Below are 124,936 nucleotides of genomic sequence, written 5' to 3'. Positions count from 1 at the left end.
CTGAAACCAGATCGGGATCGACCGAGTTAGAGCAAATTTAAGATACGGTGGCAGCGCTCACCGAAAAATTAAATAGAAACACTAACTCGAGCGTGCAGCAACTGCAAGCCACCGTGGCGCAGTTGCAAGCACAGCTAAGGCAGGGACAGGATGCCTATCGGATACCTGATCCCATTAAAAATATGTCTGAATTCTCGGGCTGCAAAAAAGAATTACATGCATGGATCGAGGAATTAGATGAAATCTTCGATACCTTTAGCGTCAAGGGGGAGAATGGCCTCCCAGACACAATCAATCAAATTTACCTAAGAGCCATTAAAAACAAAGTAAAAGGGGAAGCCCGCACCATTCTCTGTGCGAACGGCAACCCCAATCAAATCACAGAAATCAAACGAATATTGATTCAAAACTACGGTGATCAGAGAGATCTGAGCACCAACTTATCGCTTCTCTTCAATTCAAGAAGAGGCGATAAGAGCCAAATAAAGTTTTTTACCGACATGAAGGAACTGAACACAAAGATTAAGACTAACATACAATTGAACCCCGTCTCAGTGTCAGAAATTATCGACATGCTAACTATAACAAAATACTTGGATAACATCGGCGAACCGCTTGCCTCCATTATTCGCCTATCAAAACCCGCCACGTTGGAAGACGCTTATCAAGCAGTCTTGTTAAACCAAAATGCGGAAGCGAGGAAGCCCTCGTATAGTTCCAAACAAAGACCCCCCTTTCAACAAAAACAAAACCAAGCCAGTGGCAGCGCCGGCGCCATTCAGCATAAAAATAAACCGCTCGAAAAATTCCAACAGCGTAAGCCATTCCCACCGAGACCGACACATAGGACGGAAAACAATAACACAGAAATTAAACACGTAGCATGCGAAGAACAAAAAGAAGATGAAAACGAAGAATTCGTGGAAACTGATAGTGATAGCGAGCCCGAGGAAGTAAATTTTCAGGACGGCCACGCGTCAAATCAGCTGACCTAAATTTCATTCCGTACATAAAGTTTACCGCAAACCAAAAAACAATTAAAATATTGATAGACACCGGGGCGAATAAGTCATATATTAGTCCCGAGCACATAGAAAAACCTCGCACAGCTAAACACACTGCCATAGTCTCCAATAAGGACGGGAAATTTCTCCTCGACAAAATGGTTTGCATCAATCTTTTCCCAGAGGCAACCAAAAAGAAACTACCTTTTTATGCCTTCAAATTTCACATATATTTCGATGGGCTGATAGGCTATGAAAATTTAGCGGCCTTGAAAGCAATTATAAACACAGAAACTCATGAACTAATCATTGGAGAATCAGCGTTTCGATTTTACAAATATTTTCCGTTATCCACAAACTTTCATGAGAATTTTGAATCGTTTATGAAAATCAAAACTGCAAAGGACGGATCCTTTTTAATTGACAACGAATTAAACCTAACACCAACCATTTCTATCCAACCAGGACTTTATATGTCCAACAATAATGAAGCAACCGTACACATTCATACACAAGGTTCAGCAAAACACCAATCAATAAAACCATTCGAAAACGGGAACTTCTTATTGAACACCGATCACGCAAAAGAAACCCTCAATTTTCCTGCCGACCACCTCAATAAAGAGGAGATCAGGCTTCTTGCCAAAAGTTTGCGGCCATTCAAGAACGTCTTTTTTAAAGATGGTCAAAAATTGGCTTTCACTCATCAGATAAAACATAAAATATCAACCACGGAAAATAATCCCATACACCAGAAGACTTACAAATACCCCTATCACTTGCGAGAGATAGTTGGGGACCAAATTCAAAAACTCTTAGATACAGGCATCATACGAGAGTCAGCATCAGCTTGGACTTCTCCCATCTGGGTGGTGCCCAAGAAGGCTGATAACTCAGGTACCAAGAAATTCCGTGTCGTGATCGACTACCGAAAACTGAACCAAATAACTCCAGCTGACCGGTATCCAATACCGGAAATTAGCGAAATATTGGACCGTCTAGGAAAAGCACAATATTTTTCTGTGCTCGACCTGGCCAGTGGATTCCATCAAGTTGAAGTGGATCCCGTTGACATCCCAAAGACGGCATTCAATGTCGACAATGGGAAATATGAATTTTTAAGAATGCCTTTCGGGCTGAAAAACGCCCCCGCCACTTTCCAGCGACTAATGGACTCAGTCTTAAGGAAACATTTAGGGGTGCGATGCTTCGTCTATATGGATGATATTATCATCTATTCAACGTCCCTACAGACACATCTAGAAGATATTTCGAAAGTGCTTCAAACTTTGAATGAAGCGAACCTTAAAATTCAATGCGACAAATCAGAGTTCTTGAGAAAGGAGGTAGAGTTTCTGGGTCATGTGGTAACGACGGAAGGGGTAAAACCCAACCCAAGAAAAGTCGAAGCTGTACGATCATGGCCGTTACCAAAAACTCAAAAAGAACTTAAATCATTTTTGGGAACAATCGGCTATTATAGACGATTTATCCCTCGCTTCGCACATATGGCAAAACCAATGACATCTAAACTAAGAGGAAAGAATAAAGTTTTTGAAATAACAGCTGACTATGAGAGAGCATTCTCAGAATTAAAAAATATTATGACATCTGATCTTATATTGGCGTACCCGAATTTTGATGAACCTTTTATCCTAACGACGGATGCCTCAAATGTAGCGATCGGAGTTGTTCTCTCGCAACTAGTGGACGGAAAAGAAAGGCCAATAGCCTATCTTTCCCGGACTCTATCTAAAGCCGAAGAAAATTATTCGGCAACGTCAAAGGAATTGCTTGCGATATATTTCGCGGCTCAAACGTTTAGACCCTATCTTTACGGACGGACTTTTACCATTTATACTGACCACGAACCATTGACGAAAGAACTAAAACTAACAGACGCAACGGGACGTGTGACGCGACAACGGCTTTACTTAGAGCAATTTGACTTTAAACTTATCTACAAGAAGGGTAAACAGAACGTGGTAGCTGACGGACTATCGCGAATTCCCCGTTTGGAAACAAATAGTCAAATCGTTTTGGAAAATGAATTTTACGAAAACAACCCTCTATACGGACCTGAAATTATAAACAAATTTCGGAATCAAATTATCCTTAGAGTAACCAAAGATCAAACCAAAAGCCCTCATATATTATTTAGTGTTTTTCCAGGACAAAACAGGCATATATTCCACCAGGAAAACTACGACGACGAGCAACTCCTTCGTATATTGAAGGACACCCTGGACCCCGGAGTGAACAATGGCATCTTCGCATCTCCCCCCATTATCTCATCCTGTTCTAAAATCCTCAAAACACATTTCCGCTCTGGTATGAAGGTTCACTTTTGCAATCTGAAATTGCCAGACCTCATTTCCGACGCCGACCAACTGGACTTCATCAAGAAAAGTCACAATTTCAATCACAGAAATTGGAGACTTACGCACGAAGAAATCCAGAAATCGGTATATTTCCCTGGTATGATTTCCAAGATCAAATCATTTGCAAAAAATTGCGAGGAATGCAAATTCGCTAAATACGAGCGAAGACCATTCAAAATCCCCATTATTCGACGCATTTATGAAAAACCATTGGAGAACATTTACATCGACGTCTATGTTAAAGAAGGAGAAAAATTCCTCACACTCATAGATTCATTTTCAAAATTCGGACAGATCTTCAAAATCAACAATGAAAATGAAACGGCAGATGAATTGATCGAAGTGCTAATCAAATATTTTAAAATCTTTGGAATACCTAAGCTGATCACCTGTGATCAAGCAACTTCATTTAGAAGTGCGAAATTTAAAACCTTTCTAGAAAAAACACGGATGCGCACTGCACTTTGCAAGCAGTAGCAATAGTAACGGAATCATCGAACGATTCCACAATACGTTATTAGAAATGTATATGGCAAATCAGAAAAAGGTGAGAAACCATACCCTCTACGAAAGCCTCTCTATCATCACCGCCTTATACAATGACGTGAAACATTCTGTGACAAAATTATCCCCCAGAGAAATCATTTTTGGCAACTCCTCGTCGCTAAACATTGACGAAATCAATCTTAGTAAACAAAAAGAAATCCAAACGGCTAAAGATAATATTACGCAGAATGCAAACGCTCATAATTCGAAAATTCCTTTAGTTTCATTTGAAGAATTCAAAATTATAGAAAACCCAGAGGCTTTGGTGAAAGGTAAGGCGAAACCTACACCGTACACCCCCAGATACCGAAGGGTGACAATAAAAAATCAAACAGACCGAACCATAACGGACGAGACAGACATCAAAGTACACAAAAGAAATATCAAGAGAGAGACTTAAACGGATCTTGTTGAAACGAATCCTATCAAAGACTACTCAATCCTGACAAAGACCTTTTCAAAATTCATTTACAGACTATGTATCCTGGCGACAGAAGGACTTTCGACTTTACTGATCCACGACTTAAGGCAAAGCCCGTTGCCATTATCCCTTTAGGAGTGGCGAAAATCAGCAATAGACACATTAGAATTCTGCATAAAATAGATCTAAACGAAATCGAAAATACGATACAAAAACTAAGAATAGACGCGGAAGAAAAAATAGCTAACAAACATCTACTCAGTTCCCTTATTCAAGTGAAAATAAGCAAACTCTATCAAACATTCTGGAAAATCAAACCACACAGAGTAAGAAGGTGGGAAACAATAGATAAAATATGGAAATACGTGTCAGGCAGTCCCGACGCGGAAGATCTTAGAATCATAAATACTACCACAAATGCTCTTATAGATCTAAACGACAAACAAATCAAAATTAACCATGACTTTGAAGAAAGGATTTCAAAACTTACAAAAACTATCAACATAATGATTGCAAATTCTAATAACCTAGTAAACAAAGCTATAGAAGGGCTTGATTCTGTAAACCTCTTATTCAACTTAGATGAACTCTCCCACCAAATAGAAATTATAGAAGAAGCAATTTCCCTAGCCAGGCTTAGCATACCCAGTAGTCGGCTCATCAGTCTACAAGAACTAACAGCAGCGCAGCATACGCTACAGGACAACGGCCTAGGATCAGACACCATAGATAATATCCTCGACATAGCCAGCGCATACGTTATGTACTCGCAACATTCCATAGTCTACGTGCTCAAAATTCCAAAGGTTACGAGCGATGCGTTCACATTATACTACATTGAACCAATGATTTCGAATAGAACACGTATTCACCTAAAATCCAAGTACTATCTGAAGGGTCCAAATTCATTTTCATCGGAGATACCATGTCCAAAAACCAGAAATTTACATGTATGCTTGAATCAGCAGTTAGAAGCACCGGACAGCTGTATTGAGCAGCTCTTTAATGGAGAACCATCCCAATGCCCGATGGAGAAAACATACGGCCAAAACTTTGTCAAAAAGGTCGACGACTTCAATATCGTGGTAAATCAAGTCAACATGACGATCCGCTCCAATTGTTCAGCACACAACCAACGATTAGAGGGATCATACCTCATTCAAATATCAAACTGCTCTATTAGATTGAATAACGAGGAATACTTCAACAAGGAAATAGAAATTCCTTCGAAACCATTCATTTCCACGACTGGATTAAAGGTAACTTCAACTAAGTTAATGGACCGTATACCTTTGGAGTACTTACAGCAATTGAACACAGAGCAACGGAACCACATTAATCATCTAAACTTAACAACAGATAATCTTCATGTGAACCAACATCTACTTAAGTGGCTATCATCCGGTTCACTTTCTATAATAACAATAATCATTATCGGACTCGCCGTAGCCTGGACCCTTGGAGTACGCATCCCGAAGAAGACTACCCTATTCATCCCTGAAGACACACCGAAACGATTTAAGGACGAAGACAACCCGGACACGGACACGGATTCACAACAGAAAACAGTAATGGTACCACAAATATAATAATTCAAAAGCCGAGGACGACTTTTCGCTAGAGGAGGGAGCCGTTAGGGATTATGTTAAGCAGAAACTAGCCAATAAGACAAGCTCGCGCCAAAACGGCGCGTCATTAGGCAAATAAGCTGAGTAGACACTTTATCGTAATAAAAGGTGAGCACTTGCAGTGCTCTGCCTCTTTCTCGTGACGATCTAGTGACTGTAAAGTAGTGGTTACCAATAAAGTTGTTTTTTTTAAAAACTCAACCGCGCACGCGTATGTAATAACTATGAGTCGTACCGAAAAAGTGTCTTAGGAAAAGTTATAGAGTATTGATATCCAACCGTGAAAAAATATACACTGAGAAAACAATAAATACCCTTTTTTATTTACAAAAAAAACTTTAATTTGCAATATCAAAAAAACATATTTTTTAATTAAAAAAAAAAATCATATAAAATAGAAGTCATGTAGAAAATTTAAAAAATGGGTACACGATGGTAAAACTATTTTTAACGAACTTTGTGGAACATCGAATTCGTATGAATTTTCGAAACTTCGAATTTTTGTATGTCAATAAACATTTTTAGCCACAAATTTTGAATCCTGATGTGATATAAATATAAATAAAAAAACTCTTCGTCAATCCCCTTCAAAATGCATCCATTCTAGAGATATTTGAATAAACAATTCTAATTTATTGTGTTTTTCCATTTTGATTGTATATGTATGTTTTTTTATATATAAGTTTTTATATGTATTTTAGATTTTTTTTAAAATGTGTCTATATGAAATAGAAGTCATGTAGAAAATGCCAAAAATGGGTATCTTTGTGGAACATCGAATTTTTATGAATTTTCGAAAATTCGAATTTTTGTATGTTTATAATCATTTACCATAATGGTGTATGTGGAAAAGTTGATGAAAAATATAAACAAATTCATTTTGAAATATTCTTTCAAACCGAGAATGGCCGCATTTAGAAGGAGATTGATAAAGAGCTTTTTTGTTTCAAATCACATCAGGATTCGTAATTTGTGCCTAACAGGGTAACTTCGATATAACGTATCCTCGTTATAATCTACCCTCGATATAACGTCACTCGATATAACGTACATTTTACCTCGATACAACGTACACATGTTCAATGCGTAGAAAATATTTCCGAAATTGGTACTGAGAGTTTCAACAAAGGCCTCTTGCTAGTCTGTACTTTTAACCAATCTCGAAATACAACTAGTTTTATGATTCCGGTTTCTAAATGAATCAACAGCATGAAGGGGAACATCGGGAGAAAGGTTGGCTTCATCTTTTAGTTGAATTTTTTCATCATTATTTATTTAACTCACCCAAACAATAACACAAAAAAGTAATATAAGCTATGTTCCTGAGTTCTTCATTTTGCTTCGATATTTTATATGAAAAAATAAAAAAATATGTATTTTAGATATTGCAAATTAATGTTTTTTTTTGTAAATAAAAAAATAGAGTCAACTCTCCCTAACTCGATATCCAAAGGGACCATCGAGTTAGGGAGGTATCGAGATACAGAACATTTTTTCCTAATTTTTTATGTCTCAAATTGTCATATATTAGGGTAAGTGTCCCAATTATGGTATGAATTTGAATTTTTGATTCATTCCCTTAAAGTGAAAAAAACACCTTTCTCATATAAAAAAAATATTTTTTCCAGAATCTTTCAGGAGGTGATAGACGGTTATATTTCACGAAAAAAATACTTCTACGCATATGTTAGAATTTCAACGATGACAGACTTATAGAACTTTTTCTTTGTTTCGGATTCTGTTGGCTCAAACTGACTCTACATTGAAAAGTATGCTACGTAATCCGATTTTGTTGCTTTCATTTGAAAGATGAGAAAATTTAGTACAGGATATAGTAGTGGAACATCTAAATTAGTGGATTAAACATTTTTGAAGTGGAAAATTTAAAAGTTTTTTTTTTATTTGTAATTATTAATTTTATCCTAAAAATTCATACCAAACTTGATTGTTTCTATCAATTAAATTAAAGCTCTCTAACCTCTCTACAATTTGTTCTTTGACGCCCAACTTCTATCTCTCTTAATTTCGCTGCAATATCGATATAAACAATTCCTGATGAAGATTCAATCAAAATCTTCAAAAATCGCGATTTTTAATCCACTGTACTTATAAAAGCCACTTAAATTTCACCTTAATGCTGAAAGGTTAATTTTTTTCTTGAAATTATTCATATTTGAATTATAAAAAAAACTTTTTTTTTCAAACTGTATACAATCGAGTCCTAAATTTTACATAATCGAATCATATATAATCGAGTTTGTATATAATCGAGTCCGACTTGCACGAGGCACTAGGTTAACAAAGAAAATATTGATTAAGTATGTTACTCAAACTGAATTGTAACGATCACGCAGGAACTGTTCAATCACAAAGAAATGTTCGAATAGTTTCACAGGAACATTTTCAGTTGATTTCAATATTCCGGACATATTCTTCAGGTTTGATTAAACGTTCGAATTAACATCTCAATAGAACTACTATCTTTAGCGTTTTCCATACTTGAAAAGAAATTGTTTGATGACACGAACACTCCGTCTTCACTTTCAAGGGCAATTGAAATCTGAGGTAATAACGCACAAAAACATGTACGCGAAAATCAATCGCGTTAGGGAGGTGAAAATCCATGGAAAAATGAATAAAAACACATCGAGTAAGAGGTTTTTCAACACTTTCCAGTATATCGGTATCTGGCATCAGATCACAGCAAATCACGTTTTGGTCCTTTTTGCACTAATTATTAAAAGACATTGAGCAATCGAACGGTATTGTACCGTCGACATCAGCAAGCTCACGACGCATTAATTATGCCAGCGGAATATCGCTCCCGTCCATGTTGGTTGTGCTTTGAAGTTAGGAATTCCCAGTTTCTGGCCAAATTCTCAAGCCATATCCCGAAGAATAGAAGAGGGGTAAATTATTCTGTCTAGCTTGACAAGACAAAAATTCATTGACCGCTCCAGCTTCTCGATTCTGACCAACCTTATATGCTTTTGGTCTAGATACAATTTTCCATTCCGATTCCATTTTTACTTTAGTTTGAGTAGTGTTGATACCGCATTTTGTGCAATACTGAAATTATTTGCAGCTTCATACCCCTTCCGTCCATATTTTTCGACCTGCTCGATGATGCTCAAACCTTGCGCAATGGTTAGCGTTTTCCATACTTGAAAAGAAATTGTTTGATGACACGAACACTCCGTCTTCACTTTCAAGGGCAATTGAAATCTGAGGTAATAACGCACAAAAACATGTACGCGAAAATCAATCGCGTTAGGGAGGTGAAAATCCATGGAAAAATGAATCAAAACACATCGAGTAAGAGAGGCATCGAGTTAGGGAGAGTTGACTGTACTATTTTTTCCAGTATATATTTTTTCACGTTTGGACATCAATACTCTATAACTCTTTCCAAGACACTATTTCGGTTGGACTCATAGTTTTTGAGATATAAATTATCAAAGACGATATGTTAGAAGAACTTACTATAGATGACATAGAGATATAAAAGTTTTTAATATTAAATTTAATTTTTAAGAATTATTTTTCAACGGTACATCCAAAATGTGATTTTCCTCAATTGGTTTATTGATTTTCCAATAACTTTGTCAAACATCATATTTTAATCAGACATCTGGATTATTAGTTACAATTTTTTGAAAGAAAGATCAATCATTTTAATTACACCCTTTTAAAAAATGAGTCTCAATTTAAATTTGTCAAATAATAATAAAAATTGTAATTTTAGGTAGTTTCCATCATTTGTAACAAGTTTTAAAAATCGTAGAGGGTTGGGTCAGCGACCGGATGACTTGGGGTGGAATTGCTCTATACGGGAGTTGTATGAATAAATGTAATTGGCGAATTTTAATTTGGATTTTTTATGATCTAATATGCTTTACTAGTCAAGCCTTTCCTTTTGATATCCATATTGATGGGGCTTTGAAAAACAAAACACATATCGCCATTTTGGATTTGCATTTTCACAAATAACTGTGTTCTGTTCTATCAGTAGAACAAATGATGAACAATTTTCAAATATCCGGTAACCGGCCGGATAGGCCGAATTTCGGATATTAGAAAATTGAACAAGAAAGAATATTTCTTGAAAATGTGTTTTTTTTTTCGTTATTGTATATTTTGAATCGTGTAACCTTCCGAATTTTGTCTGGTCTTTAAAATTGACAAACCGACGACGCACGCTCTCGCCGTTGTTGGTTTATCTTCAGCAAAACCAGCGAATCTGACAAATTAAATTTCCCCTACGGTTACAAGAACAACGCCAGAAATTGCAAGAAATTACACAACATTATCAGCCACTCACTCACTCATTCACTCTCTCGCACGCTTCCTTAACCAACGAATCCATCAAGAGCCAAGAGTTGCGATTAGTCAGTCAGTCAAGTCCCCCGGGCTATCGGATCAGTTTGAGGGGGAAAATCAGATTCACTCCTGCGCTTATCAACAGGCCGATGCCGCCGCCGGTATTTGAATCGATTTTGTTTTGACTCAATTTCGATGGCTGACGGGCGGAAAAACAATGAAAACCGGGTGTCAAAAGTGCCACCTCTGGAAAAAGCGATCAAAAGCCTTATTCGTTTGTTGAGAAGACGACGGGGCGGAGGAGTGTAAAGACAAATAAACATTGGGCACAGCCGAGAGATAAACGATTTCTTCATTGGCGGGGGTGATGAATGGTTGCCGTTTCTTTTTTTATCTGCCGAGGGGGCGGTGGGTTGGAAATCTCCTCTCCTTTCTTCGATAGTATCAACCGATTCAGACGATTGCCTCAGATGATAGAGCGCTGGGAAAGGACGAAAAATTAAGAAGTAGAGGAAGAAGCTGTGAGATAAGACATGAGATTAAAGTGCGAAGGTTGCTTCGGGTGAGAATGCTGCTTTTTGCCGGAGCTGGCTATAATTGCAGAGTATTAGATGTAATAAAAGATGGAGTCGGTTGATAAATAATTCATCAAATTAATTTGGAATTAAGTTTCCTTTTGCGATTATGATAAACTGCCGACAGTGAAATCAACCAGAGGGCAGTGAAACGTTCGCTTCATTAGGCACTAGCGAAAACGGTTGGGTAGAGATAAGATTTAGGGCCTCGGGCTCCAATGATGATAATAAGATTTTTGGAATTTCTTATTTATTTGGCGGTAGCGCGCGGTTGATCGCAAAGAATAATAATATTAAGAACGATATAGTTCAAGATGAAGAAGCACAACGGGGATATTATTGTTCACGGTTGTGAATTAATTCGCTCTAAGCGCCAAGCGATCAAATCAGGGCCACAAACTTATTTGAAGCGCGCGGGATTGCTGTCAAAACGGTTGGAAATTTAACATAAAGCAATTTAAACTAGGTGACACAGTTTGCACTCCCGAGCTCGTCAAGGTAGCTCCGTGCAAACTTCACACCAAACAACAACTCGTTTTCCCTATTGAGTCGATGGCATCCAGCTGTGTGATGTGTGAGTTCAGCGCCCCAATGTGGGAGAAACATAAACAAGGGTAAGAGGAAGGGAGAGCGAAAAACGTCGAAATCGGAAAATAAAGACTTCAGATTCCAAACATATTCAACAATCCGTTGCTGGTGACGGAGAATGCGGTGGGTGTCGGGACTTGAAAACACATTGCCAACATTGCTGGCCAGGTGGTAGGTGTTAGGTGGGGAGCACTGTTGGCCGCATTAGTGCCTGAGTGCGACGTTATTTCGATGTTCGCTCCGATTTTCGTTTCGTTATGTTCGGTTGGCTAAGCAAGTGTGCGGCAGGTTAAGACCGGTGCACTTTATCTAAATATAGTGTTAAATTCACATTGCAGGTGGCTTGAAATATTGAGAATCTTAGTTTTGACGAAGTCTGAAAATCTGTATAGGATTCATAGGATTAGTCTTCTACATGATTCGGAAGTATGATGAGGCTATGATATCTCAAATTCAGAAGTAGATTGAAGTATCCGGTTCGGAATGGCGATGTTTTCATGAGTTCAATGCACATTGCTCATTTCATCAAACCCTAGATAATTTTCTTGATAAACAAGCCAGAAAAACGATATTTGACTATGGATTTGCTGACCAGACTGGGAATCAAATCCCAAGTCCGCATATTGGTATGCCCCATGCTAACCACCAGGCCATGAAAGTCATCTTGTAATCTTTTTGAAATGATTTGAAAATTACTTCCTGTCAGAACGTGTACTGGCAAACTTTTTTTTGTGCGATGGATTTTATTTATTTATTTATTTTGGCTTAACGTATTTACAACATGGCCTGATTCACATTTTTTTTTGTGTATCGTTCGTTGCTTGGTGTTTTAGTGGTGCGGCTTGCAAGGTCTGCAACCAACCCCATTATCTCGCAGGAGGACCATCGTGATACTGCTGCTTTACGTCCCGAGTACCATCAGGGCTGGGCGAAGACGCTTATAGCGGCGTCCATTCGTTTAGAGGAGCTGTTTCCGGGTTTTTGGGGACTGGCAATGCCCAATGCTCATCCCACCACACCCTAGACAGTTCCCCTTTACCAGTGCAAGCCAGAAAAACGATCTATGATGATAGAATTTCTGACCCGAACGGGAATCGGAACCCGAAGCCCCCATCTTGGCAAGCGCAAAACTTACCACTAGGCCATGGGGACCACTACTGGTGAAGTTTTGAACGATTTTGATGGATGACCACAATGATGGATAGAGACCGCAAAAAAAAAATCGTTTAAAACTTCACCAGTAGCTTTAAAAAATCGTGTTCGATACACAATTCGAAAAAAACTGTTTTTGTGCGGTGGATAGGGACCGCATAAAAAAAGTTTCCCCAAGACAATAACTCAAATCTACGCCGTTTACCGTTCGATTTCCTTTTGTTTTTATGCTCTGCGATGGGACAGTTTTCCTTTTCGGTTCCTCGTTGCTGTGTTGTGGTTTTAGTTGCATGTCGAAACTTGTTACTACATATTAGAAATAATGTCATGCGCATTGGATGGAAGGATAGGGATGATTTGAGAAGGGGATGATTTAGACGCAAATATGTTCTTTTCTCACTGAAATATATATAAAACTTCGAAAAAAGACTAAATGGACGATAATTTTGTCAAATATGCTTCTTTTCATATATCGCACAAAAAAAAAAAATGGCACAAGAACAGAAAATCTCACAAGAAGAGAAAATCGCACAGGAAATAAATTCGCACAAAAAAGGTTTGCCTGTATAGTTTCTCGTCGAAAAACTGGTCAAGTTGATTGTTATGCTGTCCAAATAGTCCAAATTGTGTCTTTCAGAGACCGTTTTCCAGTAAGGAAGACGAATCAGAAAACACGTTACGTTTTTATGAAATAGTTACGTTAGGGGAAAAGGGGGGAATTTGGACCACATAAGCAAATCGTCTAATATTTCCAACCCAATACGGTCTAAATCTTTTGATGATGTCACATTGTATACTAAGCTACACTTGTTTTCTCTCAATCAATAATGTTAAATCATTATATCAAGCTTTAAACTACCAAATATACCATAAAATAAAAGAGATGATTTCTGGACATTAAAATTTTATGCGGGGTGATTTGGAAAATCTGTGGGGTGATTTGGTCCAGTGTGTGTTACATCGAAAAAAACATACTTATGTTTATGTAAAGTATTCTGGAATAATGTTATAACCAGTAACAGTGTTTTGGGATCGATACCAGGTGTCTTGGCCAGATTTCAGACCAGACAAATTGGATTGAGACCATCTTGAATTCTGCATGGATTTTTTCACTGTTGTTCGAGCATTTTCAAACACTTTCGATGTTTGGTCGAAGAAAATCCGTTCTTGATGGCCTGCGTTGCTCTTTCAAGCTCCCCCTTCTTCCAACAAAAAAAAACCTTAAAACCACGATCGGAAAATTCACATTTTTTGACAATCAAAGAGCTTGCTGTGTTCATGCTACCACCTGTCCACCTGTCGAATTTCACCAAAGTTTTTTTACGTTAGTTACATACGATTCATTAATAAAAGAAGATGACATTCTAAAAAACAGGAAGTGGGTTATATCTATGGTATAACCGCAAGGGTGACGTAGGACTATCGTTGATTTAGAGATCATTTGTTTGAAGTTGAATCTAAATTCATTCTGAATGAATGAATATTTGGGGGACTTCGAAAACGAGAGCGTTACGTTGGAGGCACAAGGTTTTATGCATCCAATATTGGATACGGAAATATCCTACTGATGGGGAAGAATAATCTTCAGAAGCTATCCTGTTAATTGCGATTGATTGAAAATCACAAAACCAAATGTATTTGGTCACAGTGTTACATGGATAGAAAACATTCAAATAAACTTTTTCACATGAATGTAATTTTAAATTCCCAGAGGAACGGCAGATTATTTTCAGTAACGATTAGATATTTCCACATTTTCCTCGATACTGGAAGCTGGTTAATGCTAACTCGATAACCATCTGTTAATAGCACTTGATTGAGACATATTTGGTCACAGTGTTACATGGATAGAAAACATTCAAATAAACTCTTTCACATGAATGTATTTTTAAATTCCCAGAGGAACTGGCAGATTATTTTCCGGATCTTTCTCGATGCTGAATGGCATCCAAACGGAAAGAATTCCGTGCGTGTATGTGTGTATGTAGCGGCTACTTCGATGGTCACCTTCTCTTCTCCTGAAGGATCGGCTTCTCTGGTCTCCCTCACTGTTTCAAACAAACACCCTCAGCAACGATGTTGTCTTGTCGATGTCCTCACGAAAAATGAATGCGTCTCACCACCAGAATATCGCTTAAGTATGCTTTTTGTGTGTGATTGAATCGAGAGAAGGCGTGGTTTACGATGGCAATTTGGAAGGCAAACTAGAGGGGAATGAACTCTCTGAGCTCGGAACTTTCGGCGACTGAGCAATAATCGATTGCGGGCGCATACAATATTGGATACGGAAATATCCTACTGATGGGGAAGAATAATCTTCAGAAGCTATCCTGTTAATTGCGATTGATTGAAAATCACAAAACCAAATGTATTTGGTCACAGTGTTACATGGATAGAAAACATTCAAAAAAACTCTTTCACATGAATGTATTTTTAAATTCCCAGAGGAACTGGCAGATTATTTTCCAGATCTTTCTCGATGTTGAATGGCATCGAAACGGAAAGAATTCCGCGCGTGTATGTGTATGTGTGTGTGTGTGTAGCGGCTGCTTCGAGATCTTCCCGGGGGACCGTTTGTGGCATCACTCTCCTCCTGATGGATTCCCTTCTGGCCTAAGGTGCACAAACAGGCTCTTGGTGACACCGTTCATCCGCGCTTTCATGATAAACGAAGAGCTTCACCACAACAGCGACAACATGCTCCAATCGCTGTTCAATTAGAACTGAGTGGATTTCCGAGTGGCGCTCGCTTATATACCGATTGGTGATTTCAATAGCCTGTTTTTAAATCAATTTTAAGACTATTGAAACAAGTTTTTGGATCAAAAAGTAACAAGTATAGAACGCGTAGACATTTTATCTTTCGAATGAAGTGTTTATCATACCATTTCGTTCAGTTGTTTAGGAGCTATCAACGCTCAAAATCTCGGTCTCCGGCGTAACGCTTTCGTTTTCGAAACTTTGATTTTACACCCCGGTATAGAAATGAAAGACGTAGTCCTACGTCAAAATCCAAGTTGAGCCGTACTTTTTGAGATAAAGGGATGGTCCAAATCACCCCATATGACCAACTCACCCCGTGTTACCCTACCAACTATTTTTATTGTGAACGGAGTATGATGTTTCGCACATCAGTAGAATCGGACATTATCTGAAACTAGCTCCATACATCAAGTATGAGCACACATATTTGATATATAGAGCTAATTGCCATTCCAATTTTTTGTTTCAAGAACGTGTTTATTCTGGCCTAAATGGCCATTACCATTTTTTCTTCACAAAAAAGGAACACGGAGCTCAGTGATATCTGTGTCGAATTGCGTGGCAAGGTTTTTTCGTTAGATTCGTACAACTCGATTTGACTTGAATCGAATGGATCATAGAATGTAAAATTGCAATTCGTCTGGGTTATTCTGACACGATCGGTTTTCAAAAATACAGGTGAGTAGTTGATCAGTAGATAGATCTGGAATTTCTGAGGAAATTACACTGTTGTTTTCCACAGGGCCGATTTAGTTGACTAATCAAAATGAAAATGTGTGTATGAGGTAATCCTCGCTTCTTTCATTCAACCGAATACATCTATCAATAGGTGTGACACACGTAATGTTATGACAATGCATTGCGTTTTGGCCTGGAAATAGCAAAGACTGTGTCGGTTTCGTTCATGATAGCTTCTTGTAAGGTAATGTATTCTTCCTTACACCGCTTTTGTAGTTGTAGAAATCGTAGTCGTTCATGTGTGTCAACGTTAAATTACAAATTATTGTTTATTCTTCGAAGTTTGTAAAATTCCATGAAGAAAAAATGAAAATAAAAATGAGAAAGTGATTTTCCTGCCCGCGTTTATTGGTGAGAATTCTCTTTGATTGTTGGTTTTTCAATCGTCGTGCTCTCGGTTTCGCATTGTTCTCTTAATCGACGCGCTCTCGGCTTCGCGATGTGATGTTTCTCTTTTCGTCGCATGTACACATGATAGAGTCACGTTATGTTTGGCTATTATTTTTTATCTGACAATAAACAATCTCATTGAATCAGTTTTGCTAACGAGAACGAGTGTAATGTTTTTATGATGCTGTGTACATATCAACACAACATAACGCTAGTCCGGTTAATGTTTGCTTTAAAATATGAATGATATTTACAACCCCAAAGGGTTTATCAAGGCCGCAGTTGAAAAACTACCGGGGGAGTGGAAGGAAATCTATAAAATTGATGAGAAGCTTGATTGTGGGAAGTTATCAGGCCGGATCCATGCCCGGTTGCTCGACGATGGACCAGATTTTTACACTGCAGGTCCTCCAAAAGTGCCGCGAGTATTAAGTTCCTACGCGCAGCATTTTCGTCAACTTCAAAGCCACATATGGTACAATAGACCAACGAAAGCTATGGAAAATCATGGACGAACACGATTTTCTTCGAAAGCTGCCAAGACTAATTCAGGGAACGATGAACGGTGTGCAGAGCAGTGTGAGGATTCCAGGTGAGCTGTCTTCAACAACTTCAACAAGACGACAGACTCTCCTGTCTGTTCTTTAACGTGGCGCTGGAAGATATTATGCTGAGAGCAGTCTTCAACATGCGGTGCATGATTTTTAACAAGTCTAGTTAATTCATCTATTTCGCCGATGATGTGGACATAATCGGAGAATACTCGGCAGCGGACTTGTATACCCAACTGAAACACGAGACAGGGCTGATTGGGTTTGGGATTAATGTCCAAGTCTAAGACTAAGTACATGTTAGCAGGAGGTGCTGATTGTAACAGAACCCTTTTTGGCAGTGGTGTTGTGATCGACGGCAACGAGCTCGAGATGGTAGAAGAGTTCGTCTACCTTGGCTCGTTGATAACAATCGACAACAGAAACAGCCGTGAAATTCGAAGACACATGTTCCAAAATCAGCAACTGAGAATAGCGGAATCAAAGTTTTCTAACATATTTGTCTACCAGAAGCTTTAAGCATTTCAGTTTAGCAATACGCTGTGTTTTTTATAAGCAGAAAACTATTGTTTAATGAAATGTGAAAAAATCCCCTCACGTAGATCAATCAAGCTTGATTATGGGCTTTTATTTCATGGTGGGACAGCTATGCCTAGAATATCAACATGGGACAATTCAACTTGATTTTGTTTTTTGAAATACTGGGGACAAACAATAAGTTTTTTTTGTGTTTTTTTTCCCGAAAGATTATGCATAAAAAACATCGTTTTATGAAGAAGGGAGCGATTTGCAACACCTTTGCTGAATATAAATCACATTTTTATTAGGCATTCGCTAACAAGCTGTCGCCCACGTGTTCTGTTAAACTTTTTTTTATTTGTTCGAGAATTAGTTCGTTCTTCCAAACCAGAAATGAGTACATTAGTCCTGCTGAAAGTGTGACATAAAATTCATGTACTTGAACCGATTCATTAAATATGGATCTACAAAAAATACATCTACCACCATTATCGCTTATGCCTAGAATATTAACATGGGACAATTGAGCTTGATGTTGTTTTTTTAAAATCATTAACATTTTTGTGTTTTTCCAGAGGATTAGGCATAAAAATATCGTTTTATGAAGAAAAGTGAAAACTGTCAAAAAGTAACATGGGACAACTATGCGTAGAACGGCAGCATAGCTAACGGAAGTCGTGCCTATTATTGGCTCCATGAATCTCTTAGGCCCAACCAACTTCGACCCCGTACGAAATGTACTATATACAAATCTGGCGGCTGTAGAGTCCTGGAAATATCACTGGTTATTTGATTCAGTGTTTGATTACAGAATCCATCTATAGCCAAGGACATTCATATACGGAACTCGCCTGGAGCGAATTGCGTGACCATAAATGTGTGCGTGTAGCACACCGCGTAAACAAACGGTATCGAAAAGTGTGCGAATACACGAGACGGGCTCTTGGATTTCAACCATCGTCGAGAACGGGATGATTGTAGCAAAGCTCCCAATAACAGAATACTACAATTTGGCGCAGTCGGTAGGATCATGGTGAGTTGTTGAAATTGAAAAGAAAACTTTTTTTTTCTATCCAACTTGAAGATTTCGTGCTGGTTGGTTGATAATCGTGGCGCGAAAGTGATCCATTTATTGGAGGTGACATGGGAACGGAAATAAGTGCAACGCAGTATGCAGGGCGAGGCCGGAGAAATCCGAAGTGCCGAATTTAAAAAGCGAGTCCGGAGAAATCCGTAGCGCTGTGTTGAGGGCGAGGCCGGGTAAATTCGAAACGCCAAAGTGAAAAGCGAGTCCGGAGGAATCCGTAGCGCTGTGTTAAGGGCGAGGCCGGAGAAATCCGAAGCGCCAAAGTGAAAAGCGCGTCCGGAGAAATCCGTAGCGCCGGAGTAAAAAGCGAGTCCGGAGAAATCCGTAGCGCTGTGTTTAGGGCGAGGTCGGTGGAATCCGAAGCGCCGAAGTAAAAAGCGAGTCCGGAGAAATCCGTAGCGCTGTGTTTAGGGCGAGGCCGGTGGAATCCGAAGCACAGAAGTAAAAAGCGAGTCCGCCGATGTAAAAAGTGAGTCCGGAGGAATCCGTAGAGCTATGTTCAGGGCGAGGCCGGAGGAATCCGAAGCGCCGAAATAAAAAACGAGTCCGCAAAAATCCGTAGCGCTATGTTTAAGATGAGGCTAGAAGAAATTCAAAGCGCCCAAGCTGGAAGCGAGGACGGACAAATCCGTATTCAAAATGCAAGGAATTGGGCGTCGAAGGAAAGGGAGTCCAATGCAAATTGAACGCTGAGCGAAACAAGCGAGTCCAATGCAAATCGTAGCGCTGAAAGAAAGAACTAGTGCGATGGAAATCGCATCACTAAAAGATAAATAGCGAGTCGTAGAGCTGAGAGTAAAAGCGAGTCCAATGGGAATCGTAGTGCTAAGAGAGAAAAAGCGAATCCTATGCAAATACAAAATGGTCGAATTAAAATCTGGACGAATGTCAGCATAAAATGGAATCTGGTAAAAATGTTAAGGCTGAAAATATTAAAAAATAGAAGTAAACGCATTTTTAGGACTAGAGTAGCATTGAGGGAAAGAGTAGCATCGGACGTTTGAGTTCAGTTAGGGATGCGAAACATCGAGTCATGCCCAAGAGCTCGGGATTGAACACTTCACTTCACTTCGTATACCTTCGAGATAAGACTTATTGCAGGATCGATATTCGATATACTCTTCCGTAACAAACTTTGATAAACCATTCAATGAGCATACATAATACTTTCTATTTGCCAAAGAGGGTAAATCTTTTGCTCTTACCATTAAGGAGAGAAGAGAAACAACAGCTACTGATGAAACCTTGTTATCAGTCAGGAAATGTTTGAAGATTCGAGATTGGCAATCTGATTTAAGTCGTTACCGTGCTATCGAAAAAAAAGCATGAAGAAGTTGACGGTATAGTGATGAGGAACTATAAAGTTGTTCTCCGACTAAGCGGGGACAAAGAGCGTTAAACATTAGTCAAAGAGGTCTTCCAAAAGTGGCAACAGTGATGAACTTCAAAGAGAAAATGTGGTGGCTCTATATGGCCGACACAGTGCAGAAATGTGCTGCTCTCAGCAAACAATACCACCAGAGCTTCTATATGTAAAGAGACGCCGTAATGAGTGTGACAGGAGATCAAAAGTGTTGTTTTCTGCCAAGGAGTGTTCGAAATTTCTACTGATAGCTCACTATTTCAGTCGATTTTGAAAAATAATTGAAATGATGAATTCAGACACTAATAGAACAAATGAAACACTAGAAAAAGTTTTCAGTACAGATTTGAGAACGACAACGGCTCTGTGTTCAATGATGACAAGGTTATTGCGAGGGTAAGAGTATCAGGTTGATTCACATTTTTTTCATATTGGCTACAAATTAACGCTCTAGTCGCTCTAATAGAACGTAACGATGAAGATCCAAACTCAATATAAATCTTGAACAACAACAATTATTACCAGGAACACAAGGGAATAGAATAGAAAAGAAGCGAAAAAAGAGCGAGAAAAAGCAGATGATAAGGTACAAGCACTTGAAAGGTCCTTGAGAAAAAAAACCTCTTCTGACAATACCTGCAATGACTTCCAGATCCTCCTTCTAGTTCTGTTCCTCACTAAAATAAATTTTGTGGATATTGATGTATTTTTGTTGGTTTGTTTGAAATCACTTGATTGTTTTTTTTTGGAGAAGAAGAAGGATGTAGAGTCCTGGAAATATCACTGGTTATTTGATTCAGTGTTTGATTACAGAATCCATCTATAGCCAATGACATTCATATACGGAACTCGCCTGGAGCGAATAGCGTGACCATAAATGTGTGCGTGTAGCACACCGCGTAAACAAACGGTATCGAAAAGTGTGTGAATACACGAGACGGGCTCTTGGATTTCAACCATCGTCGAGAACGGGATGATTGTAGCAAAGCTCCCAATAACAGAATACTACAGCGGCGTATAGAGAAACGGAGTGTGGAGAAGGAGAATGAACCACGAACTGGTGCAACTCTATGGCGAGTCCTGCATCCAGAAAGTCTCCAAGACTGGACGAGTGCGATGGGCAGGGCATGTTGCCAGTTTGTCGAACAGCAGTCCTCCAAAGTTGGTGTTCGCATCGAACTGCAGCGGATGTATTGACGGAACAATGTTGTGAATAAGGTCCAATCTCTTTGTGAGATGTAGGATCATTGTAAGTAAAAAATGTTTCACGTATTTCAAGGAAAAATTGTCATGTTGTCTGCATACTCGACGACCATTAACATTCAGGAGATTTAGAAGGTGCTCAACGTCGTTAATAAATAAAATAAAAAGTAATGGTCCAAAGTGTAAACCTTGTGATGACAAGTTAGCTTCAAATCTTACTCCCTGTGTTCTATTGGCTGTCTCGCTGAACCCTACCTTAGATAGGTCAAAAAGCAGTAGAGGAATATCAACTCTATCAAATGCTTTTCTGAAATCAATATATACTAGAGATGGGCAAACCGTTCACGAACGGTACGAACGAACTAGTTCGCCGAAAAGAGTGAACGAGCGGTCGTTCTTTTTCAAGGAACGATAGTTCTCCCCACGAACTGATTGCGAGAGATTGCGAGCGAACGGTTTATGAACGAACTGATTCCGTAAGAACGGTTTGCGAGTGAACTGTTTGAGAGTGAACTGTTTGAGAGTGAACTGTTGGAGAGTGAACTGTTTGTGAACGAACTGTTTGCGAGTGAACTGTATGGGAAAGAACTGATTGAGAGTGAACTGTTTGGGAACGAACTGTTTGAGTACGACGTGTTTGCGGGCAAATTGTTTGCGAACGAACGAGTGCAGCTGAACTGATTTGCTCTGGGCGGAATGGATAAATATAACGAGAACGCTTGTAAGGAAAATAAAACGATTTGTCATTTATGAGCAAAATGCATGTAACGCTGGGTTTATTTTGTTAATGTATTCTCAATTTTGGGTTAAAAATTAAATTAGATTTTTGTAGTTTTAAAAGCAAAACTTCATATACATATCATATACTTTCTGGTTATCAGAAAAAATCTGGGGGAAGCTGGGGCGATTCATGGATTAGGTAAACATAAAATTTTATAGTGAGGGCATGTTGAGAAAAAAGTTTTTTCGTTGCTTTCAATTCATTGTTTGACCTATTGCGTGTACATGTTATCGTGATTGTTTATATGATTGATTGTTAGTGAAAATCGCTGCTGATTTTTTTCCCTGAATGAACATTATGAAATATGATCTTACATGGAACCTGTGTGTAAAAATGAAGTATGAAATATGAAAAATTGCACATATTATGTGCGCATCAAACTATTACATAATTTTTGTCGACCGATAAACATATTTTCATATACAGTTTGCGACTTTTAATGAAGCAGGTTATCTTTCCCCACTAAATTTCAAAAATATAAATCCCATACGTACACTATCCAATCCAACGATATCAAATAATAGCTGTTTATTGATGTTGGGTTCCAGCCAACATTCTATGTTGTTCTTAATATCGCTGAACGAAAGAGCGAAAGAACGGTTCAAAAGAACTGATTCACTTAGATGAACGGTTAGTGAGTGTGCCGTTCTTCAAAGTGAACTGTTTTGCCCATCTCTAATATATACCGTTTGTCTCAAATTCCGAACACTTAAGCTTTGTTGGTCGTTAAACAGTGCCTCATTATTCAAAATGGCACTGTTTCGCGAAATTAATTTGATTTTTGGATACAATAGAGCCTTTTTTTCCAGTTGACTACAATAAAATTGATTCATAAGTACATATTCATGGTAAAAAACTAAAAATATGTTCAAGAACATTTGTCTCAAATTCCGAACAACATTTTTATCGCTGGCTAAAATTCCGAATAATATTTAAAAAATAATTCCAATGAAGATCTCTGTATAAAAGATGATGATGATGATGATGTTGGATTAAAGAGGCTTTAAACTTTTCAGTTCATTCGCCTCTGAAAAAGGCGTGACAAAGCGGTATTTCTTCAACATAATTCATAATAACATAATAATTCTTCGTCCAGTACGTTAATAGAAAATGTTTCGAAGTTAAACAAATTTGTGGCTATTGAAAGTCATTTTGCTGGCCACATGCTAGATATAAAATTTTAAACTTGAATTGTAAAATACGAATAGTGTATACTTTCGAATGCTCTATATTTAAATAAAAACAACAATTTATTAATACCGTCGATGGGGGTGAGATTGGGTCAAACGGAGGGATTTACTATTTGTAATATCTTGACAAATATTGCGAATAGTTTTGAAAGCTGTGAACCGTTTGGTAGGAGACATATTTTCACTACTTTGAATGCATAATATTTAACTGTAGTACAAATAGTTATTGTTTAATAATTTATCAAAGTTTGTTGTATTTACACATGTATTTACATATCAAACTTTGATGAATTATTAAACAATAATTCATCAAAATCTGTATGTAAGTCCGAATATTTTAGCAGGACTTGGAATAATTAATTGAATAAGAAAATTGGCATGGTTCCTCTCGTACATCTGTTCAAGGCTGTACAATTCCTTTACGAAGCATGATAATTTACACAAGCAGATTCCAAAACTTTTCTCCACCAGCAACTAACTGGAAATGAGTTTCCTCACATATTATTGTATTGTCGGTATTGCCATAGAACCGGTATGCACCCAGTGTGGTGTTTATACTGCCATGCTGCCATGACAACAACAATAGAATTAAACAACACAAACAAACTCGCGTCCCCATTCACCCTATCCACCCGCGCACAGAGGGGGAATTCTCCATTCAGAAAACAGGTGAAATTAGGCGTTGAACACAGGTGACTTGGTGTTTTTCAGCTTATTCTTAGTGGTAGTAGCAGTAACAACACACAGTGGTTGTCATTAGATTCAAGCGATTGATGAGCTGCTGCTGGTTGGATTTTTATTTTCGCGAAAAGCTTCGCCAATGTTTTGAATTATTGCAGTTCAGTTGCTCCGTGAAATCAGTGTAGATTAGTCGAACCGGAGTCCGGGAGGTTCCCATTAGGAGGTGCACCGTGCGATGAAGATTGCGAGGAGATTAATCTGTTTACCGAAAGCGAGCTCCGGAAGCGCAGTGAATAAATCAGTGTAACGAGCGGACCAAATAAGACGGAAATATTTTGAACGCTCGACGGTGAATCTTCCCTCGGGAGTGAGTGCCAACGGTTCTTCTCCGGGAATGAAATTGAAACGGATGCAGCAGTACGGGATGATGTTTTGTTCGAAGGGGAAAAAAGTGAACTGAGTGGGACTGAAAAGGTGACATCCTAATTGGATTAATTGAGAGTGAAAGAGTCCGGCACGTATGAGTTGATTTTCGTCGGGCCGGTGTTGAGGATATAAATTCCCAGACTCCGGGATTTGCAGGAGGCGGATGTTTGCATATATCTCTGGTGTGGCGCAATAAGTGTGATGCATCGTTCTGTTTCTGGGAATTTCAAATGGTCAGCGTGGAAGAAGAAATCCAGAAGGATCCCAGCGGTGCACTAAGGCATGTGTCGGTGTGTTGGTTGAACATGTGATGAGATTGATGTGGAATGCAAACAGGAATAATGAAGTGCAATTTTTGTTACCTGCTGCTGATGATGCTGACCGGGCTGTTGGCATTCGGATTGACCGGTCGGAAAGTGGCAGGATATAGCAGTGATCCACATCTGTTTGAAAATAGAGGTAATTCTTTTTTTTTTCATTCTCGACACTGCTTCGAGGATGTGTTTGTTCTGCACAGGTGTCTCTCCTGGCGTTTCGAACGGCTGTTCAATTATGTGAGTTGCCGACAGCGATGTGCTCTGTTTGACGCAAATAACACGAAAGGCGTTGTTTACATTCAGCGATGTTTGATGGTTAAATATTTGCTACGTGAAAAAAGGGCTTCTTTTGAGCGGATTAACGTGATTCATTTTTGATGGCGGATCGATTGCAAATGTTTGATTTTTAAGCGAGTGTGCTCTGGGTAATAATCGTTATTGAATTTATTGCAATCAAGAGATTATCTCATTTGTCTTGGCAATAAAGATATATACTTCTCTATGCAGCCTAATTTTTGTCAAATGAAAGTATAAGAGAAAATTCACACCGCCATTAAAATTTGAAAAACTTTGAAATGATCACACAATCGAAAGGCAGATTTGAAAACTCTTATGAATTCTGTACAAGAATAATTTGTTACGTCGACGAAAAAAAAACCATTTTTTTTGCATCAATTCCAAAAAAGTGCCAAAACAGGTTTTTTGTAGTGACTCTGTAATATTACAGTAAGTTCTAATGTTCGCAGATAAATTTTTAAACCCCTTTGAATCTCACCCTTTAAAACATGCCGGAATTTATTTTATGGTATCGAGCTAATCAGTAAACAAATAAAAAAAAAAGGGTTGGTCATTCCCAGATTTTGTTCTTAATTGGAAGAACAAATTAAGCAATTATCCAAACGAATTTTCTTGACCTTTTCAATAACCTCGAGATAAACATTTGAAAAATGATGCGACTTTCGATTTTCTGCAAGCTCGATACATATGATGGAAGCTACCCTAGATCACAATTTTCTTATCATATGACCAATTTAAATTGCGACTAATTTTTTAAAAGGGTATATTCAAAATCATTGATCTTTCTTTCCTTAAATCGTAGCTCAAAATTCATATGTCTGATCAAAATATGATTTTCGACATAGTTGTTGAAAAATTATTGAACTTTTTAGGATAAATAACATTTTAAATGACCTGTTACAAAATTTACTGAAAAAATTTATTTAATACTAAAAACCTTTATATCACAAAACGCACCAATTGCTCTATGGTGCATCGAGAAAATCTTCAAAAAAAATTTCATCAAATATTGTAATACCAAAAAGATATCTTTTGTTTATTTAGATTTTCAGTCCTGTTTTAATTCGTATTAAAATGTGATCTAGATATTTGTGATTTTTTCAGAGTTTTAGAAGTGTTGCGCGGTACAGAAAAAACTTTTTTTTTTATATTTTCAAATTTTGTACTTTTTCTTTTTTTTACATCCTGTACTGGTAACACCCTTAATATGTAATATATTTTTTATTTTCTAATTTTGTATGATTTTCCTAAATTGTCCAATTTCAAACGCTTAGTGCTCAATCATTTCATGATGGATTGATGATATTTTTGCGTCAAGCGATTTCGGCACTCCATAACAATTTTTTATATTGAATAAAATAATATATGTCATGAAACTAACTATCAAACAACTCAACCCCTATCCTAACGGAAATATCCACTTATAATTGGTCTAAATTGACGGCACATGCGGTGGTTCCCTAACAGAGACATCAAAACTAAGCTGCCTGGGGGAAATCGTCATTACAAATACATGAAAGTAGGGCGAGCTTTTGTTCCCACCGAAATGTGTTCCCTAACAGAGACATTAAAACCAAGGTGTCCGAGGAAAATCGGCATCGCAAATTTATGCAAGTCGGGGGCATCTTATATTGCAAGAAGGGTGAGTGATACGATTAATTCTAGTAAATAGAATTTAAATTTGAAACTTTGATGTTGGTTGCTTGGTTGGTTGTAAAATTGTATATGGAAGCAGTTGTGTTAACAATGACTCGATATATGAAACGATTCATTTCAATTTTCATAAATGAAAACCAAGGTGTGTACCCGCTTGAGAACGGGTCGTGTGGTTTAAGCTATCTGTTTTGTTGTGTTCATTTTCACCCAAGAAAAGTTCATGTGGCGAATTGGAAAAGTGAAGAAATATTCGAAAAAGTGATTTCCCATATGCTCTACATATAGTATTAGACGTTGTTAGTCCAATTTAAATTCGCATTGGATTTAATAAACACTCAGAAAGTAAAAATTATAAAACAGAGTTACCTTTTCCATTTCAAATATGTTTTCCCTATATTAAAGGAACATATTTTGATTGATGAGAAAAATTAATAATTGTGTTTGGTATCGGTAATTATCTTTTATTACATTGGTAATTTTTTTTTCTTTAATTCTTCCATACCTAACACAGGAGGCATCTCGTCTAGGGTCACAGAGGGCGGTTTTCATCATATCTCATTCCACTTCGGCATCTTCTATCTGATACGCTCCACCCAACGACTATTTACCATAATTCTGTCATCATCACTCGGTAAACACTGGTGGAGTGAACAAACAATACTCAACAACCAAACAAAATTGCCCTTTTCAGGGCCACTAAATCATTATCAAAGAGTTTAACGACGTAATTTTTCAAAAATATCCAAAATCAACAGATAGCCTAACGGAATCCTACGTCAACTACGCGGTCGTGTCTCGGAAACAACCCTTCTGTGACTTTTTTTCTTAATTAGCTCGTATATTTGTAGTTTTTTTTCTCTTACGAGACGAAACAAGACCAAATGGTACATCATTCGCCTTAGCAGAGACGCAAGGTGATGCTGCGCGCACATTCGAAGTATGCACTGGTAAAACTCGTACTCATTTACTTGTACTCAAGGCAATGAACACTGCTGTAAAATATCATATCTTATGTACATTGTCAGCAAATGGACGTCAAAAATCACTTTGCCCATCGAAAATGACACTCCTTTGAGGAGAGGAATCGTTCGACTGGAAATTAGGTACATATATTGAACAAACTGTTTGCTTTCCTCACCAATTAGAACTTTTTTTTGAGGAGTGTCTTAGCAAACGGATTGTATCGCAATTAAAAGATAAAAATTGCAAACCAGAAAAACACCAACAAATACTAAATTGGATAATTGTACAAATAGATCAGATGTCGATATGTTAAATCTTATAAAATTAAATACACAAACAAATCCAAAACACAATGAAATTAGCGTTTTCACCTTGCACATTGTGAAACAAAATCACGAATATAAAAAACCACACGTACATTTCAAAATTTTTATTGGGTCTCAAAACATTAAAAAATTCCTAAAAATAGTACCGCAAGTGCTCTAAAATTCAGAAAAAATAACAAATCAAAAACACGTACATCTAAATGAAAATTATGTTTTTATATATTTAAAATTAAAAAAACCAAGATTTTTAAATACCAAAAAATGAATTTCGATATTTTTTTGTGAACTGTTGCGGTATACCATATTGGATGCATTTAGAGTATTTGTTCCAATTTTTGTTTCCAAGCTATTGAGAATGGCGTTTTTTACCATAGCTTCTATAATGAACCCTATATGGATTCAGAAAAATAACATAATTTTTTAATTTGGTATCCTATCAGCCATTCCATTCCAAACCGATATAGTGGCTCGCAGATTCTCGTGAAAAGTGGTTGTTTTGTTCCTTTTCGCAAAAATTTGAACCGTTTTTTTATTTTTTTCTTAAGGGTGCCCATTTCCATCCTAGATGATACGGAAAATCAATCTTCTCCTCTCCCTCTTTTTCCCAAAAATTCATGAACTTTTTTTCAAAAGTTCATAATTTTTGAACTACTTTACCGATACAGATGGTCGACATATCAAATTAAAGCCAATTGATTTTGTTTTTGTAATTGTCGATTGTATTTGTTTTTTTTTTAGTGTTTACATTACTTTAGGCAAGAGGGTGCTATATTTTTTATATTTTTTTTAATTGAAGGCTGAGGTTTTTCACATAACATATCAAAAAATCAAAGATGAGTTTTTTTAAGAATACACGAATACAACAAAATCATAGATTCTAAAAAAAATGTTATTAGAAAATAAAAAAAAGTCACATTAGGGTTGTGTCCGAGACACGACCGAATAGTTGACGTAGGATTCCGTTAGGCTATCTATTGATTTTGGATATGTTAGAAGAATTACATCGTTAAACTCTTTGATAATGATTTGGTTTTAATAACTCTGTTAGGGAGCACATTTCGGTTGGAACAAAAGCTCCCCCTACTTTCATGTATTCGCAATGCCGATTTTCCCCAGGCAGCTTGGTTTTGATGTCTCTGTTAGGGAACGTATTTCGGTGGGAACAAAAGCTCCCCCTAATTTCACGTATTTGCAATGCCGGTTTCCCCCAGGCAGCTTGGTTTTGATGTCTCTGTTAGGGAACACATTTCGGAGGGAACAAAAGTTTCCTCACTTTCATGTATTTGCAATGTAGATTTCCCCCAGGCAGCTTTGTTTTGATTTCTCTGTTAGGGACCCGCCGCATGTGTCGTCAATTTCGACCAATCAGGAGTGGGTGTTTCCGTTAGGATATGGGTTGAGATTTTTCAATTGTTCGATAGTTAGTTTCATAATATATATTATTTTCTTCAATACAAAAAATAGTTATGGAGTGCCGAAATCGATTGACGCAAAAATTTCATCAATCCATCAAGAAATGACTGAGCAATAAGCGTGTGAAATTGGACAATTTTCACGATGTGCTCCATTTTCGATTTTCAATTCGTACCCCAATATGTTCCCGAAAGACGTAATCCAACGTCAAAAATGAAATACAAATTATTAAAAATTTATTAGATATTTTCGTACCGTAATTTTCTGAAAAACAATCACGCATATTTAAACATATTTAAATATAAATTAGACCAGTACTTGGTCTCAAAATATTAGTAGAAACACCTTCAAACACGAATTAAAGCAGTATCGAGTCCCCAATTTTTTTTTAAATTCCATTTTTTTTCAGTACCAAATTTTTGATGTTTTTTTTTGAAATTTTTTCTCGATACACCATAGTAAGATCCACTCTCAGAATTATCTAGTGAAATCGATAAATGACAAAACATTAGTATTTTTGATTCGGATGAAAGTTTGTATTCCGTTTGGGTTGGAGAAAAAATGAGTTTTACACAGCAATTTGGAATTCTTTGACTCAAATGTGTCAAGTGTCATTTTGAAAAGGGTGTATCGATTTTAGTAAGATAAATCTTTGATATTTTATATCTCAAAAACTATGAGTCGTACCGAAGAAGTGTCTCAGAAGAGTCAAATCATGAACAAGTTATGAGTCCTAATGCGATTTAAAATAAAAAAGCTCTCTTTAATCTCCTTCTAAATGCAGCCATTCTCGAGATATTTGAAAAAAAAAACATTTCTAATTTATTGTCTTTTTTAAAATGAGTCCAAGATGGTCAAGCTATTTTTGACGAACTTTGAGGTACATCGATTTTTTATGAATTTTCGAAACTTCAAAATGTTGTAAGTTAACAATCATTTTTAGCCACAAATTCTTGATCCTGATGTGATTTAATACAAAAAAATCCTTCTAAATGCAGCCATTCTTGAGATATTCAAAACAATATTTCTAATTTTATTTTTTTTTTATAGTAAACTAGCTGACTCGGCACACTTTGTCTTACTAAGTGCACGTTCATGGGTCCAATCGCAGAACTGTTCATCGATTGATCTTCTAATCTACCCTTAAAAATTACCTTTTACAATGAAATTCATAGTACTTCTACCAAAACTCGTCATTATAATATCAGATTATTTTCAGACACAATTCTCGTTCAAGATTTTTCAACTACTTGCGAAAACGTGTTTCTCCGTTACATGGAATAAATGTTTGATACAGAAAATATGATACCGTTCTGAATCATATTTCGGACAACATCATATTTCGGACGCTTTGTTCTAATATCTTGAAATGCTTAATCATCATTTCTCATCATCATTAACAGTTTACTGTGAATGCTTGGTAAGTGTTTCGCAGTTGACTATAAAATATTATCAAGTGTAATGTAATTTTCGTCCCAAAAATTACAAAATAATGTGTCCGAAATTTGAATTCAATCGTTCCGAAATTTGATTCAGCGTCCGAAGTTTGATTTTTATTCGCTTCATTTGAAAAACATTTTATTCGATGATTTTTTTAATGTTTTCAATCAAATAGGTACCAAAGTAGAAAGCTTAAAAGCATACTGAACTAATTTATTAAAAATATCAACCAAATAATACCTGTGCATAAAGTTTAGATCTGTTTTCTGCACCATATGCCTTAAGCGTCCGAAATATGATTCAGAACGGTTGATGAAGACAGCCCTAAATCGGACAATTCCTTTCCCGAGTTTTGCTCTTATCAACACATCCGACGATCCTTTTTTTGGTATAGATAGAAGAAGATATAGGAGTGCGTTTTATCAGATTAAAATCCATTTCCACTTTCGAACAAATATCAGTTTCGTTAGAGCAAACATCAAATGGGCTAACAACGCTTGTCACTGTGTAATTGTAGAACATACGCGAATTAAATTTTCCGAATTTTCCCATTTTCCTTCACAGTTTTCCGAAAATTTTCAATTGTCATGCTGGTTGGAATCTGTGTATTATTTTTACGGGACCCCCTCTCCATTTCAGAGGAGGGAGGGGTGTCGTACATTTCTCGTACCCAAAAACCCTCACATCCCAAATTCGGCTCCATCTGCTTGATTGGTTTTCGAGTTATGCAGAAGTTTGTGTTTCATTTGTATGGCAGCCCCCTTGCTCTTACAGAGGGGGTAGGTGTGTTGAGCCACCCTAGAAACATTTATTGCTTCTCAAAACCGCCATATACAAATTTTGGTTCATTTTGCTTAGTTAGTTCTCAAGTTATGCAAATATGCCAAGTTGGTTTCCGTTTGCTCAATTTGTTCATGAGTTATGCAGAAACTTACGCTTCATTTGTATGGCAGTAACCCCCTAGAGAGGGGGGCGGAGTGTCTATACATCATAGAAACGTCAAAAACTCCTACATATCCATAACAATCAGAAGACAGACAGACAGAAATCCATTTTATATATAAAGATAGGCTCTTTTAATATATTTGTTGTTGTGTTCATGAAATTTTATGAATTTGCTTATAATGTTCAACAACTTTTCCAAATACATCATTATGGTAAAAACATATGTTTACGAGTTACCCATGTTATGTTTAGGAGTTTTTACCCACATGTCTTCAAATGTTATTCAACGTAACTCCAAATGTTTGAGAAAAGCATGGATTAGTAAAAACCGTACGTTTTTCATCATAGATCATATAATGAACCACATAGGGGTTCAAAAGATAGCTAACATTTCATGTTTGATACCCTATACAATATTTTCCATACAGTTGGTGATACGGTTTGGGAGTACTGTTGGTTTCAAACTGAAGGAATCGATTTTCATAAACTTCTTTGAAACGTATCCATAGACAGGAACATATACTATTATAAAAATTCATAGTGTCAACGAAAACTATTTTTACCTTGTCCAAATGATGAGACATGGCCGTATAATGATTCTTTCGATACGTGTACGTTTACAGTACAAATCAGAACCTTCATTCTTACTTATGATATAAAAGATCCTGTCTGGAATGCTACTGAAAAGATGTTCAATGATAAATGATTCAAGTTTCCAGGGACAAGAATATCAATTTTATAGCTCCTAGAAATGCACCTCTCAAAACATTCCTACTCTCCCACCTCCATTGCCTTGAGAAAGGCACTTTATCCCTCGTCGTCTAGCTCGTCCAGCAACGGTGTCGGTGTTCTTACGAAGAAAGAATGGATGAGATTAATGAAAATTTTCCTCAGAGGAGATGCAATACTTATACGCTAGCGACAGCTTACTTACTGTGCAAGGGAAGAGTTTACTTCGCAAATATTCTCTTTTCGCTATCCCCCTTCGTTGGTTCTATTCAAGTGGCTGCATAAGTTGCCCGTTATTGACAGCTCTGTTCGGGAAAGGACACAAATGGACAGAACAAATGTATGGGGAAATGGGAATGCTTCCAATTTTCATCAGTTTGAACCATTTACAGACTATGGGATTGTAATGTATAGCATATCAAACAAATCTTAGAAAATTTCCAATTCGATTGGTATGCAAATCATTAAAATCCATTCGCAGTGAAAATAGTTATTAACGTTAACTTTATTTCATAAAAACGTGACCTGTTTTCTGATTTGGCCCCCTAATGAAAGACGTAGTACTACGTCAAAAACATGAGTTAAAAGCGACAGGGTTACCTTTATATTCAAATTCAAGGCGTGTCTCATTCAACTTAACGCATTGTTCTGTTAATAGCACAAGTCTTGATTAGAGGTTTAACCATAGAGGAGTAACTCATGATGGATGCTTCTCTATCAATCTCACCAAACACACAGAATACCCTTTCTGAACGTCAATTCTGGCCACTGTTTTCAACGCTTAATGTTATAATAATCCCACGTATCCACGTATCATCACCAATTACCACCAGCTTCTGAAATAAGTTGATTTTCTAGGAATTAGCATGAGTTTTTATTTTGGCGGTGACTCGTGCGGGGCCCATACATCGAACTTGTTTTTGTATCTATTATAGTTGTTCAAAAAGATATGTACAGCTTCTGAGCAATTAGAATAGTGTTATGTGTCGGTCAATGTGTATCATTTCTGTGATTTACCCGACATTTTCCTGAACAAATTCGACGAAACTAAACATGCGTGTAACTGGCTGTTACAATATCGGTATCATAAACACTGTTCACAATATCTGCCACCTGTCTTGCATTTTCGTCTTTATAAGAAAGAATCTTATAAGTCTTTTCAAGAGAGTCCACGACCATTCTCTTGCCCGAAGCCTTCGTTAAACTGAGAAAAACGAACAAGAAAACATTGTTGATGCTTTTCAAATGTTTAAAGTTAATTTTTCTCATTGAAAACCTTATATTGGAGATGTCTTAAGCGAAGCGGAAAATGTATTATATCCAACGGTTCGAACGAATTCGAAATTGTATAGATCATAAAGCAGAATATTTCAGAACGATAAAGTATTTCCAATGACAAATTACTATTTTTCATTATCTGGAGCAAAATATAAATAGCTCTCGACAAGAGTATTTTCTTCCATATGTATTTTACGTACACGTATTTACGTCTTCTTTTTCTTGGATGACATTAACGTGAAACTTTTGCCTTCTCAACGTAGGAATTACTTGTTACATTTTTATTAGTAGTACTTAGTTGAGATTTCTATGCCGGATAACACGCCTCTAATTTCTGGAGTGGCAGGCTCTAGAATACGCGTGACCACAGTGCAAGTCGGAAGAAATTTCTTTGACGAAAAATTCCCCCGGCCAGAACGGGAATCGAACCCGAACCCCCGGCATGATAATGTGAGACGCTAATCACTCGGCCACGGGAGCACACGTATTTCGTACACATACCTAAAAATGAGAGATACGCAAATTCATCTCTGTGGAGGCGATCTGGCGTAGTGGTAACATCCATGCCTCTTAAAGGGTGTGTCACATCAAATTGCATCACGGAAAAAACGCTGTAGAAATTCGCCCAGTAGACCGATCCTTTTGAAATTTTTAGACAGTAAAATAAAAACGATTAAACAACTTTTGGCATTTTCTTTTTATTCATACTTCGAGCCCAAGCCCGTATGCTCGCACCTTTCTCTTTACTTCGTCCATAAGGTTCTGTACAACGTCAGGTTGTAGTTTTTTTTTTGAACAGAAATCCATTTTCTCTTGAAGTCCGCCTCCGATTTGACAACTTTTGGGTTCTTCCGGAGGGCCTGCTTCATAATCGCCCAATATTTCTCTATTGGGCAAAGCTCCGGCGCGTTGGGCGGGTTCATTTCCTTTGGCACGAAGGTGACTCCGTTGGCTTCGTACCACTCCAACACGTCCTTTGAATAGTGGCACGAAGCGAGATCCGGCCAGAAGATGGTCGAGCCCTCGTGCTGCTTCAATAGTGGTAGTAAGCGCTTCTGTAGGCACTCCTTAAGGTACCCGTTTACCGTGCCGGTCATCACGAAGCGGGCGCTCCGCTTTCCGCAAGAGCAGATCGCTTGCCACACCATGTACTTTTTGGAAAACTTGGATAGTTTCTGTATTCGAATCTCCTCCGGAACACTGAATTTGTCCTCTGCGGAGAAGAACAACAGGCCCGGCAGCTGACGAAAGTCCGCTTTGACGTAGGTTTCGTCGTCCATTACCAGGCAATGCGGCTTCGTCAGCATTTCGGTGTACAGCTTCCGGGCTCGCGTCTTCCCCACCATGTTTTGCCTTTCGTCGCGGTTTGGAGCCTTCTGAACCTTGTATGTACGCAGGCCCTCCCGCTGCTTGGTTCGCTGGACGAATGAACTTGACAAATTCAGCTTATTGGCGACATCCCGGACCGAACTTCTCGGATCACGTCTAAACTGCTTAACTACGCGCTTGTGATCTTTTTCACTGACGGAGCATCCATTTTTGCCGTTCTTCACCTTCCGGTCGATGGTTAGGTTCTCGAAGTATAGTTTTAGTACTCTGCTGACCGTGGATTGGACGATTCCCAGCATCTTATCGATGTCCCGATGTGACAACTCCGGATTCTCGAAATGAGTGCACAGGATTAATTCACGACGCTCTTTTTCGTTCGACGACATTTTTCCAAATTTACGAAAAATTGACAGTGAAGCATGGCCAACGTGATCTATACACTCTTATCTGATTTTAAAGCGAAAGCTGAAGATATAATTCCTAAAAATTAAATTTCTACAGCGTTTTTCCGTGATGCAATTTGATGTGACACACCCTTTACGCTAAAGGTCACGAGTTCAATTCTCACTCCCGACATTCTTCCAAAAATGGAAGTTAAAGTGACGAACCAGCCAAATGAGTTGAAAGTCACTATAATACAGATAAAAAAAAATCATCTCATTGAAACGATTTATGTCCGTTACCGGAAGATCATAATCAACAAACTTATAATTGGTCTAGTTCAAAGGTAGATAAGGAAAATGATTTTGGTTTGTCCAGTCGAAAATATGATCATGGTTTGTCCACTTCTTTGAATGCTCTAATTAAGCACACCTTTGTCAAACAGGTATTCGAATGTTTCAAAACATATAAATTAAATTGTCTTTTTCATGATTTACAGTAGTGTTATAGTATATTTTTACGGAATCACATGGTTTAAAGGATTATAAAATACACCTTCTATTGGTTTCAATTCGCCCCTCATTCGAGCTAACTTTTAATCGATCACCAGATGATTATTTGGCACTTTTCTGGATTATAACACTTACAAATATTTTAAACATCATGTTTGCACACCATTTTTATCAGATTTACATAGCTAAACCATTAACCCTCTACCGCCCAAGTTTTTTATTTATCTAAAAAAACCTACTCCACTTTTATCTCGAATTTTCGATTTTCAACATAAAATACTCCTAGCAGAAAGCTGCCAGCATAAAAACAATGTGTATGTGTGATAAATGAAAATATTCTAAAGACGTTCTAGTGAGGGTGAACGTTGAAAATAATGTCTGAATAATTTAAAAACAGAATCCGGGCTTGGACTGTAGAGGGTTAAATTAACCCATTTTGATAAACTCAATTCTGATTATGAAGTGTCCAATTCAATAATGTTGTTCTATCCACATGATTTCTATGAGCTTGGCGCGCTGCAGTTTGTTTATTGTGTCTTTCGCGCATAGCAGAAATAAAGGCAATATTCTGAAGAAAGCCTAAATTATGAATGGATCAATAAAGAACGGAGGAAATAGTAACCGGTCTATTTCAGTTATCTCCGGTCATACCCTACCCATCAACGACAATCAAAACACTGACAATGTTAATCGGCACAGAACTGTAACTCTAAGTGTTGCCAAAGTTAGGCAGTCTACTGACGATATAATTGATTACTACGTGACACCATTCACCCCAGACCAGAAAGAAAGTGACATCAAACAACACATTCATGACATCACAAACGTGGACTCAACGCTGGTCAAGGTGGTCAAGCTGGTTCCTCGTGGAAAATGTTCGGATGATCTATCGTTTGTATCATTCAAAGTGACCGTCAATAAAGCTATATCCAACGTGGTCGGCGATGGTTGGTACTGGCCAGAAGGAGTTAACATTCGTGTTTTCGATCACGACCAAAAAAACGGTCATACTTCATCTCGTCAAAACTCGACTTAGAACTTGTAAAGAACGATCAACCAGCACGTAAATCTGTCAATGTGGTCAACCCGGGACGTGCACAAACAGGCTCTATGGACAGCCCTTATCCTTTCAGCACAGTCGAGCCATATTTCATCGGTTCCTGCCGCAGTCGTCCCGGCCCTGTGTTCGAACATGGTGATGGGGCTGTCCAGCCTGTCTCATCAGGCAAGTACGTTAATTCACCGATCAGTACAACCCCTGATTCGTTGTTTGGTTTCAGTACTATTCCGTTTAATCGTCAACCCTCGAGTTTCTCTACGAAACGTGTTTCAACTCCAGGACGCAACAAACCTGCAGTTCCCGGCAACGTTATGTCCAACTGCCACGCCGGCGGGTTCGATTGTTCACGTACCATGACAACAATCAGCGTCAGCAACGGAGTGCCTCAACCTGATCACAGCTCTTTATCTATATACTATCAGAACGTCAGAGGCTTTCGCACTAAAACGACACAACTAAAGCTGAAACTATTGTGCTGTGACTACGATATAATCGTGTTTACCGAAACGTGGCTCAAATCCGATATCTGCAACACAGAGCTTACATCGGACTACACCGTTTTCCGGTGCGATCGCAACGAGGCTACTAGTAACCACTTGAGAGGAGGTGGCGTCCTTGTTGCTGTGAAACCGACACTGCACTGCACGGCGGTGTCCATAGTTGATTGCAATCAGCTAGAACAGGTTGCTGTTAAAATACTACTTCCTCACCGTTCGCTGTTTATCTCTGCTGTCTATATTCCTCCGGGCTCAGATGTTGGGCTATATTCAGCTCACGCCGTGACTGCTCATTATTTATTGGATCGTTCATCACCGAACGACGTTATCGTGCTTATTGGTGATTATAATCTTCCTCATCTACAATGGTGTTTCGAGGAGGACATCAACGGATACTTACCATCAAACGCGTCTAGTGAACAAGAGACAAATCTAGCTGATCCCATCTCGTCGTGTGGCTTGGTTCAAGTGAATTCGCATGTCAATTCGAACAACAGGCTTCTGGATTTAGCCTTCACGAGTTCTCCGGATATCACTGAGGTATTTCAGCCACCACTACCACTGCTGCCCATTGACCCTCCATTCATCCTGCTCGTGGACTTACAAAGTTCGGTCACTTGCCACCAAATCTTCTCAGCTTCGAATGAGAACGACATGGACTTCAGGCGATGCAATTTTGATTCGCTGAACGTCGCGTTTTCGTCCATCGACTGGCAGCATTTTCTTAACAAACGGTCTGTTGACGCAAATGTTTTTCTGTTCTACGACAAACTTAACGAAATTATTCGCTCAAATGTCCCGCGCCGTCGTCGTAACTTAAGCAGCGTTAGCAGGAAACCTTGGTGGACAGCTGAGCTGCGCAACTTGCGTAACCGACTAAGGAAAGCACGTAAACGATTCTTTGCTCTCAGATCAGATGTGAATAGAGACTGGTTGCGTCAAATTGAATCATCATACAACGAATTACACACTTCCAGTTATCAACAATATATATGCAGACTGGAACCTAACTTGAAACAAAACCCATCGATGTTCTGGAGGTACGTTAAAGGACAAAGGGCTACCAACCTCGTGCCAATCAATGTGGTCTACAATGACTCCACAGCCAGTACAGCTGACGAAGCCGCCAATCTTTTTTCTGACTTCTTCCAAAGTGTGTTTTGTTCTACTTCACCTGTACCTCGGCCGGGATGTTTCAACAACGTACCAACTCATAATATCCACCTTCCGATCTTCAGCTTTTCCAACGAAGAAGTACTCGGTGCACTGGTTAAACTGGATGCTTCAAAAGGAGCCGGGGTGGATGCTCTGCTGCCGTTGTTAGTTGAAAAATGTGCGGCATCGTTGGCGGTTCCTTTGACGATGCTATTCAACAGCTCAATTGAACAGAGATGCTTCCCGAGTTTATGGAAAACCGCTTCTATGATTCCAGTTCACAAATCTGGCAGTTTGTACAATGTTGTCAACTATCGTGGAATTTCGATTCTCAGTTGCTTGGGAAAGGTTTTTGAATTTCTGATGCATAACGTCATACTAAACGCAACACTGCCGTTTATCTCAGATCATCAACACGGATTCATACCACATCGTTCCACTGTGTCCAACTTAATGTGCTACTCCAAGTTTCTGTTTCGTGAGATCGAACGGCGAAATCAAGTAGACTCTGTTTATATCGACTTTTCGAAAGCCTTCGAAACGGTACCACACGCTTACGCAGTGCATAAATTGCAACACATAGGTTTTCCAACTTGGATTGCGGACTGGCTATTGTCGTATCTAACGGATCGAAAGGCATTTGTACAGCTCAACTCATCACGATCGAGCACATTCAACATACCGTCTGGCGTACCGCAAGGGAGTGTGCTGGGCCCTTTGATATTTGTCCACTTCATCAACGATGTCTGTCTTCGTATATCCTCCGAAAAGCTGCTTTTTGCCGATGAACTCAAGATTTTTCGTGTCATCGCATCTCCAATTGACTCTATTTTATTGCAAACCGACATCAACATCGTCCTGAACTGGTGCAACGAGAATGGTATGAGTGCGAACATAAACAAATGCAAAGTGATCACTTTTAGCCGCAGTCGATCTTCATCCTCACACCAATATCGGATCGACAGTGCTTCTGTGGAACGCGTACAGTCTATTCGCGACTTGGGAGTGATAATGGATTGTAAACTTCGATCTCACGAGCACGTTTCCATTACTACGGCAAAAGCCTTCTCCGTGCTTGGTTTTATTCGCCGTAATGCTGCTCAGCTAACTGATGTGTATGCACTCAAATCGCTTTTTTTGCGCATTAGTACGTAGCATCTTAGAATACGCTGTTCCGGTTTGGGCACCTTACCACGCGTACCAGACAATACGAATCGAGCGTATCCAAAAGCTGTTTTTACGATTCGCACTTCGGAACCTGCCATGGAATGATCCCTTAAACCTTCCTGATTACCAAGATCGTTGCCGTCTGATCAATCTTGAGCTCCTGTTGGTAAGAAGGTTGAGACTACAGCGGCTCTTCATATTTGACGTCCTGACGAATAACATTGACTGTCCTGATCTTCTACAAGAAATATCATTTACCGTACCCCCGCGAGAGCTGCGACACTCTGCTTTGATCGCCATTCCTAGACACAGGACTAATTATGGATTCAACAGCTCTTTTTGTTCCAGTCTTAAGGCCTTTAGTGTTGTTTGTGATCAATTCGATTTTCATATCACCCGACAATGTTTTATATGTAGACTTAAATTATTAGCTTAAGTTATGATTAGTCTGTACGAGTCCATCGAAGACTGAACATAAAATAAATAAATAAATAAAAAAATAAATAACAGTAAACTCAAGCAATGATAAATGCCACATCTACATGAGAATTCGAATGTTTTATTCAAAAATGGTGATTTATAAAACCTGACAAACTATGATCATTTTTTGGACAAACCATGATCAGAGGAGGTCAAACCATGCTCAGAATTCCTCTTTGAGGAAAATCGTTCAAAAACATAAAAATTTGAAAAATTTCAACGCCTTATGATAGTATTAGCAACTAGAGACTTGGGGCTTTTCAACAAACCCAAACTCGTATCGATTATGTGTGATTTTCATGAAGAAAAATCGATTTGTATTTACTAGTTGCGTAAAAACACCCCAAAGCGGACAAACCAAGATCATTTACCCTAGTTAGTCTAGTTAAAAGGTAGATAATATAACTTCCGATGGCGTTTTTTTTCCGTCGAATTCTATGTGACCTAAATAAAAATGCCATATATTTTATCGTGATTTATCTGTTGTTAGAAACATTATCGAAATCATCATTCATCTTTTCCTATGACTCTGTTATGGATGCTTTTAACCTAATTGCAACGACTGTTCGAATTTACGAAAACTATGCCATCACCATATTTCGTTAATGATCGAATTGCGTGCATGGGTTCATATGTTTTCGGTGTCGTCGTGACGATAGTAATCCGAAAAAAAAAGCTAGGTATTGTTAGATTTCAATACCATGCTACGAACAGCTACGAACAATTTATCGGAGCATGCATCAGTTCTATCGAAACCACGCAATCGCCCATCGCACTGAGAGCGAATCATGAAACAGAACAAACAGTACCATCGTAATAATATTGTTCCAATGTTCTTCATATGTGGCGTCTGTCAAACGGCCGCTATCAGCTAATCTCATATCGAAAAAACAAACCAACCGATGCCATGGCGTCTGGGCCCATTCCTTAGGTACCTTCGAAGCAATCAACAATTTAAAGGAATAGTTTCAACGCCCGGGTTTGGGGCTCGGTGGAAGTTTTTACGTTATTTTTCTCATCTACCGGCCACCGAACCATTGACATTGCCCCGAAACTAGTTTGCCTCCAATAAACAACATTCTCGGAGTTAGATGGGCAAAAAAAAATATTTTTTTTCCCCATTGGACCTGCCTGACTGCGACCACCCACCCGCGGAAGTTGGAGAATTGTTATTACCCTTGGTTGCCACCGAAGGAAGAAAAAAGGAAAGGATGGGCGTATTTGTACTACTGCATCACAACGGAATTTTGTTTACTTCCCAAAAACAAACGAGCCTCCAGTGTGGGCTAATGATACTCTGCCGCGAACTCCCGGGGGTCGCCAACCCGCGATTCTTCATTTCGCTTAAATCGACCGAAGCTATCTTCTGCCAATGACTTTAAATACGTATATATATAAAAAAATACTACGCCAAAAACAGAACTTCAGCGCAACGGGAAAAAATGAATTCCATAGAAATCGGTAGGCCGATATGAGTTTTGTGACAATAGCCTATAAATAAGCGCATAAACGAATCCGTAGCAGGAGGCAAAATGAATTAAGTGGAGGAGGAGGAGGTGGAAGAAGGACTATGCTTCTTGGGGAATAAAATTCTCCGCGCAACGATACGATACGCGCGCGAGAAGAAGTCATCAGTTGAATGGGATCTATTGCGGGCAGGGATTCGCGGGAAATCACATTGTTGAATGGCAAATGGGGATTGATTTAGCAAAAAGCGATGTAAGCTATTCCATTTCATTCGCGTCCCTTCTCGCGTAATCTGCTCTGATGAAATTTGGCAACTTCTTTATTAGGCCTTAAGGCAGGGGCTGCAAATTTCGAGCAGTGAAACGTGAAAGAGGAGTAAAAATACACGCGAGGAAAAAATCCGGACGAGCTTTTTGTTGTTTATTCATTGTGTAATCCAGAGATTTCGCGTTTTTACGATACCGATTGGAATATCCAATCGTTATAATGGAGCGGTTTGAACGACCAATTATGCGCTATTTGTGAAGAACAATTTCAATTAATATGGACAACCTGTCCATTGAATTCTGACCGGCAGGTAGTTGGTCACATGAACTTCATTTAAGTTCATTACTGTCATAAGTTCCGTACACAGTGAAAACCCACTTTCCTCTAATTTGCGCAGCCAGTCGGAACGGAGCGCATGAGCTCATGAAAGGGGAAATCTGTCACCGTGAAAAAACATTGACCTTAAAAAAATGTACCAAAATATGTTCTGAGCCGAGACCACAAAAGTACACACATACACATATGCGTGTACGTGCGCATGTTCTAAATCCATGCCTGGAGGCCATCAGTTCCGGACACTCGGATTCTGTCGTTCTATGCGAGATGCGCCACGTTTCGTAGCATTTTTTTAATATTATTATTCAATTTAGATAGCTTCATAAATAAAATTCATTGCTATTGTGTGTATCGTTTTGCTGATATACGATCGGAATTGAAGGGCGGAGCGAATGGGTGTGACGGAGGCTCAAGTGTGTACGGGAACTCAATGCCACAGAGGCTTTGTCTGTAGGAACTTTACGTATTGCCGAATGTCAAACGGTTTTTAGCCTGCCCTCGCATATCAGTTTATTATTATTCACTCAAAGTTGATCTTTTCAACAAAATAATGATAAATGTGAACAGATGATGGTGTCGGATGTGTTGTGGTTGGCATCATATTCAAACTGGACTGGGTTCCCAGCTAATGTTTTGATGAGCCAGAGTGAGTTGATAAAGCTCAGGCGGAGTGGATTGGTCCGCAGTAAGACCTAAGACAACATAGCTAGACATAAACTGAAGAATGGGAATAATGTTAATCGATTTAAAAACAGTTAAGATTGCTCCTATTTTCTCTATTTCATCAATCACATAGATTGCAACTATTCCACTATAATGAATACAATAACGAAATTATTTATCTGCATTATGATGGTTTTCTTATTTCATCATCTAATATTAATTTATTGCATTCGACTAAAGAGGTTCTTCGATGTGATCCTCTATTTTATTATACTCATGAAACACATCATATGGTAGAAAACAAAATGTAAAAGTTTTTGTATAAAATTCAATGCTGCGTTAGGGAAACATAGAAAATTTAGCATCATATGCATATTTCATAATTAAAACGAGAACATGAGTCTATCCCTCTTTTCTCAACCAGTTGCTAAGTTTAGAGCGGTTAATATCGTATTAAGCCAATAAATTGTGTTTTATGCTTTTAAAAAGGTAAACAAGAAGAAAGATGTTCTGATTTTGAAGTTAACAAAAAACGAATATTTTAGATATTTGAAGAAAATTGAGGGAGTCGGCTTAGGACCAATTTTCCCTATAATATATTGTCTAACCGATTTATTTTGTTACATTTCAACAAGTTTTTCTCTTACTTTCCGATACATTTTTGTGGGAATATGTATCATTGCCATCAAAGTAGCTTTTAGATTCACTTCGGCCTCCTAAAGAATCCAGAGAACCAATCCTGGAGCATACAGTGATGAGCAAATAATGTATCGGCAATGTCCAATATTTATATACCGAAACTAGAAGGAAAACAAATATTGCAATTGAAGCTCCACCCGATTGCAACTTATTGCATCTTCCACTCATTCTTCATTTCTTTTACAGCCAGCGAAGGGCTAGGAGGGGAGTGTTGTTCGTAGCAAAATTATTGTGCGCTTGACAATATTGTCTGAGACGACTATTATGGAGTAGTTCGAATTGTTGAAAATTGGAAGTATTTAAATATTTCCATACATTTGTTTGCTCTTATCAGGGTCATCAAAAAAGGGCCCCTGGCTTTTTGTTTCAGCTTGAACCCGCACACCACATATCATTGTTAAATGGTTTCATTTAGCTTGACCTGTTTGTATGTCTGTAGGATTGTCCCGCATTAATAGTAATTTGACCTACTGATCTGGAATTTGAAACACCCTTCTGTCTCTGCTGTCATTATGAAACTGCGTATTCCTTGATTTGAGATGGTGGATGCTGCAAAATGGCGGACTTTATATTTTCTCACACCTTCATCAATGTTGGTATCAAATGAAAGGGATTGACTTGAATAGCCTATGTATGCACAGATGACCGATCACCAACACCATTAGTGTTGGGAAAACGCATGTTTTTTTTCTGTGTTTTGGCCCAATAGGATAACCATACACAAAAAAAAATTGTAAGGGGTTGTATCTAGGACACGATCGCATATTTTCGACGTAGAACTACGCAATTACATTATGCAATCCACTTGTTTACCACTTCGAATATTATTTAAGAATGCATCGAAGTTATTGTAATATTTTATGTTCTTCGTTACAAATAAATTTGATGAACGTCCTTTAACGTTTGATATGATGCCTAGGACTGCCAAAATATGTGAACGGAAGTATTGTCAAACGATCATTGTATTTTATATTTTCCTCTGAAATTATTGCACATCTCATGTTTACGAAGTTCTGAAACCGCGAAATTTCATTCACCTATAGTATCTGAAATGACATTTTCCCCAGGCTTCTCAGTTTAAAAGTACGTTTTAGGGAACATATTCCGGTCTGCACAACGACAAGCGAGTACAAAAGTACTCAACACCAACAAATACCCACGACTTGTATTTGCAAAGCGGGTTTTCCCAGGCTCATTAATTTTGAAGTCCGTGTTAGGGAAACACAGCTAAGTGGGAGAAAATATACCCGACTTACATGTTTTGACAAAGCGGATTCCCCCAGGCACATTGATTTAGAAGTCCGTGTTAGGCAAACACAGCTCGGTGGGAACAAAAATGCCTCCGACTTGCATTTATATTTGCAAAGCGTATTTCCTCAGGTACATCGATTTTGAAGTCTGTGTTGGGAAAACCGTAAATTGGGCCAATCAAAGCTTGGCAGTTAGGGCGTTTAGATAACCCTTGACATTTTACAGTTATTCAAATGTTCATCTCATGAAAAATAACATTTTATTAATTGTGATGGACGCGTAGAAATATTTTCTATCAATTGATGCAAACATCTTTCCGATCTATTAAGAAATACTTGATTTATAAACATTCGAAATATGGGTAGGGTTAGCACACAAATCGGCAGAACAAATGTATGGGAAAAAGAAAATTCTTTCAGTTTTCATGAATTTAAATCGTTTAGAGACTAGCGAAATGTATTTTATAGCATATCAAACAAATCTTAGAGAATTTCCGATTCCATTGGTATGCAAATCATGGAAATTCGTTCACAGTGAAAATAGTTATTAACGTTAACTTTATTTCATAAAAACGTGACCTGTTTTCTGATTTGGCACCCTTCCTGAAAGACGTAGTTCTACGTCAAATGAAATGTTCTGTTCAGTCAAAAAAGAGAACCTAGAATATTTTGTGAATTAAAACGTATTTGTTCCAATTGGATGGCAATGTTGGCCAACACTCATATGAAATATTATTATAATTGTAACGATGACATGAAGAAATTGAAGATTGAAGAGCAATTCGATGAGAAAGCAGTTACCGACCAACATAAATTGTATGGAACGAATTTGATTTTTATGCACCAACCTCTGAGAGGGGCAAGTTTAAAAAACTACATAATTATATCCAGAATATTTTAGGTTTTCACTATTTTTATGTTTTTTGAGACATCTCTGTACTTGCTCAACCAAACTCCATTGGATAAATTAATACTTGTTTAAAAACCGTGGATAAACTTAGGTTTTATTTTGTAATTTATGTATTTTATGTATGTATTTGAAAAACATGTTGTCACGTCACAAGTACAGAACATTTTTAGAGTATCGGACGAATCCAAGTTCAAGTAAGTTTTATAGTTTGGGTTCTATTAGCAAACGACGAGAGGCAACAACCCACACAATTTGGTTAAGATCGACCCACAAATAAAGGAGTATAAACTGTCTCAAGAAGTTGTTGTCACGTCACGAAAAGTATACGATCAATTCCAGCATGACTTGACTACATTTTGACTACAAACACCTTTTTTCGCATTTTCATGTATACCAGGGCGGTCCGATAAGTACTTAGCCTCATCGCCCGATTGTGTCAGTATCGCAAGAGAGATTATTTATCGTGTAGCACATTCTCGTAAATGGCTACTGTCAAAATTTCAGCCGAATCGGACCCGTAGCTTTGTTTGGGCCGTGTGTGTAAGCGGGCGTGTCAATGGATTTTAGAAAAATGAAAAAAAAATGGAAATTCCGCCGTCGCCACAGCCAAATTGGTCGAATTGCACTACGAACTGCTTCCCCACCCACCGTGTTCTCCAGATTTGGCCTCGTGTGACTTTTTTTTTGTTCCTAAACTAGAAAAAGTACCTCGCCGGGCAGAAATTTGAGTCGAATGAGGAGGTTATCGCCGCCACAGAGGCCTACTTTGCAGACCTCGAGAAAACGTATTTTTCAGATGGATTAAAGTTGAAGCATAGCTGTTGAGAAATAAATCGCCACTTTTCCAAAATTTTTGTTTTTTTTTTGTAGGCTAAGTACTTGTCGGACTGCCCTCGTACATCACACAGAATTATACGTAAACGACGTTATTGTAAAGTAGAGAAAATTTTGTAGAAGATTTTTCAGTTGGAGAATATTTTATTTTTGGGGAGATGTCAGTCAAATACTTTTGTGGCGTGACAACATCTGACTTTTTGCTGTTTCAGAATTTTGAACATTATTGATTAATTTAATTGCTTACAGTTCCGTTTCTAAACATGCAAATGAACTTCGTTCTATGGTTTGTCAACAATAGATAAGCGTAGATTCCAGAATATACAATATAATCATGTTTCGACTCCCGATAACTGATAATTGTATCCAATGACAAAAAAATGTGGAAAACCCATGCGACATGGGTATTGGGCGTCAACGTCAACATCAACTTCAGCACGAAAACATAAACGCCTTGCTGCCATGCAAATGAAAAAAAAAAAAATTGCATAACTCAAGAACAAATCGAGTAAACGGAACCAAATTTGTCATGTGGAGGTTTTAGGGGGCAATAAATGTTTCTATGGTGGTTTGACTATCCATCTCCCTCTCTGAAGGAGAGGACGGCTGAATAACTCGAGAACTAATCCCATTTTAAGGGGGCCTGCCTTACAAATGAAACACAAATTTCTGCATAACTCAAGAAATAATCAAGCAAATGAAACCGAACTTGGTATATGAAGGTTTTAGGGGGCAATAAATGTTCCTATGGTGGTTCGAAACTCCTCCCCCCTTTCTGAAGGAGGGGAGGGGGGGAGTCGAGAAATAATCAAGCAAATTGAACTCAATTAAACCTACCGATGTTTCATGTATACCTATTCTTATCACAGCGGGTCAAGTGACTCTTTATAAATAGTTAGCAATTTCCATATGCTCTACAATTACATAGTGACAAGCGTCGTTAGTCCATTTCATGTTTGCGCTAACGAAATTGATCTTTGTTCGAAAGTGGAAATGGGTTTTACTGTGATAAAACGCACTTTTATATATTTTTCTATTTATACAAATAAAAATGGAATGGATAAGAACAAAACTCGAGGAAGGAATTATTAGATTTAGGGCTGTCTTTATTCTATCATATGTTATTTGCAAGGGGTTGAAAAATCTTGAACGAGAATTGTGTCTGAAAATAATCTGATATTATAATGACGAGTTTGGGTAGAAGTACTCGGAGTTTTATAGTAAAAGGTAATTTTAAATCGTCGATTAGAAGATCAACCTATGAACAGTTCTGCGATTGGACCCATGAACTTGCGCTTAGTAAGAAAACGTGAATGTTTGAAGGCAGGGCGAACGAACTTAGACTGTTATTAGGTATGCTAAAAAGGCCCTCGCGTAAGTATTGGTAAATAGCGTGCAAAATAGCGTGTAGTTTGGGAGGGAATTATAAACGAAATTTTAGTTCACTTTGTCTCCGAATTCAGTTCTGTTTATAAAAAACATACATAAAAACGAGTTTATATCAAAAAAATTATCATATTTATCAGTGGCTCTGAACATAAGACTGCACGTTATTTTATATATGTGAGTAATTTTCGTGTATGATACAAAACAATCTAGCTCACCTGTAATATATATCAAACCACGTTGAACTCAAACATCGATATATGCCAGGGTACGTTTATGACAAGGCAATCTGGACTCGAAGTGTGTAATAACACGATTCACTTATACACTCTCAACTATGACATCTTAGCTTTGACGAAAAGTAGTGATCGTAAAGCAATTCATAACAAATGTTTTTTTTTGTGTTACAAATATTACATTTTGTGCTACTTTTTTTGAATATGCCTTTATGGCTCGATGTATAGCACCCGGAGTCCAACTCGAATTATGAAAACAAATCCCACAAATTATAATTTTATCGATTCCCGAGGGATGTGACCATTCGGAAGAAATGGCTTCGATTCTTTGGAATTTAAACAAATCTAGATTATATAATTGAGCTTGAGCTTGAGCTTGGGTAGACTGTACAATTCGTAGTTGCTCTCCGTGATTGACCTGAACCAACTAAATTGCACAAAGAACACACAGAATGACGCTTGGGACTAGCAAATCATTCTCGTTGTGCAATTTTCGGTGATTCGAGCTTTAAATGGTCAATAACGTCGCCGGCCACGTCCTTACAGTCACCAAGGGAAGGGAAGGAATGTTAGTATGATATTCGTCGCTCGAAGGCCAGAAGGGTCGCCTCTATAGCGTGGTTCCCTAGCGTTTATCATGGAAGGGATAGTTGTTAGTGGGAATGATTAAGAAAAATCAGGATTCACTGCGGTAAGTGATGTGATTCTAAAAACGTGAACTCTCAACTATTCGGCGAAATGAGATTTTAACAAAATATACATTCTTATCGGACGGGTCATGCATTTCGTTATTCATCGTGTGTACATACATATTTTTCCTGACCTGATCCTTAAAATCAAGAACTTTCAAACCGAAATAGGTTTTGACGACAATATGAGCGCACTTTTGAAATTAACATTTATTATGCTTTAGTAACATTTTTCAGTTTTAGTTCATTGTAACGCTAGTCACTGACATAGCCTTTTGCATCTCGTCGCCTTATATTGAACGCGAGAAAGCAGGACATCACGCTACATATTAGGCTGTCAAAAAAGTCCAGCGGTATTTCCGCGAGGTGTCGTTGTAAGCGCGTAGTTCTAGTTGTATTCATACTATACGAGTCATACTATAGCTTGTTGGAAAGGTATTTTTGCGCGCTATAATATAGTCCTTGACAGTATTTTGTTTGGTTAAGTCGTTCGTGAGTTATAGTGTCGCAAATATGGAGCAAAATAAAGAGAAAATCCGACATATTTTACAGTACTACTATGACAAAGGCAAAAATGCATCTCAAGCAGCCAATAAAATTTGTGCAGTTTATGGACCCGATACAGTTTCCATTTCCACCGCACAACGATGGTTTCAACGTTTTCGTTCTGGTGTAGAGGTCGTCGAAGATGCGCCACGCTCCGGAAGGCCTGTCGTCGAAAATTGCGACAAAATCGCTGAATTAGCCGAGAAAGACCGGCATAGTAGCAGCCGTAGCATCGGCCAAGAGCTGGGGATAAGTCATCAAACCGTTATTAACCATTTAAATAAGCTTGGATTCACAAAGAAGCTCGATGTATGGGTGCCACACACGTTGACGCAAAAAAACATCTTTGACCGTATCGACGCATGTGAATCGCAACAAAATCGACCCGTTTCTGAAGCGAATGGTGACTGGCAATGAAAAGTGGGTCACTTACGACAACGTGAAGCGCAAACGGTCGTAGTCGAAGCCCGCTGAAGCGGCTCAGACGGTGGCCAAGCCCTCATTAACGGCCAGGAAGGTTCTGCTGTGTGTTTGGTGGGATTGTCAGAGAATAATCTATTACGAGCTCCTTCCCTATGACCAAACGCTCAATTCGGACCTGTACTGCCAACAACTGGACCGCTTGAAGGTAGCACTCATGAAGAAGAGGCCATCTTTGATAAACAGAGGCCGCATTGTCTTCCATCAGGACAACGCCAGGCCACACACTTCTTTGGTGACGCGCCAGAAGCTCCGGGAGCTCGGATGGGAGGTTCTTTTGCATCCGCCGTATAGTCCGGACCTTGCACCAAGTGACTACCACCTGTTTTTGTCCATGGCGAATGAGCTAGGTAGTCAGAAGTTAGCCACAAAAGAGGCCTGTGAAAATTGGCTATCCGAGTTTTTTGCCAATAAGGAAGCGAGCTTCTATAACAGGGGTATTATGAAGTTGGCATCTCGTTGGGAACAAGTCATCGAACAAAACGGCGCATATTTGACTTAAAACAGATGATTGTAACTAATTTTATGAACAAATGAAAATTCAAAAAAAATACCGCAGGACTTTTTTGACAGCCTAATATGAATGCCAAAATGACTCTCATTAAGACTGATTCAAATGCCACATGAATAATATTGGTGAGATGGGAAAAATGTTATTGACGTCAAGCCATAATTGATATTGGAACATGATTTTTAATAATCTGTAAATTATGTATGAAACCCAAAAAACTGTAATCTGAACTACAGGTTCTAGGTTTCGAAAGACTGAAAAATCTGTATAATTACAGATTATTCTGTAGATATGGTTACCCTGGTTGTCACGTCACAAAATGCATACCGTTTTTTTGCATATTTTCAAAATTGCTAATTGAATATACAGCAATTCACGTTCATCATTGCTGACAAATCATAGCACAAAGTTCTTTGGGAATTTTCTCTATTTTTCTTTGACATCGTTTACTTTTTGGAAATCGTGTGATTTATATATGAATACGGGAAAAACATGTTTTTAGTGAATTAAAACGTTGTCTCGTCACGCTGGAATGCGCCGATTATTAATTATGAAAACGAGATTGCTTGTCTATGTTCATCGCGATGCAGTGAACAGAGATTAGTAAATATTTGAGCAACGTTTCAATGTGTTTTTTTATATTCATCTATTATAAAATACTAAGTAATCATGCAATCATGAAATCATAAAGATCATGTTTGGACTCTAAACAGAATTACGGACAAATGTAGATATAGCTTATGACACAAAATGGGTATGGAGCTACATCAGTCATGCGTTCAAACTGTGATTATTCGAAAAAGTTTCTTTCATAATTGCTCAAATGTTTTCGAACAATAAATGTATTCATGATTGGCAAAGAAATAGTAGATTTTGTTTTTTTGTCGCTTACGTCACCTATATAAACATGGGCAGAGTAGAACACAGTTATATTTGAATGTCATAGGGCGCCTACGGTAAATACACACGCTCAGCAATATGGGCCGTACTGTTGGAAATTGAATCGTAGGGCAAGGGATTAGCATACGACAGCTCTACTCAAGTACATGGTGACTCACAAGTCATGAAACTCTTCAAACATGAAGTGACTATCAATAGTCAATAGTTATTCTACCAAACAAGCAACTGACCAGTTTACCACCAGTTGAAGTAGTTGAAGGAGGGGCATCAAACTACACGGCTTCAGTGTTTTGCATTGTTTCCGCTTCAAATTTCTCTGCGGGAAACAGTCGTGATTTCGCTCACATAACTTATGGCTATACTAGGTACTAACTATCTAGTAACTCTTCTGAAGGAAAGGTATGTTGTGTTTAATAATCTTTCACATAACAACTCGAAGTTAAAAAAATTAATTTCTGGTATATCGAAAGCCCTGCAAGTTATTCCGCATCAAGTAGACACTCTTCCACAATGTTAGACAATATTCTTTCCTTACAAGCGAACCTTTATCATCGCACACAAAACAATTCCATTGAAATCGGAAATTGAACATGGCTTCGCGCAAATCAATGTAACCATCCCCTTCCCCCACCATCTTTCATGAGCCAAACAAAAGCCATCATGATAGGAAAATCATTGTACCGCCCATAACAATAAAACACTTATCGTGGATTAGGTCCTCCACATACTCGGGGAGCAGATTTGCCACCGATGTCGTCGTTGTCTAAGAAAAAGACTGCTCGTAAAAACTTCGGTGGCTCCATCACTCCTATCATTTTCACGTAGCATAGCTTCTGGGCGCATCAAGAACAACAAAACACCCGCGAATACTTCCTTTTATCCAGATGGGAATCCAGATTTCCAGCTAAAAGAATTCAATCAGCGTTAAACTTCGCCATTTTCCCGTGCCCTAACGCCGAAGGAAATTTGCCACTTTGGCGGTCTAAATAATTTTTGCGCACCTTTATGGCCGTGCCAAATTGGGACTGTAAAATATGATTTAACTGCTATCCCTCCCGAAATGGGGGGAGAAATAAAAACCAATCAGCGCTGCAATGATGGGCCGCCGCTGGATATGTGTGCGTGCAGCGATCCGAACGGCGGAACTGTAACGGATTAATATCCGTTTTGAAGCTCATAAAATCTAGATCACTGCGCACCTGATGGAATTGCATTTTGTCGATGGTTCCTAACTGATTCAAAGACAACACCCTGTCCAAACATGGCTTGCGGAGATGGAGCCCGGATTGAATGGATCTTTTTTTTTTATCTGATTTCGAGCTGCATAATCACGCGGAGGAAGTTTGCCAATCCGGAGCGGAATGGAGCGGAGGCTGTATGCCAATGCACTGCTTCCATTTCTCGTCCGATTCGAGTCCAATCATAGCAGATGGATGATGGACCAATTCGATGATGTTAGTTTCCTTTTTTGATTATCATCGCTCCACATGTTATGGATTGGAAGTTGCATCCATTAGAGACACACCCCCATTCACACACACACACACACACACACACACAAACACACACACACACACACACACATACCCATGTATATAGAATTAGATCGCGCTTTCGTGACGTGAATCGGTCATGACTGATGCAGCCGGTTGTGCTGATGTTTCAAAAAAGCTATTAAGCCATCTCTAGCGAGACTTGATTAACGCCGGAATGAATGGCCATTTAGCATCGCTCTAATAATTTTTGCGCTCAAAGTGTATTAAATTTCACAGCATAAGACCGTCCTCCTTTTTGGTTCCGCTATGATGTTGCATCAGTTGTGATCCACTATTAGTACAATCTGTTACGATCAATGGAATACTAAATTTCTGAAGACCGAAGGATACAAAAATAGCCGATGAGGGGTTGCTGAAGTGTTGAGCATAATTATTGACATAACATTATAAGATGCAGCTCTAAATCCAATCTACTAACTGAATGAAAGAGCATGTTATTTGAATTCAACTAAATAGTTACGAGAATATGAAACTTTTCTCAAAAAGTTCGGGCTCAACCGGGATTTGAACCCGGGACCTCTCGCACCCAAAGCGAGAATCATACCCCTAGACCATTGAGCCGCTCATATTGGTTTAAATGCACCAGACAAAGTCTATGCGTCCGTAACATAAAATCCCAAACTTGATGTGAAAGAAACCAAATGAGAAAGTTCAGGCCATGAACACATCGAATCTAGTTTTACCTGTTTAATCCAATTCCACGTCCAATCTCTGTTGGCCATGTCGATAGTGCAGTTTACTTTCACTCGCGAACCCCACCACCATATCGTAGCCAATCTGTTTTGAACTGGAATCTGCGAACCGTGCAATGAACATTGTTGATCAGTCTGAGACTAACGTTGAGCGAGAGCTGATCGCGGCTGATGCGAAACGAGCAGGTTGTTAGAAGAGGCATGCGAAATTGTGAACAGTTCGGACTTTTTCGATTAACATGATTTTTACTTTATTTGGGGAATCTTGAGCATAATCAAAATTTACCCATAGGTAAACAATAACAAAACCATTTCTGTGCCTAGTAGTGAAAAATCGTATTCCTACATTCTGTCAAATATATACCGGGATGTCACTTGATGTTCTAATGTCAATTTTGTCACTTTGTCGATCTGTCATTTAATTTGTTTACAGCGTTTTTAAGTACAAGTTAACTTTTTTTTGCTGGGTGGATTTTGATATGGATAAATATTTTTGAAATATATATATTATGTGGAATTTTGTGTTTCGAACAAGATTGACTCAACTACAGAACTACAGATGAATCCTTTCATTATGAACATCGCTTATATTGACCATCCGCCAATTATGACGTAATCACAAAACGAAATTTGGTTTTCATAATATAATTAATATTAGGCTGTCAAAAAAGTCCTGCGGTATTTTTTTTGAATTTTCATTTGTTCATAAAAATAGTTACAATCATCTGTTTTAAGTCAAATATTCGCCGTTTTGTTCGATGACTTGTTCCCAACGTGATGCCAACTTCATAATACCCCTGTTATAGAAGCTCGCTTCCTTATTGGCAAAAAACTCGGACAGCCAATTTTCACAGGCCTCTTTTGTGGCTAACTTCCGACTACCTAGCTCGTTCGCCATTGACAAAAACAGGTGGTAATCACTTGGTGCAAGGTCCGGACTATACGGCGGATGCAAAAGAACCTCCCATCCGAGCTCCCGGAGCTTCTGGCGCGTCACCAAAGAAGTGTGGGGCCTGGCGTTGTGCTGATGGAAGACAATGCGGCCTCTGTTTATCAAAGATGGCCTCTTATTCATGAGTGCTACCTTCAAGCGGTCCAGTTGTTGGCAGTACAAGTCCGAATTGAGCGTTTGGCCATAGGGAAGCAGCTCATAATAGATTATTCCTTGACAATCCCACCAAACACACAGCAGAACCTTCCTGGCCGTTAATGAGGGCTTGGCCACCGTCTGAGCAGCTTCAGCGGGCTTCGACCACTACCGTTTGCGCTTCACGTTGTCGTAAGTGACCCACTTTTCATCGCCAGTCACCATCCGCTTCAGAAACGGGTCGATTTTGTTGCGATTCAGCAGCGATTCACATGCGTCGATACGGTCAAAGATGTTGTTTTGCGTCAACGTGTGTGGCACCCATACATCGAGCTGCTTTGTGAATCCAAGCTTTTTCAAATGGTTAATAACGGTTTGATGACTTATCCCCAGCTCTTGGCCGATGCTACGGCTGCTACTATGCCGGTCTTTCTCGGCTAATTCAGCGATTTTGTCGCAATTTTCGACGACAGGCCTTCCGGAGCGTGGCGCATCTTCGACGACCTCTACACCAGAACGAAAACGTTGAAACCATCGTTGTGCGGTGGAAATGGAAACTGTATCGGGTCCATAAACTGCACAAATTTTATTGGCAGCTTGAGATGTATTTTTGCCTTTGTCATAGTGGTACTGTAAAATATGTCGGATTTTCTCTTTATTTTGCTCCATATTTGCGACACTATAACTCACGAACGACTTAACCAAACAAAACACTGTCAAGGACTATATTATAGCGCGCTTTACCTTTCCAACAAGCTACAGTATGACTCGATACAATGAATACAACTAGAACTACGCGCTTACAACGACACCTCGCGGAAATATCGCAGGACTGATAGCCTAATATTATCAAACATATTTCACTTTTTTTTTGTAAAATTTGTTATCAATTCTAAGCCATACAACAACGATGATGCATGACCAAATATTTCGAAACACAAGATTCTTGCTGAACTGACACAAATACATACGAGTTTTTTTTTTTTTTTTATATGTATTATAGTGATTTTCAACTCATTTGGCTGGTTCGTCACTTGTACTTCCATTTTTGGGAGAATGTCGGGAGTGAGAATTGAACTCGTGACCTTCAGCGTGAGAGGCATGGATGTTACCACTACGCCAGATCGCCTCCACATACGAGTTGAAACGACTAACTCTGGAGGAATAGGAGACGAACAATGTGAACATGTTTTTGATTGTGAACAAATGGGGGCACTTTTCCTACGTGACTTCATTATCATATCTATGATCATAGTAGGCCGCCCGCAATTGAACTTCATCGTTGTTCAAACGGCTCTTTTCTGGGGAGGTTCAGATGCCTTATTTGTTCTAGATTGAATGCACGGTTAAACAAGCGGCTCAATGGTCTAGGGGTATGATTCTCGCTTTGGGTGCGAGAGGTCCCGGGTTCAAATCCCGGTTGAGCCCGGATTCTTTTTGAGTCTTGTTTAAGTAGAGTTGTTTGCCCACAGAATCGTATAACAGATATATATTCCATGGTCCATTTTTTGGAATAGAACAAATAATAAAAGCGAGCAAAAGTACGGGCCAGTAAAGACATTCGAAATGGCTGAACTTGTCAGCATGAGTTAACCCGCGGAAATTCAAAAGTCGCGATATTTTTGAACATACTCCGTATATTACGCAATATTGATACTTCTTCGGTTTGCCTTTGGAATGTTTTGATAACTGCTAACGAATATCCACGGATGGAATTTTTTGGGTGTCATCACCTCTACATAAGACGATTTTGGGGTAAATTTCTCTTTCCCAGTGTGCGATCGATTTCTCTATTTGTGAAACCTGCATCATGATAGACTTTGAGTTTCACCATTCTCAAATGTTTGGCCCATCATTGCAAAATCATAGGGGGAAACTTTGTTTTAACCACGAATTGAACAAAACTCAGACCATACCTCGACAATTATGAAAACTAGAATAAATACCTGTCAACTTAGAAATTTTTAAATAGGTTTTCGTTGGAATAGGGCTGTGTTATTTGTATTTCAGATATTTTCGAGCTGAAATGTAAATGTGTATCAAAATTATCAGTATAATACAAAAAATTAACGTTTAGTAGAATGCTGATATATGGAATAGTTTATTCGATTTTTTTTGGGAGTCCGAGAGCTCTATGTTCGATGTAGATATTCTCAATACTACCAATGTAGCATCCAATTGTAAGTGGTACTACGAAGTGTATTGTGATCCATCCAAATGATATGTATAGATAGGAAACATTTAGCCTAATTCAACAATTTTGTAATGGCCTCCTCTCAGATGCACAATATGGCTTCCGCAGGGGCAAGGGGACGAATTACTGCCTTGCGTTGCTTTCTTCAGAAATTCAAATGGCTTATGCCGAAAAAAAAAACAAATGGCTTCAGTATTCTTAGACATCTTCTTCTTCTTCTTCAATGGCACTAACGTTCCTAGAGGAACTTCGCCGTCTCAACGTAGTATTACTTGCGTCATTTTTATTAGTACTTAGTTGAGATTTCTATGCCAAATAACACGCCATGAATGCATTCTGAGTGGCAAGTTCTAGACTACGCGTGATCACAGTGCAAGTCGGAGGAAATTTCTTTGACGAAAAATTCCCCCGACCAGAACGGAAATCGAACCCGAACACCCGGCATGTTAGTTATGACGCTAACCACTCGGCCAAGGGAGCACAATTCTTAGACATATAGGAGGCCTTTGATACTATTCTGTCAAAAAACTCCCTCGGGGTCTGCTGCCTCTATTGAATAATATGTTATATAACTTGCTTTGTAAGAAATATTTGAACTTTTCTCGCGGAGATTGGACAGTAAGCAGGGTCTCTTACATGGGCCTCACCAAGGGCTCATGTTTTAGCCCCCTTTTGTACAACTTCATTGAAAGGCGACATTGAAAATTGTCTGCCTGAGACACTTGCAGATGATGGATTGGTGTCTGTCGTAGGATCAAACGAATCCGACCTGCAAGGACCCTTACAAGATACATTGAACAATTTTTCAATCTGGGTCATTGGGCTAGGGATCGAGTTCTCCACGGCGAAAACAGAGATGGTGTTTTTTCTAGGAAGCATAAACCAGCAATACCAAAGCTTCAACTTTTGGGTAAATCAATCACTCATGCTATGTCATTCAAGTATCTCGGGGTCTGGTTCGACTCCAAATGTACTTGGGGGCCCATATTGGGTATCAGAGTAAAAATAAAGGTTAACAAAGTATAAACTTTCTCCGTGCAATTACCGGCACCTGGCGGGGAACCCATCCCGAAGATCTTATAACGTATCGAACAACTATTCTCTCGTTGATGAAGTATGGCAGTTTCTGTTTTCAATCAGCTGCCGAAACACACCTCATTAAACTCGAGCGAATTCAGTATCTTTGTCTCCGTATTGCGTTGGGGTGTATGCCCTAAACACACACCATGAGTCTCGAGGTTTTGGCAGGCGTACTCCCACTTCCTCATCCGGTGTAAGATTATGAACCCATTGGTGATCGGAAATTTTGAGCAGCTTATCGAGTTAAATTTTCACTCTGGATTCATGAATTTCATAGCAATTCACTGGGCGCTGGTCAGCGTCGCCTCACGACCTTTTGAACACTATTATACTCATCGTACTTCCTTCAGAGAATATGAGAGAATTTGAGTGCTTTATCCAGACGCTCTTATGTCATCACCTTTGTTTGGGTCACATCGCTCAATTCCGGGTAGTGAGAGGGCTGAGTCATTAGCAAAGGTGGGTGCGATCGAAGGCGACAATTATAAGCGTCAAATCGCCTTTAGTGACTTTTATTCTTCAGTCCGTAAAAATACCATCGCTAACTGGCAACGCAAGTGGAACGGAGATGAATTGAGCCGGTGGCTCCACTCAATTATAGCCGTCGTCGATTAGATTTAATGAAGTTGGATTTAAATTTGAATTAATGAACTCAAACATTTACCTTGAAATTTGCCATAATGAAAACGAAATGAAAACGCAATAGAATGACAGTCGGAGTGACAGTCAGCAGGAAATATGTCGCCTTCTGCGTTTCTTTATTCATTATTCACACTATAAAGCCATATAATCTACCCCTTTGTATCTGATATCATCCAGTCGAAATACAAGCGTTGAAGAAGCAACAGTATTTTCAAAAGTCTATCCGAAATAAGTCGGTCGAATAATTTGGTTGGTGCTAGTTGGCAGTCGGTCGTGGATATTGGACAGCAATGCCAGTCCCTCGTTCTTTGGAAAGTCTGCGCTCGCAACATTCTGGTGCCGAAACCCGGGAGGAAATCCTGTTCTGTCGACGTCTCGTGGATCAAAGGATCCTGATACCATGTGCTCCGGAAGATTTATTAGTCGTATCCGTCGTATGCTTCGGCTGAGCTGATAAAAACGATCGATGAAAATTTTGAGGTTTCTCAGACGAATCAGGTAGCGCTACAGATCGAACGGCTCGATGAGCTATTCAGGAAACTGGAGAGTGTGCAGGATGAAATAGAATTGATCGAGGATAGGGGAGAAGAGTTTCTTGATGACCGTGAGCAGTTCCAAGATGAATATTTTGAGTTGAAGGCGTCTCTTATGAGTAAACTTCCACAAACAGCCCCCGTTCTTCAGTCTGCGCCTCTAGTTCAGACTCCGCCCGTGCAAGTGAACCCTACTATGTCCGTCAAGCTTCCGGAACTGCGGATTCCGGAGTTCAGCGGAGCAGTGGATAGAATTTCGGGATCTCTTTAAAGCGGTTATCCATTCGAACACCCAGATTTCAGCGGTTCCAACACCACATTACCTTCGAAGCTCGCTAGCGGGAGACGCGTCACGTTTAATCTCGTCTACCGCCCTTACTGCGGATAACTAACCTATAGCATGGAAGATCATTACCGACCGATATGAGAATAAAAATTACCCTGTCAAGCAACATATGACAGCTCTTTTCAAAACCTCTCCCGTCAAGAAGAGGTCAGCTACTGCATTGGACGAGCTGGCAGATGAATTCAACCGACACGTCAAAATCCTCGACAAACTTGAAGGCGTGAACTACCACTGGAATTCATTCCTAGTGGAACGGTTAAGTAGCTTGTTTGATGGAATATTCCTTCTGGAATGGGAGACTCAGTGCAAGGAGGAAGAATCTCCGAAATACGATGACTTACTCGACTTTATGCACAAAAGGTCCCGTACTTTACGATGACTCCGAGATGTGAAAACTCTCATCCTCTAACACAGTGCGAAATGTTCCAGAAGCTGACTCCAAACAACCGTTTCGATTTCGCGAAAAGTCATCGCCTGTGCATCAATTGCTTGAGGGGTGGCCATATGGCCAAGGAATGCCGTAGCGGTCTCTGCAGAATCTGCGGCAATAGGCACCACATTCTGCTTCATCTACCGACAGAAACGTCGATCCCCGCAGCTGTTAGCACGAGCGACGAAGAATCCGCTGCAGGCACATCACACACGCGCATAGCAGTCTGCGCCACACCAGCCACCAGCCAGTCCCATCGGTGGTACCAACGCATACATTACCCCAGGCAATTAGGTCGGTTTCGCGTAGTCCGCTGTCGATAAACACTTCGGTCGAAAGTCCCTCTTCTTCGTCGCCGGTGGTCTCGTACGGTCCTTTCGAATCAGAGCCGCTTCCATATAGTTACCATGTTCCAGCCGCATCGTTAACACAATCAAAAGAGCCTCATCCAGTAACCATATTCCTCTCAACAGCTGTGGTACGAGTTCGGGATATCAACGGTACCTATCATTATGCCAGGGCACTACTTGATAGTGGCTCTCAATCGAATTTCGTTTCCGAATCCCTTGTGCAAAAATTGGGTCTAAAACGTTCTCGAATCAACCTTCCCATCAGCGAAATCGGCCTAGCCACAGTAAGGGTTCATTTCAAGGTCGATGTTATGATCGCTTCTTGGTTTGGAAATTTCGAGCATCTACTCGACTCGATCTAATTATCGGAGCGGAATTATTCTACACTCTTCTTGAATCTCATCAAATCACAATCGCTGAAAATTACCCTCTATTACAGAAAACACTCCTAGGCTGCGTTGTCTCTGGGAAGACTAACACTCCCACACCTGGTTTGGTGTCGTGCCATGTAGTAACTAACCAAGACCTCAATGACACGCTAGCGCGAATGTGGGAGGTTGATGACTTCGATGTTGGGAAGGCCCTGACCCAGGAGCAAAAGAAAGTGGAACGCCACTTCACAAGAAACGTCACAAGGAGCGGAGATGGTCGCTACACTGTTCGTCTCCCCCTGCGACAATCCATGCTGCCGATTCATGTCCAATCACTGTTCGTTAGACGCGCCGTTATTTCGTATAAATCTTGTCAGCAACAATCTCTGCATTTGTGGTCAAGGTTATCACGACATCGAGCATGTTGTTTGGTCGTGCGAGATGTATCTTGTAGCCAGATCGAATTTAGAAAACTTCCGAGGGGAACAACCCAATGTACCGGTGTGGGATGTGTTGGCTCGGTTAGATCTTGATTACATTTCCCAAATCTATCTTTTCATCAAAACTATCGATCTCCGTGTTTAATCATCGGTATTGTCCAAACTTCCTTAGGTCCCTTCCTCTCCCTGATAAAATATTGTCACCCTACTAACCTCGAGTCGTCCACGAGTAATCGGTTCCCTATCCCATTAACCGTAGAATAAGCAAAATTGTAAATATCCTTTAGAACTAAAATTAGATATATAGTTTGGCTGCATTAAACTTATGTAACTGAGCCTGTACAAATAAACAATTTATGAAAAAAAAACACATTTTGTTATTTTTAAATCTGACCACGTTGGATTTCTCATATATGAATAGTATGATGAATTTTGACAAAAAAAAATCATCACTGAAAGATGATAACTCGCCGAACAATCAACATTTTTAGAACCGGCAACTGTACAATTAACAGTTCTTACCTTAGTGTTTGAGTTAACAAATGCTAACAATGTATTCGATAGAAACAGTAGCTCCAAAACCACAGGATACAAAATAGCCAAATGACATCACACCGAATCGACGACCCCTTGGCACCAATTCCAACTGCACGAAGCTTAAATTCATTTGGTAAGAATTTTCACCTGTAGTGCCTGTAGTGTACTGCCAGGGTTGGAGGAACTGGACAGACGAAAATCATGTTATCTGCGTGAAAATGTTCCCGATTTATGCCAGTCATATTCACACGCGGGAGGGCGCGAGCGCTCGTTCTATAATCCATCCGTTCGCTCGCTGACTCGCAGAACCACTCACTCAGTTGCTCTTCAAACGAATTCCGGAGGTTTTGCGCAATGTCATTGTTGGAAGGGAGCGCTGTATTATTCGAAGCGTGATGCATTGTATGGAAATTCTGTTTGATCGGGAATTCTGCCGCTTGTAGCTAAAACGCAAACATCGTCGTCATGTGAGCCTCCTCCGATATTCTGTTTTATGATAAATGGGCCTATTTTCCACTTCCCTTCAGTAATGGAATCTTGAATTGAAATCGATGGTTATGACACATTCAAAAATGCATTAATGACAGAATTTAAACCAGAAGATAGCCAATGAGATTTGGTGATTGGGGAGGTGATTGGTTGAACATTTTATACGCAACCTCTCGCAGGGAGTGCATCTTTTTGGGGTAAATCCCCGTTCTGTATTGCGTTGTACAGAGAAAAAGTGCACTACCATCACATTCCAAATTAGGTTCGCCACCACTGCGGCGACACATTGGGCTCATTAATACATTAATCCAGGCGCCACCGGCTGCTGGACCCACATGCAAAGCATAACCTAGAACATGTTCACCAGTGCTCTGTCATACACTGGGGAAAAACGGGGAGGGAAAAAATCAAATCAAGCGTCTGTGTGGCGCATTGCAATTCAGTAAGCGTAGAATTGGAACACATTCGCGGTTATCCATGGGAGCGAATACAGGCCGCGGCCGACGCTAACGCCTCCACCGCCGCCATCGAACCGCTTGACACAAAACAACAACTGCGTGTGGTGTATAGAATTCAATTGAAAGCAGAAAACGGTATTTGTGGCGGCTGGAGCTGATCTCGGCGAGGCATAATTACCTGCATATGGCTAGCCCTCCCGAGAGTGTGGGTTAGTCAATGCGTCCAAAGCATGACGTACAAATGTGTGTATGGTGGAATAGGTACAGGTTTTTCGTTTGTGTATCAATTTGAATCACGTGCGACGCTCGAGTTTAGAATTTGCGAATTATTCAGGGCCACAGTGACACATATCAGCCATTTGCGGGGCTGTGCACAAGAGAGTGTGTGTTCGGAAAATAGCTGAAAATTTGCACAAAACTGTCAACCTGATATTTGTTGACCTGAACGTAAAAATGTTGCGATGATTTAATAGGGAACAGAAAAAACACATAAAACTGTTTGCCAATCTACTAGAACAAACTGGACGGATCTCGATTAATGTATAATTCTGGATGATAAAACATATTCCCTATTTCAGCAATTTGATCGCTGATTTTGCTAAATTGGCATATCTGGATTCACCGTCGAATCACTTTCATTTTCATTCTAAACACCATTCAACAACCCAATAGCACACATTCGATTTCAAACCTTTTTCACAAACTAATGATCGGCATTAATGGAGATGGGTGGGGAATGTGGAGGACATAACCGGGGAGACATAGGAGTGTTCTCCAACATAAATATATTGTTTTATTTTCATTTGTTCGAGTTTTTTAGACCTGCGGAACAAGCTTTCACCTCCAGATTCTTACTAAAGAATATAGTTTTCACTTCTAGAAAATATCTTTTTCTCCCCATTGAAGAGCTTTGCCCTTGGATACTTTTTTTTTAATCCAGAAACAATGCGCGATTTCGCGAAAATTGCGTGATCGTTCGGAAAAAAATAGCAACGAGCCCAAAAACACTCCAAACACACATTTCAACCAAAAATATTCCAACCAAACATGACAATTAAAATTTTTTGGGTAAACTCTGAAGGGAAAAGCCAAAATTCGGAAAATTAAATTCCCATATGTTCTACAATTACATACTGACAAGGGCTGTTAGCTCATTTGATGTTTGCGCTAGCGAAATTAATCTTTGTTCGAAACTGGAAATGGATTTTGATGTGATGAAACGCACTCCTATATCTTGTTGGACGCCGGATGTGTTGATAAGAGCAGAACTCGAGGAAGGAATTTAATGATTTAGGGCTGTCTTTATTCTATCATATTTTCTGTAAAAAACATTTATTCCATGTAACTGAGAAACAATTTGCAAGTGGTTGGAAAATCTTGAACGAGAATTGTGTCTGAAAATAATCTGATATTATAATGATGAGTTTTGTTAGAAATACTAGGAATTTTATAGTAAAAGGTGGATTCAACGGGGACGATTAGAAGATCAATCGATGAACAGTTCTGTGATTGAACCCATTAACTTGCTCATAGTAAGAAAACGCGGATGTTTGAAATTGATAACAAAACACAAATTTTGGGCGGGATGAAGTTTGCTGGGTCAGCTAGTTTCGGATATAACTTTGGAATGCATTGGACTTTTCGAAATTACTTTGAGTGAACGTATTGGTGGCTGGTAATTTGCGAGGATATATGGAAGTAGCTGAAAATGGTTATTGGATGTAGATGGGAAACGGGATTGGGAAACATAAAAACTAATGAAAAACATTATTAAAACTTAACAGAAATGTATGTTGTCGATTCTCATTTTCAACTAAAAAGTTCATGACCGAGCAAAAGACCGGTTATAGTACCGTCGATGGGGGTGAAAATGAGTCAAAAAAGGTAGTTTTCGAACTTTTTGTTGAATAACTATCGTAAATTAGAGTAAAACACAATTCTGATTACGTAGAAATGTTTTCTAATGATGAACAATCGTGAGTGTTCAAGGAATTGTTGAATAATATTAATTTTTCACAGAACTACGAATACATGATTAAAGTTGATTCAATCTCACCCCTTAGAGGGGGTGACAATGGGTCAAAGTAGTGAATATTACATTCTATATTTTTTTTTTTTATTAAATCGTTTATTTTTACAGGCTCAGTTACATAAGTTTAAAGGAGCCAAACTCCTATCTGTATAGTTACAAGTATACATAAACATTTTTTATTAATTCTAATGTTAATGAAGTAGAGAACCGATTACTCGCGGCTTGCTCGAGTTTAGAAGGGTGACATTTTGTTTCAGGAAAAGGATGGGATATAAGGATATGTTGACAATGTTCACACTCACATTCGCACTCACATTCATCATACTCAATTCTTAAGCCTATCTTATATCTAACATTTATTTACATTTCACCTTATTCTATTGTTAGTAAGAAGGGATTTGATTTCTCGCGAAGGAAAAGGAAAAGGAGAATATAAGGATATAAGGACAATCACACACGAAGATCGATAGCTTTTTGGAAGACATATATTTGGGACATGTAATCAAGGTCTAACCGAGTCAACACATCTCTCACCGGCACATTGGGCTGCCTTCCTCTAGCCCGAAGAGAGTTTTCTAAATTCGATCTGGCAACAAGATACTCCTCGCACGACCAAACAACGTGTTCGATGTCGTGGTAACCTTGGCCACAAGCACAGATATTGCCATCGGCAAGATTAAAACGAAAGAGTAGCGCGTCTAACGAACAGTGATTGGACATGAGTCGAGAGAAGGTGCGAATAAAGTCCCGACTTAAGTCCAGACTTTTGAACCATGGTTTGAGGCTAATCTTAGGGATAATCGAGTGAAGCCACCGACCCAATTCATCTTCGTTCCACTTACGTTGCCAGTTAGCGATGGTATTTTTACGGACTAAAGAGTAAAATTCATTGAAGGCGATTTGACGCTGATAAATATCGCCTTCAATCGCACCTACCTTTGCTAATGAGTCAGCCCTCTCATTACCCGGAATTGAGCAATGAGAAGGGACCCACACAAAGGTAATGACATAACAGCGTCTGGATAAAGCACTCAAAATTTTTCGTATTCTCTCAAGGAAGTACGGCGAGTGCTTTTCCGGCCTCACTGAACGGATAGCTTCGACAGAGCTAAGACTATCCGTTACAATGTAATAGTGTTCAACAGGTCGTGAGGCGACGCTGTCCAGCGCCCAATGTATTGCTGCCAATTCAGCAATATACACAGAGCAAGGATTCTGAAGACTGTGTGCGGTGCTAAAAAAATTGTTGAACACTCCGAATCCTGTGGACTCATTCATAGAGGACCCATCAGTAAAGTACATATTATCACAATTGATACGCCCATAATTTGCATTGAAGATCGTAGGAACGATCCCCGATCGATGATAATCTGGAATTCCATGGATTTTCTCCTTCATGGACAGATCAAAATGTACAGAGGAATTGATGTAGTCAGGAAAACAAACACGGTTGGGAGTATACGAAGAAGGATCAACCTGCATGGAGATGAATTCATGATATGAGCTCATGAATCCTGAATGAAAATTTAGCTCGATAAGCTGCTCAAAATTTCCGATCACCAATGGGTTCATAACCTTACACCGGATGAGGAACCGAAGAGATAATAAATTGAAGCGATCTTTTAGTGGGAGTAGGCCTGCCAAAACCTCGAGATTCATGGTATGCGTTGAGGGCATACATCCCAACGCAATACGGCAATATGTGTTTTGGCAGCTGATTGAAAACAGAAACTGCCATACTCCATCACTGAGAGAATAGTTGTTCGATACAACATTATAAGATCTTCGGGATTGGCTCCCCACCATGTGCCGGTAATTGTACGGAGAAAGTTTATTCTTTGTTGGCATTTTTTACTCAGATACCTAATATGGGCCCCCCAAGTACATTTGGAGTCGAACCAGACCCCAAGATACTTGAATGACATAGCATGAGTGATCGGTTTACCCAAAAGTTGAAGCTTTGGTTTTGCTGGTCTATGCTTCCTAGAAAAAACCACCATCTCTGTTTTCTCCGTGGAGAATTCGATCCCTAGCCCAATGGCCCAGGTTGAAAAATTGTTCAAAGTATCTTGTAAGGGTCCTTGCAGGTCGGATTCGATTGATCCTACGACAGACACCACTCCGTCATCTGCAAGTTGTCTTAGGCTGCAATTTTGTGTAAGACAATTGTCGATGTCGCTTACATAGAAGTTGTACAAAAGGGGGCTTAAACATGAGCCCTGGGGGAGGCCCATGTAGGAGACCCGATTTACTGTCGAATCCCCGTGAGAAAAGTTCAACTGTTTCTCACAAAGCAAGTTATATAACATATTATTCAACAGAGGCGGCAGACCCCGAGAGTGTAATTTGTCTGTCAAAACCTCTATTGAAACAGAATCAAAGGCCCCCTTTATGTCCAAGAATACTGAAGCCATTTGTTTTTTTTCGGCGTAAGCCATTTGAATTTCTGAAGAAAGCAACGCAAGACAATCATTCGTCCCCTTGCCCCTGCGGAACCCATATTGTGTATCTGAGAGTAAGCCATTCGTTTCAACCCATCGATCAAGGCGAAACAAGATCATTTTCTCCAACAATTTCCGTATACAAGACAGCATTGCTATTGGGCGGTACGAATTGAAGTCGGACGCGGGTTTTCCGGGTTTTTGAATAGCTATAATTCGCACTTGTCTCCAATCATCTGGAACAATATTATTCTCCAGAAACCGATTGAATAAATTCAACAAGCGATGTTTCGCCACATCAGGGAGGTTTTTTAACAAGTTGAACTTAATTCTATCCGTTCCTGGAGCCGAATTGTTACAAGAAAGGAGAGCAAGAGAGAATTCTACCATCGAAAACTCGGAATCAAGATCGCACCTATCTTGTGGTATATCTCGAACAATTTTTTGCACAGGAACGGAATCGGGACAAACCTTCCGTGCAAAATTAAAAATCCATCGATGTGAATATTCTTCGCTTTCATTCGATGAAGAGCGATTTCTCATGTTTCGAACCACTTTCCATAATTTTTTCATTGACGTTTCTCGTGACAAACCTCCCACGAAATTTCGCCAATAAGTTCGTTCGCGTTTTTTCCCTTTGATCAAGTTTTTAAATTGATTTTCAAGGTCCAAATACGTTTGAAAATTCTCAATGGTTCCACGTTTCCGAAAAGCTTTAAATGCGTTCGATTTATCCTGATAAAGCTTGGAACATTGGCTATCCTACCATGGATTGGGAGGCCTTTGACGAAAAGTGGAGCCTGGGATGGGTTTCGTTTGAGCGCGAACCGCGCTGTCATATATCAAACGAGAAAGGAAGTTATACTCCTCCAATGGAGGCAAACCATCTCTGGAATTGATGGCTAGAGCAGTTGCGTCCACATATTTTTGTGTCAATGTGTCTTGTGAGGTCATATGCCATGTTTATAGATTCAGAAGAATTCGAACCAATGGTGATGGAAATTTTGATTGGCAAGTGGTCACTGCCGTTGGGATCCTGGATTACATTCCACTTGCAATCTAACGATAGTGTATTCGAGCAAAGCGAGAGGTCAAGAGCACTTGGGTTAGCAGGAGGTTTAGGTACACGTGTTGTTTCCCCAGTGTTCAAAACGGTCATATTGAAGCTGTTACAAAGGTCATATATCAACGATGAACGATTGTCGTCGTACTGTTCCCCCCAGGCAGTTTCGTGAGAGTTGAAGTCTCCCAAGATCAATCGTGGCTCAGGAAGGAGTGAGCACATGTCAACAAGTTGCTTGCGGCTAACCGCAGCTCTCGGAGGCCAATACAAGCTGACAATACAAAGGTCTTTGCCTCTGATGTTTGCATGACAAGCAACAGCTTCGATCCCCCCAATAGGTGGAAGGTCAATTCTAAAAAATGAGTAGCACTTATTGATCCCCAATAGCACCCCTCCGTATCTGTCAACACGGTCCAAGCGTATAATATTAAAATCGTGGAAAGAGATATCATCTCGCGAAGAAAGCCAAGTTTCGGACAGAGCAAAAACGTCACAATTGAAGTTATGAATTAAAAATTTGAATGTATCCAATTTAGGGATAAGACTACGACAATTCCACTGTAAAACAGTGATATCTCCGACCTCTCTATTTGAATTAGACATCAAGAGAGATAATCATTGCAAGGAGGGGCCATGTTTGCATCAATTGTTGCAAAATTGTCTTCAGTACTGGAAGCATTGAGATGACAATGGTTCTGATGGAATCGGAAACATTAAAACACGTGAAGATTTGATCCACAAGGTCAGTCAACTTTATAAATCCCGATTGGGAAGTTGAGCTTGACGGAAAAATAGGGACAGTTGGGGTTTTTGATGTCCCCTCGAGTGCTGGGTCGTTCGAAGATGAAATATTCCCACGGAAGCCAGGAGGAACCTGGTTTTATTTGTCCGCTGCACTCGATTTTTTAGGCATGCTAACAGGGGATATCACCGGAGGGACTTGTGATTGAATTTTGGGAGTGGTCACATTTTTGCGCCGGGGATTCCCTTGGAAAATGAACGGTGTGCCCCCTTTAGCTGTGTCCGCTTCCATTTCGTCAACGGGCAACGTGGCGAAGACATTTTGTGTGATGATTGGTTGTTGTTGTTGGGCCAGTGGAGAAGCGCCCTTTAAAATATCCGCAAAAGTGCGTTTCGAGCGTTCCTTCAAAGAGCGCTTCTGTTTCTCCCGGCGACTCTTGTAAGTTTCACAAACTGAGAGCTCGTGTGGGGATCCCCCGCAATATGGACATTTATGCTCAGTCGCACTGCAGGATTTCCCCTCATGTTGCTCTCCGCAAGTGGCACAGCGCTCCTTGTTGGCACAATAATCTGAAGTGTGACCAACTGACTTGCATTTTTGGCAAGTCATGGGCTTTGGCACGAAGAGTCGCACAGGCAGTCTTAATTTGCCCACCATGACGTAGTCAGGGAGAGCGGAACCAGCAAAAGTTACTCGAAACGAGTCTGACGGCGTGAATTTAGTTTTTCCCTTTTCTTGGGATACTTTCCCTAGTTGGCGGCTGTCCAAAATTTTAACGCCCACCAACGGGAGTCTTTTAAATTTGCCAACTCCTTCCTTTATCATTTCACACGTCAGACCCGTTTCAGTTATCACCCCCGAGATTTCTACGTCATGGGACGGCACGTAGACACGATACTCTAGGGAGAATCTCTCGTCGATCACAACTGCATTTGCGTGTTTCCGATCACTCACGACAACACGCAGTTTGTTCGGTCTAACCTTAGAGATTTCGACCACGGAGGAATAATATCTTGCCAGATCTTTTGAAACCTGAATGACATTGATGGATTTTCCGTTCGGTTTGGGCCGGAAAAAAACAACCCATGGGCCAGCTCCAGGTGAATCTTCTGGATAGACCTTGACACGAGGAGAGGAAGCAACTGAGGGGGAGGTCGAGGTCGATTGTTGAGCGGGAGCGGGATCAGTAGGGCTGGGAGGCAAGTTCGGGAGTTGAGCGGAAACGGGAGCGGGAGAATGAGGGGGTGAAGAGGAAAGGTTTGCAAATTTTCTTGAGGGAGGCTTGTTGAGGTGAGTTAACTCTTCCTGTGAAGAGACATCTTCTGAGGGGGGAACGCGTTTAAGCGACTTCCCAGCACCCGTAGCTGGGGAGGGGGAGACAGTGGATTCGATATCCATGTCAACGCTTTCTTCCCCTTCTGCCATTTAAAATGGCAGATGTACACTTTCTTAAAAATTTTGCAATTTTTTTTTAAATATTAACCTTAACCTAATAACCTTAACCTATTAATTTATATACTTATTATGCAGACCAGTGCGGATTGTTTATAACGGTGCTGCGTGTTGATCGTTCGGTACAGCTGAACCCGTGTATCGCACCACGCGGTGATGATGTCGAAGACGGTGCTACGGCGATAACACACCAGCACACAGCGCTCGCGTGCAGGGTTTCTTCTTCTCGCTTGTTGTGTCTGCTTCAATGAATTCACAGGGAATCCCGTTAGTGTCCAACACTCACTTCACCAGCCACGAAAATAACGGTATCACTTCAACGATGGACGATAACGATATAAAACCGTCCGGCGGCTTCGAGCTTAGGAAGACGAATGCACATTCTATATTTGTGTTTAGAAATCAATTTCTCAATAATTTCAAGATGATTTAAAAACATGTAAGTGTCTTGAATGAATATTTGAGTTACGAAAATAGTGTCAATCCACATAGAAGTGCGATGGAAATGTTTATATACAGCCATTCCATGTCAAACCGATATAGTGGTTCTCACATTATCGTGAAAAATGATAGTTTTGATCATTTCCATTTTAGGGTTGTCCAGAAAATTATTTTTTTTCCTATTTTTTCCAATAATGCTTTTTTTTAAATTCATAACTTTTGAACTACTGTACCGATTCGGATGATCTACATATCAAATTAAATAGGTGACCAACTCCATTTTAGGGTGGTCGGAAAATTTTTTCTTATTGTTTCCAAAAAATTTTTTTTTAATAACTCATAACTTTTGAACTACTGCAACGATTCAGATGATCGACATATCAAATTAAAGCCAATTAGCTAGTCTCTTTATACTTGTAGAAATTCAGAATTTTGGTCTTGTAATCTTTGATTGCATTTTTTTTTATAGCTTATATTGTCTTGGGACCAAGGGCGCTTTATTTTTTTAAATTTTTTTTCTTGAAAGCTAAGATTCCCAAAATTCAGAGATGCGTTATTTTGTGTTATTGAATTTTTATTTTTTCAAAATTAACCGATGATCCGAAAAATCATTTTTCCCTTTTTTCCAAAAATTACCTCAACTTTCAAGAAAAAATATAAAAAAATATGGTGACCTCAGTTCCGAAACCCTGAAAGCTATGAAAAACATTTACTATCAATAATAACGAAAACAAAATCTGGTTTCTTTAAGTGTAATGCTCTTCAAACAAAATTAGCTCATTGGCTTTAATTTGATATATCGATCATCTAAATAAGTCCTGTAGTTCAAAAGTTATGAATTATTTTAATTTTTGGAAAAAAGGGGGAAAAGTTGTTTTTTCGGACCACCATAAAATTAAAATGGCCACCTTGATGAAAAAAATATGGGTCTAATATTTTACGATGAGGTATAAAGCTAACAATTTTCATGAAAATCTGCCAATCACTATATCGGTTTGGCATGGAATTCAATTTTGTGCTTGACCCATTCTCACCCCCACTCAGTGTAAATAAGATATTACTTCGAAAATATTGAAACTCGAATTTTCTGAGGTGTTATTTGAGGGCTATTAACACATCAAATTTTGATGATTTATTAAATAATAACTATTTGTTCTACAGTTGGTTCTACAGTACTGGAAGTTGTGGAAATATGTCTCCTATTAAACGGCTCACAGCTTTCAAAAATATTCGCAATATTTGTCAAGATATTACTAATAGAAACTTTTCCATTTTTGACCCATTTTCACCCCCATCGACAGTATGTTTAATGAGAGTTAATCCCAATTCTGTTAGATGTAGTCAAATCAATTGTAACGAACTATAAATTCGAGTAGTGGGGTACAAGTTGGAAGCTTCGCAAACAACAGTGTAGCGTTTGGATGTCTTCCTTCAAGAAGGTTAAAACGTTGAATCGCGACGACAGACAAAACACGACGGCCAAACAGCAATTCCCGAAACTGCATACGGAGCTGTAAAATTCGATTGCTTCACTATCTAATTTATGTGTTCAGTAAATTCAAAAGCACGTTCAAAAGAGAAACTGATCACATTTTAATCGTCCTATTCTTTAATGCGGAATCAAGCTTAGTAAACAGTTCTCCAACGTGATAAAGCAGGAGCATACAAATGTCATGATTGTTTCTGTTATCTTTCAAATGATAAAACATTAACTGTGCTAATTGAATTGATTTTTTTTTAATATAAAATATTTGGTGCATAGAATAATATATTCTTTTAGTTTGAATACGAAAACAAAATACTCATTAACTTGATGACGCTCTTGCTTAACTCTGAATATAAGCAAGTAATACAAATTTTGAAATGTCCCACGGCTGGTCATGGATGGTCGAATGTCAAAATAGAGTTCATCATGACCATTTCGAACATTGGTTTGATTCTTGTTATACACACTTCACGCCAAATCACCAAAAAAGCGGATTTTGACGCAACCCTCTCCGATTTTTTAAATACATTTTACACAAGATATCAGCTACACAAAATCACAAGTTTCGTTATCAGATGACCAGTTTTAATTACGACTGATGTTTTGTAAGAGCGTATTCAGAATCACTGAATTTTTTTTTTTGCAAAAAATCCTTTCTCGAAATTTAGATGCCTGATCAAATTTAGATGCACAGAAAAGTGAAACCAATGAACCAATGAAATATTTAGGAAAACTAACATTTTAAATACATCGTGTCCCATTTGATATTTTCTACAGTATTTTCAATAGAAACTTTTTCAATTTAACAAAGTTCCAAAGTTGGAATCTAAAACCTCGATATAATGAAAATCATGTTCGCGAAATAATAGAAAATGCCTACTGTTGCTAGACATCACATTGCATAGAAATTTTACAAAAATTATTTTCCGTATGATGCCAAATCAACGCCAAATCAACCAAAAAACGGCCGATTTTGACGCAACCCTCTACGATTTTATTCAAATTTGTACATATGGTGTCAGCTACCCAAAACCACAATTTTCATTATTATATGACCAATTTTTATTACGAATGATTTCGCATGAGAATGTATGCAGAAAAATGGTGCTTTTCTAAAAAAAAATCGTAGTTCGTAATAAAGCTATCTTATTAAAATATGACGTGAGGCAAAGTTATTGGAAAATCATTGAAATATTCAGAAAAAATAATATTTTAACTACACTGTTGAAAAATATTACTCAAAAATTGAATTCAATGTTAAAAACTGTTGTATCTTAAAAGATCCACCCTCCGATGTTTTTTTTAAGTATATTTTGATTAGAAAATTCTTTCAATTCAAAAAATTTCGACATGTGTTGCGGTGTCGGATTCTTTAAAATACTTTGAGAAATTTTCACAATTCAAGGAAAGTAATATGAAAAATGAAGCCTACATTGTTCGTTAGAAGAGAAAAGTACTGATCTTTTCGGATACACATCGTTGGCTTTAATTACACATTTATTACATCAATGGCAAGAGTGTCTCATATTCAACGGATGATAAAACTAAAATTATGTATTGACTATACTTCATATTATTTACTCTTGGAGAGGGTTTCGGAAGATTTCACACAAAGAAGAATCATAAAATATAGTTTTTATATATAAACAATACATTCAAACACATTGTCAAGTTGACACATATACATAGTTTACAAAAAAATTAAAACAATGTTTATTTTTCATAATCTTGTATTTATCACTGCTTTTCCAAGGAAAAATAATTCCGACCAGTACGGCACCCATGCCCAAATGCCGGCTGATTTGGCCATTCAACGCTCTAGAAACTGTAAAAACGTTCGTCGGTTGCCGAATAGTGAGACATAGTAAAAATATTAAAAACAAGGAATCCATGCATAAGAAATACGAACAAACCGTTAATTCTATTCAGGCATCCAATTTTAGTTCCAATCCGGTACACGTTCGTTTTATTGAACAGTGATTTCCTTCTGGAGCAACATAAATGTTAGGGTGCGGAATTCATTCTATAGCACTTGCAAATTCTCATCGTAAAAACCTTGAAACACGCGCTTCCAATACTACATTGGTGCTTCTTAGATTGTCCATTGTTTCAATCGTTTTTGCTGCTGGTATCCCAATAAAAATCTTCTTGCCGTCTTTCGAATGATTTTGAAATTCAGCAGTATTCGCATTGGATGTAGTATTGATACTACGTGAGATTCCTCGCATATATTAGTAGAAATAGTTAGGATAAAAGCCATTCAGCTCTTCATATTGCATTGTGGATTTGAGATTCTCAGCCAGGGTCACACGATTCATTCTGTTGATCTGGGACAAAATATTATTAGAAACAGAGGTTTAGTCATTGAATATTCAAAGAATGCCAGCATTCTGCAAACAGTCTTGGTTTTGCAACATTTATACTGATCTCTTTAGAGAATTTCGTCTTTAAGTAACTGTTAATATATCACATTGTGAACGATTTTATCACAGATACTATTTGTTCACCCTTGGCTGCTTCTCTAGTGATTACAAATAATAGCGTTGAACAAAAAAAAAATTGCACTAAGAAATCTTTACCTATCTGTACCTTATGTAACCTCTGTAACTTGTACCATACAGAATCTGTACCAAGAACACGGGAAAATTCGAACTCAATCGAAAGAAATCGACGAAAATGACAAACCATACCAAAATAACATTCGTCATCAAAAAATGAGTGGGTTATATCTATGATATAACCGCAAGGTTGACGTGGAACTACCTTAGCTTAGCAATCATTTGTTTGTATTGATTAAATTCTTGATTGAATGAAACAGTTTCCAAATTCAATTGAGTTCAATATATTTGCTCTGTGAGTGAAAAAAATGAACAAATGCCGTGTAAAGTCAATTCATTTATTGTGATTGATTGTTCTTCGTTACAAGTAAATTTAATGACGGACCTTTTACGTGTGGTATGATAACTAGAACAAAATATATGTACGGAAGAATTATCAAACGTTTGATGAACCAGCCTAAGGCTGAAAATCTTTCCAATAAAGACAAAAAAAAATTATCAAACGATTATTTTATTTTACATTTCCCTCTGAAGTTTACATCCCAAAAGTGTACATACTTCTCGAATCTCGAATTTGCTTGAAACTGGGAAGTTCATTCGCTTCTAGTGTCTGCACGATTTTCCCAGGTTCCTAAGTTTAGAAGATCATGTTAGGACAGACATATTCCACTCTGCACAAAGGCAAGCAAGGACAAAAGTACTCGCAGTTTGCATTTATTTGCAGAGCCGATTTCCCCAGAAACCTCGGTTTAGAAGTCTGTGTTAGGGAAACACATTTCAATCGGAACAAAAATACCCCCGATTTGTATGAATTCGCAATGTCGATTTCCCCACGCTCCATGTATTTGAAGTCTGTGTTAGGGAAACACATTCCAGTCAGAACAAAAATACCCCCGACTTGCATGAATTTGAAATACCGATTTCTCCAGGCACCTTGGTTTAGAAATCTCTATTAGGGAACACATTTCGGTGGGAACAAAAGCTCCCCCTACTTTCGTATGTTCTTCTTCTTCTTTTTGGCTTCAAGAGGGTTTAAACTTTTCAGTTCACTCTCCTCTAGGCTCTTTCGTGTGTTTGCAATGCCGATTTCGCTGCTTGGTTTTAAAGTCTGTGTTAGGGAACATTTTTCGATGAGAACAAAAGTCCCCCTAATTTCATGTATTTGCAATGCCGATTTCCCCAAGGCTGCTTGGTTTTGATGGCTGTGTTAGAGAAACCGTAAATCGGGCCAATCAAAACGATGCAGTTAGGGCGTTAGATAACGCCTAATATTTTACAGTTATTCAATTGTTTATCTAATGAAAAACAACATTTTGTTAGTTGCGATAGATGCGTAGAAATATTCCCTATCAAGTGATGCAAACATCTCTCCTATCCAGTACGAAATGTTCGAGCTATAAGCATTCGAAATCTTTCATTTTTTCCTGCATGTTCTGTGTTTAGGTTTTCATTTTACCCTCCATATATTCCGGTTAGACGTAGTCCCACGTCAAAAAGCATTGCTCGATCGTTTGAAATTGGTTAGCATCTTCAATTGAGATCCGAAAGGGTTCATTCTGAAACGAGCAGCTCTTCCTTCTCATATGAATAAAATGGCTTTCCCACGATTTCCCTAATCAGGATGAAAGAAATAAGAAAAATCACTCTTGTCAAACCTGCTGTTTCCCTATTTTTCTCCGAAAACGAACCGAAATATCACGAGAAATCTTTGAATGGCGAAATATTAAGACCAATGTTGCCGTACTTTTTTGTTTTTAATTAGGGTGCCCATTTTCATTGTAGGGTGGTCGAAAAAATTTTTTTTTAAATTTTCTCCCAAAAATGCCTTTTTTCAAAAATCCTTAACTTTTGAACTACTGAACCGATTTAGATGATCAATATATCTAATTGAAGTCAATAAGCTAGCCTTTTATAATAAAAAAAAACACTTGCAAAAAAACGGAATTTTAATTTCGTAATTATTTATTGTAGTCGTTTTTTATTGTTTTCATAGCTTTGGATAAGAGGGCGCTAAATTTTTTAATAATTTTTCATGAAAGCTGAGGATGATTTTTTTTCAGATGTTTACCGAAATGTGTCTTCTTTCTAGTCGAATTTCTGACTATTCTCTATCTATACAATAAGTTTCTTAGGGAACTGGAACTGACACTGATATTGCGAAAACGCTCTTGATGCGTGTTGAATGGAAAGCGCAGCAAGAACAATAACTATATAAACAAAGTCCGAATTTTTGGAAAGTTTTAGTTTGGTTACGATATATTCAGATTTAATACTTTATCGAATCGTGACAGATGACAGCCGAAAGAAAAAAATAAATTTCGAACATCCAATATATAAATATGTTCAAAAATTTCTAAATCGTTGCATTTGTCCAAATCGACCGTGTGTAGCATCCTAAAGTGTTTCCTTGAACGCGAACGTATCATTCGAGCGGATGATCAGAGTACGCATCGAAGTGGATCTAACGATCAACAGCTGAAATGGGAGAAACAAATAGAAGTTCTGGCCACAGGATTAGTCATCGAGAAGGTTATCGTTCTTTTCGCAAACATCCAAGCTGGGTGCTGAAACCGAACTTAGAGGCCAAACAAGTGCTCGAAAACTGAACAGTTAGTTATAACCGAGTACCAAGGATGTAATGTACGTGATTTTTTACAGCGTACAGTCAGAACAATAATTTTTGGGGGCAACTTTTAATTTCAATGTGTAACAAACAATGTGCATCGTTTTCAACACTGAAGCTTGTATCAATTTCCTAATAAATTGACTCAAAATTTTCATTTATCTATCTATTTTATGGTTATTCCGTCTATCATTCATAATTATACTGTTGCTCCACTTTTCATGTTACCGTCAATTTTGATTGGATTTGATGTGAATGACTCATCCAGTCACTAACACAAACTAATACCAAAAAGATACTAAATCTCATTCCCTCCACACCATGAACCAGGAAGACAGTCGACTTTTCTCGCCAGGGAAGAGGCGGCTTCCGAATCGGATCTACCGACAGTTGTCGAACTCATACCCTCTACTTTCCCGACGGGGAATATGTTCGATCCCGCCGTCGTAAGCATTCTCGAAATGACTTTGTTGAATCGATAATCGCCCAACATGCGGAAGTAAATTTATTGCAAACTGCGTTCGAGGCATCACGACTCCGCTCTCGCACTTTTCGCTGTCACGTGCAAAAGTTTACTTCACGTGTTGTGTGTGTGGTTGTCGTTTTTTTTTGGAAATGTTTAGGGTTCATCCGAGAACCAATTTCGGATTTTTCCCATATGAAATATTTGGGAAAACTATACTAATTTGGGATTCAGAGCAAGCCTAAATTGCCTTCCCCGGGCACGATCCTTCCCTCGAGAAAGAACCCCCCGAATCGTGCGGAGAATCCCTTCAAACACCACTGCTGACACTGCGTCATACGCGCGGATCGTTGAAATGCGTGTTTATGGCCCCCCACAGAGAGACAGAGAGATAGAAGAGGGGGAAGCTCCCATCCGCCTACCCGTTTCGGGAAGTAAAAATTTCTGATTGCCGCTATCTTGCAAAATAGGAAAAACTGGTTAATGGGCTGGGCCGGAAAAGTTTCGACGCGAAGCGATACCCGTCGTATGTTGCAATAAAAAGGAAACTTTTCCGAAACTACAGTTTATACTTTCGCGCAGAGCCGGTGTTTTGGAAGCGGGCCGGCGAAGGTTTGGAGCGGAACACAACAAGAGAAATGGTTGTTTACCTTAGTGATTCGATTTTAAATAAATCAAGCAACGGGAAAGTTTTTTCTTCCCTTTTCTAGCTCCCCAGCACTAGTCTCCCCGAGTTCGGTTGGATCGGTGGAGAGTGTTTTTCACAATTCACCAGAGGAATGCATGATTCGGGGAAATGCGTGAGCTGTTTACTCTATCTCTGCTGAGTTGCGAGGGAAGAGCATCGGGTAAACTTTTTGACAAGTAAAAGATGGTTATAGACTTCACGGTGGAGTGTTACAAACGACCTGTAACGAACAGAACGTGGTTACGTGCAACGATTGCACTCATTAAACATGAAATGTGCTAAAAACTGTGTGTTCATGATGCTCTCTTTCCCTTAAGCCGGCAGTTGAAAGATTTGTTTGCGATTTGTTTTCAGATGGTTACATAATTGGAAACTACTTGCACGCCTCCGAGCAGGACATCCGGGATTTCTTCTGGACGGGATCGGGGGACGGACCGGCGCTTAATCCCATCGACCGGTTTCCAATCAGCGAAGATGCAATCATCAAAACGGCCACCGTTGTGGCCACGGTGTACATCGACCGGAGTAACGGGGACGGGGTGGGGGGTGAGCTGTGCATCTTCGATTGTCCCCCGAGCGATGTGGACGAGACAATCGACAACGTCACTCCGACCGATCGACGGTTTTGGCTGATGACCGTGATTGGGGGATTGTTCGGTAGAAAGGATTACCCCGAGCTGGAGGAAAAACTGGCTCGATTGTATCGGGTTGCATTCACGAGGTAGGTCCGACTGTCGACTCGTCCCTGCGGCAGGCAAGGATTGTCGGAGGAAATACAAGATTAGATCCTTCCGGCGAAAGAAGCAAGAGAAACAATTTCCTGACTAACAGTTTCCAATTTCCAGACAGCAAGCCTTACATCTCGGAATCAACAACAATACACTCCAGATGCAATCGTCACCGGCGGAGGCAGCTAAACGGCGTGCCAAAAGACAAGCTCGCCTGGGGAAGGCTGGACCGCGGGTAGGCTACAACGAGGCCAGTAGTCGCACTATGGCAAAAGCATCAAGTGGCAAGCGAAGGCTAGAAGCGGAAGGTAGAAATGTTCTTGTGAATGAGCAGGTTTATACGTATGAACGCTATCGGCGAAGGCACAGAAAAAAAGTTTACAAACGAGACACACATGAGAGTGTCTCCGTTGAAAATACCGACAGCCAGAAAGTGTTGGTTGTGTCCGAAACAGGACATGCGGAGATAGAAAGGGACGAACCTCTAGAGCAACTGCAACGGTAGCTTAACATTATCTTTCCTATTTTAGTTTCTTTTGAAGTTTGTACATTTTTTAATCAAATAATCTTAACCTTAACGTGGCGCATTTTTTTCCTGCACTACCATCCCTACTTCTGTCAGGAATGAAAAATTCAATCCATCAATTGTCGCTTTTCAGTACGCCTGGCGATGAAACAGCAGAGCGCGACGTGACTGATGGCGACGGAACGACACCACTTACGCGTAATTATGACAAGGATGCCTACTCGAGCCGACGGAAAGTACGTATTTTGATACACAACACCACCCACCTGCGGGAGGGGGACATGGACGGCGATGACGACAGCGGATCAACGGTGGCTGACTCGCCGAGATCAAAGTGAGTATCGACATTTAGGGCCCCGGCGATGATGACAGGAAGCGATATTGATGGTATTTTGAGCGCATAGCGTTGGTGGTCCGGCGAACAGTGGGCGAATGTGGTTCGTGGATGGCGGTTGAAAGTGTAGCAATAAAAATGTTTTCAGATTTTATGTATATTCACAGTTCACAGAATTGAAATTCTTTATTAATGAAAGTTAAGAGCGCAAAATGATGTTCTAATCGCTGACTGTTTTATATATTTTCAGATTTATTTTAATTTTAATGTCCATATTGTTCATAATCTAGCAGTTCAGCCAGTAGGTTGACTAGAGTGATACCATTATAATCGGAGAATAACCGTATGTTTCCATTTAACCTCTACGAACTATTTTTTTGTAAGCGTCACTTTGGTAACACCGTTTGTGACCATCAATCATCGATCAGTGAGACCACTGATAGCACCAGTGTGTCATTCGAACCTCTTCACAGCATTTGGTATGAAGATTTGTGCCTCAGTCGACACACTACAAGATGGGCCGTTAAATAACTGAATTGCAAAAATTGCATAACGAGGAATGAGAAATTAAGTTTGGTCTGCAGTCTGCGGGGGCTCTTTACCTTATTGATCGGCGTCATACGTTCCGCTAACTGCCACGAGCGGCACAATCGACTTTCAATGGCATTTCGTTTTTTATTTGTAAAGGTTAGATCAATTAATTTTTATTTTATTTGATTTATTCATTTAACATCATCTTTCTTGTTTAACATCATCCTCGACAATTCGGACCGTCTGAACTCTTCTACTTACAAAAAAAGAATAATTACTTATCCAAGTTTTTAAAATAATTTTTTGTCAAATCACAATAAAACCCGTTACACACAATACTGAACAGGCAAATACATAAAACAGATTGGTTGTTATAACTTGGTTTGTGGTTTGTTCTATGATATGGGACTGCTAATGAAGATGAGTTCTGAAAATAACGGGAAAGAATGTTTAGCGGAATCTGTACGAGCAGTGCAAGATAGCCATTAGAACCTTGCATCACGTCAAAAATGAACATCCATTCATTAATCTAGGGCATTGATGAGTCTGAAATAAAATCGTGGGGCATTTGATGAAACATCTAACTGTGGATAATGAAAATCTCAAGTGATTTATTTCAGTCTCATCAATGCCCTAGCTTAATGAAGGAAGAGGTGTGATAACTACCAACTGTTACTTGCCTAATTATTTTCTAGCTTTTAGTACATTATCTGTATTATTATTGTGTTTACATGGTGTTTTGGCCAAAAAGCTCGCAAAAACCTGGAGGGTCCAATGGTTGATTCTTATACTAGATAATACCAGGAACCCATCTAGCATAAAATTCCTTCTCCATCTGCCATATAAGGGTAAAAACTACCCGTGTGCAGTACAGTGGTAGACATTCGTTTAGCCGCACCCTATTTTTCCTCAATATGTTTAAAAATTAGTCAAGTTTTTTTTTTCTTTTTATTTTCATCGAATTGATTCTAAAAAAAGAAGGGTAAATTCACTTTTCGTTTTCTAAGTAATTCAAATATGTGGAATCAGGGTGGACATTCGTTTAGCCGCATCCTAAAATTTCAATAAAGAAAAATTTGTGAGGCAAATTTCGAGTCCAATCGGTAGCTAATATTGTGGAGGTCCATACCTTTCACGCAGAGATCACTTTTCACTCCCGACATTCTTCCAAAAATGGAATTAAAAATGACGAACCAGCCGAAATGTGTTGAAAGTCACTATAATAGAGATAGGTAGCTAATATTTAGTATGTCCACCTCCATTTCGGATCACTTTGAAAACTCTATTTGGCTTCGAGTCAGACAGCTTTTAAAGTGTTGCCATATTGATTATAGCCCAATATTCCTGAATTACTGCCTTGAGACTGGAAATGTTGTCAAATTGTCATCCGTTTGCATAGACCATCTCGGACAAGATTCTCCATAGGTTCTCTATGGGATTGCAATCGTCTGCCAGCAGGTCATTCAAGAAGCGGAATGTCCTTCTCGGTTATGCTTATGGGTGGCGGTCAGTTTCGGCTTCCCTTGAAGTTCCTTCCACATGATGTTTGGTGACTCATTCAAGATGCGCGCAATATGCCTCTTCGTTACTGGAACAATCGATTCTATGTATGAGCAGGACATCCATTCCTGGTTACTTCGTGTCTTATTCGACCTTCAAGACGCAAAGTATCCTTGGTGTTCCCATTTGTAGGTCGTGACCCCATATTTCTGGCACTATTTGTAGAAATTCCGTACCACTTTCTCGGATCGACCAATTCATTGAATATCTTTATTATTTTCCGTTCCTCTCCCGTCAGTAGAATACCTTTCGCCATTCCTTTAAATTCTACGTAAATCATCAATCTGACCAACTTCTTACGTTGCACATCTAATATTTATCTTGTAAATTGAACATTCCCAAGTATTTTTTTCAAAAAACACAGATAAAGGTTTGGTGATTATGCGAAAACTCGATTTTTATGCCCTGCGGCTAAACGTATATCTCGGCAAAAAACGACGTTTGAATGTTTATATCCATCGATGCCGCCTTGTGTGTGTGATTGTGAAGCACGTCCTTTCAATAAAATTGACCTAAATATACTATCACTACAGCAAATAAGTATTCCGATAAAAAGAATATTCCTAGTTATTTTGTAAGTGTTTCAAGTTTTTTTTCAAGTGCGGCTAAACGAATGTCTAACACTGTACTGCACACGCGGCTCCAACTCAGGCTAAACGAGTAAAATATAGATAAAAATCATTATAAAACAATTTATTTTTACGAAATTACATTTTTTATAACATTAATTTGAACTTGTAAAATGTCTTCTATTAAAATAATCCAGACATAAAAACTTTTCGAAGCATTTCGGGCTGTAATACATTGTAATTGGTAGAATAATACAAGCAGTGTTGCCAAACTATGAGATCGAAGTGTCCACTGCACTATGCATTGCATAAAACGTGTCCTGTAGCGCAAACGTTTGAAACTTTGAAAGATTTCGCGTGTGCAGTGCTGCTCTCATGGCCTCAGCGGAATAATTTTTGAGTGCAGTACGGCACTCATGGCCATCAAAGTGTTAATCAAAACGAAACCGTTTAAACTTAAATTTTTTTTTAGATATTTTATTTTCTAGTTTTAGTATATTACATATTTCATTAGTATATTTACCTACAATAAAAACATTCTACAATTAATATAAAAATCTCACCTAATTTTCCCTAATAAGTCAAATCATTTGATACCGATATTGAGTGGATAGTCGACCATTTAGTGGCGATGACCATTTTGAATATATGTTGTTCATAATGTAGAGTGTTCTCCAAGCCCTTCAACTATTTTTTAGCGGCGGCCAAATTGGATTTTTCAAAATCATGGATTACACAGTCCTAGCAGAGTAAAAGTGTGTGTCAAATTTCAGATTAATTAGTCAACAGGAACGAGATCAAATATCTATTAATGTGGGACAACCCTATATACATTCAAACATACATACAAACAGGTCAAACTGAATGAAACAATTTAAATTATTATTTGGTCATTTGGGAAATGCAGTCAAAATTAAGACCGGTTTTAAAATTTATGGTTAAAAGAATAAAAACTAGATAGATAGAAATGAATTATTATCAATGGATTGGATTATTTTTTCTCAATGTTTTGTCACTTTCTTTTTTTTTTTTTGCTTGCGCAGTGGTCTTAATGTTTTGTCCGACACTGTATATGTATTGTCATTTTGTGGTGGAGGACATTTTGGATTTTAATTTTTCATAAATAACTGTGTTCTACTAGTCAAGCCCTTCCAGTTGATACCTACGAGGTCTTTTCAAAAAGTACCGCGACTTTCGAACTTGCGCGGATTACGTATATTCGATTCTAGATTTTTGTGGCATTATGTCGGTACTCATGTCTCTCATTTATGCTGACAAGTACGGGTATTTTGAATGTTCAGTTAATTTTTGACAACTGCTTTTCTTACACATGTTTACGTAGTTCTCGAACCGTTAAAGTTCATTCACTTTCTAGTATCTGAAATGACGATGTTCCCAGGCTTCTCCGTTTAAAAGTACGTTTTAGGGTCATTCCGGTCTGCACAACGACAAGCAAGTACAAAAGTACTCAACAGCATAAAATACCCACGACTTGCATGTATTTGCGAAGTGGATTCCCCCAGGCGCATTAATTTTGAAGCCCGTGTTAGGGAAACACAGCTCAGTGGGAAGAAATAGCACCGACTTGCATTTATATTTGCAAAACGGATTTCCACAGGTAATCCATTTCCACAGGAGAAACCGTAAATCGGGCCAATCAAAACATGGCAGTTAGGGCGTTTAGATGACGCTTGACATTTTACAGTTATTCAATTGTTCATCTCATGAAAATTAAATTTTTTTTAATTGTGATAGACGTGTAGAAATATTTCCCATCAATGATGCAAACATCTTTCTGATCTATTAAGAAATGTTCGAGTTATTAGCATTCGAAATACGGGTAGGATAAGCACACAAATCGGCAGAACAAATAAATGGGAAAATGGAAATTCTTCCAGTTTTCATGAATTTAAACCGTTTAGAGACTAGCGAATTGTAATGTATAGCATATCAAACAAATCTTAGAGAATTTCCGATTCGATTGGTATGCACATCATGAGAATTCGTTCACAGTGAAAATAGTTATTAACGTTAAGTTTATTTCATATAAACGTGATCAGTTTTCTGATTTGGCATCCTTCCTGAAAGACGTAGTTCTGAAAACCCCTTCTCTATATCATGTGCAGACAGAGTGATCCATGTCAGCTGTATATTAAATTTCTAGAATTTCTAAGTAGTTAGATCTAACCAACAAAACTTCTTCTTTAAGCTACTTGGTACCTTGTTGAAATATACTTAAAATCGTTTGCATAGACGATACACATTTTGTTATATTAAAAAAAATAACCTGGTTCACTCTGACTGAAAGGATCGGGGGAAAATGCTGAACTTCACTGTGAGTGATCGCAAAATGCACTATTTCAGAGTGCGGTTTAATATAGAGCGATGGCAATGAATTCGAATGACGGTTCTATTGCGGAATACTGGCTAAGACAGGGGTTTTCAGAATTTTTTTATGGCAGAGCACTTTTTATAGCAATATGATTTGACGGAGCACTTCACGGGGCACAAATTTCCCGCGGAGCACCATTTGAAAACCCCTGGCCTAAGAGACCTAAGAGACTATCATGCTGAAGGCAACCAGATGTTTATGCAGTTCCAAACTCACACCTCTCCTCTCTCTAATTATCGTAACAAAATGACACACTTGACTCACAACTGTTAATTGGTTGAAAAATATTTCAAGTGGACCATGAGCGTATAGAAAGCCAATTAGCTATCTGTTTTGGATATGAGACCTGATGTTTTTTACAATTATCATACGTCAAAGTAACTAACATTTGTGGGAACAATATTGAACGGAATAATTGAGTGCTTCGAAAGATTTTCTCGAAATCATAAAAATGTTTTCATTAGTCTTTATTAGTCTTTATTAGAGAGATTTTCAGCCTTAGGCTGGTTCATCTCTGGTCGTAAAAATGTCACATGGTCCTGTCTGATTTAACATTTCTGACCCCGAATATGCAACTTAACACCGAATATGCAATGCTATGCGCTGCTTCTACCGAATATAATTACACTACTGTTTTACAATATCTTCCAATATCGCTCCATCCTTGTATCGTGATGTATGTATATTAGAGTGCCAACGAATGCATGGGAAAAAGTCGACCCTAAAATTTCAAAAAATTACCCCATATAAATACTGACCACCTTTGAAAAAAAAACCTCATGCGTAATATCAGCTCAATCCGACATATAGGGAGAGTGGCGTAAAGCGGTGAAAGTTCGAGTTTTCAAAATCACCCAAGGGAGAGTAAAGGAGATCGGAGTTTTCAAGAAAAAAAAAAAAATTATGCCAAATATCATAGAATTGCATGAAACGTCGAGATCTACTGTCATCTCGAAATATTTTTTTTGTCAAAAATTTACATTCTGGGACCTTGTATTTTTTTCGGAATACGAGACAAAACGTATGGTTTTGGGTGCCAATACAAATAGTTATCTCGGTTTATCATTCTGAACTTCTTGCGAGGTGTAGATTTGCACGATAATATTTCCAATGTATAATATTAGCTCAATCAGATTTCATTTACTAGAGTCGCAGACGCTAAAATTTGAGTTTTTAGAAAATCGAAAAATCACCGGAAATCGGAGATTTCAAACGTTTTGCATGAGACGAATTTCATGCCAACTCGTCTTGAGAGTTGGAAGCACCATCTCAGAGAGCAACGAAACGTTGTGGGTGTAAACACATGGGCCTTTTAAGCAACTTTGTATACTTCAAATATTCAAAAAAGAATTAGACTACTTTTTTAAAAGGGCCAAATTTTTTTTTTGATTTTTTACAACAAATTATAACTTAAAAACCATAATACCTACAAAATTCCGGTCAAAGGATGAAATGTAGAAAATTGTTTGAATTTTCGAAAAATATTTTGAAAAAAGAATTTCGCCGAAAAACAAATTATTTTAAAAATAAAAATTCATTTTTCTCAAAAACTTTTTGTTTAAAAAAATTCTTTAAAAAATTATATGAATAGCTCTTACAGTTTCCAACAAGTAAGCTATACATCGGAACATGGGCACTTTGAAACGAAATAGTTTTTCTAACAACAACTTTTTCATGTTTTATTTGAAAAAAAAATACAACTTATCCTAATTTTGTTTAATGTCAAGATAGTAATATAGTATATTCGACAATGTTTTAGACCTTATTAAAATATGAACTTTCGTCGAAGACGTCAACTTTCAATCTTTCATAGTTTCTAAAGTATAGGGTATTTTTGGTATGTAGTTTTACTCGTTTCATTTTTATGTGTAAATTCTCACGTTTGACATGTTTCAAATAGAAAAAAGGTAGCAGAGCATATGAGTCGCGATGTTTTTCACATACAAATGTTACGAATTGAACATTAATAGTAAAATTTCCGTCGAAGACGTCAACTTTCAATATTTTATAGTTTCTGAAGTAAAGCCTGTCCACGTTAAATTTCGGACACTTTTCTTTCAGTGTTGTTTATGAAATATTTCACTAATCAATGAAATATTTCACTTACATGACAGCTGAAACCCTCCTATTTATTTCGATGCCCAACATGTTTACATTCTTCTTCAGTTTGGTAAAATGGCGTCGAATCAAGTGGAAGTACGCAAACGCATTTTGCGCGAATGGCAGCAAAATCCAACACTGTCGATACGCGATCTCGCCAAAAAGCTAAAACTACCGAAGAGTACCGTGTTTAGTGTGTGTGTTTAGAGGATACTGTACGGAACCTAATGGCAGATGTTCCCAAGAAAGTTCGTGAATTTTACAGACAACGTAATTAACATCGAAGTAAGCTTTCCTTGTTTTAGATATAAGTCTATTTTACTGAAATAAACAATCGGTTTTGTTGTATTACGTAGTTTTTTGTTTTACTGCTATCATCTTGGTGTCCGAAATTTAACGTGGACAGGCTTTATAGGGCATTTTGGTATGGAGTTTTACTCGTTTCATTTTTATGTGTAAATTCTCGCGTTTGATATGTTCTTGACATGTTTCAAATAGAGAAAAGGTAGCAGAGCATGTGAATCGCGATGTTTTTCACATACAAATGTTAGGGATTGAACATTAATTGTAATTCTGCAAAGAAAAACATGAAAAATTTCTTGTACTTTTTCCCTGTAAAAGTTCCCATCTTCCGGTGTATGGGTGACTAGTTGGAAATTATAAGGGCTATTCATATCTTTTTTTTTCAGAATTTGAAAAAAAACATGTGCTCTAGAAAAAAGAATTTTAATTTTCAAAAAAATTTTTTTCAATGACCTTTTTACATTAGTTACCCGTTATTGACGGTACGGATAAGTAGGTACACCTATGGATATGGGTTTACAGATTAGGAAATCGTTACTTGGAGTTATTAGAGTATTTCCGATTCTATTTGTGTACAAATCATCAAAATTCGCTCGTAGCTAAAGTAATTATTAACACGTTGAGCCCCGTGTCGGTCCCTAGGGACTGACGTTGACCTTTTCGTTAGAAAAACGCTGATCACTTTGACTGACAGTTACAAAATAAGTAAATATAACAAAATTGTTTGTTTTCTACGATATGTGACTACTTTCTGGTCGAATTTCTGACTATTTTATTTTTAAACAGTTAGCGGAGGCCGACACTGGTATTGTGCGAATGCTATTGATGTGGGCTGAATGAGAATCGTAGCAAGAAAAATTCGGGGCTTAACGTGTAACTCTATTTCATTGAGACGTTACATATGACCTGAAAGTGTATCACTTTCACGGTGACATCCTGTAATATTTTATTATTTTTTTTCCAGGAGTAGGAGAGTAAAAAAAGTGCTAGAATTAAACAGGGTTTTCTCTTTCTTTGCCATTGTTTTCACACCACGAACCACATTCCACCTTGTTGCAGCCCGAGCGGGACTTTGCGTCCAGTTGCAACCCATCTGGGCTCATCCGTAGCCCGGAAAGGTTTTTCCTTTGCGCCCGTTTTCACCATTGCAGTTCTTTTCTCGGCTCTAGTCAATTACTGAATCAGACTGAAATTATCTATTCGGTGTTCGTCGGAGGTCAACCGGTGCTGGCAACAACGGCCGCCGAAGATATGAAACTCATGTCGCAGGAGGAAGTCGAACACGTGATGGAGACGATGGTTTACTTGAAAGCGGATCGTACGTATAACGTTTGTTTCCTTTATCCTGTACCTATCAATCGGTTCGGTTGATGCTGGTGCAGCAGCATCAGCCCAGAGGCGTTAGGCGTTTTTTTTGCGTATCTGTTTTGACGAACAGAATAGGAAATTTAAACCGATTGTTTGCTTATTTGGATTTGTCTTGCTATCCTCTGTGCCTGGTTTTCCTTTTTTTCCTGTAGCATACTTGAAGGAACCTCAAGCGACACCGTTGATACCGTCAACGTTCAATGGCAGTTCGAACGTGATTGCACTCATCGGTCAGAATCCGACGCTTTTTGTGGTAGCCTGCGTAGCGGCGACCATGTTCCTGATACTGCTGGTTGGAATCTTTCTGATAGCGCGTGGCAAGAGGAAGGATATCACCGAATTGAAGAAGTATGTAATGTGATGGTTACTCATCATTAGTGGCTCATTATTCATTATTCATTAACACGAATGGATATCTAATTCACTATGTTTCATAGATATAGAATCATCAATTTTGTAAAAATATATTGAAGAGCTCGGTTGACATTATATATAGGTTTAATTATAGTGATCTCTAGCAACAAACAGGAGAGAATCTGCTTGAAAACATGGAACTTGTACCTACTCAATTTCTAGTCTAAAAACAACCCTTATTTTTACAGGTTCCTTGATGAAATACATTCAATATAAATGGATGAAATGGTATTAACTCATAATTATGAGACTTTTGGCAACGAGCCACGTTAGTTACTTTTCGGCTCGCAACTTTTTGTTTTCCATGACATAATGATGATAATATTGTATAGAAGAAATAATTTCACGACTGGTCCTATGGTTATGAAACACATGTTTTTTCGTTTCTTAAATGGCTCGAAAATTATCAATGTATTCTACCCGATTTATATCATTTCAATCGAGCATTCTCAGATATCAAGCATACGATTCAAGCATCTTTATTCAGTATTAGACGTCATATTGGTTTTTTATGGAATGTTTAGGTATATTCCGGACATAAATTGAATATAAAGAATTAAAAATCAATTTTTCCGGAGTAGACTTAAACACTGAAAACACAAAAATCAAAATTTATAGTTCGGCAGTTAACGTTGATAAATTCGGAAGCAAACAAATTTATATACTAAACTATTCATTATCTAGGCTGGAGTCTACGCAGGCCTTGGTGATGCCTGGAACAACCGGAGACGACCTGAACGGGGTGAAATCGGAAAGTGCCAGCAGTCATCATTCCCCATTCATCCGGGACCCGTCGGGCGTCAGCGTAATCGGTGCCCACTCCACCCAGAAACCTTCCCCGACCATTCACTTCCCGCTGCCGCCGATGTCCCGTCCGACCTCGTCCTCCAGCTACTCTTCGGACTCCTCCGTCTATTACCCCAAACGGAAGCTCAAACATCACGTCCAAGAGCAGATTGACGCCCGAACGGTGGCCCTAACGAATAAACTTCAGAAACAGTTTGGAGCGCTGGCGGGAGCTGAGAACGTTTACGCGTCTGTCCAGAAGCCCAAGAAGGAACATCCCCACAAGCGCCGTCGGAAATATCTCAGCGAGAACCGGGTGGGATCGTTCGAGGGGGCTATTATGCACCACGCCCCGGGAAGTCCCATTACGACGAGTACCAGCAACAGTGCCAGTGGATCCAGCGAGCAGTCGTACGACGCGCGACAAGCGAAGCTATCGCCACCGATAGAACACAACGAAACCTTCAATACCAATGTTATTATGAAGCACTACATGAAGAAGAAGTCGGGTGGCCACTACAATGCTGGGTTCACGATGGAGCAACACGTTCCAGCAGATGCGTTCAGCAGGGATAGGATCCGATACCTGGAGAAGGGTGGCCGAGCGTCGGTGGATACCGGTAGCATTGGATCGTATCTCAGCATGGCGTCGGTTAAGAGTTTTCCTAGGTATAACTGTGGACTGACCGGGAGACAATGTATTTATTGTTGTTTGAATTTAGATGTTTCGTCCCGGAACCACTGAGCCGAGTATTGGAGCCCGTGACGATGACCCATTTGGACCAGTCGGAAGGATGTGGAGACGGAGCGAAGTGCACAGCGCCAGGTACCGCATCCACTAGTCAGTACAACACCGATACGGAGATCCAACTATCGCGAACACAAAGCGACGGAGCCGATCCGGGGGTCGTGGGACCCATCGTTTGGCAGATGCACAAGAAGGAGATGGAAGGTAAAGTTTCATCATTCAGAGAGTATAAAATCTAATAATTTTAAAAACATTTTATTCGGAGCTAAGCTCCCACTTTATTCACTGTTATAATTCAGCCGACTTTACAATGATTTTCCCTGTCTTTCATGTCGAAAGAAAAGATGGGTTACAATATTTTGTTTATTCTTAGTATATCATAATTCGCGGAAACGGTCCGTTGTTGATCTTATCCGAGTGGCGTGATGTTGTTTATGTTTATCGAGCGTTCGTTGGTTGGATCGATGTTACGATGATTCGCATTATAGTACTCTTCCTCTCTTAAGTATCTTTGTTCTCAAAGTTGGATTATTCGAAATGGTGTGATTGCATTTTTGCTGAGTGGCGAATAACTTCCCTCAAAGGCGATATTTTCTCTGTTGAACTTTGGCATATTGAATTTGGTTTTGTGAATTGACTTTCTAGTTTAAATTATATACGAATATTCCAATAATGGCGATAATGAAAATAAATGTTAATCTAGGATCACTAGGATCCAAATAAGTTGAGCGTCTAGGTTAGTGAATTCTTTTGAAGACTTATTGTTTCTAGATGTTCTCTGTTTTCCAGTGTTAGGTTTTGTAGATTTTCGGCAGGTGATGCATACAGAGTGTCACTGTCAGTGTGCCTTATTCCCGAATACACTACACGTTAAAACAATGTGGAGTGAGTACAACTTTATTCCAGATTGCACGCCACTGTAAACATTTGGTTGAATTCATTATGAATACACCAAGTTCATCCACCGATGTTATTCTGGTTTACACTTCACGCTCTCGCAGAAATATTAGTAACAAAGCCTGGTATAACTCTACGTTGGCTAACATAAAGAGACGAAGAGATTATTACTTAATAATAGCTAAACGCACAAAAACTATTGGAAATTGGAGCACGTACAGAATATGGAGAAATATTTATGTACGTGAACTTAAGCATTCCAAGAATAAATTCATCCAAAATGAGATAAATACAATACAGCATGATCCGAAGAAGCTATGGAAAAAAATCAAATCATTATGTAATCCAGGCGGCAGCAAGGATATCGACATTGAGTTTGACGGTAAAAAGGAAAATAACAATATAACAGCAGAGAAACTCAACAATTTTTTCACTTCAAGTGTGGAAGAAATCCACAATGGTATTGTAGCTCCATCAAATCGACTGAATTTTGTTTTCCCTGGCCTGTCTTCACAATTGAGATGCTTTAAAACTATCAACATGGCAACTCTTAGGAAGGTAGTAATGGATTTGAAAAACTGTGCAGGTGTTGAGAATATCAATAAAACCGTATTAGTAGATGCATTTGATCTAATCAAAGAAAATCTACTATATATAATAAATGAATCTATGCTTCGGGGCGAATGCCCTCATACTTGGAAGAAATCTGTTGTTATACCGATTCCAAAAAATCCGAAATCGTCCAAGCCAGAAGACCGGAGACCAGTGAATATGTTGCCATTATACGAAAAGATCCTCGAAATCGTTATCAAAGACCAACTGTTGGAACATATAACGAAAAATGGAATTCTGGTTGAGGAACAGTCAGGGTTCAGGAAAAACCACTCTTGTGAAACGGCTCTCAATTTATTACTCCTGAAATGGAAACAGGCTATCGAAACGAAAAAAATAGTATTGGCTGTATTTATTGACTTGAAGAGGGCTTTTGAAACAGTAGATCGAATGAAATTACTTGATTTGCTTTCCAATTATAATGTAACTGGACCTGTATTGAACTGGTTTGAAAGTTACCTGAACGGGCGAACACAAATCACTATTTACAGGGACAGTGAATCATCGGCGGGACCAGTGAATCTGGGTGTACCTCAAGGAAGTGTTCTGGGGCCGCTGCTTTTCTTGCTTTATATTAATGACATTAAACAGGTGTTAAATGACAGTGACGTAAACTTGTTTGCTGACGACACAGTGATATTCATTGTTGCTGAGACATTGCAAGATTGCTTCGTCAAGATGAACCGTGAACTGCAAAACTTAGACGAATGGTTGAGATGGAAAAAACTTAAGTTAAATATTAGCAAAACAAAGTATATGGTAGTATCGACACGCAATCTTGACAGTGATAGTCTTAGTATAACTATCGATGGGCAAACTGTGGAAAGAACGACTTCAATCAAATATCTTGGCGTTATTCTTGACGAAACGCTGCGCTTCGACGAACATATAAACTATACTATAAAGAAGGCAGCTCAAAAATATGGAGTGCTTTGTAGAATTAATCGATTCTTGACCTTTGAAAGTAAAATTACCATCTACAAAGCATTGATCGCTCCACATTTCGATTATTGTGCATCTGTGCTATTTCTCGCAAATAAGAGGCAAATGAATAGAATGCAAATTGTTCAAAACAAGGCCATGCGCTTGATATTGAGATGCGATCGACTTACTCCACGAAGATTTATGCTTGAATGCCTACAATGGATGTCAGTGGGACAGCGTATCAAATATTGCACTCTTACGTTCATATATAAGATGGTTAGCGGCATGACACCGAACTATTTACAAAACACGATAACGTATGGAAGAGATATGCACCGATATAACACAAGGCAAGCAAGTGACCTCAGAACCATGAACTTTCGAATGTCATGTACCCAAAACTCACTTTTTTATAAAGGATATCGCCTGTATAACACATTACCAAATGAAGCAAAGACAGCAACAAGCCTTCGAATATTCCGTAGTATTTGTAAAGAGTTTTTGAAGCATGATTTAGATTTTTGACCCTGCATATAATTAATGTTAGTGTGTAAGATGACGAAGTTTAACGGATATTTGTATTTTCTTATCTTTAGACTATAATGATGATGGTTAACTTAAACAATATTTGTGAAATCTTCAATAGTTTGAGCCCGCGCGCGTTAGCACACATAGACAACTTGAGATAGAACATATGCAAAAACAATTCTTTTTAATGAAAGCATTCAAATGGGTTTAATGTGGAAACCAGAGGTAAGCTAGGGATAGCTCAATCGGAATACTTGTAAATTCATCTTCTCAATAGATAATTATAACAAGATTTTTCTGTGTTGTGGCAGATCTTATTGCAGATTCAGGTTGACACGTTTATACCCCAGATTGAATGTAGGGCCTGAAGTATCGGCTGGAATTAGGCTTAGGTTTGCTCAGCTATCTGGTTTCGAAAACGATTAACAGACCGTTGTCGGGTATCCAGTGAAGCGGGAATTCCTTTGTAAATTTTAGGCTAATGCTGACATAGGTATTGGGTTCAATTCCTGATCGGTCAAGGATTTTTTCGGGTTGGAAATTTTCTTGACATGCCTTGGGATATGTAAAGTAATGGGCCTGAATTATTGGCTAGAATTAGGCTTGGGTTTGCTCAGCTACCAGAACTCGGAAACGATCGCAAATGCAGGCCGTGACCGGGGATCTGATAAAGTGGGATTTCCCTTGTAAGTTCATGGCTAATATTGACATAGGCATGGGGTTCAATTCCCGATCGGTCCAGGGTCTTCCCGGGTTGGAAATTCTCTCGACATGCCATGGGTTAAATACGTTAAGTTGATAACATAAATTGTTCTTCAATTAGGAATCTATGTTTGTAATATAACCAGTCCGTTTGTTTTGTTTTTTACTTCAATGTGCTTACTGGTTATTTTAATAATTGTTACATAAAGATCAACAAGAGAACTCGTACAGTACAAACTTTTTGAGGAGATCATCATCATTATTTCATTATTTCATAAAACGAGGAAATTATTGTCTTTTGAGTGTATGTGTGTCCGTGTATTTTTCTTGTCAAGACTATGATGATGATGGTATTTTTTTTTTTTGCTTTTATATATATCTTAGTTATTCAATTAAATTTAAAAAATAATTGTGAAGTCTGCAATAGTTTGAGCCCGCGCGCGTTGGCAAACATAGAGAAACGTGAGATTGAACAAAAGCAAAAGAATTTTTGATCGAATAAAACAAAGTCATTCCAAGGGGTTTAATGTGGAAACCTGAGGTAAGCTAGGGATAGCTCAATCGGAATACTTGTAAATTCATCTTCTCAACAGATAATTATATCAAGATTTTTCTGTGTTGTGGCGGATCTCATTGCAGATTCAGGTTGACACGTTTATACCCCAGGTTGAATGTAGGGCCTGAAGTATCGGCTGGAATTAGGCTTAGGTTTGCTCAGCTGTCTGGTCTCGAAAACGATTAACAGACCGTTGTCGGGTATCCAGTGAAGCGGGAATTCCTTTGTAAATTCTAGGCTAATGCTGACATAGGTATTGGGTTCAATTCCTGATCGGTCAAGAATTTTTTCGGGTTGGAAATTTTCTTGACATGCCTTGGGATATGTGAAGTGATGGGCCTGAAGTGTCGGCTAGAATAAGGCTTGGGTTTGCTCAGCTACTAGAACTCGGAAACGATCGCAATTGCAGGCCGTGGCCGGGGATCTGATAAAGCGGGATTTCCCTTGAAAATTCATGGCTAATACTGACATAGGCATTGGGTTCAATTCCCGATCGGTCTAGGGTCTTCCCGGGTTGGAAATTCTCTCGACATGCCATGGAATGAATACTTTAGACAAAGGCTTAAATTGTTCTATCGATTAGTAATCTATGTCTGCGGGATAACCAGTCCGTTTTCTTTCCAATTTAATGTGCTTACTGGTTAGTATGATGTAATAAACTCAGTAACTCAATTATTATCAATAAGATAACTCGTCCCGCTCAAGCCTTTGTAGGGGAAAGAGGTGGGACCATCATCATCATTTTTCTATAGAGCGATTCCCCGTGCTCATCATAATCATACACTCTCCCAAAAAGTTAGTATATATGACGAGTTTTTTGGTAAATATTACCAATGATTAATAATATTTGAATCTACTTGAATCTATTTTTCAAGTGCGTTTTGGTTGAAAAAAAATTCTTACAGCTTTTTTTCCCCATGCTGTCAAACGTTTCTCATATAAAAAGAGCAAACGTTTTCATCACTCGGGCTTTGTTTATTAACCTTTTGTGACTGAAATAGAATTGAAATAAAGGTTGTAATTTGGGTAATTCGTATTTTTAGAAAGGAAAAAGTTCAAATAATACAACTCTAGTGTTCGAAATAATTAAAACCTAACATTTGGCGAGAAGTAAAATTGAATTACAATTAAATTTAGAAGAGTTTTGAAGTCAATAAGACTGAAATTTCTGAAAATACTAAAACTAATTTCTGCAAATCTACCGAATTGTCAGTTGTGCTTTCATGATTTCAAACGCTCGCATTAATTGATGAAAAAATGTAGAAACTTTTTTCCTTCCTGATTATTGACATTTCAATTGGTTTCTTTTTGACTACCAATTTGATTCTATTCGCATGACCCAGATTCGTACATATTACGCGATAAGAATGATAAACAAATGTTAAATCGGCCAGTATAACCCAGTAGAAGCATTCGGTTCAACGTTGATTTAATATACACCCTAAGCATGTTATGTTAACCCAACCTTAATGCATATATTGTATTTAATTTATTGATCTTTTGTATGCATATTTGTTCATTTATTGAACTAACTAACTTTTTTAAATTATTCATTGAACTATCTAAACTATAGACATCTGATCCTGCATCGATTGGGTCTGATCCACGGCTACAAATTAGGAAAAAATACACAATCATTACCACAAATAGCTACGCCAGACTACTCAATTCTCACCATTATCCTCTCCCTGGACCAGCGTGTAATTACTTTTCAGCCAAACACAATCGGGAAATATCACGAAGCTGACGAAACCCTGGCGGCATTAGGTGAGGCCTGCTCTATGCCCCGTTGCAATATAGACTTGACGCGCAGCCTCAGTGGATACGGAACCTCTGTCGTGACGAATCCGGAAAACATCCAATTGATCGAACCACCTATCACAATCTGCAAAGCGTTTATGAAGTTGTCCTTGACCAAATCCAATAGCATAAAGATGAATCTAGGACTCGACAGGGTTCGTTTTTGTGTTTCGAAGTACCCAGATTCCTTATTATTGAAGTAATGTCTTCAAATTCTCCCGCAGCAGACGAGGACGAATCATTGCTATCCAATATGTATCAATATTAATTAAAGAACATAAATTGAATTGATTGTCAAGAATATTACTTACCTGTCCCGAATTTGGGTTAATTCGACCTTCTTCTGTGAAGAAATCAATATCGGAAAGTAGTGCCGTTCAACTCAATTATCTACTCGGTAATTAGACTAATAATGTTATATTCACATTTTCTTCGCGGTTGCCAGTAATGACAATCGTAAAAAATACTAACACCGTGATGTAAAATGAATCATTCGTTGGTAGGGATGTGTATTGCATCTGACATTCATTTTACAAACGATTGGTAATATTTACAGAAAATATGTACATTCTACTAATGTTTGAATTACAAAAGATTTGGAAGCTTTTTTTTTAGTAATCCATTTTCTGGGTGCATCGACACAACTCGAGGATAAACAAAATAAAATACAACTGACGTTTCTCTTAGAAACGACATTGGAAATGAACACACGGTCATTTTGGTATCCACTCTACTTAATACACGAAGTTCATTTTTACACTTCACGAAACGGGAATAAGTACAACAAAGTGAAGTGAGATGTAAGGGTAGTGGGAACGTAATACGTGTACGTGGATACGGGAATAAGGCCCAGTGCCTAAAAAATCTGTTGTGGGAAGCAGGGACGGAAAAAATCGCTCACCGCTCAGAACATCGCTGACCATCCTTCAGCAAAAATCATTGGGCCTTATTCTCGAATACACTACACGTGAAAACAATGTGTAGTGAGTACAACGTTATTCCGGAATACACACCACTGTAAACATTTGGTAGAATTCATTATCAATACACCGAGTTCATCCACTGATGTTATTCTGGTTTACACTTCACGCTCTTTTTTGTATAAACAGCGATTCCTCGAGTTCATCATAATCGCCGATCATACACTCTCCCAAAAAGTTGGTATATATGACGAGCTTTTTGGTAAATGTTACCAATACTCAGTAAATTTATTACCAATACTTAGTAAACATATTACGCGATAACAATGGTAAACAAATGTCAAATCGGCCAATATAACCCAGTATAAGCAGTCGGCTCAACGTTGGTTTAACATATACCCTAAACATGTTATGTTAACCCAACCTTTATGCATATAATGTTATAAACTTATTGAGCTTTTGTATGTATCTTTATTCATTTATTGAACTATCTAAACTATCGACATCTGATCCTGTATCGATTGGGTCTGATCCATGGCTACTAATTAGAACAAAATACGCGAATCGAGCCGTAAATGCGTGACATATTTCTCGTTCAAGTTGAATAGAAATTTGATGAAATAAGCATTTAAGTATAAGTATAGGGTATATAGAATAATCATAAAATTAAAATTATAAAAATATAATTTATATTTATTTATATTTCGGATGGTTGACGAGTCTCCTAATGATATGAAAGTTGTATTGGTATGTATTTGCGGACGTCTTCGTTTAGCATCTAGATTTATATATATACTTTCGCGCAGGGTGACTGACGTATTAAAATGTAAATTTTGAGTATATCAGGCTGCGCATAAATAATTGGCTTGATTTTCGACGTCAAGTCGTCTATTCATTTTGCATTTAGAAGCTGCAATTTTGGAAGTGTGATGCAAAGTAAATTATGTTTAAGGTTGTTAACAATATAACGTGGAATGGAAGGAGAACATGAGGAGAGAGCACTGGACAGAACAAATGTATAAGGAAATGGGAATGCTTCCAATTTTCATTAATTTAAACCATATACAGACGATGGGATTATAATGTATAGCATATCAAACAAATCTTAGGTAATTTCCGATCCGTTTGGTATGTAAATTGCCAAAATCCGTTCGCGGCAAAAATAGTTATTGATGTTAGCTTTATTTCATAAAAACGTGACCTGTTTTCTGATTTGGCACCCTTAATGAAAGACGTAGTTCTACGTCAAAAAAATAATGAAAGAACAGAGTGCGAAGTCGAAATTTTTAGGTCATTTTTGAAATGCTGTAACTCCGTGAAATATCAACGCATGAAAATATTTCACCAGTGTATATTTTATGGTCTTCTGTTATTTTTATAATATTATATCTCTCGACTCTTACGTTTATTATGGGAATTTGATTTTCATTTGCATAAAAGTTTGGTTCATAATGTCGGTATACTTTTGGAATGATTTTTTTTTCTTTGTCTTTGAAAGGTTTGATTATTTTATTATTGTTTTAATCTCTTATTCCTGCTATTTTACTGAATGGTAGATTTTTCTTTATTTTCACCTATGTAAATATTTCTGGATAAGTTATTTATTAATGAACTAGCCCGGCAAACTTCGTCCCGCCCTGCTTTTTTGATTTGAATAATTTCGAACACTCACGTTCCCCGAAAATCATTTTTCTCTGCGCGATCTATATTCGCAGTATATAATTTCTTTCTTGACATATACACCTGACGCAGGCTGAAACACTTCAATCCTGATACTGACTGTTCATATCCGTTGCTCCGTTCTTGAGTTACATCGTGAGGAACGGACACCAAATCATTTTTATTTATATAGATGTACTGTATTGTTATATACAGTTATATACAGCCATTCCATGCCAAACCGATATAGTGCTTCTTATATTTCTATGAAAAGTGTTAGTTTTGTTCTTTATCGCAAAATATTAGACCTGTATTTTTTTATTTTTTCGCCAAGGTGACCGTTTTCATTTTAGGGTGGTACGAAAAATATTTTTTTCCACTTTTTCGACGAAAATGAAACTCATAACGTTTGAATCACTGAACCGATTCAGATGATCGAAAAATCAAATTGAAGCTAAAACCCTCAGCTTTCAAGAAAACAATATTAAAAAATATAGCCCTCTAGTCCAAACCCACGAAAACAATAAAAAACGACTACAATCAATAATTACGAAATTCTCTCAGAGAAGCTTCATAATCGTGGACTTTCACCAATTCTTAACAATTTCCTGTACAATTTACTGTCAGAAAAGCACATGATTTTCTCTCATGGCAGCTCGAAATCTTCTCGTTACAGTTTTATGGGCCTACCGCAAGGCTCCTGCCTAAGCCCCCTCTTGTACAGTTTTTACGTCAATGATATGGATGATTGTCTAACTAGAGACTGCACGCTGAGACAACTTGCAGACGATGGAGTTATTTCCATCACGGGTACTAATCCCGTCGTTCTGCAAAAGTCGTTGCAAGATACCCTGAACAATCTGTTCACGTGGGCCCTCAAGCTGGGTATCGAATTCTCTACGGAGAAAACTGAAATGGTCGTTTTTTCTAGGAAGCACGAACCCACCCAATTCCAGCTTCACCTATCCGGCAAAACGATCAAGCACTCGATGTTTTTCAAATACCTTGGAGTATATTTTGACTCTAAATGTACCTGGGGAATACACATTGCGTATTTGAAACAGAAATGCCAGCAAAGAATCAATTTTCTCCAAACAATAACCGGAACATGGTGGGGTGCCCATCCAGGAGACCTCATTCAGTTGTACAAAACAACGATATTATCAGTGTTAGAATATGGCAGTTTTTGCTTCCGATCAGCTGCCAGTATTCATATTCTCAAGCTGGAGAGAATACAATATCGTTGCTTGCGTATAGCCATGGGGTGTTTGCATTCGACACATACGATGAGTCTCGAAGTTTTGGCAGGAGTACCCCCGCTTACTCTTCGGTTCACAGAATTATCCTACAGATTTCTCATCCGTTGCAAGATCATGAATCCATTGGTGATTGATAACTTCGAAAATCTACTCCAACTGACTCCTCAGTCAAGTTTTATGTCTTTATACCATGAGTACCTAACCCACGACGTGCACCCTTCACCAGGCATCTCCAACCAAGTTTGCTTCCCATACTTCTGCAATTCCTCTGTCATTTTTGATCTGTCCATGCGAAAAAAAATCCATGGAATCCCAGATCACCTACGCTCCGATTCTATTCCGCCAATATTTTCGGCAGAATATGGGAAAGTTAGATCTGATAAAATGTTCTTTACTGACGGTTCATTCATAAACGGGTCCACTGGCTTCGGCATCTTCAATGAAAATTCCAGTGCCTCTTTCAAACTCAAAGATCCTTGTTCCGTGTATGTCGCTGAACTGGGTGCGATATATTACGCATTAGGGATCATTGAAACATTGCCCATCGACCACTATTTTATTTTTTCAGACAGTCTCAGCTCAATAGAGGCAATCCGCTCAATGAATGTTGATAAACGCTCATCTTATTTCCTAACAAGAATAAGACAACTATTGAGTGTTTTGGTCGAAAAATTATTCAAGATTACCTTAGCATGGGTTCCCTCTCATTGCTCGATTCCGGGGAATGAGAAAGCGGACTCGCTAGCTAAGGTGGGCGCTTTAGAAGGCACACTTTTTGAAAGGCAAATTGCTTATAATGAATTTTCCCACATTCCTCGTCAGTATGCGCTCGTAAGTTGGCAGCGCATGTGGAGTGGTGATGAGTTCGGTCGTTGGTTACACAAGATTATCCGTAAGGTTTCGACGAGTGCTTGGTTTAAGGGATTGAATGTAGGTCGTGATTTCATTCGCGTGATATCTCGGCTCATGTCCAATCACTATAACCTGAACGCGCATCTCTATCGCATTGGGCTCGCAGCAAACAATCTTTGTGATTGTGGCGATGGCTACCACGACATCGAGCATGTTGTCTGGTCGTGTATCCGGTTCCATGCTGCTCGCTCTCAGCTCTCTAGAGCACTGAGAGCACAAGGCAGACAATCGGATATCCCCGTCCGGGATATCTTAGGTAGCCGGGATCCTGATCTTCTGCTTCATCTATACCTGTTCCTCAGAAACGCCGATGTCAACGTTTAATGATGTTTCCTTCGTTGTGTCCCCGTTTCATATCCCTCCTATCCGAACGATAAACTTTTACTTAGTCGCGGCAATACATACACACACTCTTTACAGATGCACGGGCCGAAGGTTGTGCAGTCCACTGATTATTCAACAAGAGCCAAAGGTTGTACCGCTCATGACAACTCTACACGAACTGATGATTGCGCCGGCTAGTGACCATTCTATCCTGGATTCCTCGAGTCGAGAAAGACGCACCACGCTAGATATGGGGTACAGACTAGGTGGGCGTTGCTGATTAATGGTCAGCTGCATCCCAATAGGAAGTATCCCGTGTCGGGCACACGTACAGAGCATCGAAGACTGCGACATACCAATTATGAGAACACTTGTAATACTAACCTCGAGTCAACCGCGAGTAATCGGTTACATATTACTAACATAGTCTAAGCAAACATTGTCAAAATATTGAACTCCCGGCCCCGTTAGGCTGACGCCATATGAGCCTTAATAAAATATATATTTTGGATAAAAAAAAATAATTACGAAAATAAAATCCATTCTTTTTTTGCAATATTTTTCAATAAAAGGTTATTGGCTCAAATTTAATATGTGGATCATCTAAATCCGTTCAGTGGTTCAAAAGTTATGAATTTTTGGAAAAAGTCATTTTTGGGAAAAAAATTAAAGCCTTTATGGAAGGCTTGAAAAGCGCCAAAGCGTCAAAGGACATAAAAGGTATACAAAAAGAACGAAAGACGACTTTGAGGAAACCTAAAGGATCAAAGACCTCACCTACTTCGGGGTCAGAGATTTTAGACCCACGTAGACAATCGCCTTCTAGATTCCGAAAATTTGATAATTCTTCACGAATATTTTCTAAACACTGAACGTGGCATATGGATGACTTTTACAGATGTTTTTGTGTAGTTTATGAACAACTCTAAAACGTGCGGTACCTTAGACAACACTGTTCCTGTTATTTCTACTAGACTAAACTGTTTGAAAATAGTCTTGGTTCGTCTTATGTCGACATGGTCCGTTTTATTCCGCGAGTGGTCCTTCTTACCCCGTCAGCAAATTGAAAAGATTTTTTTTATTATTTCAAAAATTAATAAAAAAGGCAAAAAATTATAAAATCAACAGCTACACATTTTTTAGTAGTGTATTATTATATGATCAATAATATGCGGCACTACAAACAGGGAAAATCCCAGAGGACGTTTAACTAAAAATTGGTTTTCTTAGGGGGGACCGTTCTAAAAAAAGACGGTCAAAAATCTTCTCTTCAGAAAAGTTGTTCAGAATGTTGACTCGGATGATTTGACGGTTTCATTTAAGCTATTACTAAGTTACAGTGAAAAATAAAAAAAATTACTTTTTATGCTTACGAGATAGTTGAGTTATGTCTTCAGCAACATTGTAGAGTTATAAATTTTATGAAATTTTGCTGAAGATTCATAACATCTATCTATCAGTCCTTCAGAGATATAACTGTTCTAGGGAGACTATCTCAAAACTAGTTTTTAAACTTAAGTTATACTTAAAATACATTATTTCAACTCAACATGTTCCACAAAGTTTTGGATAACATAAAAATACATAACTTTGCCGAAGACACTATTAGTGTTAAATGACACCATTGCGATGTACAGTGATTACAAAGCAAAAATATGTCACTTTTATTGATTAAATTATTCAAAAATGTGCACGTTTGTGCATCAATACTCAACGTCATTTTGTTCGTCAGGGTTTGGAGTATACGTCAAATTAGTTTTCGAACTCGGGAACTCTCGGGAACATCACTTTTTATACCAATTTTACAGCGCAATTTTGCTCTGTTTTCTTCATACTTTATCTACTATTGATGTTTATTTGCATGAAATTAATTTAAAAATCAATTTCTGATGCTATCTCACTATCAGACCTCAATTTTGAGTTATTTTGCAGTAGTTTTATTGAAGTTGGTGATAGTAATTGGACCTTTTTCGATTTTCGTTTTCGCAAGCTGAGGGTCGGATGTCATAAGCAATCTTACAAAAACTGGTTTAATTTATGTTTAAATATGTTCGTATGTGTTTTTTGATATTTTTGAATTGAACCATTACTGAGTCTCAAGATTCTAAAGAAATATTAAAATTTTATAAACATATATATTTTTGTACAGCAGAACACTGCTGAAATTCTGATAAAAAAAAAACATATCTAGAAAAAGCATATAAACACATAGTAAACCTTCAAAATTCAACTTGCAGAGAGGTCAGTAATCAGGATGTTTTGGTAAGATTGCTTATGACATCCGACTCTCTGATAAGCAGCTTGCGAAAACAAAAATCGAAAAAGGTCCAATTACTATCACCAACTGCAATATAACTCAAAATTGAGCTCTGATAGTGAGATAGAATCAGAAATCGATTTATAAATTAATATAATGCAAATAAACATAAATAGTAGATGAAGTATGAAGAAAACAGAGTAAAATTGACTTAATTGCGCTGTAAAAATTGGTATAAAAGTGATGTTCCCGAGAGTTCCGGAGCGGTCTTACCCCCTCTTCCTCTACCTATCGTCGAACTCCAATGAACAATAGGAGGTTTAGCAAGTGCCCAGAAGAGAAGAACATGTGCTATTGAATTTATTGAATTTCCCTTTGATTCCTAGTTACTAGTTACTACTATTACTAGTACTACACCCAAACTAGCGCTGGCAGAAAAGATGCCATTTCCTGTGCGTGAGAGTGAAATGCGCACATAATGAGCTATTTTAAAAGCTTAAAAATGGTTTGTATGTATGCGAGCAGACATCTCTTTCTGTTTTCTATTCTCTTTTCATCTGGGATTGTGCAAAAAAAAAAATCAATACGACGTCAATGGGAATCGAACCAAGGCCGGCTGGAATGCGAAGTTACTTCACACGACCACGTTATCCATATAGCTGCCAACGCTATTATAAAGGAGTGTGATAATATTACACCTCATCATAAAATGAAGTTGGAAGGTGTTTTCTAAGCCGATAAAGAAGAACATGAACGAGAATATATCTTTCTCTGTCTGGGCCGTGTATTTGGCAAACTATACGAAAAGCTTTCATTTAAATGTGTCTCCTGTTTCGCTCCCTCATATTGGCTCTAGCATATATATTATACAAATGATATACATGTATTGGGGAGTAGAACATTTTATGTTATCTTTCAGCTCATTTAATGTAATAAATCGGGATGCCAGAAAATGTGCTAAAAATTAACTTTGGGTGTAGTTAATGCAGGTTAGAAAAATGAATTATTGATTTATGCTTGAAGTAACTGTTACCATTAGGGTTGTATTCAACGCGTGTCCATTGTATAAGATATACAGGCACACTGTAATGTATGTGTTATTCTTATTCCATATTTTGTAAAACTAATTCAGGTATTTTTAGTTTTAAGCTGATTGTTTCATAAATTTCGGCTATCGGAAGAACAGTGTGTTTTCCCTGTCTTACACGAACAATTACGAAAATAAAATCCATCCATTTTTTATGAAAGGCTTCAATTGGCTTCAATCATATCTAATTGGCTTCAATTAGATAAGTCGATCATCTGAATTGGTTTAGTGGTTCAAAAGTAATGAATTTTTGAAAAAAGTGAAAAAGTGAGAAAAATGATTTTTCGGACCACCCTAAAACGAAATGGGTATCACAATAAAAAATAAAATACAGGTTTAATGTTTTGCAATAAAGAACAAAACTACCACTTTTGACGAAAATCTGAGAACCAGTACATCGGTTTGGCATGAAATGACTGTATACATGCACGATACACCAGTGCACAATGGTTCAGGAGATGCATTTAAGTGGGAATTGACATTTAGAGCTTGAAAGTTATTCCCTAGACAACAACTGTCTTAGACAAAGTTGCTACATATGATAGAGCGCTCGTTTTTATGTTGGCAAAATTAGGGTGACCAAAATTGTCAATGAAATAAAAAATCTAACTTTCTTATCTTTAGAGATTGAGGTAAACATAGTTCGACAATGTTGTAGCCCCAGTTATTTGTGACATCTTGTAGAACAAAGTTTTGCTCTACCTCTTAAAATAATCGATATAGCGCCTTTTTCTATGTTACGTTAGGGTCACCATGAAAAAAACTATTTTTTTGTTTTAACTTTTATATTTCAAATTCTACATGCAAACTATCTTCGAAATACTTTTAAAGATTACTAATACAAACATTTTTCGATGCTGAACTTGTCGATATCTCCACTTCACTCGAAGTTATTGATATTTCTTCCCAAAAAATACTCTTCAATTGTTTGTGATTCTTTCTGGGGCAAACGTAAACAAAGTTTATTGGCGGCATTTGAAAGAGCATATTTCACTGTACATGATGTGTGAGTTTCAAAACTATGTTCTTTTTCGTGTTTGTGTAAATTAAAATTGAAATCATGAGTTTTTGGGTAAAAAACCATCAATAACTTTGAGAAGGATTAAAATATAGACAAGTTCTGCATCGCAAAAAGTCGTGTTTGATGTAGAATTTGAAATATAAAAGTTAAAACAGAAAAAACACGTTTTTTCATGGTCACCCTAATGCAACATAGAAAAAAACGTTAAATCGGTTATTTTAAAAGATAGAAAAAACCTTTATCCTACAAATTTGTTAAAATAACTGGGGCTACAACATTGTTGAACTATGTTTATCTCTATCTATAAAGATAAGAAAGTTAGATTTTTTATTTCATCGACAATTTTGGTCACCCTATTTTTGAAAACATAAAAACGAGCGCTCTATCGTGAGTTACACCTAAGACAGTTTTTGTCTAGAGAATAACTGTCAAGCTCTAAATGCTAATTTCCACTCAAATGCATCAAATGAATTAATAATCTATTATTTAATTCATCGTATTACTTTTATTATTATTTTTTTTATATATTGAAAAACATTCTTTTTTCTTATTTCTTGTGTTGCGCTAACTTAAATGATTACAATGAATATTTTTCAGAAATGACAAGTCCCATTCGGGATCCAGTGGTGGCACGCAATCGTTTCGAGGGCCTGCTGGAGGGAGCGATTCAGCTGTACTCCGAGCCAGCTGACAAGGAGGAAGCCAACAAGCATTCCATCCCGCTACCAGGAGTGATACGACCAACGGTAGAGAACCGTGGAAAATCAGCGGCTGTTGTAAGGTAACAGTAGCGCTAGATGTAGACCTTGGCTTTAATCTAGGCTCGTTTCACATTTCAAGATCACCCCGCAGGGAAACATCTCGCGCATGCTCGGCCACTGTTCGGCCCGTTACGGCGGCAGGTCAGGCACGTAGTAGACTGGAGAGTTCGGGGCCACCTTCGCCCGGGAGAGGAGCCTGGGGCAGTGGAACACACTCACCGCTGGTGAGACCCATGAGTGCGGGACCATTCCATACCCCGATGGCCCCTCAGGTAGATATCACCCGGGTCCTGGCGCCGCAGACCGTTTTGCAATCCGCGGAGCTTTCGACCGCACCACTGCTGCAGAATATCATGCAGGAACTGAAACGATTCCGGAATGAATGATTTTTCCTCCGAGGGAAGAGTAGTGTTTTGTTCTAGAACGGTAATCCAAAACTATCATCACACTGAACACTGCCAGTTTTGTGGTAGCAAGATTTTGACCATTCCTATCGATTTAATACTAACAACTACTAACTCTGTATTTTCGTGTATCATTTGAGACCTAGACTAAACGATGAATTATACAATTACGAATCAGATTTGAATATGACATTTTTCGGGGATGAATTAAATAAAGTACAAAAATTCTAGCAAAAAAGTTCATTTGTAGGAGAGAACACATTGGAGTAATTCCAAATGAAATCGACAAATGACAAAACATGAGTATTTTTGATTCGAATGAAAGTGTGTATTCCGTTTGGGTTAGAGGAAATATGAGTTTTCCACAGCAATTGGGAATTTTTTTACTCAAGCGTAACTCTTGAAAAGGGCGTATCGATTTGAGTAAGTGAAATCTTTGATAATTTATATCTCGAAAACTATGAGTCGTACAGAAATAGCGTCTTAGAAAGAGTTATAGAGTATTGATGGTTGAATTTGAAAAAAATGTACACTGAGAAAAAACATTAGTACTCTTTTTTTCTTTACAAAATAAAAATTCAATTTGAAATATCAGTCAGCTCGCGCAGTCCGAAGCCGCCGGACGCAAAGTTGTTCGTCTCCGTTATTGTGTTGGAACAATACCGTTATCGGTTTCGCTGAAGTGATTGTTTCGCCCTAACGGGGTTTCCTTTATTGCGAGAGTGAAGTGATAAGTAATCACAACCAGCGGAAGGGAGAAGTCCTCCACTGCGGGCGCTGTGAGCGTGTGCCGTCCATCGTCATCGTATTGTGGTGCGATACACCATTACTGTTGTGCCAAGCGATCATCACGTGGTTCGATTGGAGCACCGTTACAAATCATCCGCACCGTGCGCTTCAAGTATTTAAGTATATATATATTAGGTTAAGGATTAAAAAAAAAAAGAAAAAGCATAATTGTATATTTGCCATAATGGCAGAGTGCGATCCTCTTGATATGGACATTGAGTCTGATGTTTCCTCCTCACTAACTACTGGGAAGGCGCTTAAACGCGTTCCCCCCTCAGACGATGTCTTTTCAGAGGAAGAGTTAATCAACCTCAACAAGCCCCCTTCAAGAAAATTGGCAAACTTTTCCACTTTGCCCCCTCAATCTCCCCCTCCCGCTTCCGATTATCTCCCGAACTTGCCTCCCAGCCCAACTGTTCCCGCTTCCGCTCAACAATCGACCTCGTCCTCCCCCTCAGTTGTCCCCTCTCCGCGTGTCAAGGTCTATCCAGAAGATGCATCTGGATCTGGCCCATGGGTTGTTTTCTTCCGGCCAAAACCCAACGGGAAATCGCTCAACGTCATTCAGATCATGAAAGATCTGACAAAAAATTATTCCTCCGTGGTCGAAATTAGAAAGGTTCGACCGAACAAACTGCGTGTTGTCGTGGCTGACCGGAAGCAAGCTAACGAGATTGTTGTCGACAATAGGTTCGTACTAGAATATCGCGTCTATGTGCCCTGCCATAACGTAGAAATTTTGGGAGTGATTACAGAAACGGGTCTGACGAGCGCATTAATAAAAGAGGGAGATGGCAGATTTAAAAAGCTCCCTTTGACAAAAATTAAAATTTTGGACTGCCATCAATTAGGAAAAGTGTCCCAGGAAGAGGGAAAACCAAAATTCACGCCGTCCGACTCGTTTCGAGTAACTTTTGCTGCTTCCGCCCTCCCTGACTACGTTGTGGTGGACAAATTGAGGCTTCCGCTGCGTCTCTTCGTGCCAAAGCCCATGACTTGCAACAAATGCAAGTCAGTTGGTCACACAGCAGACTACTGCGCCAACAAGGAGCGCTGTGCCACTTGCGGAGAGCAACATGTGGGCAAATCCTGCAGTGCGACTGAGCATAAGTGTCCATATTGCGGGGGGACCCCACATGAGCTCTCAGCTTGTGAAATTTACAAGAGTCGCTGGGAGAAACAGAAGCGCTCTTTAAAGGAACGCTCGAAACACACTTTTGCGGAAATTTTAAAAGGCGCTTCTCCACAGGCCCAACAACAACAACATCCAATCTCCTCACACAATATCTTTTCCACGTTGCCAGTTGACGAAATGGAAGCGGACACAGCTAACGGGGGCACACCGTTTATTTCCCAAGGGAATCCCCGGCGCAAAAATGTGACCACTCCCAAAATTCAATCACAAGTCCCTCCGGTGATATCCCCTGTTAGCTTGCCTAAAAAATCGAGTGCAGCGGACAAGCAAAATCAGGTTCCTCCTGGCTTCCGTGGGAAAAGTTCACCTTCGAACGACCCAGCACTCGATGGGACATCAAAAACCCCAACTGTCCCTATTTTTCCGTCCAGCTCAACTTCCCAATCGGGATTTATAAAGTTTTCTGACCTTTTGGATCAAATCTTCAAATGTTTTAACGTTTCCGACTCCATCAGAACCATTGTCATTTCAATGCTTCCAGTATTAAAGACAATTTTGCAACAATTGATGCAAACATGGCCCCTCCTTGCAATGATTATCTCTCTTGATGTCTAATTCAAATAGAGAGGTCGGAGATATCACTGTTTTACAGTGGAATTGTCGTAGTCTTATCCCTAAATTGGATACATTCAAATTTTTAATTCATAACTTCAATTGTGACGTTTTTGCTCTGTCTGAAACTTGGCTTTCTTCGCGAGATGATATCTCTTTCCACGATTTTAATATTATACGCTTGGACCGTGTTGACAGATACGGAGGGGTGCTATTGGGGATCAATAAGTGCCACTCATTTTTTCGAATTGACCTTCCACCTATTGGAGGGATTGAAGCTGTTGCTTGTCATGCAAACATCAGAGGAAAAGACCTCTGTATTGTCAGCTTGTATTGGCCTCCGAGAGCTGCGGTTAGCCGCAAGCAACTTGTTGACATGTGCTCACTCCTTCCTGAGCCACGATTGATCTTGGGAGACTTTAACTCTCACGGAACTGCCTGGGGGGAACCGTACGACGATAATCGTTCATCGTTGATATATGACCGTTGTAACAGCTTCAATATGACCGTTTTGAACACTGGGGAAACAACACGTGTACCTAAACCTCCTGCTAACCCAAGTGCTCTTGACCTCTCGCTTTGGTCGAATTCATTATCGTTAGATTGCAAGTGGAATGTAATCCAGGACCCCAATGGTAGTGATCACTTGCCAATCAAAATTTCCATCACCATTGGGTCGAATTCTTCTGAATCTATAAACATGGCATATGACCTCACAAGACACATTGACTGGAAAAAGTATGCGGACGCGATTGCTCTAGCCATCAATTCCAGAGATGGTTTACCTCCATTGGAGGAGTATAACTTCCTTTCTCGTTTGATCTATGACAGCGCAGTTCGCGCTCAAACGAAACCCATTCCAGGTTCCATCATTTCCCGAAGGCCTCCCAATCTATGGTGGAATAGCCAATGTTCCAAGCTTTATATAGAAAAATCGAATGCATTTAAAGCTTTTCGGAAACGTGGAACTCCTGAAAATTTTCAAACGTATTTAGCCCTTGAGAATCAGTTCAAAAATTTGATCAAAGGGAAAAAACGTGCTTATTGGCGAAATTTCGTGGGAGGTTTGTCACGAGAAACGTAAATGAAAAAATTATGGAAAGTGGCTCGAAACATGAGAAATCGCTCTTCAACGAATGAAAGCGAAGAATATTCACATCGATGGATTTTTAATTTTGCACGAAAGGTTTGTCCTGATTCCGCTCCTGTGCAAAAAATTGGTCGAGATATACCACAAGATAGGTGCGATCTTGATTCTGAGTTTTCGACGGTAGAATTCTCTCTTGCTCTCCTTTCATGTAACAATTCTGCTCCGGGATCGGATCGAATTAAGTTTAACTTGTTGAAAAACCTCCCTGATGTGGCGAAACATCGCTTGTTGAATTTATTCAATCGGTTTCTGGAACTTAATATTGTTCCAGATGATTGGAGACAAGTACGAGTTATAGCTATTCAAAAACCCGGAAAACCCGCGTCCGACTTCAATTCGTACCGCCCAATAGCAATGCTGTCTTGTATACGGAAATTATTGGAGAAAATGATCTTGTTTCGCCTTGATCGATGGGTTGAAACGAATGGCCTACTCTCAGATACACAATATGGGTTCCGCAGGGGCAAGGGGACGAATGATTGTCTTGCGTTGCTTTCTTCAGAAATTCAAATGGCTTACGCCGAAAAAAAACAAATGGCTTCAGTATTCTTGGACATAAAGGGGGCCTTTGATTCTGTTTCAATAGAGGTCCTGTCAGACAAATTACACTCTCGGGGTCTGCCGCCTCTATTGAATAATATGTTATAAAACTTGCTTTGTGAGAAAGAGAGATGGTGGTTTTTTCTAGGAAGCATAGACCAGCAAAACCAAAGCTTCTACTTTTGGGTAAACCGATCACTCATGCTATGTCATTCAAGTATCTTGGGGTCTGGTTCGACTCCAAATGTACTTGGGGGGCCCATATTAGGTATCTGAGTAAAAAATGCCAACAAAGAATAAACTTTCTCCATACAATTACCGGCACCTGGTGGGGAGCCCATCCCGAAGATCTTATAATGTTGTATCGAACAACTATTCTCTCAGTGATGGAGTATGGCAGTTTCTGTTTTCAATCAGCTGCCAACACACACCTCATTAAACTCGAGCGAATTCAGTATCTTTGTCTCCGTATCGCGTTGGAATATATGCCCTCAACGCATACCATGAGTCTCGAGGTTCTAAAAGATCGCTTCAATTTATTATCTCTTCGGTTCCTCATCCGGTGTAAGGTTATGAACCCATTGGTGATCGGAAATTTTGAGCAGCTGATCGAGCTAAATTTTCATTTTGGATTCATGAGCTCATATCATGAATTCGTCTCCATGCAGGTTGATCCTTCTTCGTATATTTCCAACCGTGTTTGTTTTCCTGACTACATCAATTCCTCTGTACATTTTGATCTGTTCATGAAGGAGAAAATCCATGGAGTTCCAGATTATCATCGATCGGGGATCGTTCCTACGATCTTCAATGCAAAGTATGGGCGTGTCAATTGTGATAATATGTACTTTACTGATGGGTCCTCTATGAATGAGTCCACAGGATTCGGAGTGTTCAACAATTTTTTTAGCACCGCACACAGTCTTCAGTATCCTTGCTCAGTGTATATTGCTGAATTGGCAGCAATTCATTGGGCGCTGGACAGCGTCGCCTCACGACCTGTTGAACACTATTACATTGTAACGGATAGTCTTAGCTCTGTCGAAGCTATCCGTTCAGTGAGGCCGGAAAAGCACTCGCCGTACTTCCTTGAGAGAATACGAAAAATTTTGAGTGCTTTATCCAGACGCTGTTATGTCATTACCTTTGTGTGGGTCCCTTCTCATTGCTCAATTCCGGGTAATGAGAGGGCTGACTCATTAGCAAAGGTAGGTGCAATTGAAGGCGAAAATTATCAGCGTCAAATCGCCTTCAATGAATTTTATTCTTTAGTTCGTAAAAATACCATCGTTAACTGGCAACGCAAATGGAACGAAGATGAATTGGGCCGGTGGCTCCACTCAATTATCCCTAAGATTAGCCTCAATCCGTGGTTCAAAAGTCTGGACTTGAGTTGGGACTTTATTCGCACCTTCTCCCGACTCATGTCCAATCACTGTTCGTTAGACGCGCTGCTTTTTCGTTTAAATCTTGCCGACAGCAATCTCTGCGGTTGTGGCCATGGTTACCACGACATCGAACACGTTGTTTGGTCGTGCGAGTTGTATCTTGTCGCCAGATCGAATTTAGAAAACTCCCTTCGGGCTGGAGGAAAGCAGTCCAATGTGCCGGTGAGAGATGTGTTGGCTCGGTTAGACCTTGATTACATGTCCCAAATATATGTTTTCCTTAAAGCTATCGATCTTCGAGTGTGATTGTTCATACATCCTTTTCCCCTCCTTTTCGTCCTTCGCGAGCTATCGGTTCCCTTCCTACTAACATTAGAATAAGTTAAATTGTAAATACATATTAGATGTAAGGATAGTATTAAGAATTGAGTGTGAAGTGTCAGTGTGAATGAGAATGTGAATGTGAATGTGAGTGCGAGTGTAAACACACATCTCCTTACATCCCATCCTTTTCCTAATGAAAATGTGTCACCCTTCTAAACTCGAGTCGACCGCGAGTAATCGGTTTCCTATTTCATTAACCATAGAATTAAGGAAACAACATGTTGATATATGCTAGTTGAAATATAGTTAAGAGTTTGACTCCATTAAACTTATGTAACTGAGCCTGTAAAAATAAACGGATTAATAAAAAAAAAAAAAAATTTTGAAATATCCAGAATACATATTTTTTAATTTTGTTTTAATTTTTTCATACAAAGTAGAAATCATGCAGATAATTTAAAAAATGGGCCCAAGATGGTAAAATTATATTTGACGAACTTTGTGGAACATCGAATTTTTAGGAATTTTCGATACTTCGAATGTTTGTATGTTAGCAGTCATTTTCAATCACAAATTATGAATCCTGATGTTATTTAAAACAAAAAAGGTTATTATCAATCTCGTTCTAAATGCTACCATTCTCGAGATATTTAAAAACATATTTCTAATTTATAATCTTTTTTATAGTAAATAACCTCTTTTAATATGTTTGTCGTGTTATACCGTCATGTTCATGAAATTTTATGAATTTTCTTATAATTTCCAACAATTTTTTTGATTGATTGAAGTTTGTTTTAAAATAAAAAAGATTTTTTAGTTTCGCTACGTTTTTTATTAACCCACATGTCTTCGAATGTTTCGTAACGTAACTCCTAAACATATGTATTTACCATAACGATGTATTTGAAAAAGTTGTTGTAAATTATAAGCGAATTCATAAAATCTCATGAACATGACTGTATAACACGACAAACATATTAAAAGGGATTATTTACTATAAAAAAGACAATAAATTAGAAATATTTTTTTAAATATTTCGAGAATGGCTACATTTAGAAGGAGATTGATTATAACCTTTTTTGTTTTCAATCACATCAGGATTCATAATTTGTGGCTAAAAATGATTGTTAACATACAAAAATTCGAAGTTTCGAAAGTTCCTAAAAATTCGATGTTCCACAAAGTTCGTCAAAAATAGTTTTACCATCTTGGGCCCATTTTTTAAATTTTCTGCATGACTTCTATTTTGTATGAAAAAAAAAATATTTTGGATATTGCAAATTGAATTTTTATTTTGTAAATAAAAAAAAGAGTACTTTTTTTTCTCAGTGTACGTTTTTACGCTTGAGTCAAAAAATTCCCAATTGCTGTGAAAAACTCATATTTCCTTCAACCCAAATGGAATACACACTTTCATTGGAATCAAAAATACAAGTTTTTAAAATCTGCATTTTTAGGACGATTTCATTTGGAATTGCTCATTAATGATCCGCCATCGCTGGGCTAGTGGAAGTGGGTGCAGCAACAATTTTTCGTTGTCATGTCGTATGAGGATAATAAAAGTCGTGCTTCGAATGGTTGGCGTTCTTAGGGTTTCTCACAAGTAACGGTGAAGCGCATCTCAAACCTCCGACAAATAACCAAAGCTTATTACAACGACGAGTTTCGGAGTTCACTCCCGCTAAAACCCCCGACGATCCAACCATCGTTGGTGATGTTGAACGAAACATGAAAAAAAACGCCGTCTTGAACCAAAACTTTATCCGCCTCCAATCCCGGATTGGTTCGCCGTCGCGTTTTCCCGGCCGGACGCATTGGCGCGCGGACGACAAGCAGGAGAGTAATATTTTCGCTACTGGAACATAATCTTTTCTATAAAAACATCAAATCGAATTTTATTTTTGTAATTTATTTCTTTTTAATCCAATAAATCATATCGCGTACAGCACACTCTCATCCGCCGCCACACAAAACGGTCCGGCTGGCCGAAACCGGAAGAGGACGAGAAAGTGCATCCACAAAAGCATGTCGGGAGGATTTTCGGCGCAAAAAGCGATATCGGAGAGCGAAATTTACAGTAAGTGAGTGGTTCCGCTTCGGAATCGCTAGCTTTTTTTTCGGTCTGGCTTCGCCCACAGAATTGGATTAGTTGGATTATGTGGAAGCGGCGGCGGCTGAGGCTGGGAACTGGGGATGTTGTAATATTTCCAATTGCAGCAGGTAAGCTGATAGCAATTGACAAACGATTCATCCTAACCCAATTCGGTACGAGCGACTTGTTTCTCGAATTCTTCAACGCGGCCACAATACGAGTAAAGCTTATTCCGGGAACATTTGCCGGAGAAAAACTCCTTTCTCGTTTTCAAGCGTATTATCGGAAAGTTGACACCATCCGGACGGGGAATGTTTTTACAAGCCGTGTCACTTCGATACGGAACATATGTCACTCAGAAGGGGGATTACTGTGGTCAACCGCAGTAAGCGAACTCCTGGACAGATGGTCAAGATCAAGATGATGCATTACATCGATGTGTTAGAAATTCAATTTTTTACCCCAACATACAGATGTGAATGCAGGTGCAGTTTTACACACGGGGACTTTGCTCCAGATTAGCATCGTTTCTTCCGGACATTGTTTCTTGCTAGATGGAAACAAGCAACTGTTAGGGGTTTGAAATGTGGTCTTTTACCAACTCTTAAGCAACCACAACTTCTTACGTAGAACCAAGGATATCTGAGTGCGCGTTTTTCTTTGTTGGAGCGAGGATTATTCAAGTTGGAAGTCTTCTGTTGAATGTTTTGCAATTGTAATTGTCCCAGAAACATAAAGTTTTGACGAGTTGTATGTTAGGATATGCAGTGGCAAACTGAATGTAATTTCAACAAAAACTATTGCACCAGCTTTAATGTTATTGTTAACCACATAAACATAAGAATCAGGTTCGATTAAAAAGCTACCACAATTACATTCTTTATTGTTAATTTATTTTACACTAGCTAACCCGGCAAACTTCTTCCCACCCAAATTTATTTTTCGTTATCACATCCACGTTTTTTTTACTAAGCGCTGTTCATGGGTCCAATTGCAGAATTATTCATTGATTGATCTGCTAATCTACCCTTTAAACTACTTTAAACTTTAAACTACTTTAAACTTTAAACTACTTTAAACTTTAAACTACTTTAAACCTTTTACTATAAAATTCCTAGTACTTATACCAAAACTCGACATTATAATATCAGATTTTTTTACAGATACAATTTTCGTTCAAAATTTTTCAACTACATGCAAATAACATGTTTCTCCGTTACGTTACATGCCAAATTTGGTTTTATTTGCTCGATTAATTGGCATAACCAGCATAACCCCTTTCCCTTAAGAGAGGGGGGAGGAGTATGTAACCACCGTAGATTCATTTATTGCACCCTAAAATCTGCACATGCCAAATTTCATTTCATTTGTTCGATTAATTCTCGAGTAATGCAGAAATTTGTGTTTCATTTGTATGGCAGCTCCCCCTTAGAGAGGGGGGTAGAGTGCCTAACTACCATAGAATTATTTATTGCACCCTTAAACCTCCATATGTCTAATTTGGTTTCATTTGCTTGATTAATCCTCGAGCAATGCAGCGAATTTGTGCTTCATTTGTATGATAGCCCCCCCCCTTTGAGACGGGGAGGGGTATCTAACCACCATAGAATCATTTATTGCACTCTAAAACATCCACACAGCAAATTTCGTTTCATTTGCTTGATAAGTTCTTGAGAAATTTAGAAATTTGTGTTTCTTTTGTATGGCAGCCCCCCCTTAGAGAGGGGGAAGGGGTCTCAAACTGTCACGAAAACCTCTCCCGGCCCCAAAAACCCCTACATACAAATTTACATGACGATCAGTAGTTTCCGAGTCCATAAGAATCAGACAGACAGAAAGACAGAAATAAAATTCTGAAATTTTGTTCCTTCAAGAATTCCCTTGTTCCTGGCAGGCTACTGCACACTGCCCAAAACGTCGCGAGCGATTAAATTATTGTCAGTCAGAATCGGGTTGCGAAGATATCGGTAAATTTCACCAACTTGATGGACAACAACGTGTTTCAAATGTCTTGACGTAGATCTTTCAGAAGATTTTGTAACTGAAAAAAAACCGTAAATTTTACTCCTTCAATACTCCAAATGGTGGGTTCTAGAAAAACCATTTGTTATATTTATTGAACTGAACTTCAAACGGAATATAAGCATTTTAGTGATGGAAAGAATCTGGGATCATTATATATTATTCCTGACTATTTTTAAAAGTAAACTGTTGAAAACAAATTGTTCTTTTGTACCGTTCGTAAACAGTTTTCTTGTCTCCTGTCTCTACCATGAAGGCTAGCACCCAAAATGTATGTAAACATATTGTTTGTTGCTCTTCCCTTATAGCGCAAACAGCGAGTAAAATCTAAAAAGCATGCGTACTTTATTCGCTGAATTGCTTATATACAGCCATTTCATGCCAAACCGATATAGTGGTTCTCAGATTTTCGTCAAAAGTAGTAGTTTTGTTCTTTATCGCAAACTATCAGACCAGTATATTTTTATTTTTTTGTTAGGGAGACCATTTCCATTTTAAGGTGGTCCGAAAAATCAATTTTTTCGCATTTTTGCCAAACAGGACTTTTTTCAACCAATTCAGATGTTCGACATATTAAATTAAAGCCAATTAGTTGGTCTTTTATAAAAAAATACTACAGTTGCAGAAAATTTGAATTATGTTTTCGTTATTGTTGATTGTTTTTGTTTTTTATAGTTTTCATGGTCTCGGGACCAAAGGCGCTATATGTTTTTTATACTTTTCCTGGAAAGCTGAAGATTTTTCAAATAACATCTCTCGAAACCAGGGAAGCGTTTTTTTTTCGTTTTAGAGTTATGATTTTTCAAAGTTAACCGATGGTCCAAAAAATCATTTTTCCCTATTTTCCAAAAAATAACTTTTTTCAAAAGTCTATTACTTTTGAACTGCTGGTCCGATTCAGATAATCGACGTATCAAATTAAAGCCTACTAGCTAGCCTTTTTTTTTTAAAAAAAAACACACTTGCCAATTAATTGGATTATAGTCACATACATCCAGTCTAGTCGCATGGAAATATTGAATGAAAACCGAAAACATGTTAACTTCGAAAAATCATAACTTAAAAAGGAAAAATAACACCTCTCTGATCTTTGAATATATTATGTGAAAAAACCTCAGCTTTCAGGAAAAATTATAAAAAATATGGCGCCCGTGGTCTCGAAACGATGTAAGCTATAAAAAACATATATAATCAATAATTACGAAAACAAAATCCTTTTTTATTCAGAGTGTAATATTTTTCGAAACAAGACTCATTTGCTTTAATTTAATATATCGATCATCTGCATCGGTCCAGTAGATCAAAAGTTATGATTTTTTGTAGTGGAAAAAATAGAGAAAAATGATTTTTCGGAAAATGATCGGTTAACTTTGAAAAATCATAACTCATAAACGAAAAAAAGAGCCTCTCTGTTTTCGACATATGTTATGTGAAAAATCCTTAGCTTTCCAGAAAAAAATATAAAAAAATATAGCGCCTTTGGTCCCGAGTCTATGAAAACAATAATAAACGAATACAATCAATAATAACGAGAGCTGAATTTAAATTTTCTATATTATATAATTTGAATCGATGTAGTAGTTCAAAAGTTATGAATTTTTGAAAAAAGACATTTTTGGAAAAAGGAGGAAAAAGATGATTTCACGGACAACCTTAAAATGGAAATGGTCACCCTAATGAAAAAAAATATATAAAAAAATACGGATCTAATGTTTTGCGATAACGAACAAAACTACCAATTTTCACGAAAATCTGAGAACCACTATATCGACTCAGCATGGAATGGCTGTATAGAAATCAAAGACGTTGTCCTACTTTAATACGCGTTCATTCGGTAATATTTATATTGTTTCTAGAGTTTTCTGGTATTCATCGTAGCGTAGCGTAGCGTGGTTTCACTTCATTTTGGCTGCCCCAACAAATCGTGATATTTTGATTCGATCGAACGAAAAATTCACGGAAAATGATGGCATTGTGTCTTGGTCTGAATTCCACAAATCGTTTGTCCATTAATCAGCTCTTTCTTGGCGGATAGTTTTACTCAGTCGCCTCGTCACGCATAAAATATACTGTTACCTCTTTGGTTTTCTGCTAAATTGACTGAATTTAGCCACAACACAAGAGTCAGTGTTCAACGTTTAGCTAAAAAATCTGAGATATAACAGTTCGGCTGAAAAGTTCATAAGGTTTACGTCTAGATGGCGCCACTTGCAAAAATCTACTTGACTATTACAAAGCACCATCTTTCAATGGATACGTGTCAAAATTTGAAAGCAATCGGTCGATTAGTTCGTGAGTTACAACATTGAGAGTGAAGCAACTTTTGTTTTTGTGAAAAAAAATGTAAAAATCCGAATTTCGTTTATTGAAAAAGCATTGTTTTTTTATGGAAAAAAATACAGTGCAAACAAAAGCATGGCTTGACAAACGTTATCCGGACTCTGCTCCAGCTGTTGCAACTGTGGAATTTTACCGAAATTACCAAAATTACCGAAATTACCGAAACTGAGGCCTATTTTGAGGAAAAACCGAAAGGGTACTATAAAAAGAGTATCGGAAAGTTGCAAGATCGCTATCATAACACTGTTAATGAGAACAATTTTTATTTTAACAACATTTTAACATGAATTAAGTAAAATTAACAATTTTACTTAATTCATGATCGCTCGGAGGACCAATGATCAACATAAAAAAAATTGATAGGTCTGAGCCTAGGAGTACGGACGGGGTCTTGACATAGGACTGTGATTGTAAGGACCGTATCGTTAATTATGGGTACGCTCAAAACACAGCTTTATTTCAAATATTGCATTTATTTTTCAGTTCTGATATCAAAATATTGTATCTTATGAATGAAAGAAAGGAGTAACAGTAAAAAATAATCAAGATTCTGATTTTCGCGCCAATGATCGCACCTGCTTCTTGATGTCCCTCATTAGGTTCTGGACAACCGTCTCATCGACTTGTTTGCTCACATTTATCCAATCCTTTTTGAACTGCTCAAGGTCATCGGCTGCCTTGTCCTTCTTCCGCAGTCGTCCCTTCATCAAAGCCCAAAATTTTTCAATAGGTCTTATTTGCGGACAATTTGGAGGATTCATCTCCTTTTCCACAAAATCGACATTATTCTCGCGATACCAATCCAAGGTCAAACGTGCATAGTGGCATGATGCCAAATCAGGCCAAAATAGTGTCGGACCAGTGTGCTTTCGGATGAGCGGTAACACACGCTTTTGGAGACATTCTTTCCGGTAAATTTCACCATTCATATTCCCGAGAGTGAAGAAAGGAGATGATTTCATGCCACATTGACAAACAGCTTGCCAAACCAGCACTTTCTTACCGAATTTTTCGCAAAAAATTGACTTCTCCGCGTTCGGGACATCTGTTCCTTGCTTTACAGTGTAAAACTGTGCCCCAGGAAGAGTTTTGTAGTCCAGTTTGACGTAGGTTTCATCATCCATGACGATGCACAGTTCGCGTTTGCTTAAAATCCCATCGTAAAGCTTACGGGCACGGGTTTTCACGGAACTTGCCTGAATTTGGCTGCGTTTGGGACATTTTTGCTTTCTATATGCCTTCAGTGAGTTACGTTCTTTGGCACGTTGAACCATACCGATTGATGTTCCACACTTTTTTGCGCAATCCCGTATCGATAATTCCTTTTTTCTTTCAAATTGCCTGCAAATCTTTTTATCCAAGTTTGGCTTGGATGGCCCAGGTTTTCTGCCACGACCGGGTAGATCCTTCAATGTATTATACATACCAAATCGCTTGATAGCGTTTTGGACCGCATGGACGCTTACTCCTTCCGCCTTCGCCAATTTTCTCATTGATATTCCTGTTTCGGAGCAGTATCTGGTCACAATGGATTTTCGTTTTTCTTCTGTTAGCCCTCTCATGATTGCACTTTTAGGAAAAAACGATCTTTTAACAATGCTAACTGAACGCTAACTGTGTCAACAACAGGAGAAAAATAAACAGCTGTCAAAACAAGCTATAGTCTTTTTCAGACGGAGACTCTAAGGCGTACCCATAAATAACGATACGGTCCTTATGTAGTAATTGCATTTAAATTGAGTTTTTCATTGTTCAAAATCTGTATTTTTTTTCCCTATTGATACATCAAATGGATGCCCTGGATAATCGTTTCTTGTATGTACTTGTATCCTTTAAATGGGTTAGATGTCATAACGTGGTATAATTCGGCACCACATTCTGTTCAAAAATGTACACAAAAATACCATTAAAGCCAATACTACCCCTTTTCTTCTGTTTATTCAATCATGCAAAAGAAGACAAAAAGTCATCATGTATCATTTTTAAACACAAGCCTAAATAGTTAAGACTTACATAAATATAAGCCTGAGTAAAATCAATCTATGACTACAAAAAAAAATATTATAGATAACAATAGCATTATCTCCTTCGTTACCACGTTGTCCGGAACATTGTTTGTAACAACTTCATAGCTCTGTAAGATGGTGAATACTCAAGCTATTATAATCTGATTTTCGTGGGTATACCCTTTCGAACTTTTAAATCAGAAGCCATTTAAATTCATTTATTGCATTTTTACATAATCAAACAACATACTCGATATTATGACATCCTGGACCACAATTACACAAATTGTTAGTAGTGAGACCTACACGATAAAAACATGAATTGAGCACAAATTGATTGAACAACATATAATATAATATAAAATTAATGTCTATTATCGGTAAATGGAGAATAATCCATTTTACGCATCAATTCACATTATGAGTTAACGCCCGAATTTAGGCAAAAAGATTGCTCGTTGCGTCGGGGAGGAAGCGGGTGCATAGTACAATCGAAAGAAAACATACCCAATTAAATCGTCAAATTGTTAACTTTGTTTTACTATATTCACTGTTCATATTTCAAGCAAAAAAAATCTGGATGAATTTCCTGTCTAGTGATATATAACACAACATATGGCGCAATAACCATTTTGAGTAATATGTGTTTGAAAACTCTTAATAAATCATTAAATTTTTCGTAGAGTGACCTCCCTATATAGAAATCAAAGACATAGTCCTATGTCAAAATCGGACCAACGAAGCGGAATAAACGCCACCAAACGGACCAAATTGAAAGCTGCCACCAAGAACAAGATTGGCGCCAGCTCCAGGATGGTGTTCAAGAAGTTCGAGGTTGTAAAACGTTACAAACGAGCATCCACACCGAAATACACGGAGAAGCAGCTGCGGGAAAATTCGGAGAAGTGCTGAAAGCTGCGCTGTAGGTACTTTGAACCGTTTGTACGTAAAGAAGACAATCTTCCAACCGTACCCCAGATGCGACCAATCGAGTCGTATTGTGCTATACTGTCTCAGTCGGTGGAGGAAAATGGCTGCGAAGCCATCACAGCTAAATAATTCAAATCCCGTTTCATCAGATGTGCCTAAAAAGTGAACCTCAAGGTGGTGCAGACCATGATGGCGAGGGTTCCGGCAGTGTTGAGGATGATTGAAGAAGAAGGACTGTCTGCCACTATCTGTCTAAATGTTTCACACCACAAACGCATATTGTATGGACTTTTGAAAATGCAGTAAGGAACTGAATTTAAGAAAACTTTCTCACCAAACGTGTTTTCATTCAGTCCTGCTACTGGTGAGTCATACCGTTACTCCGTATACTTCGGGCTGAAGGGTGGAATTCAAGATATAGTTTAGGTACCTCATAAAGTGTTCAATCGGTTCATTGAGGACCTCCGTATTTGGGTAAAGAAGAAGCTTCTAGTAATAGTTGCATGGTGAGAGCGAATGAACCATAGTAACAATTATTACTTTTGGGCAAACGATGTGATGTACCGTCGATGGGGGTGAAAATGTTTCAAAAGAGGCAGTTTTCGAACTTTTTGTTGATTAACTATTGTAAATTAGAGTAAAACACAATTCTGATCACGTAGAAATGTTCTCTAATGATGAACACTCGTAAGTGTTCAAGGAGTTGTTGAACAATATAAATTTTTCACTGATCTTCGATTAAATGAAAGTTGACCCAATCTCACCCCTTAGAGGGGGTGACAATGGGTCAAAGAAGTAAATATTACTTTCGATAAGGAATTGTGTTTAGAAATTAATTTCAAGATAATTTAAATTTAATTTAAGTGTCTTGAATGATTATTTGAGTTACGAAAATAGTCAATCCACCTAGAAGTGCGATGGAAATGTTTATATACTGTTATAGATTTTCGTGAAAAGTGGTAGTTTTGTTCTTCATCGCAAAACATTAGACCCGTATTTTTTATCATTAGGGTGATCATTTCCATTTTAGGGTTGCCCCAAAAATCATTTTTTCCCAATTGTTTTTTTCCAAAAATGACTTTTTGTTAAATTCATAACTTTTGATCTACTGCACCGATTCAGATGCTCGACATATTAAATTAGAGCCTGTTGAATACATCATGTGATAATACTTCGGACAACCCCTCAACATGATAGATATTGCGGCATGGGTCCAAATAATTTGTATTAGAATGTTGATCACCTATAAGAGGAAAATATAAACATGCAAACAAAGAAGGGAAATGTATAGAGAAAGGGAGGATAAAAGTTCATAGGAAAGTATTGACATTATTATAGCCAAAGGATTCAAAGGGAGTGCAAGTTAGATAGAGCCAATAATTATTACAAGGAAAAATTTATCAAGAAATTGTAGAAACCATTGTAAATAGAGTGGAATAAAATAGTAGTAAAAAATGGGAATTCAAAAGGAATAAAGTGGTATCAATTCCCTAAATAATATATTGAATGCAAAAGGAGCCACCGAAACTACCGAAAGCGGATTGAAATTCCAAGTGCGAATATCGGGGATATATCGCAACCCAGGAGGAACCAGACCAGGGGGCAAGGGCCCGTATCCCGAGTAAACATTGGTCCTTCGAACCGGATCCTCATTGAAAAGGTTTTTGCAATCAATATAAATCGCCATCGAACTGGAAAATCGCCATCACTACTCACCGCCATCATCATCACAAACCGGAAACAATAATCAATCGCCATCATATCAAAAAGGGTTCACAATACTCTACAATTTCACACCGGAGGAACACAATACCACAAGAAATCGGTGTTGATTACTGCGAAGGCAAATCAATTCGTTTACCGGATCACATCACAAATATTTTGTCATCACTGAAGACCAAAACCACAAAGAATTCGCACCGCAAAACGCACCAAGGCAAATTAATTTGTTTACCGGATCACGTCACAAGTTTCCGTCGTCACTTAAGTCCAAAGAAACCAGAATC

The 124,936-nt window shown here is 38.5% G+C and overlaps 1 protein-coding gene and 2 non-coding genes across 5 annotated transcripts; 2 read left to right on the top strand and 1 right to left on the bottom strand.

Annotated features, from left to right (window-relative positions):
• Positions 1–23,943: 23,943 nt before the first annotated feature.
• LOC129767467 (uncharacterized) lies at positions 23,944–107,842 on the top strand. 3 transcript variants are annotated; one of them, XM_055768410.1, is made up of 10 exons: positions 23,944–24,766; positions 78,975–79,341; positions 79,466–79,849; positions 80,008–80,208; positions 88,833–88,981; positions 89,184–89,379; positions 90,130–90,900; positions 90,954–91,183; positions 107,035–107,218; positions 107,290–107,842. In XM_055768410.1, the coding sequence occupies exons 1-10, from the start codon at positions 24,634–24,636 to the stop codon at positions 107,582–107,584; spliced, it is 2,910 nt and encodes a 969-aa protein (XP_055624385.1). In that variant the 5' UTR covers positions 23,944–24,633; the 3' UTR covers positions 107,585–107,842. The 3 variants fall into 3 exon arrangements, with proteins under 3 accessions (XP_055624385.1, XP_055624384.1, XP_055624386.1); XM_055768409.1 differs by having other exon boundaries at positions 107,278–107,842; XM_055768411.1 differs by having other exon boundaries at positions 107,035–107,213; positions 107,278–107,499.
• On the bottom strand, positions 53,472–53,543 carry Trnap-ugg (transfer RNA proline (anticodon UGG)). The gene has a single exon. It is a non-coding gene; the product is annotated as a tRNA-Pro (tRNA).
• Trnap-ugg (transfer RNA proline (anticodon UGG)) lies at positions 56,118–56,189 on the top strand. Its single transcript has one exon. It is a non-coding gene; the product is annotated as a tRNA-Pro (tRNA).
• Positions 107,843–124,936: the final 17,094 nt, after the last annotated feature.

Source organism: Toxorhynchites rutilus, chromosome 2 (genome assembly GCF_029784135.1).
Source record: "Toxorhynchites rutilus septentrionalis strain SRP chromosome 2, ASM2978413v1, whole genome shotgun sequence".
Taxonomy (NCBI): Eukaryota; Metazoa; Arthropoda; class Insecta; order Diptera; family Culicidae; genus Toxorhynchites; species Toxorhynchites rutilus.
This window is presented reverse-complemented; position numbering and strand designations above follow the sequence as displayed.

Excerpts from the sequence above, each read along its gene's own strand:
- LOC129767467 (XM_055768409.1), top strand. The coding sequence starts at position 24,634 with ATGCAAACAGGAATAATGAAGTGCAATTTTTGTTACCTGCTGCTGATG. Across the intron at positions 90,901-90,953 it reads TCGGTTAAGAGTTTTCCTAG|ATGTTTCGTCCCGGAACCAC; the intron begins GTATAACTGTGG and ends GTTTGAATTTAG. Across the intron at positions 107,219-107,277 it reads AAATCAGCGGCTGTTGTAAG|ATCACCCCGCAGGGAAACAT; the intron begins GTAACAGTAGCG and ends TCACATTTCAAG.